The following is a 121,015-nucleotide window of genomic DNA, read 5'->3' as shown; positions in this document are numbered from 1 at the left end:
ATTATGCCAACCATTCTCATAAACCTACATCATATATGCATTCGACTTATGTGTGCTATGTACCTTTTATCCTTTAAAGCAAGCCTTGATAATAAAAAATGTATCATAATGAACATTAGACATATTTTTCCTTGAATAAAAGTGTAATGTCGACAGTATTCTTAAATAGCTTACGAAAGACCAAATATAGTCTGTCGACCTTATGGATATGAAAAATATCACCCATAATTTAGCAGGTGCTGATATGTTGCAGCTCTACTGGTCGTAGACCATAAGAGCTTATGAGATGGTCAATTGCCCATCGTCTGGTCTTCCATTAGCACAAGTACTTAGAAGATTGCCTTGAATCTTTAGACACACATTGATCCAGTGGTTTAGTTGGTCCTAAATAAACAATAGTGTTGTTTGGACATCCAATATGGCCGGCACATCATGGAAATCTTGTTATCTCTACTCCTTCTTAATGGATCTTCACATCAACATGGGGGTTTCACTAAAAGACTTCGCATTATGTCTTAATGGTCTTAAAAGATGGTTCTGATCAGAGAATACTGTTATCACTAATACTCCATTTAGTTTCTATGAACATCCCATTGTCGATGATTGCCTTGGTAGTGTTAACTACTCTCTTGGCTCTCTGCATGTATCAAACATATATACGATCACGGCAAGTTTTTGGAAAGTCATGGGCAGAGCAAGTCATACCCTTTACCATTGTTTGGTGTCATTGCAGGCGTTGTATTAGGTATTGCTTTATGCCAGTATTGCAAAAAGAACTGGACTGTTTGCGGGAAAGATGGAACAACCACTATATTTTACGCAGTAGACAAGCAGTCTGTCCAAACGGAAGTCCTACAGTTCTACACATGCTTCCCGAAGAAATTGGTAATTGTTTTTAGAAACACAATGATAAAATGTGTTTTGCTGTAATGTATATATGTTGTGTGTCTGATATGGATGTGCATGTATGTGTATTATGCGAGAAATTTAACATTATGTTATTCTTTGTCTTCGGTTCACAACATGGTTTATGCACAATGATTGCACTGAAGTCCATATGTAACTCCAATTATTAATGAATATTGTGCTTAAAAAAAAACATGTGACATGATATTTGATAACAGGCATCATTAAAAAGTTGTTGCATCTTTCTCTAGCAACTCTGAGTATCCAACTTATATAGATTGAAGAAGTGAAAGGAATTTATAGTAAAAAAGTGAAATGCCAGAAGTTCCAAAGGTCCCATAGGTGTCACTGCTAAATACCCGTATACAAACATTAGGTTGAAGTTGCTTGTCGTGTTCGTTCATCGTCTTATTGGTGCAAATGCTGAATACCGATGTTGAATGTTATTTGTTTCAAACATTGGTGATTATGTGATTTGAAAATGGTATTTTTGTATTAGTCCTTCAAAAATGTCAGCGTTTCTTGGATTCAGTCATAGTATTCATTGCCAACCTTAAACGAAATTATATATTGGTTTGTAAGAAATAACAGATCAAAGTGAAAAAGTCTAGGGTTTTACTGTCAGGATGTTATTCCTATATTCAAAACACTGAATAAAGTTCTCTGAAGGCAAAACAATCAGTGAAAGATACCAATTTCTGTTTTGCACGATAAGCCAATAAAATTAAAGCAGGCATATTTATATAACCAGATATGTATTGACAGAGTTATTTTTAATGTATGCAGGTTTCAAAGATTGTCTTCACCCTGTGATTCAAGACGACATAGACTTTGCATTTTTTCAATGTCGAGAACCAAGCAGAAGTGGGTCACCAGAATTTGACATGTGTGCTCGTACTGTATTTCACAGAATGGGCTGGAGTGATGCGCATTATTGGCAAGAGGCATTGCAACAGTACTTTGATATCATGGAAATGAATCTTTAGCAATATTTCAATGTGTACTTTGAAATGATGAAAACTACTTTCCATCCCTCAGTCCATAATTTATAGTATTCTGCAGATCAATTGTATTGTCATATACAATCATCTGATTGAATGTTCTCGAAATACAAAGTCTTAACGAATTAAGACTTACAGCCGCTGCTTTCGTCCTTTGACATTAAAAATGTACAGCTTGTTCAATTTGCTGGAATTGGCATTTACACTTACAATGCTTTAATTTATTGTCGCAAACAAATAGCATGATAAAGATTGTTTTGTATATTTTCTTTCTCTTAACGACATAAGGTAACGTACAAATCTTCTTGCTACTGTTGCGTGTGTGGTTTATTACTTTAACCATCTGGTCAAGTTTGACACTTTGGTCTTCATTACATATTCTAAAAACTCTCGATCCAGTTCACCTCTTGTTTGGAATGGAGCATATCGAGACATGTCCCTAGAAAGGGGTCATACCTTCAATAGGTATTCTCTACACCTTTTAACTAAAATGCTTGACACCTTTAAGCTAACAATATATTTCACCACTTGCATATTTGATAATGTTTAACAAATGTATTCCAATACTGGAATATCACATGATCATATAATTTTCCTCAGTATCGTTCCATCACTTCGGTTATTCCCATACACGGAACAACTGCGTCATGAATTAACCTCAACTGCAAGGTTCATTAAAGGTGCGTTTGTCAGCACGAATAAAGTGGTGCTGAAGTAACTATGACTATATGATGTGTTCCATTTTGCTTCAGTATCTACACTCAGTTTAAGTTCAGATGTGTCAATGAAAGAAAGAATCGAATTTGCAAATAAGGAGACTGAGTGGGTCTAATATCGCTAACATTGCTTATGTTGGTCTGCAGTGTTATATACACATTGGGAGCAGGCAAAAATGTATTCACTGAGGACCAGGTTAGTGGGTATGTTATAAACTACTGATGTTGCTGGCAGTCCATAAAACAGGAAGCAACAATACATACAGTTATTCAGGAATGAAGGAAGTATATATTGTATTACAAATTATAATGAGGCATTCCAGATTTTATCATACGCAAACGAAATACAGAGCGCATACTGAATTGAGTACGACTAACCCAAAACGAATGAACACAAGGTTCTACAGGTCTTTCATAGGGAAGCGACACAGTTGTTAAGGGTGTCAGAACACTTTACCGACTGAAGATATCCTCAGGTTAAAGTCAAATATTAAAGTTCTAACCAGCCTTATGCTGGGATGGAGATAAGAGGTCTCAACAACAAGTACGTGAAGCCTCCACGTTCGCTCTGCCTATAACGAGTATTTTGTCGTGATTGTTCCATGCGTGTTGTGTACTAGGTGCCATCGTGATTGTTAGAAGTTTTCCTTGTATAACGAGTACTGGTCGTTATGGTAGTTGCTTCTTCGTTTCCTAGTGCGGATGATAGGATGCATTATGTCAAGGTTCCGGAATAGAACTGAAACACCCTCATTTCTCATGTACACTGTGTTTCTATGCAAAAGAATGGTTAGTATCTTTCCTCTTCCAAAGTACGAATGAAATGTAATTATGAATGTATTTTCTACATGTAATTCTGAACAGAGCTCTCACTGTACCGTTTCACTGGGGCCATTATCAAAACTTCATATTGGAATAATACCAGATATCATCACAGGTTGTTAGGAACTGACGTAGTAGTGGTGTGAAGTTTTCAAGGGATGATTGTGTACTAGAATGGCTGGTATCAACGTTTCTAAGTTTTTCTGCTATTGACTGTGTTTTGTCTTAAAATGTTTGCATTTTCCTTACTGATGATTTGTTTTGAGCAATTAATGGTTTCAGGATCTGTTGATACATTTTCATTTTGTAGTGAAATACGCTTGCGCAGTACAGTTAACTGATAATTGTCTTTGTTTCTACTCGGCCTATTACGTCTTCTTTTCTCATCTTGCGCTTTATTACTTAAAGTGTTTGAATTGTAATGCGCAGCAGATTGTACATTTGTTATTGTATCGTTCAGGAGCATTGACCTCATGTCACTTATGAGCATCAACTTGTAAACGTTTTTGTTATACAATTCATTAGTTTATCATCAAAAGTTGAATAATTTAACACGGTAAACTTCATCAGTGATGCCATTTCGATGTAAACTTCATCGGCGATGCCATTTCGAAGTAAACTTCATCGGCGATACCATTTCGAAGTAAATTTCATCAGTGATTCCATTTCGAAGTAAACTTCTTCAGTGATTCCATTTCGAAGTAAACTTCACCAGTGATTCCATTTCGAAGAGTACTAATTAATATATTTTCAAGCGACATTCCGTAATGATATTGCAACAATTGCGGGGAAATGCACACGTGGATAAGCAATAAAGTACCAGCAGACATTTTACTTATCAGTTATTTTTCAGACTTTATTTCACCATAGCTTTAAATTGTCTTGTAGAATTAAACCTAAATTGAATCGCACGAATCCAGTAAAGAATCTATTTACATTTGAAGTCATGAAGCCACGTCTGTATTTAATTTCTAAAATGTCCAATTTGTCGAGCAGAAGGAATGTACTAATCAATAATTTAGCACTATCCAGTACAAGATCTGAAAGTGTGTTTGAAATTTTAGCAGCTCCAGCATTTACAAATATATACGTATTCTTGATTTGCTATCCCTTTGTATATTTTAGCTGGAATAGCTACGTACAACTGCTATTTGTAATCTTCCATTTCTGGTTAATTGGAGGGAATTTTGTCTCTGATGAATCACATTTCTTTTCTTGCTGTATTTGATCCATTTCTTCATTATCTAAATTATGGAATATAAATGGCTGAAGGTGAGGGAGATGGTGAAATGAAAGAATCTGCCAAGCATGCTAATAAAGATGATTATTATGTTTTTATAGATGCACATGTCCAAACAGACGTTGATGAAACTAAATCTTGTGAGTGCATTTAATGATTGTGATACAAGACCAAAGGAGCAGGACCACAACAAATTTAAATTCAAGGAATTATTAATAATTTCTAATTACAAAATGGGCGCTGGATGCAATGTGCAATATCCAAAAAGTACAAGAATATTTGTGGTGAAGTATAAACCAAATCCAGAGAAGGATGAGGATCGTCTTATTAATGGATCACCCACATGAATGATATTGAATAATTATCACCTGTCTAAACTGAGAAACCTGGAGGATGTTAAAGTATCGAAATTGTTGAAAATATTTACAACTTGAACATGGAACAATCTAAAGAAATGACTAGAACTCAACTCCTTCTCAAGGAAACTTTTGTCAACAGATTCTATAGTTACTGCGATGACAATGTTTAGATCAACAATTACTCTGACTGCATCAAATTTGGTCAAGGCTGAGTACGTTGTATTCAGTCTCAGCGCTATCCTGTACCAGCTAGATCTACTCAATACACATCATTTTGTGAAAACAATGGCTTGAAAGTTTAACTAATTATTTGTTTATTTTAGAAGTGAAGGTCAGACTGTTCCTTTTCTTACTGTATATGCTCTTTTATTTGTTTGTTACGTTAGAGGGTATCTTAATTGTATTTTAATCGAAGGTTTTTAAAAAACATCTAAAAGATTAAGAGTTTTGCATACTTAATGCCAGATCTACACCATACTTACTGTATAAACCATTGAATAAAAATAAATTATTGTTTTCTTATTTATTGATCGATATTGTCTTTATTTAAAGTTTCTAAATAACCATGTGTCCTTGAACATTGAATAATCGGATATAATTGGCAGACGTAAGAGTTGGATCCACAACATCATAGTCCATTTTCTCTTTATAAGTTTTATCCACTTTGTCTTCTTTTTTAACGTGCAATTTCATGTCGTATCGTCAGACTTTGATTTTCGATCTTGTAAATACCTCTCTTTCTCACTTCAGTAATAATTGTAGTGCTTAACTCAAGTTTCAAAGAGTGACTAATCTCTAAATGGTCTAGTATCCAAAGATACTACACATTTACATTACCATGCAACTCGGTAGAAAGATATTACATATTTACATTACCATGCAACTCGGTAGAAAGATATTACACATTTACATTACCGTGCAGTTCGGTAGAAAGATATTACACATTTACATTACCGTGCAGTTCGGTAGAAAGATACTACACATTTACATTACCGTGCAACTCGGTAGAAAGATACTACACATTTACATTACCGTGCAGTTCGGTAGAAAGATACTACACATTTACATTACCGTGCAACTCGGTAGAAAGATACTACATATTTACATTACCATGCAACTCGGTAGAAAGATACTACATATTTACATTACCATGCAACTCGGTAGAAAGATATTACACATTTACATTACCGTGCAACTCGGTAGAAAGATACTACATATTTCCATTACCGTGCAACTCGGTAGAAAGATATTACACATTTACATTACCGTGCAACTCGGTAGAAAGATACTACACATTTACATTACCATGCAACTCGGTAGAAAGATATTACACATTTACATTACCATGCAGTTCGGTAGAAAGATATTACACATTTACATTACCATGCAACTCGGTAAAAAGATACTACACATTTACATTACCATGCAGTTCGGTAGAAAGATACTACACATTTGCATTACCATGCAACTAAAGTAGAAATATATTTACACATTTACATTACCGTGCAACTCGGTAGAAAGATACTACACCTTTACATTACTATGCAATTCAGTAGAAAGATATTACACATTTACATTACCATGCAACTCGGTAGAAAGATACTACACATTTACATTACCATGCAAATCGGTAGAAAGATACGACATATTTACATTACCATGCAACTCGGTAGAAAGATATTACACATTTACATTACCGTGCAACTCGGTAGAAAGATATTACACATTTACATTACCATGCAACTCGGTAGAAAGATACTACACATTTACATTACCGTGCAACTCGGTAGAAAGATACTACATATTTACATTACCGTGCAGTTCGGTAGAAAGATATTACACATTTACATTACCGTGCAGTTCGGTAGAAAGATATTACACATTTACATTACCGTGCAGTTCGGTAGAAAGATACTACACATTTACATTACCATGCAACTCGGTAGAAAGATACTACATATTAACATTACCATGCAACTCGGTAGAAAGATACTACATATTTACATTACCATGCAACTCGGTAGAAAGATATTACACATTTACATTACCGTGCAACTCGGTAGAAGGATACTACATATTTACATTACCGTGCAACTCGGTAGAAAGATATTACACATTTACATTACCGTGCAACTCGGTAGAAAGATACTACATATTTACATTACCGTACAACTCGGTAGAAAGATACTACACATTTACATTACCGTGCAACTCGGTAGAAAGATACTACACATTTACATTACCATGCAACTCGGTAGAAAGATATTACACATTTACATTACCGTGCAACTCGGTAGAAAGATATTACAGATTTACATTACCATGCAACTCGGTAGAAAGATACTACATATTTACATTACCGTGCAGTTCGGTAGAAAGATATTACACATTTACATTACCGTGCAACTCGGTAGAAAGATACTACACATTTACATTACCGTGCAACTCGGTAGAAAGATACTACACATTTACATTACCGTGCAACTCGGTAGAAAGATACTACATATTTACATTACCATGCAACTCGGTAGAAAGATATTACACATTTACATTACCATGCAACTCGGTAGAAAGATATTACACATTTACATTACCGTGCAACTCGGTAGAAAGATACTACATATTTACATTACCGTGCAACTCGGTAGAAAGATATTACACATTTACATTACCATGCAACTCGGTAGAAAGATACTACATATTTACATTACCATGCAACTCGGTAGAAAGATACTACACATTTACATTACCGTGCAACTCGGTAGAAAGATACTACACATTTACATTACCGTGCAACTCGGTAGAAAGATACTACACATTTACATTACCGTGCAACTCGGTAGAAAGATACTACATATTTACATTACCGTGCAACTCGGTAGAAAGATATTACACATTTACATTACCGTGCAACTCGGTAGAAAGATGCTACATATTTACATTACCGTGCAACTCGGTAGAAAGATACTACCGTGCAACTCTGTAGAAAGATACTACACATTTACATTACCGTGCAACTCGGTAGAAAGATACTACACATTTACATTACCGTGCAACTCGGTAGAGAGATACTACATATTTACATTACCATGCAACTAGGTAGAAAGATACTATATATTTACATTACCGTGCAACTCGGTAGAAAGATACTACACATTTACATTACCGTGCAACTCGGTAGAAAGATACTACACATTTACATTACCGTGCAACTCGGTAGAAAGATACTACACATTTACATTACCGTGCAACTCGGTGGAAAGATACTACACATTTACATTACCATGCAACTCGGTAGAAAGATACTACATATTTACATTGCCGTGCAACTCGGTAGAAAGATACTACACATTTACATTACCGTGCAACTCGGTAGAAAGATACTACACATTTACATTACCGTGCAACTCGGTAGAGAGATACTACATATTTACATTACCATGCAACTCGGTAGAAAGATACTACACATTTACATTACCGTGCAACTCGGTGGAAAGATGCTACACATTTACATTACCATGCAACTCGGTAGAAAGATACTACATATTTACATTGCCGTGCAACTCGGTAGAAAGATATTACACATTTACATTACCGTGCAACTCGGTAGAAAGATATTACACATTTACATTGCCATGCAGCTCGGTACAAAGATATTACACATTTACATTGCCATGCAACTCGGTAGAAAGATATTACACATTTACATTGCCGTGCAACTCGGTAGAAAGATATTACACATTTACATTACCGTGCAACTCGGTAGAAAGATACTACACATTTACATTACCGTGCAACTCGGTAGAAAGATATTACACATTTACATTACCGTGCAACTCGGTAGAAAGATATTACACATTTACATTGCCATGCAACTCGGTAGAAAGATATTACACATTTACATTACCATGCAACTCGGTAGAAAGATACTACACATTTACATTACCATGCATCTCGGTAAAAAGATACTACACATTTACATTACCATGCAGTTCGGTAGAAAGATAATACACATTTACATTACCGTGCAACTCGGTAGAAAGATACTACACCTTTACATTACCGTCCAACTCGGTAGAAAGATACTACACATTTACATTACCGTGCAACTCGGTAGAAAGATATTACACATTTACATTACCGTGCAACTCGGTAGAAAGATACTACACATTTACATTACCGTGCAACTCGGTAGAAAGATATTACACATTTACATTACCGTGCAACTCGGTAGAAAGATATTACACATTTACATTACCGTGCAACTCGGTAGAAAGATATTACACATTTACATTGCCATGCAACTCGGTAGAAAGATATTACACATTTACATTACCATGCAACTCGGTAGAAAGATACTACACATTTACATTACCATGCAACTCGGTAGAAAGATATTACACATTTACATTACCATGCAACTCGGTAGAAAGATATTACACATTTACATTACCATGCAGTTCGGTAGAAAGATATTACACATTGACATTACCATGCAACTCGGTAAAGAGATACTACACATTTACATTACCATGCAGTTCGGTAGAAAGATAACACACATTTACATTACCGTGCAACTCGGTAGAAAGATACTACACCTTTACATTACCGTGCAACTCGGTAGAAAGATACTACACATTTGCATTACCATGCAACTCGGTAGAAATATATTTACACATTTACATTACCATGTAGTTCGGTAGAAAGATACTACACCTTTACATTACTATGCAACTCGGTAGAAATATATTTACACATTTACATTACCGTGCAGTTCGTTAGAAAGATACTACACCTTTACATTACTATGCAACTCGGTAGAAATATATTTACACATTTACATTACCATGCAGTTCGTTAGAAAGATACTACACCTTTACATTACTATGCAACTCGGTAGAAATATATTTACACATTTACATTACCATGCAGTTCGGTAGAAAGATACTACACATTTGCATTACCATGCAACTCGGTAGAAAGATATTTACACATTTACATTACCGTGCAACTCGGTAGAAAGATACTACACCTTTACATTACTATGCAATTCAGTAGAAAGATATTACACATTTACATTACCATGCAACTCGGTAGAAAGATACTACACATTTACATTACCATGCAACTCGGTAGAAATATATTTACACATTTACATTACCATGCAGTTCGTTAGAAAGATACTACACCTTTACATTACTATGCAACTCGGTAGAAATATATTTACACATTTACATTACCATGCAGTTCGGTAGAAAGATACTACACATTTGCATTACCATGCAACTCGGTAGAAAGATATTTACACATTTACATTACCGTGCAACTCGGTAGAAAGATACTACACCTTTACATTACTATGCAATTCAGTAGAAAGATATTACACATTTACATTACCATGCAACTCGGTAGAAAGATACTACACATTTACATTACCACGCAACTCTGTAGAAAGATATTACACATTTACATTACCATGCAACTCGGTAGAAAGATACTACACATTTGCATTACCATGCAACTCGGTAGAAATATATTTACACATTTACATTACCATGTAGTTCGGTAGAAAGATACTACACCTTTACATTACTATGCAACTCGGTAGAAATATATTTACACATTTACATTACCATGTAGTTCGGTAGAAAGATACTACACCTTTACATTACTATGCAACTCGGTAGAAATATATTTACACATTTACATTACCATGCAGTTCGGTAGAAAGATACTACACCTTTACATTACCATGCAACTCGGTAGAAATATATTTACACATTTACATTACCATGCAGTTCGGTAGAAAGATACTACACATTTGCATTACCATGCAACTCGGTAGAAATATATTTACACATTTACATTACCGTGCAACTCGGTAGAAAGATACTACACCTTTACATTACTATGCAATTCAGTAGAAAGATACTACACATTTACATTACCATGCAAATCGGTAGAAAGATACTACACATTTACATTACCACGCAACTCTGTAGAACGATATCACACATTTACATTACCATGCAACTCGGTAGAAAGATACTACACATTTGCATTACCATGCAACTCGGTAGAAATATATTTACACATTTACATTACCATGTAGTTCGGTAGAAAGATACTACACCTTTACATTACTATGCGACTCGGTAGAAATATATTTACACATTTACATTACCATGCAGTTCGGTAGAAAGATACTACACATTTGCATTACCATGCAACTCGGTAGAAATATATTTACACATTTACATTACCGTGCAACTCGGTAGAAAGATACTACACCTTTACATTACTATGCAATTCAGTAGAAAGATATTACACATTTACATTACCATGCAACTCGGTTGAAAGATACTACACATTTACATTACCACGCAACTCTGTAGAAAGATATTACACATTTACATTACCATGCAACTCGGTAGAAAGATACTACACATTTGCATTACCATGCAACTCGGTAGAAATATATTTACACATTTACAGTGCCATGCAACTCGGAAGAAAGATATTACACATTTACATTACCATGCAACTCGGTAGAAAGATATTACACATTCACATTACCATGCAATTCGGTAGAAAGATAATACACATTTATATTTCCATGCAACTCGGTAGAAAAAAAAGATACTCTGATCACCAGCAGTTCAAGTTCACTTTCGACTCTTTTATGCATTACTGCAATTTCAGCATACCGTTTTCTTAAGTGTTGCATCATTGCTTTCCTAGTATTAAAAACCCAATAATTGCTTTTAGCAAAGGTTTATACTGTTAAAACAGACTGTAATAACTGTTCTGCCTGTAAATGTTCGCCTAAATACAGATTCCATCTGGCTGTTCGTCATCAATCAAGTCATTATTATTGTGTTCAAAGAAGTCTGTCCAAGCTGTCGGCTGTTCTTTGTCTGCCGAGAAACTCAATTCATCAATTGACAATCTTTTCCTGTTTTCATCAGTACCAGCTGCAAACTTTATGTTTACGCTGGAAAGCTAGTAACACAACAGATTATTATGTTCCTTAAAACATTAGTGTGCATTTTTTGTTGTTCAGGTCCAATCAAGTATTTGTCTTTCTTTAATGTAAGGATTTCCAGTGACGTTGTAGTACATTTTGTAAAATATTAAGAGATCACATTAAATTGTTCCATAGCAATGATGCTGTTCTTTTATGTGAATGCATCGTTATCAGATAAAGATTTTTTTACACTCATTCAGCAGGGTTCTCATCACGAAATAAAACATGAACTTCGTATACATCTTTACCTAACCCTATTATATGTGTTGTCTATGGAATTATCAGTAGGAAATTCGACAACCAGATATTGTTATCCACATAGACAAGTTTAGTTGATTCTGTCAAAATGTCACATAATCATTTTCAGATGTTTAAAGTGTCGCATTCTAAAATGCAAAATGGTTTCTATGTGAAAACCTTTTCGTTGTATTAAATTTTAGCATGCATTCATATGTTTACTTAATTTCTAAGTGTTATCCAATTTAGTGAAAACAAACTAATTGCAGGACAGGTATGATACTACATAGTTGGAGCTGGGTACCAAGAAAAATGTTGTAATCCTGAATGTACCGCAATACGTAGCACTGTATACATCAAAAACCAACAATTCAATGTTCTGGAAATCTGATTAAAAGTAAGATCTTCGCTGTCCTCGTGAAGATCTGACAGCGGCCGCTAATGGGTTATGTTCTGATGGCATTTAAATTAGCCAATGGAAATTCAGTTTTCAGGTATCTGAAAGTGAATCAAATCGTTTGGCACATATTGATGCTATTTAGCCGTACCGCTCATTCTCCCAAACAATGATAGAACATTTCATTTAATTGGCTGATAAAATAAGCGGTTATGGTAATATTAGAGGTCACTAGAACATGACACATAAGCGGTCGCTCTAAAATCCTCACGTAGGACAGTGGAGATGTGATTTTAATTAGATCGATGTTCTGGGTCAGGAGTCAGGCATAATTTTGTTTAATTTCCTTCTGTCAGTAGCCGGAAAATATCTTGCTCTGAGTTGTGGCAAAATAAACATATTACATCCATGATATTATTTGGAAAAGAAATAATAATTTATTGTGTGATGAAAGGAAAGAAAGTATTTCAGCTCGAAAGAAAATCACAGTTCCCCACAGAAAAGTAAATGGCCAGTACGTTGTATGTGCATGGTAATTGTTGTATAAGTTGCAGTTTAAAAGTTGTAACTTAAGCTTACACTATATCGGATATTTTGAAAGACATTGGAAAATCTATTTATAACAATGGGAAGTTTTGATAGCGAAGCCCACAATTTTCTACCTACACGTCTGATATATTAGACAGGGAAACGTTGAGTGGGAGGCCAACACCCGGGAAAGATATTTACCAGAGAGTGCTAGTAAACACCCAACAGACTCACTCAATAAACTAGACAATATTTGATGCAGTTGAAATCGTAGGATGATTCGAATTCTTACAAAAGAATACATATGTTGATTTCCATCTTTTTCTTTTTTGCATTTTACAATTATATTCGTTTTGCATTTCATTCTTATTATCTTCAAAATCTTTTAAAATTAGTATATGTCATCTTGTTTGTCATACAGATGTAACTTAATGTCTTCTTACTTCACGTCGCCCAATTTGAAAAGAACAAGACCACCTAGAAAACTTGCCTCATATTAAATAATTCCTTAGTATGGACATGAGAGTATTTTAAAATTCCGACCATTTCACAATTTTGAATGTAAGAATTGTGAAATAATAGAAGATGAATGTTTTTGTTTTCTTCATTGATCTTGGAGCCATATTGATGTTTGACGAATATTATTATATATATCAATGATCTTTTCTAATTGTCTTCCAAATGCAAACCTTTACAATATATGTTTTTCTGACTGAGCAAGTTGAAGGTACTGAATGCTTTTATTTTCCAGCAAAATTCTTTAACAGTAGACAGAAGGCCTCTGGAAGTATTAATTCTGAGATATCATCATAAACACAAATATTAGTTTGATCTGGCCAACCGTTCAATGAACTCCACTAATAGTTAAATATCGTAGATCCGGAGAGACTAACTGGCATGCCTACACAATGGTGAAGCCGAGCGTGTAGGTGACAAAGGTGACCATTCTACCTAGGCACCAAAGGTCCGGTAGGATCTGACATAGGTGCAGCAACTCTACTCTTTGTTGAGACTTACATAGGTAGACAAAGTCGCCTCTGATACCAAAGGTAGAACAAGTCCTTCTAGTGACACTAAGATGACCCGTTTTTCTGCACCATTCCTTTCCATCTAATTCACACTATATAGGGTTATATGCAAGCACAAACCAACTGAATTCCAAGACACGTAGTCGTCTCCCTAGATCAAAACAATCCGGTAGGTTTAAACTCTTCGCCATCCGAGCCCCTTTAGTTGCGACAACTTATTAATCAACAAAGATAGTAACAGAAAATCTGGAATAAAACTGAATCCTGTTCACATAGCTAACTGTTCTGACAATAAAGTTCTGGGTGTAATCAATATGGAGTGACATTAAAAAGTAAAACTAAATGCTTTCAACTGTATCCGGTTGCCACCTTATGAAAGATTTTATTTTTTTTTGAAAATACGTAGAATGAAATTGATATTGTTTACCCATATTTCTACACAGTAGCAATACGTATCAGCGGTGTGAAATTGTCTCTTACGGCTCGACGGCATCGAAGCATTCGCAGATCATGACTTTCATCTCCTTCACGACTTATACGAAAGGTGGCTTAATTAGTTAATAGAAACAAACACCAGACATGGTTTCACAAACAAACATCGAAAGTGTTAACTTATACTTGTATGGGTGGTTGAGAAACTTGTGCATGCCTTTCACAACATTTATCCCGGAACAGGTTCAAAACAATATTGAAGCCCTTACGCAACAGGGCTACAACCTCAGACACCTACTATACACATTGCACATTGGGCTACCTCCCCTATAACAAACACTCGACAAATACCACGTAAACCAACATATACTCGCTAAATCACACAACACTTTCTTGTCTATGCTGCCTTAAAACGAATTTTAATTAACCTGATAAATGTTGCTAACTTTCATGTTAAATTATCTTCGCTTTCAAACTGTGTCTTTTTCTAGCTTTCACTCTTTTTAACGATTTCTATGAAAACATGGTGTACGTCATCTGTTTTTGTGTGCAACTGTCTATACACGTGTTATATCCCTCATTGTCTTTTTCAATGTTTTGCATGACAATCTGTCTGCCTGTCATGGATCATCAATACTTCAAGTACCTTTCTGAATCTTTTTTGAGTTTGTTTATGTAATGTGTAGGTAGATTCAGTTAGTCATTCTTCAATCCAGTGTATTTTATTTCCTATGTTTAATTTGTTCATGCATTTGATTGCTATTTATTTTAGCAACTTTACCTTCGAATTTAAGAAAATATATCTGAAATACAGTTCTTTGTTGTACTCTGCAAAGTCCATCATGTTGGCCACTTAGAACGGGATAGACCATACAGATGATACTATACATTGCCAAATTGTCTCTCTACGTTTGCAACATGTTACAAGGACATCCACCTACAATTAGAACTCTTATATTTAGCAGTTTGATGTTGTTTCGGTGTAACGCCATTTTTTAGCCCATGATAGGGCTATACATGGCGGCCAGTATAATTGGACATAGTACACAATTAACTTTACTATGTCAGTACTGACCTTTACACTGTGTGACAATCAATGCAAATCATATGTTAATCTAAAATACCTTCAAAGATGACTTCATGGTGAAGTTCTTGTCAAAGGTTGACCTGCTCTTTTTTTAGATGATTGACTGTCAACATAGCAGCATGTAAACAGAACACAGATTTCACTTCCGGCTCATCACCAAGGCCTTATTACTCACTGTGTACTGTCGCCAAAATACATAAAGACAACAACACCCTGAGCTCATATTATCAAGAATAAACAGTTACCTTTAAATCCCTACCAAAAATGCATAAATAAAACTCTTCTATCACCATCAAAATGAGAGAGGAAAAAATGTTCTAAAAATAGACTAGAACTACATTCGTGGGTACTGAACTGGAAGTATTAATTGTGATGTAATTCCAACTGGTGGATGAAGAAACTGGGAAAATCTGGGTAAGAACTACCGACCCACGAGAAGCTACTGACAACTTTTCACACATACACGATCCCGAGACTCGAACCCTCGCGGACAGAGGTGAGATGGCAGTGAGCGATAAAGGCGTGCGCCTTACAACACTCGGCCACCCAGTGCCCCTTTAGCAATTTGCAATATATGTTCATTCCTTTGAAACAATTAAATAATTTCAGATTTATGCCAAATGTTGTCATTGTTATTGTTTTTGTTGTTGTTTTTGTGCTTTTTTGTTATTGTTTTGATGATGTTAATGCACTGCTGATGTGCTAAGTGACATATCACCATCTGTGCTAGAGTAAATAAAAATTGCTACAATATGACACTTTGTTGTGCATGGTTGATGATACAAAGGAATATATTGTTAAAAGTTTTAGCCAACAGTTGCAAAAGAGGCTTTTAAAAACTTAACCTTTATAAAACTGTAAGTTCATATCGTGTTAAATATTCCTGCTAAATTTTCTTTAAATATTCTATGATGTTGCAGTTGTTGTAGGTTGATTTATATTACCGGTTTTTGCAATCTATTTAGATATATGATTCCTAGGGAACAAGAGTTAAAGATTTATCCTCAGACCACGTGGAGGCAATATAACGACATTCATAGAGTTTCATTCAACCCGTTATAGTAGTGCAAATAGGAAGTTCCTATTATAAGAAACATTCATAAAAAATTTCGCTCACATGTGGCCCAATAATTTTTAACAGTAAAAGTAAAACAAAATCAGCTATCATAAACACCACACTGTTACTAATGAAGCCACAACTAATTAAAATAATTAAATGAACAAATAGTTATTGAGAAGATGTAAAACGTGCATTCTCCATTTGGATGCTTTGGAATCCATACATTTGCTTAGGAAGTTATAAGACACAATTTTGGAAAATTATATTCTAAACAATTTTGAAAGTTTTGATCAAAATCAGTAGTTTTGAAGAAAATGTTAAAGATACCAAATGTCCACCTATTTATTATGAATTTCATACTATTGCTAGCAAAACTGACAAAATGAATGGTGAAACGTATGTTCAGAGACATTTCCTAGAGAGCACAATGAATGGTGAAACATATGTTCAGGGACATTTCCTAGAAAGTACAATGAATGGTGAAACATGTGTTCAGGGACATTTCCTAGAAAGCACAATGAATGATGAAACGTATGTTCAGGGACATTTCCTAGAAAGGACAATGAATGGTGAAACGTATGTTCAGGGACATTTCCTAGAAAGCACAATGAATGGTGAAACGTATGTTCAGGGACATTTCCTAGAAAGCACAATCAAAAATTGGATGAATAAAGTAATGAATCCTAATCATTGATATGCCTTTCTTAAAAAGCACAAAAAAGAAAGCACCAAAAAGTTAAGATTTTAAAAGACTGAATGCAGACAAAATCCTAAAATTTTAAAGTTACAAAAACTGTTTAGAAGTCTCCAATGTGCTTCAAAAGTGTCCATGGGAAGATCTAACTACTCGGTTTTACTAAACATGAATTTAGATTATGACAAAATTAAATGTTTTCAAGAATAACAGAACAATGTTTTGTCAATAGATATTAAGGTCTCTGTTTTTTGTTGTTGCAGCATCCAAATTTGTTTAAAAATAACGTTTTGGATTGCCATATTGGTTGCTTTTATGTGAATGATAATCCTGCATACCCTTGGAAATACTTATACCTACTTTGATCACAAAATATTCTCAGAAGATAAAAGTAGGTTTTACAACCATTTGCCATAGAAGACAAATGAAACCAGGGGCACTATAAAGATAACTTTGGCATTAAAATTTTAATGATTGTTGAGAAGAGGCAAGAAAAAGAGTTTCAATCAAATCACAACAGCTAAACAATAGTCACCATAACTAATTCAAGTTTGACTGAATATTGCAAAATTTGTAGTGAAAATTGCTTATGATCCACCAGTGTGGAATTATCAAATGGTTTTGCACTTGATTGTCAAAATAAATATTCGTTTGAAGACCTTAGCATATATCTTTAAATAAAATTTGATTTAGAGCTTAATTCAACAAATGCAAATAAATTCACTTATGTTACTGTATTAATAATGTTCATTGCATGTTTTCTTCAATTTTCTTTAGTTTTAGTGATACATGAGGGCATCATTACATCTTTTTAATGCACCAATACTATCTTACTCACGTTAGGCACTATCTTGGAGAAAATATTTAAATATTAACAAAGTTGATGTTGATTTTCTGGAAATAGCTGTATTTCAATAAAATTATTGGATGTTTTGATGTTGTAGGTAAGCCTTCTGAACTGGACTAATCACATTTGTTTGTTATATTCTATGGAAGAGTCAACAGGCTGAACATCTTAGTTTCTGTTTAGGCTCTAATGAGCTTCCTACTGAACAACTCGGTTTCTGTTTAGGCTCTAATGAGCTTCCAACTCAACATCTAAGTTTCTGTTTAGGCTCTAGTGAGCTTTCAACTCAACATCCTAGTTTCTGTTTAGGCTCTAATGAGCTTTCAACTCAACATCTTAGTTTCTGTTTAGGCTCTAATGAGCTTCCTACTCAACATCTTAGTTTCTGTTTAGGCTCTGATGAGCTTCCTACTGAACATCTTAGTTTCTGTTTAGGCTCTAATGAGCTTTTAACTCAACATCTTAGTTTCTGTTTAGGCTCTAATGAGCTTCCTACTGAACATCTTAGTTTCTGTTTAGGCTCTGATGAGCTTTCAACTCAACATCTTAGTTTCTGTTTAGGATCTGATGAGCTTCCTACTGAACACAAAAGCAGCATTCCATACTGTTAGCAAATGCACAGGAAAAGAATCGGGTTAAAAAAATGATTTTCTTAGGGACTCCAATGGGATGCAATAGTTGCTGATTCATTAAATTTGTGTACTGATAAATTGAAGATATAACCAACATTGTTCTATTTAAAACTGAATCATAACAAACAAACTGGTATAGCTGCATTTATTACTGTGCAGTTTGTTCCAGATCAGTTCATTTTGCAAGACAGTGGTCTAATTGGTCTGATATTTATTGTTATAGGTTACAAGTGTAAGGTCCAAATACAAGGACATACTTGCCACACTATTAAAATAAAAAGGCATTGACACCCTACTGTCCAAAAGAGAATTTATGGGAATTTAAGATAAGACAATATCTTCCTTTTATCTGCTGCAAATTGAAACTATCTGTGACACACTTGATAAATAATATATTTAAATTAGTCACTGAAGTGGCCATACAGGATGTAAGATTGACACCATTTTAATTTAGGGCAAAATAAACACAAGTAGAGTCCTGGTCCCATGGCCATATTGGATGTCAGATATGCACTATTTTCATATAATGTCAATTAGACATCGTAATAAGTCTTTTAGTGAAAGCCCTATGATGATATGACTATCCATTAAGTGATGACAACTTTGTCAAGATGGCTGTCCTGGTGACCATACTGGATGTGTGATCAGCCCCATTATTATTTAGAACCAACAAGGCCTTGCGATGTACTGGTGTGTAAAATCCAAGGCAATCCTCCATGTTGTTTATGAGGAGTAATGTTAAATAGAGCTGATGGAGGGCTATCCCAAAAGTTTTTCTGGTCTATGATCTGTAGAGTTATATATGAAGTTGCCTTCATTGTTTGAGCTAGATGGAATAAAATTCTACAAATAAATTATCATTTCATCTGCCAGTTTTATTCAATTTAAGTTTTTAACATTTAGAAATATATTCAGATGTTGTCGTCTTACATATATTGTGAAAACAACTGTTTCATGTTTTCTGAAGTTTATAATTTCATCCATATCTGATGGTACCTCAGCATCATTTAACCAATGACTTCAATGTCAGGATACTTTCTTTCAGATTTGTTAGAATTCTGTTAAGCAGTTTTTATTAGAAACAGTTGTTTTGTTTTTCATTGTTTTACACTAATGGCCAGAAAACCACAATGAGTCATCACATTATGGGGTGCAAACGCTGCAAAAAATAACATCCAATACAAAGTAGATTTCCAACCAATTTTTAATTTTCCCCCAAGCTAGGGCTCAAGACAACTGCCCTTTACACAGAACAGGTTGGTAATTTTACAGCATTGTGATAGTTAATAAAAATACAGAACAGAGACAAAGTCAGGGTTGTTTAAGAGCCTAAATTCTTGCTTTTACAGTTATGACAAACACAGACTCCAAGTCCTATGGGTCAGAATCTTTATCAGTATCAGATGTGTGAACTAGGTAGAATTTGTTTCTAAGATTACCATATCTGACCGCTTAAAATCCTTTAAACTAAAACTACCATATATACCCATGTCTCATGTCTTAATGATACTCAATATTTATACAATAACATGGAGGGAAATGTTAAGCATTAAAATGACAGCAACACATCTGTCAGGACGAATTTAAGGGTAGTTAAAATGGATATAATCTATATAGGACCTTTTTAATTGCAATAAAAGGTCTTAATTACAAAATCTACACATCTCAAAAAAGCATTTTTGCATAGTCTAAGGTACAGTACATAACCTACTAATTGGAAATATGTTTTATTGTTGTTTCATCAGAGCTAAGTTTATTAAAAGAAAATATGCTATAGACTCATTCATCTGTTTCATTTTCTCACCTTCCACCACTTAATGTTCTAAAAATTGCCTTTTCAGACATATTTTAACACACACCTCCAACAAAATCCTGACACTCATTCTGCAAAGAAAACAAGCTTGTTCAAATAAACTTTTTTATTTATAATGTTATATGATAGGACATACAATTAAGATTGCAGTTCATATCACAGATGAAGGCCAATGATTGCATGTCAAGCCCACTAAAAGAATGCATTGCTACCAAATATGACCTTGAGGTCAAGCCCACTAAAAGAAAGCATTGCTACCAAATATGACCTTGAGGTCAAGCCCACTAAAAGAAAGCATTGCTACCAAACATGACCTTGAATCCAAGTTCAAAGTATTACACGAGCATGTCACTGAATTATTTTCAAAAACTTCATGTCAAGTACAAATAATATTCATCAAGGATGTTAGAAAATATTTGCAAATGAATAACTCAAACCAAAATTCCTAATAAGCTGCAGATGAAGCCAACACCAATGTCTATCAGTTGACTGAAATATCGTGCTTTCCCCATAACATAAGCTTGACAAAAAGCATGCAGCTCTTACATGTTTTAAGCAAGAACATATCTTTAAGTATATACAGACTGACAAATATATAGCCATACACATCCATGGGTAGAAAGGCTGATTGTGTTACATTTTAGAACAAAAAGATATCAGTAAAACAATCACATGATAAAAATAAATTGAAGAAAAAAATTATGACTAGAGAAAGAGGTTATGACTAGAGAAAAAGGTTATAACTAAAGGAAAAGGTTTTAACTAGAGAAAAAGACTAACAATCCAGCATGTGTAAACATTACTGTAGTTAAATATTTCTGATCCTATCCATGTTTAGTCAAACCTGTAACCTTTACTCAGTCATCACATGTTCACAATGGCCATTCTAATTTCCCTGTCAAATTTCCTACATAAATGACCTCTATGTGATGGTCACCTGCCTTCTATGCTCAGCAGCCTGGTGTTTCCTAATTGAATAATGGTTTCTCCCTGCAATAAGCAGTCACTGGAGCATATCTACAGTTATCACTTAATATGAACTGAATTTCTGCTTCACAAGGACGGCATTTTTTAATCAAAGGAATATCATGTGAAACACTTTTACTTGTAACTCCAGTCATAGTGGGAAAAGTAGTCATGCTATGGCAGCAGGAATGTGCCACTGTGACAGGTATAGACAAATATATTTTTGCTTGTGAATTAAAGATTTTTCAAAAGAAAAAGTTTGTCTTTGAGAAGAGATGCAAGTTTTGTCCCTTTTAATCAGGCTCAGGGCCCACTGAATATCTAAAATATGTCTTTAAAGTCGGGCAAAGTTTCAGTTCATTGGTCACAAAGACTAGAAATATTCAGTTTCTTTGGATTTCTTATTCATCACAGGCTTCTTACATAAGCTGTCCTTTGATCTCTGCATGTTGAGCACTTGGCTTCTCACATAGGCTGTCCTTTGATCTCTGCATGTTGAGCACTTGGCTTCTCACATAGGCTGTCCTCTGATCTCTGCATGTTGAGCACTTGGCCTCTCCAGATATTATATTTAAAGAGCAAACAGCTGTTTCCAAGTAGAATTCTTGTACAAGTTGGCTGACCAAAGAGTCCATCTTCTGATTTACAGTCCTATGTAAGCCGTACATCAGTAGTGAAATGAATGTTTGTCATGGTGCACTGAACCAAATAAGATCACTGAATATTTTACATCAGTGATGATTAAAATTATACAATGGATTACAGTGAGTGGAAAACTTTAATCTTATATAGAAAATAAATAATGGCAAGAACATTTGTAAGTTTGAATATTTTGTTGAATAGTGCAAATAAAAGATCTCAATAATGTAATAATAACAAACAATTATAATGGTATTCAGTTCATGACATTTGTATTTCCTTACATCAGCAACCTTGGTAATTGACCCCAGAATTGATAGGATTTTTCCCTTACCCAAAGTATAAGCCATCCTGAAAGTTTGGTAACTGTGGATAGTGGATAACTTGAGTTATTGTTCAAAGCATTTTTTTCTTTCAGACAGAATCCTGATCTTGACCTTTCAGTATTTAACCACAAAATTGATAACTTAAGTTTTTCCCTTATTCCAAGCGCAACACATCCACACAGCTGGTAGCTGCAGATGGTGGATAACTTAAGGTATTGTGTGAAAAATACTTCTTCTTTCAGTCAGATGTGAAACTTGTTCACTACCACCAAATCACTAAACCTCTTTATTATCCCAAATGCAAATGATCTATAAAGTTTGATAAGTGTAAACAGTAGCCTCTACCCAGGGACCACATTTCTTTTTTTAGTTTCAGTGATGCTGACCTTTCAACCCAGAAGCTGATAGGGTTCATCCTTACATATGTACGATTCCAACAAAGTGTGATAACTGTAGATGGTGGATAACTCAAGTTATTGTGTAAAAATAAAATTGGCAACAGGCAGACATATGGACACTCGATGTTTTTAAAAATGTCCCTTGTCAGCACTTAAGAAGTTGTGTAGAAATAGTAACTAAATTTTAATGCACCAAATGACATATTAAGATATGACATTTAATATCTCTTATTATACACTAGCTCAATACAACATGTTGATAGGTAAAACAAAGCAAGGGTAATATAGGCAATTTCCAAGGCTGGTGTGTCTGTAAGTTGATATGCCACAGCACAACTAGTACTTTTGCTTGCACATATAATCAAGAGGCCCAAGTAGGCATCATAGTGTTCACCTGACTTACATAACTTAAAAGCTGACTATTTCACTAAGTACCCTAACTTTATCTCATGTTCATCTTACTTATTTTATTATATCCTCATAAAAATTCATTGCAAAGTTATAGATATAATTATTACGCAGATTTTTGCTCAAAACTTAAGTCATCTATGATTCTGGTTATATAAATTAATTTACCAAGTTATAGAGTGGATGAGAAATACAATCTCCAGATCTAGATGTGTAACAAGCTCAGTCATGTAAGATGAAAGATATTTCATTATCATGGACTTATCTAACTTATTATAGAATCTGTCTATGACAGTGATAATATAAGTTTAAGGTGGAGAATTAGTCTGATTAGATATCAGTATCCTGAGTATTAAAAAGCTCATCCAATCAGATCTAAGGTCACATCATTAATATGCATGAATTTCAATCATAATTATATTCAACCAAGATCTTAATGACACAGGCCTCTTTACCCTGTCAGATCAAAACTGTCTCACAAAATAGTCCCTAGAGTTGGCAAATAAATACAGAAGCAAAATCTCATAATATATATATATATATATATATATATATATATATATATATATATATATATATATATATATATATATATATATATGGCAAATAAATACAGAAGCAAAATCTCATAATATATATATATATATATATATATATATATATATATATATATATATATATATATATATATATATATATATATATATATATATAGATAGATAGATAGATGGATAGGTCTCACTCATAATAATAATGATCCACCATCTTGAAAATACTTACATATTTACTAGCTTGATTAAAACTGATTTAAAAATACAGTCACTTGAGATGTAAGAAGCCCATGTCTAAATCATGTTCATCACACACACACACACTACTAATAATAATGACTTTACTTAAAGAGGGTGAATCAAAAATAAAAAGTCATGTTCATTACACACACACTAATAATAATGACTTTACTTAAAGAGGGTGAAATGTTTAAGTGCATGGAACTCATGGATCTCTGTTTTGTGCATATTTACATACACATAGTTGCACACACAGTAAGAAAAGTTACTGATAATAAACAACATTTATATATGGACATAATAAACATAATATTAGGTGCATTGTGTATATACAGTACAAAAAATACTGTGACAACAAAGTAAAAGTATTGAAAATTTATACTTTAAGTTAGCATTTGTCACATTAAACAGTTTCTGCTTTCCATCCACTAAATTACATTATAATCAAATACATTTATATTTGTACCTTCTCTAACTGCCTTTGAGATTATGTTCCAAATTAGTGATCCCCAAAAGTGATTTTTCTTTTCTACAATGATCTCTGAAATGACTTTATTTCTCCATATTTTGTTTTACCTGTTGACCAACAGATTAGAAATAATAAAAGGTTTTCATGGCATGTATAATGTCAAGAGTTAACAAGCATTCAGGTTTAAAGTCCAGTTTTACTATGAGGTTTCGTAGGTATTTGTTTATCTACCACTTGCATAAAAAGTTGGGTCCATATATCAAACACTTCATCCACATCGTCAAACATTAAGATACCATATTCCCTGGAACATTACTAGGATCTAAAAGAAATCTATTTTAAAGTTTTGAGTTTTGGGTTTTACAGCTGTTTTAAGCCGCATTTTCTCATTAGGAAAATGGGGAAGTGATCAAAAGACCTAGGAATATGTGTATCTGTCACATTTTTGTGTTCCATATTTGCACAGATATGATCAGTTAGAGTTTCTGATTGGTCAGTTTCTCATGCTGTCTGCTCTACTAACTTGGTTAGACAAAACGTTTCTTCGAAATTTGACAAGTTTCTGTTAACCTGATTATCCTTAAGATTCTTGATAAGTCATTCCAGGATTTGGTTATCAATCACTTTACGTAGTTGCTTTCCAAATGCTCATTCCAAATGACCTTTGCAGTAGGAGACCTGTAGACAAAACTAACTAGGAATAACTCTGTATATGCCCCATGTGTAGACCTTTTCTGTTAATTCCTAGATTTAATATCTCATTAAAGTAAATATTACTAGCAGGGTCAGACACAGAGTTTAGTTCCAACCTGACAGTTTTAACATTTCTTGAAGCATGCATCAACAAACACATAATATAATTCCACTTCCAAAACATCCATTATATTGCTTAACTTAACTCCCAAAAGAAACAACATGGGCATCATCTAGCAGAGTTCTGAAGGATAGTCTTGAAACATTACCAAAATTATGTCTCATAAACAAGACGCTATCTTCATGGACATAAGTACAGCATCAGTTGCAAGGGTAAACATTTCACCTTTCCTCCAACACTGATGAATATGGTGTCAAAGTCAAATTAAAAATGGTCTGTTTCTCACATCATACAAAGCATGTGACCAGTTCCCTACCAGGCAATGATTTGAATCTGAATAAGGTTCAACACCTCCCTGACGTATTTAATGGCTGAATCACCAATCAGTAGTGATTGCTTTAAAGAAATTTCCTCATGTTCTGGGTGATTTGATTTTCTTATGTGAGAAAAAAAAGGGTAATGAAAGAACCCGAGTTTCACTGCTAATGTTATAATAGTAATGCTGACCATTCGTCACATTTCTGTGACTGGAGCTTATCTCCAAAGAATCAGTTGCACGAGTTCCCTTGACACAATACTTTTGGAGTGAAGAGGAGTTTTTGTTTGCTGTGGTAGGGTTAATTGTTTTCAGTGTTGTTTCTTTTCAACACATTTATTCATATCACTGTAGATTTTTAGGTTTCTGCTATGGTTGACTTAATGATGTCATCAAGAGCTATGAATTTTCACTGGTTTTCATTACCATGGTGACATTCTTTTACCACAATTACAATTTCAGTTTTCAGGCTTCTAATGTCTTCCATTATTGACAAGAGAATTTCAGGCTTCTAATGTCTTCCATTACTGACATGAGAATTTCAGGATCAATAGCAGCATAACCATATTTTATTTCAGTTATTTCTGACAGCAGATTATCTTTGTTTTTATTCAAACGTTTTGCTTTATCTTTCAGCTTACTGTTTTCCTCTTCAACAACTAGACAGGACCTTGATGATTGGCTAAGGTCACATTTTATGGTCTTGCTTGTTTGCCTGAGTTCAGATTTTACCGAAAAATTTGAAAGCTGTTCAGCCGGCTTGTCATCCCTTTCCTTTGCTGAGTGTTATATTTTCAAACATACATGTTATTTTGATAATTAAGTGTGTAGGTCCTTGAAACAAATGCAAGATTTCATCATTAACCTGCAAGGATCTCGGTCTTTTATTGAACTCAACCAAAATCTTCATGATATAAACCTCAATTTGATAATGACTGAATCAGAAAAATGGCTTCCACAGTGAATCAAGCTCAATGAATCAGATGAAAGATGTCCTCATTAATATCTAACTCATTATGAAACTAGTCTTGGTATCCCATAAAAAATGTAAACCACTGGAAATATTTTGAAGTTTCACTTATAAATGTGAAATGATAAATATTTTAAATATTACATATCATTTTCTTAGAAAGTCTTAAGAACTTATTCTAGTGGGAACATGTCTCTGGCCACTTAATACTACAGACTCCAGAATCTTCCAATCTTCCTGAATGAAATCCCCCCCAAACAACCAGTCAGACTGCAGGAAATAAAACTTCAGTTTAAAAATAGATGCATATAAAACAAGCAGTTACTATTATGTATTGCAGTCTTTAATATAACTAAAGCATTATTTACCTCGTGAGATAATCTATTAGTAATATGTGTTAAATATTTACCATATGACATAATCTATTAGTAATATGTGTTAAATATTTACCATATGACATAATCTATTAGTTATATGTGTCAAATATTTACCATATGACATAATCTATTAGTAATATGTGTTAAATATTTACCATATGACATAATCTATTGGTAATATGTGTTAAATATTTACCATATGACATAATCTATTGGTAATATGTGTTAAATCATACTGTTAATTATTAGAAAAAAGTAGATAGCGTAATATATTAATAAAAAAAACAACCTTAAAACAGACTGAAACAGAGGTCAAAATCTAATTATGATGGAATTTGTGTCTAATTTAATTGACAATGAATGTACTAATTATTAACATGTATATACTGTGTCTTCTCATTATCTCATAATATTAGTTGAACAACCACACACATTTGAATTCATCTTCAAAGCAGTCAAGGCTTTACTGATTTTTTTCTTCTGAAAATATACTTCTTTTATTCAGCATGAAAACTCATTAAAAAAAATACTGGTCAATGGATCTGTACTCAGTCCCACGGGTTGACCATTAGGTAATACACTCCATAACTAGGTTGTAAATGTGATTAGATAATCTGGGTAGGCTTGCGTGTCATTGAAGATCACAATTTCTTCCACACTGTTAACATCGTTCACAGCACTGTCATAGATGTCTGTAGGATCACTGTCATTTTTAGCTGGAAGGACTCTCATATTTTGATTCCCTTGAACATATTCCCCTACACAGACTGATACATAGAAGATATACTGTTTGGTTCCTGGTGCTGGCATTTGATTTCCTGCTGCAAGCCAACCACGAGTTGAGTAAGATGCATTGGTTGTAAAATACACACCATGACCAAACCAGACACCTGAAAATGGTCAATAAAAATGTCTGTCAATTCTACCAAATAATTAGAATAATTATGCAATACAATTTTAACAATATAATGGATAAACAATGAAAGCTTATAAAGCCAAATATGGGTTCTATATTTAAAATTAAAATAATTTTGTAAAATACATACGATAATCTATCTTCAGTGTAATTACCAATGATGCAGTGAAGTTGTCTATCACAAACATAATAGACTACCTAAATCTAGATTATTAGCAAAAAATACTCTAGTTTACTACAATTTGCAGTTTTCTCTCTGGACCTGTACAGAAATTTCTCACAGATTCCATAAGGAATACTTCAGGAATCCGTATGGAAGAGAGATGGACTGAAAAACTTATGGAATCAGACAAATATTCCATATCAATTCCATAAGTACATCACAGCAAGTGAAAATTCCATATGGAATAAAGGTGCAACTTTAATCCATAGGCACTTTTTTCCATATGGAAAGCAGGCTCATGTATTATAGCATCATGGAAAATACTCTCTGAAGAATTAATAACCTAAACCATCTGATTCAAGTAGAAATATTGGTGGGAGTTAGAGTACATGTATATGTCAGTGTAGCTGATGCGGAAGGATGAATATATACTCATATAAATTTGAAGAAACACATGTATGTCAGTTTTCTTTAATTTATTTCCACAGATGATTAAAAACAAAGACATGACCCAAAAAGTAGAGAAAATGTAAACATGATCAGAAAATTAAAACATGGTAGTACAAGCATAGATGAATCTATAGACTTAGACTTAGAAAATTTTGTGCAAGGTGGATTTTGGGCTTGATCTGATGTTTACTCTGAAAAATAGTTTTTTTGGATTCCTGTTAAAACATGCTCTACATAAATCATACCCTAGTGACAATGTGACTGAAATTTCAGCAAAATCTCAATGAACATTTCTTGACATTCACTCAAATGTCCTTTTTCACTACAATTATGGTATTTTAGGAGATTTTACCAAAATTTCTGAAAATATCATTGAAAGTTTGTCACTGAAATTGCACTAAGAGTTTGTCAAAAATTCTGAAAATATAGTGATATTTTGTGATTGCAATATCAGTGACATTTTAAAAAAAAATATCAATAAGATAAAATAAAATTTATTTTTTGTTTCTTGTACAATTTGAATGATTTTCAGCAGCATTTATATTTTCTGTTTCTGATATCGATTAATCAGAAATTCCATATGGATTATTGCCAAATTCCATATGGAATTTTAATTTTATTCCACATGGACAACCTACAGATCTCATGGACTAATTTGCATATTTTGTGGGATTTTCCATATGGAGCATGTATGGAATCCATAACATTTCCATATGGATACAATGAAATCCATAAGAGTGATTCAGCTATAGAATAAAAATGTCCATATGGATATTTCTGTAAAAGTATGTATGGATTACATATCCAATGCATGTAGAAAATTTTGTACAGGCATCCCCAAACTGATCAAAACCAAATTAGAAGATTATCACTTCACCACTGCTCTAAGATATGACATGGAATACTTCAAATTCGACTCTTCAAGGTCTAATTAATAAATACAATATCCCATGTAAATATATGAAGTTGACTGACAAGGGACATAACTATCCAAACTGGAGTAGATAAGATAAAACCCATAAACAACATGTCTAGGTTTATCAAACAACATTTACATTAGATTGGACCTATCTAATGTTCCTTGAGCTATGCTGATTACAAGCAACTGTCCATGGAAAGATAAATCTGACTGGCAAGGACCATAACCCATGAAAGGCACATGTAAATCGTTTGAGTTAATGTTCCTAGTAAATCGCATCATAATAAGCAGACTGATTCTAGAACTGTGACTTTGATCAAGAACATCCAGCAGATCTAGGTCTATGTAGTTTGTTAGGAGTAATCAGTAAAGCAAGCAATGTAGACCCTGTGTAGACGCGATCATGGTGTGGCTCCCAAAATTTTGTATATTCATTCGCACATGAAAAATAATTTCTTGTTCAAAATTTATTATCATTATGGGGAAGAGATCGCATATGAATTAAAATTTAATATAAACTGTGGCGCGGTTCCTGCAATTTTAATTACATGTATGTGTATTTTTGTTGTACTGGGAATTTATTTTTTTTTAAGTACGAGAAATAGTGTGTAAAACGCTTATTATCATTTTGAGGAAGAGTTCATGTATGAATTTTAATATAATATGATTGTGGCATAGCTTCTGAAATTTAACAATATCACCAGGTTCTTGAAGTGTTATGCCAAAAGAAACATTATCGGAAATGTTACTTATTACTGGTCCATGAGTAAAGCCAGTAAGTCGACTTTGTGATTGTCTTCAATTAATTCTGTTTACAATCATTGCTCAAGCAATAGCCAACATGTGTTTCTTCTTTAACAGCATACACAACCAAGCAGCAGACAATGCAGTGATTGATAAAAGATTCTCACAATTTAATAAACATCAAAAAATGAAAGCCGCCAACATGTTTGCTGGGCTTGGCGGCGCTATTACACACAATCAGTTTACCAGTAAATAATGTCTGCTTTATTAGCTGGAAATTGAACGGGTATGAAATTGTACATGCGTTCAGCTTAATTATTTTTATATAAAAGTGACTCATGACAATTGCAGGCCTACTGCACTTAGTTCTCGGGTTTTACATGGGTATGGTGTTTGCTTATGAACTCGTTATTAATTTCCTACTTTTTATAAAAATATTTTACTGTTATGGAAAAGTAAGTTCACAAACACAAGTTGTTCTCTGCACTTTGTGCAATGATTAGTATATTAGTTTTCACACATTTCTTTCGATATTCACAAAATCTGAAGTAAAAGTTATATGCACGCTGAAATCAGGTGTTGATTGGTAATTGTTCTTGCTGTAGTCGTTCAAACGAATAGGAGTACAAGCGTTAATTAATTGAATTTTGCAATTGATAAGTGTACATGGAAACGCATATGAGAAAATTTTAGCAGTATGAAATTTGTACAGAAACCATTCAGAGACCCTGGAACGTAATGAACCATACACGTGCTTCATCTTTCTTAACCTAATTTTGCTGTTAATTTTTCCCATTGAATTCAGACACTAAATTATGTGTGACAAAATTACTGAATAGTTTAAATATGTATGCCATTTTTGCAATGGAATTACATATATTATGGATTAATTTCAAGCCCCAATGGAACGTTATCAGATGGCAAATAAACGGTGTTGATACTCTGTTCATGCTGTATATTAGACGCTGAATTCAGACACAATAATCAGTTAGATGAACTGAATGCCATGATGGCACAATAGTAAACGATGTTGATACTCTATTAATCATATACATTAGACATGAATACACGTATATGTGCCAATGAGTTGTCCTCTGAAAAGAGTAAAATACTGTAAAACCCTGCATTAACGTGACCCTGATGTTAATGCGATCCAATTTTTGGGACCCCAATTATCGCGTTATAGCGGGGTTCCATTGTATTGCAAGGGTTTTCAATGCAGAAAGGGAATTAAAAAAGATGATGAAGTTTGTTGTTTTGCAATCTTTCAATGTAGTTCAAAGATTATACCATGGGATGAATGTGTGTACAAAGTTTGATGGCAATCCTCCCCAAAATTTAGAAGCAGTGATAACAGACTTCTGTTAACAGATGGATGACAGTTGACAGTCAACAGGCCATCCCATGAGCTCTCCTGGTCTATGACCTACAGAACTAAAACTGATCGTAGAAATTTTTATGTGGATACTCAGCAGAATGAATAATATGAATAAGCTGATATTGCTAATTCTTTCTTACCATTTTTGCCACAGTAGCTGCGATTAAAGCCATGGATGCAAATACCATCTACGCTATCATACGGTGTTCCATGCCAGACTTTTTGTTCAATTGTCACAGCCGGTTTGTCTTTATATCGAGTTTCCATTAACTTCTTTTTGGCTGAATATTGCTGGTATAATGTCTTGTTTTGAATGCGTTCAATCTGAAGCAAAAAAATCCATGTTGTATGTTGAAATATACTCTGTGGCATAAAACTTTATACATGTATTTAAATTCTGCAGTATAAACACAAATCATTCCACAGTCTGAGGTCTGATGTAATACATGTATCTATATTGTACAGTATAAACACAAATCATTCCACAATCTGAGGTCTTATGTAATACATGTATACACAAATCATTCCACAGTCTGAGGTCTTATGTAATACATGTATACACAAATCATTCCACAATCTGAGGTCTTATGTAATACATGTATCTATATTCTACAGTATAAACACAAATCATTCCACAATCTGAGGTCTTATGTAATACATGTATCTATATTCTACAGTATAAACACAAATCATTCCACAATCTGAGGTCTTATGTAATACATGTATCAATATTCTACAGTATAAACACAAATCATTCCACAATCTGAGGTCTTATGTAATACATGTATATACAAATCATTCCACAGTCTGAGGTCTTATGTAATACATGTATACACAAATCATTCCACAATCTGAGGTCTTATGTAATACATGTATCTATATTCTACAGTATAAACACAAATCATTCCACAATCTGAGGTCTTATGTAATACATGTATCTATATTCTACAGTATAAACACAAATCATTCCACAATCTGAGGTCTTATGTAATACATGACTGATTGAAGGGTTCTGTATCATACATGCTGAATTTAACATTGTAAAACTCTTGCTGAGCATCAACAATATCCAAATATGTTAAGAGTATGAAGATTGTCTATCCTGAAAGAATTCTTTTCACAAGGTTTTTGGATGGAGACAGAGTTGAATCATGGCTAAATGAATAAAATTAAACTAAAGAATGTATTACTTCATTTTTTAAACCCTGCAAAATTAATCTTACAGTATTTTTATATACCTAATCCTTGATAACTTGCAATAGGGTCCATAAGGATGGTACCCTATTGGGTCCACACAGACAAGGGTGTAAGATAGCAAATGTTATCATAATTCCATTGCTCTTCTTTTGGAAGCCTTTGTAGTCTTCAGCAGCCATTGTAAATATTATCATCCAGAAAAAAAGTTCAGACTAAAGTGATCCTGACAAGGAAATTTTGACCCCTTTCATACTAAAACTTTTTTTAAAACTTTTTTTCTGTACATTTTAGAAACTAACTTGTTTGATTTTTTTAAAAATTTTTATTTCCCTTTTACAGGCTGGTAATGTGAGAGGCAGCCAACCTATGCCAACTGTATCAAATAGTAAGAAGATAAAAGACGGCAAGAAAATGTCATAAACATGAATAACATAAAATATTAAAACTACAGGGATAGAAAGAGACTGAGAGGAAAGCTGTATACAAGAAATGTACAAATATGCTGAACATTTAGCGTAGCTACAAGAAACAGGATCTGATACTAAATTTAAGTATAAACCAAATTTTTCACAGAACTTATCCCACTTATAAATATTAAAAGCAATAATAGTAATAATAATAATAATAATAATAATAAAGACTTTATTTAGAGAAGGTAACCCAGTTAGTTAGAGGACTAATCTACCAGTAAATTGAAGCCTTCTAGCTTTTATGTACAATATATACAGTATATACAACAGGATGTGATAAACGTCATTTGCCACTTAAGAATTAAATGAATCTAAAAATAAAAATTTCAAGCCTGGAATATGTGTGGATATCATCCTGAATTGAACATTTCAACTGTGAAAAAGATGCAAAATACGGTAAATAATATGAAGGTGCGATACAAATCTGGTACTGTCTATCTTGAAAGCTTATATTTTTACAAGTTTTTGGTCTGAGAGTAAATTAAATTGTAAGCCCCCCAAAAAAAACGTTTTACCAAATGATCTATTACTTCATTTTTAATCCTGCAAAAATATTTTGATCAATCTTTCTCTTGACAGCTTGTGAGCAATTGGGTCCATAAAGACACAGGTGGAAGATAGTGACTGTAATCAATGATCACTACACTGGTCACCTCTTCCAAGTTTTAGTATTTTCTAGCAACCATTGTAAACATTATCATCAAGAAACAAAACTCAGCCTAGAGTGATCCTGACAATGAAATGTTAGCCCCTTTTCAAAACTAAAGCATTTATTTAAAAAAAAAATCAAAATTACATTTGATAAATTAACTTGTTTCATTAGCTTATTATCTCATTCATATAATGGTATTGAGTCTGGCAGCTATCTATTTGCCAGCCACATGAAATAGTATAATGATAAATGAGACAACTAATCTGTCATATATGTATATACCCGAGAAACAAAAAATGTAACAATGTTTTTTTTTTCTACATGGAGAGGCAGAGAGGAAAAAAGGGGAGGCATGGGATGCTGAATACTAACGTACTGAAAACATAACATCGTTAAAATAAATAGGATCTAATACAACATTTAATTACAAGCTCAATTTGACTTTATCCTACTTACAAATATTCAAAGCTATGTTTTTGTTTTGGTATAAATGGTATCCAATAACAATTTTAATCCAGAGTGTATTTTTTGACAAAGTTGAACTTATAAGTCTATTTTTGAAACCGCTTAAAGTTTGCAGACATGGTAAGCAGAAATGATACTCGATACTTAGCTTGTAGTATTACATTATCCATAAATCTGAATTCATTTTCTCACTTCCTGTTTGAAGAAGGAATTATTTATTTTTTATCAGCAACAAACAAATAAAGATCTTTCTTTAATTTCCATTGGAAGATTTTTAAAAGTTGTTGGAGTATCTAAAGTTTCTCTATCTTTATGTAATTGGCATAGTACAGATATTTGCTCTGACTATTCTACAGTGAAATAAATTCAAGCCTTAAGCATGTCATGCCATAATGAATGTAATCTATGCCAAGCCATTGTAACTAAGTTCAGTGAATATGTTCTATGCCAAACCATTGTAACTAAGTTCAAAGCAAACAGAAAATTTAAAGTACCAGGTAATTGGCCATTTTTGTTTGTTGCAAATTTAAAAGTCCTCTAATCCACAAAACTTTCAAAGCATCTACAAAAATGTATGTATCAACCACATGTAGCACACATAATCTTTCATAAAAATATTGTCCAGTAAAATTCTACAATTTAACCATTATGAATTTTAAAAGAAAATGGAACGAAGCTGTGTCAATACTTGTGGAGGATCTGGTGAAGCCAAAGAAAGATAATAAAATTGTTGGCATAGCCTGTGTTTTTAAATTCATTCCCAAAAGATATAGTAGATTTCTTTTGAAGCATGACATAAACACACTCATAATTTACAACTATAATTAAAATCAAACATATCTTATAATAAATAAAAAAAATGCATACCAAGCAACTCTAATTCATAAAAAGGACCAAAAAAAATGATAAAAGAAGAGTAAAAAGATGAAGAATGAAAATGGTAAGAAAGAAAGCAAGTTTGATGAGGGAATGAAGAGAAAAGTAAAAAGAGTAAATTAAAACAATCCTTTTTTTGAATTGATATAGTTACTAACCAAAAGATTATTTTTATTTTTATTACATAATTTCTGTTATACCATTCACAAAAATAGTTATTTAAATGACTGCAATCAAATGTTTATATTTTTAAAAAGAAAGAAAAGTTGCCAAGATTAACATTTTTTTCTGCATTATGAGAAAATGAATCAATTCACTGTCCATGTAGAAAGTAACCTTGGTCTGTGTACAAACGAAAGCACAACAAGCCATGTAAGTGTTAACAAGACACTACCTAGTTAATATCAAAATTATCCCATTTGAAGGCTACATTCATTCCTATAAACTTCATTGTTTTACATGATATATGAATGGAATTATTTGTTGCTTAATTATACAGTTTGAATATTTTGCATACAAGTATTCCTTATCATGAAACACAGCAATAGATAACACAGTATTGGTACAGTATCAACAAAGAGTAGACCAAGGGAAGTAACTCAAATGTATGCAAATACTTCCATATTCTACAGTTTTGAGCTACTCATACAAAAATATATATGCAAGTTTTACATGAAAGTTGCACTGTCTAAAAAACATGTTTCTAACTCAATATATGCACAAAAGAACAGCTTTTAAATGTTATTGAAAGATCAGCATAATAAATAAATATCTGTAAGAATTACTATCATATGACTGTCTACTTCATTTACTAAGGATTACTATAACTGTTCACTGCATTTACAAAGTGTTATTGTAACTTGACTAAGTATTATTGTAACTTGACAAAGTATTATTGTAACTTGACAAAGTATTATTGAAACTTGACAAAGGGTTATTCTAACTTGACAAAGGGTTATTCTAACTTGACAAAGGGTTATTGTAACTTGACAAAGGGTTATTGTGATGTAAAGGTATTTAAAAATATTTACAAGTCTGGGCTATCAGTTTTATTTACAAGCTGATGCATGCTAAACTCCTGACTAAAAGGATGCAGGTTTGAGACCACTGGATCAGCTTTGGCTGTTTACCATGGCACATCCTTGGGCAAAGTATGTTACTCCAATTGCCCTAGCTCTAAATAACCTACTTGTGTTGCTGCGCAACATGCAAACCATTCCAAGTCAATCATTTCTTTCAGCTGGCAAAGAAAAATCAAATACATCAAGGCTAGTGTTATCTGACTGAGACATTGTTTCTTCTTAATTGTTACTCTGGCAGACTGAGTACACACATATTTCAAGCAACCCCCTGTATTTTCTATGTCATGCTACCAGTCTGGATCCAGAGATCTTATCATTGATCCTTGATATTCCCATACTGTACATGTGCATCTTAGTCCAAGTCATGACAATACTACAATACTAATGCATCTCAAGTGTCTCTTTTAATAAGTCACATATTCATCAAGGACAGAACAGGAAATAAACTTCTAATAATATAAAGCATAACCCCCAAAAAGCCCAAAACCTTAAAATATTGACCTGTGACTTTGACTGTGAGAACAAGACCCCAAATTTGCAAAATTCCACATATGCCAAGCTTCAGTCATTTATCTTCTACAGCTCTTAAGTTAGAATGCAGAATGGCAAACATGAAACAAAATATCGACCTTTGACCTTGACCTTCAAGATAGGACCCCAACACGGTACACAACATACCTTTTAGTGACAATAAATAGTTAAACTAAGTTTCATCCTTTCATCTCAAATGGCTCTAAAATTAAAAAATATAACAGAAAATGTCAACATATAACACCATGACATTGAAAATACCCCCCTCCCCATTGGGTATGCAGCACACCTAGTAATGACGTGTGCAAATTATAGTATGAAAGAAAGTATAATGAAGAATGTAACATACTGAGGCATTACCCTAACCTTGAAGATGAGAACTCCTAGATGGTTTGCATCACATATTTAATCATAAGCTACACTAAGTTTCATCCCTTAATCTCAAAAGTCTGTAAATTATACAGTGGAAGGAAAAGTAAGATGGCAAAATTTGAGCTGTAACCTTGACATTCAATGTGGTACTTGATAAAGATCCTAATACTGATATATAAGTATACAAAGCTACATAACTAAATCTTAAATAACTCTAAAGTTACAAAACTGAATGAAAAGATAATGAGCTGTGAATTTGACCCTGAAGATAGATACCATACACGCCACACCTCCTAGTAATGATGTAATGGTAAAGAGTTTCATATAGTAATCTCAAATGGCTATAAAGTTACACAGCAGCAGAAATATGTGATGGAAAACTTCAAATACCGAGCATTGTCCCTGACTATGAAGACAGAACCTTCCTTGTGGTATGAGAAACACCTTATATGATGATGTACAGGTGTGCTTTGTTTCATCCCTTACTCTGAAAGCTTTAAAGTTATGAGCAGAATTGAAAGTGTGATGCAAAGGTCAAATATTGAACTATGACCTTGTGACCTTGACCATGAAGACAGGACATTCAGTATTGTATGCAGCACACCTAACAATATTTATGGTAAGTATATCAAGCTTCATCCTTTTATCTCAAATGGCTTTTTAAAGCTATGGAGAATAAAGGAAAGTGTGAAGAAAATGTAAAATACTGAGCTGTGGCCTAAGTGTTACTCTGGACAGTACTCTCGCATTGCACCAACATGTCATGAACATATGCAAGGCTGCATATCTTGAGCTGAGATGCATCAGCTCCATTTGCAAATATCTTTCAGTTGATGCCACTAAAACACTTGTATGTTCATTAGTACTTTTAAGACTGGACTACTGTACCTCAATTCTGTCTGGTTCATCTCAATATCTACTCCAGAAACTTCAAAAAGTTCAAAACACAGCTGCTCGGATCATAGTTAGAGTACCATGGTCAGAGCACACCTCCCCACTGCTCTGTACCCTACATTGGCTATTCATTCGATCCAGAAACAAACACAAAATTTGTTCTCTGTGCTACGTTTCACTGATGGACTCTAGTCCAATAGTCCAACATACATATCCGACCTCACCCATGTGTACACACCAGCAAGATACTTAGGCTCCTCTTCTGACAATCGTATACTCAATATTCCCTCTATGAAAACAAAGTCATATGGACAGCGTTCTTTTGCATACCAGGGCCCAGCAACATGGAATGAATTGCCCAATGAACTCGGACACAAAGACACACTGATACCATTCAAGAGTGCTCTCAAAATTCACTTATTTTGACTGCAAGAACAAACTTAAAGACCTAATAACATTTCTCTACCTTAAATGTTCTCAGCATGTTTTTTATGTTTTCTAATTTCATGGTGTTTGTTTTTGTAATCATATCATTATATATGTTTATTATCTTATAGGTGTGGTCAAATGTTGTAAAGCACTTAGAGCTTCTAAAGATTAGGCACTATACAAAGTCCTCATTATTATTATTATTATTATTATCTTTATGAATAGGGAGGACTACATCGGTGAAGCAAGTAGACAACTAAGTGACGCTAGGTTCTACCAAAACCTAGACCATGATCCAACACTGTAATATGCAAAAACCATCACAAATATTATTGATGAGGCATACCAAATCACGCACATAGACCAGCAAACAAGAAACTACTTAAGCCCAGAAAACCCAAGGGCAGGTAGATTTTATCTTCTACCTAAAATCCACAAACAAGGAAACCCAGGCAGACCTATGATCTCTTGCAACGGGCATCGCACAGAAAGGATATCAGAATATTTGGATCATTTTATTAGACCACATGTCCACAAATTACCATCATATCTTCAGGACACGACAGATTACCTTATAAAAAGCAAAGCAAGCTAACCATTACTGCCAGATACATTGCTTGTTTTCTTAGACGTCACATCTTGTACATTAACATACCACACAACAAAGGCATGTAGAGAAGCATGGGAAACTAGAACTGTAGACAATCCACACACACACTTCCCAGTCCAACTCCTGCAGCTTGTCCTAAAACTCAATAACTTTGAATTTAATGGAGAAAACTAACTCCAAATTAATGGAACTGCAATGGGTACAAAAATGGCTCCATTGTATGCTAATATTTTTATGGGAAAACTGGAGGGTCAACCTTTAGCATTGGTTGAACTTACACCATACCAGTGGATATGCTTTATCGATTATATAGAAATGAAGTGGTAACATGGAAGAGAAAGTCTGGATGATTTCATATCAAAGGTAAACAACTTCCATCCCTGAATAAAATTCATGGCAGAAGTCTCCAACTCAAACAAAGTCTTCCTGGACACAACAACTAGACTGGTAGAAAACAAACTCCATACAGACATCTACTCCAAACCAACCGACAAACACCAGTATCTCCTCCCAAGCAGCTGTCATCCAAAATACTGCATTAGGAACATCCCATATAGCCAGGCACTGAAGATATGCAGAATTTGCTCCAACAATGAAACATTCCTAAAAAGGTCTGAAGAGCTATCTAAACATTTTATTTACCGAGGCTACAACAAAGACCTGATTACATAGGCAACCAAAATTGCTAAACAAACAAACCATGATGACCTACTAAAATATGCAAAGAAGGAAAAAGCTGATAGGATACCATTTATCCTGACCTACCATCCAGACAACACCAAAGTAGGTAAAATCTTCAGGAAACACTGGCCCATTGTGGAATTGCCGGGTGCACTAAAATTAATCGTCCCTAACAAACCTGTAGTCACCTACCAGAGAACAAAAATCCTCAAGGACATCCTATTCAGGACATAACTAATGCCAATCACTAATCAAGACAACCCTAGTCAATCTGGCCCCTGTGGCCATAAATGGTACAAAACCTGTCAACATATGATAGAGACCAAGACATTTTCCAGCGCAGTTACTGGAGAAAAATTAAACATGCATGGTCCAAACAAAATGTGCAAAACAGAGAATGTCATTTATCTCATCACATGTAAGATCTGTTGCCTTCAGTATGTTGGAGAAACTTAAAAGCTACATAAAATGATCAAACTTCACAGATCTGATTGGATGACAAAGAAGCTATATACAGAAGCCTGGTTGAAGAACACTTCTTCTCCCCTGGCCACACTTTCAGTGATATAACACTTATTGCAAGTGCCCAAACCAGGAAAGAAAAGGAAGCTTACTGGATATGCCACCTTAGAACATTGAAATTGGTTAAAACCAAGAAGACTAGATAAAGACAACCATGCACAAATAAAATTATCTTTTGCAGCCAACACATTTTCTTTTAAATAATTCTCTAAATTTGCTTAATAGCCTATGGCTACTATAACAATGAAATATCCTGGATATAATTTGCACTTACATAAATTTACATAAAATAACAGATGTCGTTATGGCTCATCAATTTCTTGTCAATACAAATATTTTCCAGTATCAGCAACAAGCTGAAATAAACTAGTTGAAACATAATAAAGTTAAAATGTTGAATTCCTGTAGAAACAGTCATGTAAAGTTTCACAAACATAGCTATTTTTCTGTTTTATTTGTTTGTCTTGTCTATGTTTTGTATTTGCCTTTGAAAAAGACTCATTAAAGAGTTGAAAGTGCTCCGGCTAGCTAGATACTAGTTTTGCACTGTTCGTTTCAGTTTACTGCATATATATATATATATATATATATACATGTATATATATATATATATATATATATATATATATATATATATATATATATATATATATATATATATATATATATATATATATATATATACACACACACACACACACACACACACATACATACATACAAATATATACATACCTTTAGTACTTTTATGTTCTGCACATTGGGAACTCTATTAGAATATGGTCCCGTTTTTGCTTCTTTGAGAAAAATATTCTCCACTTGCTGGTACTCTGGACTTTGATTCAACACATTTACACGTTTAAGATTCTCCTTGTCTTGCATTTCATCCCAAGTCTCAGGTAGAGTACCAATGTTTGCTGTAGAACAATAATAAAAACTTAGTTATACCACAAGGGAAGATGCAAGGCCATGTTATTGACAACAACTACATGTACTATCTCTGATTTGAATATATGTGAATTTTTATCCAGGGTTCCCGCTACCAGGTGAAGTGGGCGACTAAGCTGCCTACAAAATGTAAACTTCACCTTCTACTATTAGGAAGCAAAGCAACTTTTCTGTGTGATATTTTTTTAGAGGAACACTGAATGACCATCCTTTTTAAGATGCTCCCTGGCCTTAGCCAGGTTAGTTCCAGTGCAACGTTAAAAGCAAGGCAAAATGTAGGCATCAAGCCATCAAATATTTGGTGTTGATATCAACTGCACCAACAAACAAACTCTTTAACATTCATAGGCATGTGTTTTGATAGCTGATTAACAATTAATCCTTTCCCAAGTAAGTTAGCAACTATCGTCGTCCAATTTCCGCAAGTTATCCTTTAATGATAGAAACATTCAAACTTGTGTTTCGAAACTTAACTTACATAAATGGCAATTTGTGTTTTAAAAATAGAATCAGTAACATGAATATTCTAACTGCAGCATGTTGTTTTCTTCATAAAACTCTGTTTGGATCCATCAGTGAACCTGCCATGGGGAAATAATGGCAGACATTACTGTGTCCATACAAGTTCCTGTGGCAGTTTCTGAGAAGTACCACTTTATTAGATGTCTCTTTTCATAAACCATTGGGCAAATATATTCAAGAAAATGCACAATTCATAGAAAGCAAAGTTTAAATATTAAGTTATTGAAGATTTAGAATATAAATGCAATTATGTAGGTCAGAAACGTATATGACAATGCTATGTTGTGGAATTTGAGAGACACTCTGTGGTCAAGGTTGTATTCTGAGCTTACTCTATTGCGTGAAAATATATAAAGAAAAAACAAAATCAGTGAAGCAAATACTACCGGTATTTAACAAATGTCAAACACTACACCAAGCATGTAGACAAATAATGAAATGTTAAAATTTAAATCCTATCAATGGACTGTTGCAAAGAAGCTATAAAATGAGTCATTATATTAAGAAAACCCCTTTTTCTAAAACTAGAGGCATTTGAATGTTGACCGAGTCGATTCGGTTGGAAAAAAGAACTTAGTTCATTTATATACCAACTTTAATTCTATATCTATGGACGGATATGGTAATGTTTTATTGGCAACAAAGAAATTAGGACAAACAGTATGATTTGAAAGATGTGTGCATTTATTTGCTCTCTTGTACATGGTACAGGGTTTGTTTTAAACAAGTTTAGAAATCTTTCAAGTGCCATTTTATAGTGAAACTTCAGCCAGTAAAAGAAAAATTCTTGATTAAGGGTAGGTGATTAAGCATATGTACTATGTAGATGTCTTTATGCATATTTAAATGACCAGGCTGTGTCTTCCAAAAACTAATATTACTGACTGATGCATGAAAAAATTCTCAAAGTGACTGGCTCAATAGTTTTTGTTGGAATCTATGAGAAGTTTGTGTTTTCCTCATTTTTTCTAACTGCACAATGTTGAAATTATTTAAGATATATTCTCCAAAAATAGCTTGTCAGATATATATATATACACATACATGTATGTAGATAGATAGACTGGTTTAAATAATCCTAGTTAGCATGGTCATATTTTATGCAGCAGCCTTTTTCTCATCCTTTGATCTAATATATATAGGTAGATAGATAGACTGGTCTAAATCCTAGTTAGCATGGTCATATTTTTTGTGTCATGGGTATAACATCTAATTAATTACTCAGTTCCACATCAACAATGGACAATGTGATCAACAACATTTAGTTAATGAGTATGGGAATACATATTCTTGCTACATGTTAAGATGCAAATGAAAGAAAACTATATGATGCATACAACAATCAAATGTGTTGATGGAATCTGCTAATTTGATGTAGGAATGGGGTAATATTCAAATTATAATGACCAAATGTTTTGATGGAATCTGCTAATTTGATGTAAGAATGGGGTAATATTCAAATTATAATGACCAAATGTTTTGATGGAATCTGCTAATTTGATGTAGGAATGGGGTAATATTCAAATTATAATGACCAAATGTTCTGATGGAATCTGCTAATTTGATGTAAGAATGGGGTAATATTCAAATTATAATGACCAAATGTTTTGATGGAATCTGCTAATTTGATGTAAGAATGGGGTAATATTCAAATTATAATGACCAAATGTTTTGATGGAATCTGCTAATTTGATGTAAGAATGGGGTAATATTCAAATTATAATGACCAAATGTTTTGATGGAATCTGCTAATTTGATGTAGGAATGGGGTAATATTCAAATTATAATGACCAAATGTGTTGATAGAATCTGCTAATTTGATGTAAGAATGGGGCAGTATGCAAATTATAATGACCAAATGTGTTGATGGAATCTATACTTTTATGTAAGAATGGGGTAATATTCAAATTATAATGACCAAATGTGTTGATGGAATCTATACTTTTATGTAAGAATGGGGTAATATTCAAATTATAATGAACAAATGTGTTGATGGAATCTGCTAATTTCATATAAGAATGGGGTAATATTCAAATTATAATGACCAAATGTGTTGATGGAATCTGCTAATTTTTTATGTAAGAATGGGGTAATATTCAAATTTTAATGACCAAATGTGTTGATGGAATCTGCTAATTTTTTATGTAAGAATGGGGTAATATTCAAATTTTAATGACCAAATGTGTTGATGGAAACTGCTAATTTTTGATGTAAGATTGGGGTAATATTCAAATTATAATAACCAAATGTGCTGATGGAATCTGCTAATTTGATGTAAGAATGGGGTAATATTCACATTATTATGACCAAATGATCATGGTTTTATAGTTAGTGAAGAGTATATTTTATCTAACTGTTCCCATTCTTCATATAATGTCCTTTTAACTTTATTTACTTTGTGGGTAATTAGGTACAATTTACTCTAGGATCAATATTAAACCATGATAATTTAATCCCATAGCAAAATTATAAGAAGTGGCTGAGTTATCAATCAAACTCATGCAACACACTACACAGACATTCCAAAATAACAAATTGTGTCATAATAAATTCTTGTTTCTTGAAGAATTAGTTTTCACAAGGTGTTACAGATGAACAACCTAATTCATGATTACTGACCTTACTCAAGGTCACACAAAGCTGATTATTCGGAGAAAAGACAATATTTTAACCTGAATAATAATTTATTGACCTTATTGGAGGTCACTGTCATAATGATCATCCAAAAGGAGAACAGACAATATTTTAACCTTAATTATGATTATTAAATTTGCTGGAGGTAAAATTTGTTATTGTAGGGTTTAATGCCATTTTTCAGCACACGATAGGCTATACAAGGTGTCCAGTATCAATTGTGGAGGAAGAACCCGGAAAATCCCTGGAAAGAACCACTGACCCTCGAGAAGCTACTAGCAAGCTTTCTCACATACCCACATTGACCGAATCCGAGACTCAAACCTACGCAGACAGGTGAGATGGCAGTGATCCGTAATGGAAAGCGCTTTAAACCACTCGGCTACTCTGGGCCCCGGGAGGTAAAAAAAAATTCTTATAATCCAAATGGAAAACAGAGAATATTTTAACCTGCATAATAAATATTGACTGTATTGGAGGTCACTGTCATACTGATAATTGGAGAGGAGGACAGACTATTTTAACCAGAGCCCTGATTATTGACCTTACTGGCGGTCACACAACACTGATAACCAAACAATAAAGCAGGTAATATTTTTTAACATGACATATCAAATATAATAGGAGTTCACATTTTAAATGGATAAAGGGGTTCATATATGTAATAGTTTTTTGATATACATGTAATTCACATTAGTGGCAGATACTGGGCAACAATTCTATAAGAAAGAAAAGGCAATAAAAGGAAGACAAAACCTCCATCTTCACATTTTAAAGAGTATGCGTACCAGAAGTAGCTTTTGTTTTACAGAAAACAGTGGAAACCAAGAAGGTTGGTCACAAGAAAGTGTCAATCACTATATGTTTATTAGAAAAAATGACACACTGACTGAGTTCCACATTGCAGTGACTATTAAGTACCTGCCATAACACAATTGAATACTACAAACATAATTTTTTACCCCTCTGACATGATTTGCAAAACACAATTTTTCAGTAATCTTTGAAGAAAAAATTTAATAAAAGAAAAGAAAACCACTACTTCAACATATGCCCATAACATGTGGCATTTATAAAGGGCAAACAGTCCTACTAGCCACTAAAACTATCCCTTGTTTTTTATATAAGCTACAGCAAATTGACATAGAGGCAACTGAAAGGAAAGGTGGTCAGGTATAAAAACAACCACCATTTTATGTATTACTTGAATCAGCCGATAATAGCTTGGGTGATGTGTTAAGTCCTTTCAAGACTGCTGTGGTGGAGCCCATTGTGCTACTTTGCATAGGTAAACTTCACAAAGTTGAACCCAATGTATTTTCAGTTAATGGCAAATCAAAGAGATGCTACATGTGTGTTGAAGAACAAAATATATTACACATCATTGCTTTGAATGAGAAAATTTAAGCCATCTGAATTAAAGATTAATGGCAAGTTTGTGTATAGTGGCAACATTTCTCTGAAGCTGGATTTTGCTCCATATAATTGTATAAAACATAAAGCACGACTGTTTCAGTTGTTGGAATAGTGTTCAAGTATGATTCATTTTGTAAGATGATTTGGGGAAGCAATAAGCTAACAGCAAAGCAAGCAATGCCCAGCAAAATTAAGTTTCAGAACTCTTAGTTGATGGAATCTTACTTTGTGAAGCACAACAGCAAGGGTGAGAATTTAATTCTTTGCACATACTGCAAACAACATATCAACACCAGTCATTCTAGAGTGTATGGCATCCATTAAAATAGCATCACTACCTGCATGCAACATATCTGACACACTGAGACGTGCATTCTGATTAGTTATCTTTATTATATTCATTATCTTAATCTATTAAAACACTAATTATTGCTTGTCAACATGGTTTTAATCATGAAATAGACAATAATAAACACATGCCCATGTTTGCACATTACTAATAAATTGTTAACACCTGTATGAGATAGAGGCATTTATTACTGCTGTATTACATGTAAAGCCCCCAATAAATGTCAAAATATTATGTCAAGTCCACCACCCAACTTCTTCCGAAGAAATGGTCAGTTCCAATTGTGATGCATGTTCATTGTTCTATAGAGACAAGTGTATCTTGTGGTCAAACTGTATCAAATACAGTTCTGACTATGCCAACATCATGGTCAGCAAGAATAACTCTGGAAAGTTTGACCAATGGTACCATCCAGTGTCTAGTGAGTGCAAAGATGAACACTAATGACACTTGCATTACCTTCTAAACCCTACTCCTACTGTACTATTGAGGGCACAAAGACTGCATCTAACATTTATTCTGCCATTCAAGAGGTTTAAAAACATAAACTGGTGTATGTTTTTTTTTTAAATATCAGTGTGGTTGTGACATTGAACATATGTGTATATTTATGGTGATGATATTTGATAATGCTAAGTCTACAAACTATTTTCTTTCATTGAAAGTGTATAAAGTGCTTTGAAGAAAACAGTTTATTCGAAAACATTTGTGTCATGGAATTGTGTATATTTATTGTTTACTTAATATATTTGGAATAAAATGTACTTGCGTTTTGTTTCTGCATACAGTGTTACCTGAGGGTGGATAATATATATCATCCATTATTTCAATTTAGTGAGTTGGGTTCACTCCATGCTGGATGTACAAACTGCTTTCGATGAGAAAACTGATATACCTTTAGCTCCAAGGTCATGGATTACCCATAGCCATGATACTTAGTTTCAATGTATCATTCTAATTTTACAACCGGAAAAGTCTTGTCAGTGAGCAGTTCACTTTATGGAGCAATATTAATTTTCCAGCTCTAGAGGTACATGAATTTTAAAATTTTAATCTTTTCCTATCCGTATTATATGATAGAATTGTTTTATTGTTCTATCATTTATTCTGGATTTCAGATAGTTCTGACTTGTGTCATATAATGCAATGTTATTAGATGGTTCCTTGACCATCTGACAGAGGGCAGGACAGAAGATCCCTTGTGGTAGTCAACTAGACACCACAAGTTCTATGTCCCCATTGTTCTAAATTTTCATTGTCACTATTTAAGTGAAAAACATTATCACTACCTGTGTAAAAATCATCCACACATTATTTAAAAATTATTTGTTTAAATATCAGCATTAAGAGTGAGTTTAAATCTTTAACACTGAGTGAAAATCATATTATTTGAGTGATTAATCATTTGTTATTTTGGTGTTTAATTTCTGATTTGTTCATTCATCAGCCATGGTGATAAATCCATCAATCAGTCATATTGTACAATTTTATCTATTCATTTTTGTTGATCATTTGTTTTAAGTTTCATGTTACATTTTTTCCAGTTAGAAACAATATATTTTTTCTTTATATCTGTTACTTAACTTGGTGCACATCACTGTGTTAAAAATCCAATGTTGGAATTTATGCACATGAGTTTGGTGTAGGATTTTCTATCTTTAATCATATATAAATAAACATCTTATTCACAGAACCATTCTTAGTGTCTTCGCTATAATCTGACCCAACCTGGTTCATCTTGTTACTATTTGAATTTCCAATAATTTTTTATCAAGTTATATAAAAGACAGCTTATTCACAATTAAACAAAGACACTTTGTTTTGGTCACGTGCAGTGACCACGCTTAAGATCTTAAAACTTATACCTTTTGAGTCTCAAAACTTCCCCAACACTGCCTGGGAATATGGCAAGTATGGGACACAAAAATTACTATTTGGGTTCCACATATCAGTGACTATTAATTACCTTTCAGGATGTCTTTTCTGACTATCTTGACACTATCCTCTACATTATCTTTGACATATTCACAATAATTCTTGAAATCGATGATATAGATGGTGTCATTACTGGGGTCTGGTAGCTCAAGGTGTTGATCATCATTCTTGAAGGCTTTCTCCATTTTAAGGTTGATCAGTTTATCATATGGTGTTAATATTGTCTCTTCCGCTGTTACTTCTTCATAATGCCATTGGACCATCTGATACAACTGCTCAGCTTCCTCCTTTTCACTTTCTTTCTGGGCTCTGTCCTTCAGCTTCCCTTGAAACTCATTTTGTGCCCTGGACACATTTTGTTGAGTTCCTCTGATCAAAACTTGTTTTTCCTCCTGTTGGAACTCACATTCAACAAGCAAATCTGTTTTAAAGAACTCCTCAACCTGTAAAAATGGATAATATCAAGAAACATATTCTTGTATAGTCTACCAAGTGATTCTATTTAAGTCTTAAAGTTGTACTCTTCCCGTCTTCTAAACAACATACTTTTGATAACTGGTATATGGTTCTACTTTGCACAAATTATTGTAGGTATATGGGAAAACTAGTAAAATTACATAACTCATTTGAAGCCAATATAGTTTACAGAAAACTACAATGTTATATAATACCTTATTATATTATATTGTTTTATATTAAATCATATTAATGTATGCTGTCATCATGTTATATTCATACAAAGTCATGTGAATCTCTACTGAGATGTGGGGTGTCTCCCATCCCTCACTGTAATGTCTAGTCAGCTAGACAGGCCTCCCATGATGCATTGCACATGAGCACAGGCATTTGCTGCTGAATAGCCAATTTCCTGTGGAGAAATTCAAGATGGTGGAAGTGATGCACAAATGCATTGGCAATAAAGAAAGAGCATTAAATCAGTTATTTCCAACTGTGTCGCCATCAACTTTTTTATTGCATTAGTCACAACTATTTCAACTAAACAAGTCCTGAGTGTCTGTTTGAAGTGTCACTATGGAGTACTTTCATTTTCAGCCATAAAATGTGAGTAGGGGGAGGGTGTATGGTGAGAGATTATGAAATTGTATGGCTGCACATTTTTGCAGGTTTGTGTGATAGTGATGCTTATTTGAACTTCAGTTTGATTGATTGTGCTTTACCATTATTTTGCATGAAGTTTCAACATTTTATAATAAACAAGTTTTATGTCATTTAGCATATTTGTATGATTTGAATGCATTAATGGAACAGATGAAGAGGTTGGGTGGGTGGAATCTGGATGGTAATATAATAGGTAACTATTTATGCAATGCAATTATTGGAGAATAATGCTTGGTCAGAATCTTTACTGGCAAGAATTAAAAAGTATATATATACAATAAAAGAAGGAATAATAATGCTTTAAAACATTCAACACTGTCTAGCTTCTGAAACGTTTATTTCCTATATGATATACCAAGAAGAGAAATGACCATTCAAAGAATTCAGGAACCTTACAGATATACTTGGTAGTAACAATGTTTATTTGAGTTATATTTTGGTAATCTACCGGGTATATTTGTTTATAAATTTTGCATGATTTATGTGGTTATGTAGGTATATCATTGCAACAGTGAAACTGTGCAATTGATTCATGTACTTTGTTTTGATAACCAAAACTTGAGAATTCAATATCACTTACTTATAATGACGATAAAATATTCCATTGGCAGAATATCATGCATTGATAGCCATCAGCTTTTTGTACATGTATTTAGCAGTGGTTCCATAAAGACAAGGTATATATTTTAACAACATGGACTATCCAAGCTAATGAACTGAGTGCTTGACACTATTGCATGTCTTTGAAATTTCACAGAGCTGCATGAGTGGTATTGTGATATACTTTTCGATCATCATCATGTAATCAGCAGCTCTAACAGGTAACAGACAACCCTAAGATTTCTGTGTATTTGACCCATTATACTTTTCAAAGTATAAGTAAACTGAACATTAAAACCGTTAATATTGCTTTACATCTCATAATATATATCCTAAAATCAAAATATCCTCAATGCTTGATTAAATTATAAAGGAAAATATTTTTATGTTGCAAGATGATTGCTATATTTTAAAACAAACTCTCTTAAGATCATGAGTGTTTCACTACCTTATGGAAGAGCATGTTTTAATACTGCTCTCTTAAGATCATGAGTGTTTCACTACCTTATGGAAGAGCACATTTTAATACTGCTCTCTTAAGATCATGAGTGTTTCACTACCTTATGGAAGAGCACATTTGAATACTGCTCTCTTAAGATCATGAGCGTTTCACTACCTTATGGAAGAGCACATTTGAATACTGCTCTCTTACGATCATGAGTGTTTCACTTCCTTATGGAAGCGTACATTTGAATACTGCTCTCTTAAGATCATGAGTGTTTTACTACCTTATGGAAGCGCACATTTTAATACTGCTCTCTTAAGATCATGAGCGTTTCACTACCTTATGGATGAACACATTTTAATACTGCTCTCTTAAGATCATGAGCATTTCACTACCTTATGGAAGCACACATTTGAATACTGCTCTCTTAAGATCATGAGCATTTTACTACCTTATGGAAGAGCACATTTTAATACTGCTCTCTTAAGATCATGAGTGTTTCACTACCTTATGGAAGAGCACATTTGAATACTGCTCTCTTAAGATCATGAGTGTTTCACTACCTTATGGAAGAGCACATTTTAATACTGCTCACTTAATAGCTAAATAAATCTAACACATCTTTATCAGAACAAATTAGTTATTAAACATAAAGATCTATTCTCCAAGTATGTATTTTCTAAAGAACTAATATCAATACTTGACCTATACAGATTTCTGATCATGGTTATTACATTGTAACTAGCGAACTATTAGTTTTCTAAACAAGATAGACTGAAATGACAAAACCGTAAAACTCCAAAATCTGCATTACACAAACAGGTATCTGTTGCAGGATCAACCTAATCCCGTCAACCCCAACTACATCATCTGTTCCATTATTCCATTCTAAATCAAAAGTATTCTGCAGGACAATGCAGTCAGTATATTTGAAAATGTTGAAAATTAATGTAAAATAACAGTAAAAACAACTGACAAAACTTTCATTTCAATAGAATAGCATCTCTGACACAATTAAAGCACAGCTATACAATTATGCAATCTCTCAACCACCCCAAAGCTTATATAATGGTTGAAAACAACAGTACTGCATGGTGATCTTTTAACCAAACACTCAGTACTTCTTTAACAGACATAATATGGCTAATACAATGAAAAAGCTGGTGGCAACACCACTGAAAATATCTGATTTATTGCAACTGTTTTGCCAACACATTTTTGTAATACTTCCACTATCTATAATTTCTCCACCGCTATCTGCCATTCAGTGTGTATGCCTGGCCTCGAGTGTTGAGAATCAATGGAGGCCAGGGTAACAGGCTTTAAAATCTCTAGCCAACTCAAAATTATTGTTAAACAAATTCCAGGATATATATTTTTCTAGGCTTTTCTTATACCTTGCTTCCTATGTAGTATAGTTCCTGCAAAGAATTCCTGTGATCACGTGACTGTGGATGACACTTAAATTACTAATTCTACAGACAACAACCTAAAATTAATCATTTGGATTACTTGATATGAGATCACTAGTAATTCATAAAAAATTAAAGACATTAATAAAACATGGTTGGATTATACATTAATAAATAGTTTGGGTGACATAAAGCCAGTCAGTTTGGTATCAGTATTTGTTGATATGTAAGCATGCATGATCTCCCAATCCTAATAGGCCATTTAGCATGATGTCACATTATCCTGAAACCAAGCCGACCAGTCCTAACACTAACCTCTAAATACTGAGCGCCAAGTGAGGCAGCTGTTAGTACCATTTTTGTAAATCTTTGGTATGCCTCGACCGTGGTTTGTACCCTTGATCTCCTGCTTCCGAGGCATATGCTCTAACCACTAGGCCACAGTAGCGGTCAGTTTGATAATGTATTGAACACTCCTTGGTGGACTATGTATAGTATAATAATGTATTTAATAATAATAATAATAATAATAATAATAGTCAACTGGAATACAATTCCAGAGCAAAGTTCCAGAGTATTGGAAACTTTTTTAAAAATAATTCCTTATTTGGTTTGGAAATTTTATACTGTTTGGTAGACATGGATCGCAGGTGGGGAGTATTGCTAGGTAGACTATACTGGAATAGTGATTGTAAATATTTAGGAGCACTATTATTGGATATCCTGTACATTAATTTGGCTTTTCTCAAACAGATTCGGTCTGCAATAGATAATATTTTTAACTTACCAGCTAAACTTTCCTTGCTTTCTGTGGATTGATATCAGCCCAATTGCTCTTTTTTGAAGATGTGCCAGCTTTGCTATGTTTTTATCATTTGAATTACTCCATACTGTATTATAGGAGTCGAAATAGGGTTGTATGTAACTGTTATAAAATAGTTTTCTGTGCATTTCAGGGAGAAAGTGTCTTATCCTACTAAGAAGCCATAAACCTGAATTAACCTTTTTACTGATATGTTTGATATGTTCAGTCCATGATAGGTTATTATCTGCCAAAACACCAAGTAGTCTATCATGACAGACCATTTGCAAATTTTTATCCTTCCATGACAGCCATAGTTCATCACTATCAAGATTTGTCCTTTTTTGCCATGTTGAGATAAGTAATATTTTAGTTTTACCAGTATTTACCACCATGCCATTGCATGTGCACCAGTTGTCCAGTTTGCTCAGGGCATTCTGTAAAGAAATTTCAAGTTCATGCTTTGTGTTTTGGATGTCTGATGAGGTTGTGTCATCTGCATAGAGATCTGTAGATGAAATTGAGTTCCTTAGTAAAAGTGGCTGGTCATTAATAAATAATATAAATAGTAATGGACCTAGAATTGAGCCTTGTGGTACCCCATATCTAATTGTTCCAGGTTTAGACAGAACATTATTTATATAAACATGTTGTCTTCTCTCACTTAAGTATGAAGTAAACCATCTAACTGTGCTTTCATCACATTGATAGATTTTCAGTTTCTTCAAAAGGATTTCATGATCCACCATGTCAAAAGTTTTCCTGAAATCCACAAATACTGATCCTATTATTCTACCTTGATCAAGTGCTTGAAGCCATTAATCAGTTAGGGAGATCAAGGCAGTCTCACATGAATGTTTCTGTGTAAAGCCTGATTGTTTAGGGTGTAACAGCAAGTGTTTGGTTAAGTATGACATGAATGAGTCATGGACATGTTTTTCAATTGATTTTGACTAGTTTGGTAGTATTAAGATTGGTCGGTAGTTATCAGCATCATCCTTAGAACCAGATTTGTGAATAGGAGTTGTTTTTGCAGTTTTTCCATATTTTGGGGACAGATGAGGTTGCAATACTTAAATTGATTATGAATGTTATGCTATCTACAATAGCAGAGGCAGAAGGTTTAATGAGTCGTGGACCAATCTGATCAAGTGCTGTAGCTTTCTTGGTATCAAGTTCACTGAGACATTTCTTAACAAAGTGTTTTGATACTGGTGGGATAGGGAAACATACCTCCTTAGAAATTTTGCTGTTGCAGAACTTTTTCAGTTCATCAAAGTTATTTTATATCACTGGTTCTTTTAACTTTGTAGTTATGTTGGTGAAACAATCATTGAAAACATTTGCAATGTCAGTGTCATCGGTGACTATGGTGTTATTTACCAGAAGTGAGTAAATTTTATTTGTCTGATCTTTGTGTGTTCCTCCGGTGAGTTAACTGAAGATTTTCCAAATGAAGATTGTGTTGCTCTTTTTGACTTCAAGCAATGATTGATAATAAGTTTTTTTTAGCTTTTTTAACATACTTGCTATTTTATTTCTCCATACTTTATATTGTGCATGGTTTCCCATAGCCTTGAATTGGTCTCATGTTTTCATAGCATCTAGGATTTCAGTAGTTAGCCAATTCAGTAGGATTTACTCGATGTACTTTTCAGTGGTGCATGTTTAGAGACTACATCCATAACACTTCGTCATGGACTCTTTAGAGCTTAAAAATGTATTTAACACTCCTTGGTGGACTCTGTATGGTATAATATTGTATTTAACACTTCTTGGTGGACTCTGTATAGTTTAATAATACATAAAACACTTCTTGGTGGACTCTGTAGTTTAATAATGTATTTAACACTTTTTGGTGGACTCTGTATGGTATAATAATGTATTTAACACTTCTTGGTGGACTCTGTATAGTATAATATTGTATTTAACACTTCTTGGTGGACTCTGTATGGTATAATAATGTATTTAACACTTCTTGTTGAACTCTGTATGGTATAATAATGTATTTAACACTTCTTGTTGAACTCTGTATGGTATAATAATGTATTTAACACTTCTTGGTGGACTCTGTATAGTATAATATTGTATTTAACACTTCTTGGTGGACTCTGTATGGTATAATAATGTATTTAACACTTCTTGTTGAACTCTGTATAGTATAATAATGTATTTAACACTGCTTGGTGGATTCTGTAGAGTTTGATAATGTATTTAACACTTCTTGGTGGACTCTGTAAAGGTTAATATTGTATTTAACACTTCTTGGTGAACTCTGTATAGTGTAGTAATGAATTTAACACTGCATCATTCCAGTGCAGACTCTGAGGAAAATTCAGGCTGACTCTAGAGGAACTGGGAGCTCAGCTGCGGTGGCTCACTGGTCAGTGTGCTGGACTCATAAATGAAAGGGTGCAAATTTGAATCTTGCCGTCAGACCATCCTAGGTCAGCTATTGCCATGTGTCCCTGGGCAAGACACTTTACGCCAATTGCCTTGGTACTAAATAACCTACTTGTGTTTCCTGTGCTGTAAAACACCACAAACCAAAACCAAACCAGAGGAAACCAGAATCCAGTCACAAGATATATCATCTCCCAAGTGTTGAGATCAACAATGCTGAAGACTACCACCAACAGAATCCTGACACTGATTTCCTAAGAAATGTTAAAAATGCTAGCAGTACACATATGGACAGCATTCAATAGCAACAAGTTACTCTGAAAGGACTAATGTGATGAGATGACGTACATATTTGAATATTTAAAAAAGGAAATTTGTTCAGTAGTTAAAAAATTTTCACCCACTTGCATGCTAAAAATTGGGTCAATGAAATTCGTCCCTCTTTTCCAGTAAAAACTCATGAATCAGATGCAGTTTGCAAATCTCCTGATCTATCCAAATCTGACCTTTCTATTCTATCAAATATATATATATATATATATATATATATATATATATATATATATATATATATATATATATATATATGGTATTATGCTATATTATATTACACTATGTGTTTTACCCACAATGTCATGCAGAAATTACAATATTATATTATATTATATTATATTATATTATATTATATCATTATATATTCCTGTGCTTTGTAATTATTACTTTTAATATGGCAAAATAAAATTTTTCTTTTGAAAACTGGAAACAATGTTGAAATGGCATGCTGATGCCTTGAAAGGGTAACTACAGGACCTTGATGGCACAGTGTTAACACACGAGATTTACATCTCTGTTGTTTGAGATTCAATCATTGGCTCCAGCATGTATGAGGCTAAAATGGTCAAATTCTTCTAGGTTTTCCAGTTTCCTTGATTTTTGCCTAACATCCAGAGTATTTGGTGTAAATTGTTAAAACTGTCTTTTGGATTTTTTTATATAACAAATATTGAGAAAGGTCTATTATACACTTGCTGCATGTTTAATTGGTTGTTTTTATTTGGGTCATTGTAACGTTGACCTTTAAGCTATCTAACCCATCATCTACAGCTTATTTCCTTCCGATATCAGCTATCCATCCCCAAAGATTGTAGCCATTATGTGGTGTACAACTGAAGGTTTATTTTAAAGAAACTTTTCCTTTGTTTGTTTGTGACCTTGACTTTGGATATTTTGAGACCAAAATAAAATTGTTTCTTTCTTGGTCAAAGTGAAAGGCAACCACTACCACAGAATCCAGCTCTCCAGAAAAAAATCTTTCTGTCTATTATATAGTGAAGAGGAAGTAACAATTACAGGTTAACTCCCCTTTTTACCCACTAGGAGGCTACCATTATACCTGGATGTACCCTGATTTTAATTCAGCAAAAAACATAAAGGGTGCTCAGTTACAATATGGGGAAGGATGGGAGAGATTTTCTGTAATGTGATCAAATAATCATTATCAGAGAAACATAATTTAAAAGATCTGACTTCTCCATCAAATACACTGACTGACCATATCACATAAAAATAGGAAGGAAGAGGAGGAAATGCTGAGCATCCTACCACTACCTGTGTCACCCAGTAGGAGTATGACTGCCTTATTAAAGGATGAATTCCTCTCAGTGATTGTTTACCACAGCAAGAGAAAATTTATTTACAGAAGTGCATGTGAGATCCCTGTGGGAATCCATACTTGATTATTATCTCATCATCAAACATTTCCCTAGCAAGTCTAACTAAAGCATGAAATTTATGTCTGGGTCTAAGTTTGTGCTTTCATAAATGGGACAAGAGGTAAGGTCTGACCTCTCTAAACTGATTATCCACAATATAATGTCATAAATCAAAAACAAAACTTACCAAATGTTTTTGTGGTGTATCATTAAGGAATGTTGCTGTCTCAGTGGCAGATATCCTAAACTCTTAATGAAGGCCTAAGGCCTTAGAATGGGCTGAATGGAAGGGTGTGAATATGTTACCTTACCCACCAATATATGAAGCTAACTGATGTCATATATGGAAGTATGTGTCAGACAATCAACACCGATTGTATACTCATCACATCACACTGAAAGATGAATGTACATACCATCTCAATCTTGAAACATTGCAGAGTAATTCGGTTGAGCCTGTATGGTGTTTAGATGGAAAGGGTTGCCAAAGCGAGTGTCTCAATCCCAGTATGGTGTTTAGATGGGGAGGGGTTGCCAAAGCGAGATTCTCAATCCCAGTATGGTGTTTAGATGGGGAGGGGTTGCTAAAATAAGTGTCTCAATCCCAGTACAGTGTTTAGATGGGTATAGGTTGCCAAAGCAATTGTCTCAACTCCAGTATGTTGTTGAGATGGAAAGGGTTGCCAAAGCGAGTGTCTCAATCCCAGTATGGTGTTTAGATGGGGAGGGGTTGCCAAAGCGAGTGTCTCAATCCCAGTATGGTGTTTAGATGGGGAGGGGTTGCCAAAGCGAGATTCTCAATCCCAGTATGGTGTTTAGATGGGGAGGGGTTGCTAAAATAAGTGTCTCAATCCCAGTACAGTGTTTAGATGGGTATAGGTTGCCAAAGCAATTGTCTCAACTCCAGTATGTTGTTGAGATGGGAAGGGGTTGCCAAAGCAAGTGTCTCAACTCCAGTATGTTGTTGAGATGGGAAGGGGTTGCCAAAGCAAGTGTCTCAATCCCAGTATGTTGTTGAGATGGGAAGGGGTTGCCAAAGCAAGTGTATTAGTCCAAGTATGTTGCTTAGATGGGAAGGAGTTGCCAAAGCCTACTTAATTTTCTCAGAACTTACCTTTATGCAGTTGCTTGGTGTCTTGTTACCACTTAACTTTGTTGGTTAAAACTGTCATAAACAGATCATATATGTTTTATTCAGCGTGGATATATTGGAAGAGAAAATACACCTCCAGATAAAAGAGTTTCCAACAAGTACACACACACACACACACACACATGAATGAAACATTTTTATTGCATTATCAGTAATTGCATATTGTAACAAACTTTAGCACATTTTATACATTAACACATGTGGATCAAATGGCAAACCACAAAGACAAAGAATATTTTGTTCCTTAATGTGCCAGCCAATTTGAATCGATGCAGTTTGTTAGTAGAACATGCAACACAGACCCTGATGTGATGACACATAATGCAGTTGGACCCAACTTATAGTGAGCATATAAAGCTGTACATAACCATATAGGAAATAACATCCTGATCACAGAGTGTAGTTATTATAACTGGTAAGCTGAACACAGTACCTCATTTATTATCCAACTAGGGTCTTAATAATTTTTTCTTCATATTTTCCTTTGTCCCTTTGAAGTGTGTGTGTTTGCCAATTTGAACAGTGTTCCCTGTGCTTGGGATCCTTAATGCAACACTGGTATTGGCAGATCTGAACAGTGTTCATGTGCTTGGAATCCTTGATGTAACAATGGTATTGGCACCCAAATACTGTGATATATTCTACACAATTTAGAGTTAACTGCACCTATGTCACTTTGGAAAAGTAATGACTTTCAAGTAGATTAAGGTATCTAATTTGCAATTGTATTCACATGTTGTAATTAGATTTGACAATAAAATTCCATATGCATAAGACTGATACTAAAATGGTTTCATAGTGTATGATGCTGAGGTGGTTAAGCAAGTAATGATTGCAAACTTAAGCTGTTGGTTTGGATTGTTTTTGTGTTTTATGGCACAGCAACACAAACTGGTTTACTTAGAGGTGAGTCAACTGGAGTAAAGTGCATTGCCCAAGCACACACCATGGCAGCCAGCCTGGGTAAATCATATGGCAGGATTCAAACCCACAAGTTTTTGGATCACAAGTCTAATTGATGGTTAAGCCATTCACATCAAATTAGAAACAAGTTTAATTTTGCTATCATGATATAGCTCAGAATGACATAAGTGATGACAAATAGTTCTGATATAGAAAAGCAAAGAAACCTTTGTTTTGACGTGTCTTACCTCCTGTGGACTCATTTTAGTGATGAGATCATCATTTAGGGGTGTGCTACAATAGACTGTGTCCAGCTTCTTCTCCAAACTGGTTATACAGTTTTTTATTTTGAGTTCTGAATCTGAGTACACTTGGATCGTGACTTGAGACATCTGACTGCGAGACAAAGATGATGCATGTCGATACTCAAGCCCACTTTTTGGCAAGAAGATATCTTTTACATCACGTCCAAAATCTAAAATGTATAAAGGAGATCATGTAACTATACATGAGATATGGAATCAAACTGAGATAAATATTCTATCTTTGCATTATTAATATAATTATGATGGTACAGTACAGGTACCATATATATATTTCCTTACAAGTCTGACCAAACTGCAAACTGCACAGACCCAGATCTACCACTGCGTAATGAACCAAGTTCTGGGTCTGTGCAGTTTGCTATGACTTGTCAGTAAACAAAGAACCCAGATGCTGATCCGCAAATGCATCAAGCAATGGTAGATCAGGGTCAATGCTGTTTGCAGATGGATTTGACTTATAAGCAAGCATGTACAGTATATAGCTAATTATTTATACTTTTAAAAAATTCTCATTTCCATGATTGTTAAAATTGTTATTTTCCCATATTCTATGTTGATGAGGTCATACTGTAGCCACCCTCTTGTATGTACTGTTTACAACCATGTAATATGGGACAACTTATTTTTACAAAAAATGTGACATCCAGAGCTGCTGATGGCTGGGTAACTAAAACACAATAAAATATCTTAGAATAAGTTTTCAAAGCAATATTGATGTCATTAGTGGTCACTGCAGTAGTAGAGATGACCATTATTGTTAAATGAGTGACCAATATCAATTTTAATTTCAATGATCAGAAAATGAATTATAAAATCTGGTAGAACTGATACTTGCAAGAAATGAGATATACAAAGTTTGCATAATCTCACTCAAAGACACTGATACCTCATCTTAAGGCAAAACAATATGTTCAACCAACAGTAATACATTATTGTTTACAGAAATGAATTGACTCCATTTCTGTCAAAATAATCATGTGTCAACATAAAAAGGAAGCATGAAATGTCATTTTCATTCATTAAGAATTCACAATGGATTCAAAATCATCATCATCTTGAACAGACTGAAACCACAAGCAGAAGAAATAATCGCTGAAGAACAGGCTGGGTTCCGGAGTGGAAGAAGCACAACAGAACAAATATTGAATCTCAGGGTTCTGTGCGAAAAGTACTCGCAACACCAACAAGACATTTATCATGTGTTCATAGATTTCAAAAAGGCCTTTGACAGTGTGTGGCATGAGGCATTGTGGGCCACAATGAAGAAGTATAACATGGGTCAAAAGTTAACCAATACCATCAAGCAGCTGTATGCCAAGGCTACCAGTGCAGTAATTGCCCAAGGTGCTGTTGGGGACTGGTTCCAGACAACAGTGGGAGTGCATCAAGGCTGTCTCCTGTCACCCACGCTTTTCAACATCTACTTAGAGCGCATCATGAGCGAAGCCCTGGAAAACCACTGTGGGACAGTCAGCATTGGAGGGCACAACATCACCAACCTCTGCTTTGCAGACGACATTGATGGGCTGGCAGGCAGTGAAGATGAGCTAGCCACCTTAGTGAAGAACCTGGATGAAACATCTTCCAGATTTGACATGGAGATAAGCGCTGAGAAGAAAAAACTGATGACAAATAGTGGCAAACAAATCTCAGCCAAGATTAAAGTCAGAGGACATGAACTGGAAACAGTGAGCCAGTTCAAATATCTTGGTTCCATAATCACTGAAGAGGGATCAAGGGCAGAAATTTTGTCAAGAGCAGCACAAACAATGGCAGCTTTGTTAAAGCTAAGACCCATCTGGAGAGACAAGAATATCTGTCTGAAAACTAAAATCAGACTATTGCGAGCTCTAGTCATCTCAGTCTTTTTGTACTCATGTGAGGCATGGACCCTGACAGCAGAATTACAACGAAGAATCCAGTCACTTGAAATGAGATGCTACAGAACCATCCTTGGCATCTCTTACACTGACCACATCACAAATGAAGAAGTGCGTAACACCATCAGGAGAAAGTAGGCCAATATGAGGACCTCCTCACCACCGTCAAAAAGAGAAAGCTGAAATGGTATGGCCATGTCTCTAGAGCCAACAGTCTATCCACAACAGTCCTGCAGGGCAGCGTCCAGGGTGGCAGAAGGAGAGGTAGACAGAGAAAAAAGTGGACTGACAACATCACAGAATGGACCAGGAAAAGTTTTGCGGAGACACAGGCATTGGCACATGATCGAGACAAGTGGAGGGAACTGGTCAGATGTTCAGAAACACAGTGCCTCAAAGACCACACTAGGTCATGAGACTGATGATGATGAATGGATAGGGCCTTAAACTTCACTCATGTAATGATGAAACATTTTATTCAAATTTATAAAAATTGAGTATAATTTGGTGAACATTTCAATAAGGCTTTATGAAATAAAGTTTATGTCTGTATGTGGTTTAAAGTATATAATACTGGTCAATAGATTCTGAAGAATATTTACGTTGAGTCAGTGGTTTCAGTGTGCCAACTTGTAGTCTCAATTCCACTGCTACATGGACTGTTACTACTAAATTACTTTATTTAATGAGGGCAACTAAGTTACTTGCAATACACAATTGTTGCCTGATGCCTTCAAGACAAAGAAGTCATTTTGAATTCAGTTAATCAGATACATTAAGGCACACATTATAATGAGACAGTAATGATTTATTATTATTATTTATAATAGCAAAACCACTGGAATGTGAAACTTGTCTAGTACACTCAGCATCCGATGATATTCATAGTGTTTCTTATACACCAACCACTTCTATGGCTGGAAAGTGGCCTAATTATAAGAGGGGTAACCTTTCAAGAGGGGGGACACACAAATCTGAGTACTAATTACATATACATTCAGGAGTGGCAGAACGCATATTTATGTCCCATTGAACTTGAGAGCGGGCGGGGAGAGTTTTTCTTCGGAGATGAGGGATGTATCTTGTCCCTTACAGAAATATAAAAAATAATTCACAACTTTCTTCAAATGTAGTATATTTACTGTAAAGACTACCTGTGACCATGTCACTGTGTGCATGACACTTTAATTTCTAATTTAACAGACAGTAACCTAAAAGTAATCTTTGGCTTATACTATGAGCAATTTGCAAAGAATTAAACACATTAAAGATTAAGGTTGGAATATGGTTGAATTACTTTAAAAAAATCAAGCATCAAAAGAAAATTAACAATACTTGGATTCTTTCGACAATGTTGGTTTTACTTCAGTGTTTAAAGTTTGTCAAGATGGATTATTCTGTATGAGATCAAAAGTAATTCAGAAAGGATTAAAGCTGTTAATAATGGATTATGGTTGGATCAGCAATTATTAGAGAATTTAAGTGGCACTAAACAGAAAAGTTTTACTTTGGTCATGACAATTTGTCAAGATATCTAAGCATGAGTTATCTTAAAATGCCACAATGCTAAAATGTTAACAACCAAAATATCACATACAATTCAAAACTGGATGGAAACAGGATATTCAATGGCTGAAACCAACATTAATGGGATATGCATATGTATTCTGCCACTCCTGTAAATTTGAATTTAAGAAGAACTTCCCAAATTTGACCAGATAGAATAAATATTGAGCAATACTGCCTGGCAGTCAGCAGCTGGAATCAACCCACATGCATGCAACAATTTATAAAAAATCTTGGTGGACTCAGTAAAATTGTACTAACATCACCACATTCCAGTGCAAACAATGACAGGACATTTTCTATTCTAAGCATTTAATAGAACCAAAGCATTTACATTACAGTTCTAGAGATAATATGTTCAATCCAAGCATTTACATTACAGTTCTAGAGATAATATTTCCAATCTAAGAATTAACATCACAGCTCTAGAGATAATACGTCCAATCCAAGCATTAACATCACAGCTCTAGAGATGATATGTCCAATCCAATCATTTACATTACAGCTCTAGAGATAATATGTCCAATCCAATCATTTACATTACAGCTCTAGAGATAATACGTCCAATCCAAGCATTAACATCACAGCTCAAGAGATGATATGTCCAATCCAAGCATTTACATAACAGCTCTAGAGATGATATGTTCAATCCAAGCATTTACATTACAGCTCTAGAGATGATATGTTCAGTCCAAGCATTTACATTACAGCTCTAGAGATGATATGTTCAACCCAAGCATTAACATCACAGCTCTAGAGATGATATGTTCAATCCAAGCATTAACATCACAGCTCTAGAGATGATATGTCCAATCCAAGCATTTACATTACAGCTCTAGAGATGATATGTTCAATCCAAGCATTAACATCACAGCTCTAGAGATGATATGTTCAATCCAAGCATTTACATTACAGCTCTAGAGATGATATGTTCAATCCAAGCATTTACATTACAGCTCTAGAGATGATATGTTCAATCCAAGCATTAACATCACAGCTCTAGAGCTTGGCGCTCAGCATTAAGAGGTTAGTGTTAGGACTGGTCGGCCTGGTGTCAGGATCATGTGACTGGGTGGGACATCATGCTACATGTCTGTGGCATGATGCCCCAGTGCTGGACATCACTATAAACTGCCACACTGCAGACATCGTAGTGATATGACTGAAAAATTGTTAAAGCTACATTAAAAATCCTACACACACACACACACAGAGAGCTCTAGAGATAGTATGTCCTATCCAAGCATTTACATTACAGCTCTAGAGATGATATGTCCAATCCAAGCATTTACATTACAGCTCTAGAGATAATATGTCCAATGCAAGCTTTTACATTACAGCTCTAGAGATGATATGTCCAATCCAAGCATTTACATTACAGCTCTAGAGATAATACATCCAATCCAAGCATTTACATTACAGCTCTAGAGATATATGGACATCATAGTATGTGTTTCAGTATGTGTAAAATTATCCAAATTTGTCAAAATCATAAAATCAGATGGCTGAATATTATGAACTGTAAGAAGAATAATTATCTTTAAAATATTGGAATCTTTATACCTTTAATTATATAAAGAAATTATAAAAATAAATGGAAAAAAGACCAATTATTAAAGCTAACAGAGTCATTAAGATTCCACTCCAAAATTTGTGTATTTTACACTGGATGCAAAATTTCCACAGAAAAGATGTACCTTGTCATTTTACCTGCTGGATCTTATCTTACTAAAAAAATCAGCATATGCTTATGTTGGTGTTTATCAGTTTTTATTTGGGCATTCAAAATGTACCAGACATGGCATGTATCTAGCTCAGTATGGTTTCAACAGGGTTCAAAGGCAAAATGCTATGCACTCAGAGTGAATTCACAGTTGTAAAACACAACAATACTTACCAATCTTTAAATGAAACCGAAATGTTTAGTTTGTCAGATTTTCTTCAAATTTTGTAAACTGAAGGTACATTAAGGCTCCTGAATCTCTGTACAAGTGTAGGTGTAGGAAAATTCTTTTGTCAGAACAATGAGGGTGCAAAAATGCTGACTTTCAGCTATTTTAGAGCACTCTGACATAAGCCTTACCTAGATGAAAGCAGAATAAGTCGTACTCAAAAATATTATAAACTAAAACTTTACACTGATAGAGGAAATTAATTTGGATCATATGATGTAAAAATAGCCATTTAAAAAGAAAATGTACAATTTTAACCACATAGACTGAACCTCAAGCAGATGATATATGTTTCAGAAGGAGTAATTTTGTGAAATCTGAAGAGCATATAATCAATCTTTGCTATCTGATTATCCACCACAATAGTTGGAATACCTCTGATTTTGTCCCAGGTCCTGCCAAATATTCCTCTCGGTCCTTTGCAGGAAACCTTCACCATTCCTTTTTTGACAGCTGGAATGAATTGTGGTTGTCTGTGGTACACAACTATGTTCACATGCCGGAGTCGATGATTTTCTTCCCCATCATCAAAATTTATCAAAGCCTCAAAAAACATCTCTGCAATTTTGTCTGCAGCAAATTTAATATATCCACCACCTACCAAAATTCAAAAAGTTCTGATACAGATACATTTTAGTTAACTGTGGGCAAGCATTTATAATGAAATACACAGTTCTATGATGGATGGCCTCAACATAAGACCTAACTGATACAAAGGTCAGATACGAGCAAATTCAGAAACTTTCAAATCACATTACTGTCGACAAGTCAAAACATTTTTGTTCCTGTTTCTATATTAAAGTTATAATTATTTTTCTTATAATACCATATAAAATAAGGCACTTTAAATTCAGTAAATTTTATTTCAAAAATACATCTTTATACCCAATCTTTCTGCAACTATCAAGCTCAGGTATAAATCTTTTCAAATATGTATCAGAGAATGTAAGCAGGGACAGACTTGACATTTTATGTCATGCCAATATCAAATATACTGACCTGTACCCAAAACTGGGAAAGCTATAGAAGACAGTTTATTTTTACTGGCTTTCTCCAGACACTTCTTGATAACTCTTTTCCATCCAGTTAGAGTATCCTGAAACTTCACGTGGATAATCTTCTTGCATTTTAGGCCAAAGCTGTCAGTCATCACGACTCCACTCTCATATAATTCTTCCACTGTAAAAATTAGCAAATCATATAAGTAAATAATGCCACTACATCATTAGTACTTTTGTTTAAATTTTAGCAGTACTTTTGGCACCAGATTAAGTTCAGATGTATTTAAAAGTGACCACTTTTAACAGATGCTTCATTATCTGTCAACCCAAGTTATGTATTCCACCGCTGTAATTTCCTTAGGTGTTTTGGAAATTCTGAACAGAATACATTATTACTTTTAGAATAATAATTATTACAGATGTTTCCTGTAAAACAGGAAGATGATAAAATAATTAATTTCATGCATATACAAGGCTTGCAAAGAACAGTGGTCCGAGGTATGGGACCTGCAGTATTCCCAGTCAAACCCAAGAAATATTTGTCAGAAGTCCATCAGAACTCCCATTTTTCCCAAAAATGGAAACTAGAAGTATTCCCTGCAGTCTCTGAGTGGTTTTTACATTAAAGTGTAAAATGTCAGGTAGTATATATACATAAATTACATATAAACAATTTTACTTCAAGCCTACTAACAGTTTTGCTGTGAACAAGTTGTCAGACTGGAATGTGTATAGAAATGTGAACAAGCCACTACTATTTTACCTCTTAATTAGAGTACCATTCCACACAAGTATCAAAGTCACAAGACCTAAAAACTAATCTCATTCAAAGTTTCTTCACCTTTTTACTTGGAAAGAAAAAATTCAACTGGTTGAAGCCTCATTTCACTCAAGATGTCTGACGGCTGGCAAAAAATGTATTCATGCATATTGCATTAATGATTGTATACTGTACGGTTGAATTAGCAACTAACTACAACACTATTAAGTGAACTGACGTACAGTATGTGGCTCTGTTCCAATTAACATAACAAACGATCAATATGAGTCTTGAATTTATTTAACTTTGGCAAATCTGAAAATCTTCAGGATCCTGAAAATGAAGAAAAATGATGCGCATCAAAAAAGAACATGCCAAAACAGGATGCAAAGTGTCACATTTCAAGAACACTGGAAAACAAAATGGTTCTGGGTTGAATATGATCTGGATACAGGAAAAATGCTGTGTTCATGCTGTTTAAGTTCCTTGATTTAGCAATTGGTCCTGTACAATGTATTGTGGTACAATGAGCTTAAAGGCTGACCCAATTAAGACGCATGCAAAATGCAATTAATGTTTAGCATGTGTAAAACAGCAATTAGCAAAATCTAGTGATAAAGATCATAATTTTGCTATATCAGATGACCCTGTCATTAAAGCCATGATTAAACTGAATAAAGAGCAGCAATTGAATGTCATATGAGTTCAATGCTGCCCTGTTGTGTTGCAAAAGCAGCAAAACCATTTTCTAATTGGCAGAATCTGGAAAGTGATTGTGAATCGCCAGACATTGAACTTATAGCATAGTAAATGTGTTTCAGTTTTTGATTTTAAACATTTTTATTTGACCTTAGTTTTGATGTAACTAAAGTCCTGTCATAGTGAAAACAATGTCCATTTAAGACTACTGGACATATTATTCAATCAGTAAAGAATGAAAACTGCATTGTTTAACAATGACTAATTTTATTAAACCAAATACATGTAGCCATGCTTTTGTATTGAATTTGATACTCATCACAACAACTCAAGCAACTCAGACCTGTTTACAGGTATATGCATCTTGAACGTGGCTCCCTCAAAGGGTGCCAGGTTCTGAACCTTTCATCAATCAACACTAGTCCTAAACCTTTTCAGTCCATTGGTAATTTGTGCAATGGCAGCTGTTTATCTGTAACTGCCTTACCTTTGAGTCACCTCCGTTCGAATCAACTAACTTTCCTGAGGTGAGAGTTTTCCATGTGCTTTAAAAATGACTGCTGTTTATACAGTATGCAGACACATACTATAGTGTTAAGAAAGGATTATCTCTTTGTCCCCTTAAGATGACAAGAAAAAAACATGTAAAATAATATCATCCAGAAAGATGTGGTATGACATGATGTAAGACTTCCTGTTTTACTATCTGTATCAACTAGTTACATTAAAAATCATTCCGACAATGAAACAGAAATAAACATAATCAAAGATGTACAGTCAAATCTGAACCATAATTTATTAGTCAATTATTTAAATTTAGTAAGTAAAATTATAAACTTTAAGACAAATTATTTTCTGAGGGAATATTATTAGATGTTCGAAAATTACCCTTATCCTGGCATTTCTTTTCCAGACCAGGACATTTTTGCTTCAACAAAACAGAAACACCACCTGCAATTCACAAAAAGGTTTTTTATTGACCTAATCAGGTCAAGTCATTCTGGCGACTAAATTAAAGTACAAGTGCTCTAGACAGTGACCCATCTGAATTAATGACATCACTTTAATCATAATGTCTGATCTCATTAAGATGTTTGGTCTCATTAAGATGTCTGATCTCATTGAGATGTCTGGTCTCATTGAGATGTCTGATCTCATTAAGATGGGTGATATAAGAGCCAAATGCCAATGAAAACATGAGATTGTGTTTACTGGATTTTATTTAACAGGGATGCATTGGAAATGTGTGAACTGAAGAAGTCATTATCTTAAATATTTATCTTTATTTTAGGTACTAATTATATAACACCTAACTCAAGAAGTATGAAAAAACATTACTGGATAGGGACTGAGAAATTATACACATAGAAGTAATGACACAAATGTAATCAAGCTATCTGCCATTTTGTGGATCCATAGATATGTCATTAGAGGTTTTAACTTTTAAATAGGAAATTATTGGTTATTGAATTTGTATGGGAAAATATGAACAAGTTTTTTGGATGGATATACTGCATGACCTTGGGAGTGCAATATATCCATCCAACAAAAAAAGTTCATATTTTCCCATACAAATGCAGTAACCTTTTTGTTATATGTTCATTTTCTTATTCTACCTAAGGCTTAATTATATAAACAAATATACACTACAAGAAACAAAGTAACACTTGCATATTGTAATCATCCAGTGGCGAATACAAAACATAGACAAGACAAACAAATAAAACAGAAAAACGGTTATGTTTGTGAAACTTTGCATGGCTGTTTCCACCGCAGAACCCTTATCTGCAGGCTTAATTATGATGTCTGTTCTGCTTTTCAGTGAGTGTAGGGCATCTGTTTCTTCTTTTGTCAAATTAGAGTATCTGTTAGTATGGTTGATGTGTCTGGAAGTGTCATTTTCAACTGAGTAAAAAGACTAGAAAAAGACAACCATGCAAAATAAAATTATTTTTGCAGCTGACACATTTTCTTTTAAATAATTCTCTAAATTTGCTTACTAGCCTATAAATACTACTATAACAATGAAATATCTGGGATATAATTTGTGCTTACGTAAATTTACATAAAATAACAGATGTCATTATGGCTCATCAATTTCTAGGTCAATACAAATATTATCCAGTATTAGCAACAAGCTGAAATACACTAGTTGAAACATAATAAAGTTAAATGGTTTAATTCCTTTAGAAACAGCCATGTAAAGTTTTGCAAACATAACCATTTTTCTGTTTTATTTGTTTGTCTTGTCATGTTTTGTATTTGCCTTTGAAAATGACCCAATAAAGAGTTGAAAGCACTCTGGCAAGTTAAATACTAGTTTTGCACTGTTCGTTGTCAGTTTCTTGCATTAATCTTAATCAATCCCTGACATGTGATCCCTTGCTAGATCCAGTGCACTTGAAAGGATTGTTATTCACCATATGATTTGTATTCTTTATATATATATATATATATATATATATATATATATATGTCAATGAAATATTTCATATTGTAATCACCCAGTAGCTATACATGCAGTTATTCAATTATATAGCTTTTTTTCCTATTGTTGCTATTTGCTGGTCTGATCCTGACAAGGAAACAAATATCTTTAATAAGAACACTATATATTAAATTGATTGCACTACTATTCAGTAAGAAATCAAGTTGTCCTTCTGTACCCCTATTTAACCAGCCGACTGAATGTGATAGCCCTCAAGCAGTTTGGCTATAACAAGCTTTGTCCACAACTCCTGTGCTGATTATCCAACCAAGAAACAATAATTAACCTAATTACAATATAATTTTACATCCTAAAGGTGTTCATCTGACATTTTAACTTGAATGGATAAACAAATCACAAACAGTATGATAAAGTGACACTTGTCATATCCTATGACTAATGTCCAATTTCTCAAAGTATGCACTTGACTAAACCCCAGTCATTCATGTCCAGTAAATACTGAGTATTCAGGACCCCTGATATATATATATATATATATATATAGTTTTATGAATCATTTAGGTGTTACTAAACTCACTGTAAATAGTAATAATTGTGAAACAATGTGCCCTTCTTTAATCTTACCTTGAAACAAAAAATCTGCACCAACACTGTTAACAATGGCATCTGTTGTCTCATTTAAGATATCTCCTGTGTAGACTTTTACTCTCATTTTGCCAACTGTGCAAACTGCAATAAAAGAAATATTAACTTTAACAGTATCTGCATACTTTCACTTTCAATTTAGTTCAGAGACTAACATGTACAAGAATGAATGATAAAATGTCCGAAAAACATGTGATATTATTTGATCTAGACATCATTTGTATGGTTGTACATAATAGGTTGCTATGGAAACACCTTTATGTTGCATCCACATCAGGGCTCTAGATAAGATTTTAATGAAATGAGAACATGTATTTTATTCTTTTGTTTTGGGCTTACTATAATGGTTTTAATTTAAATATTTCACCATGTAGAAAACATATGGAACTTTCAAGAAAATGATTAAAATTAAATTGTTTTATAAACGAGGAATGCATTCTACAAGGTCTTTTGATAATTTAAAAAAAAATATTTGCAAACAAGAGAATGAATGCCTGCCCTATTTTTAATAGTTCCCTGTGTAGCACCAATGGTGCATGGTCAACCCTGGGGATTACTGACGAAGTCTAAATGATGTAATCTTTTGGCCAAGGTATGTGGTCTTGAATTAAAGATACTGTGAAGAAACCAATACTTTCTTATTATACTTACAATGAGCATGACCTCTAACCTTTAGACCAAATAATCTAAAGGTTTGTTTTTGCTAAAAGTGTAATCCCTCCACAAGTTTGGCCATGGAACTTAATCATAAAAAACTGTCCTTCTGCAAAACTCATTTAGTTTTGAGCCACAATGTCCCTGACCTTAGAGTTTTTCAGTCTAAAATCAATTAGCTGAGATATCTGTACCATAAGTGCAAGCCTAGACAGTGAAGTCTGGTCAAGCTATATGGTCTAGCACTAAAGTTACTATGCAAATACCATTTCCTTTTCATACGAACCTTGCCTTAACATTGTGACCCCAAAATCGATGGATTTTTCCATACCCTAAGTGCAAGCCATCCACTGAATTTGGTCCAGGTCTGTGATGAAAAACTAATGTTACTGTGCAGAAATCATTATTATTCTTTTGGTCACAATGAACTTGACCTTTGAACCTTTAACCTCCAAATCAATTGGCTTAGTTTTCATTAAGAAGAACTTGCTTGTGAAGCATCATAAAGGGAGTTACTTTGAAAGTGATGTTATCATGTTGAAAAGGAAAATGTAATGGACAGACAGACAGATGGATAATAACTCCACCAAAAGGTAGACATATAAAAAAATACCCAAATATGCTATTTATAATTTATATTGAAAACTGTACATGACTGACACAAAAAATGTGAACACATACACATGTATGGACACAATCAGTAATGTTGAGTCTCATTTTGTTCTACAAAGGAAAAGAAAAACTCTTTGATGATATATTACAAAATGTGAATGGGAAAGGAGGCATGAATCCTGATGCCTGTTTGGAAATAATTCCTTAACTGTGTTTATTACATTTATTAGAACTCTGGACAACATCTGAGGTAGATTTTTGTGTGACTGTGTGGCTGGCCAGCAGTGCCATTCAACCCAGAGGGTAACTGGTTCATCAGAAACTGGTCTAATTTTTACACTAAATATCAGCACAATTTTACAAAACAAGAGTTGCTTGAAGGGACTGATGATCTACTTGGAGAAAGGAATTTCTGGGCATTCCAGATAATACCATTTCTTCCTTTCAACAGTTGAGTGTTGAAACCTCTCATATTCTTCAGTGATAACAATAATTTCTACTTGGCTACTGTGGTGGACATATTGGATATCAGATAAGAAAATTCATGGAGCAAGATTATCATATAGTTTATCTGGATGAGATTTGGATCAACAACAATAACACAGTGAAGGAGAGTGGGTGGAAGAAAACTTTGCTTCTGCCAGTGTCCTTGAACCACTCCATAGGACATCTGGATGCTTTGTCTAACAATAGCTGCAGCTTGCTCATCTCAATTGGGACCCAACGCTAGGCTGTGCCAAGTATTTGAATCCAATGCTGGATGTATTATGGAGTGGTTCACAGATATATTCCTCCCAAGACTGGACAGAAGCAGTCATTGTGATGGACATTGTACGCTTTTATTTCCAGCTTGATCCACAATCTAGAGTTTCAACAGCTGCCATCAGACTTGATAGACAATGAGTTCATGATGAGAAGGATAAGGCTGAGCTTCTAAACTAGTGAAAATAAACAAACCTCATCCAACATATATAAATAATGACTTGCTTCTCAACCTGGTCATTAGGTTTTGCATCTACCTCCTCAGCATTGCAAGATGAACCCTATCAAGTTAGTATAAGCTGATATAAGTGGTAATGTTGCCAGGAAAAACGCCACCTTTAAAAAGGATGGCAACATAAAATTTTATATTCAAGTGAGACAAAGAATCAAGAGAATTCAGTTGAAAAAGGTAGAACAGCATGTAATCTGGGAAGAAAAAAATATATTTTGGATCCTATATTTTGGATCCTATATTTTGGATCCTAGATGGCATCAGAGGAAGAAACTGTGACCCATTTATTATTGATCTGACAGTGACAGTGATGATTCTGAGGACAAATTGTTATAGAAATTCAGCTGATGAAGATGGGCTGTCTGATGCATCCTTGCATCATTTGTCACATGACAGAGCCACCTGGATTGAGTTCAAGAGTGAAGAATGTGAGTTGGAGAGAATCCAAATTGTGCAAGAATTGGGTACATGAAAAATGCTTTAAGGAAAACAAAAGTGAAAATCTGTTATAAATACTGGACGATCATACATAACAAAAATCTTGAAATTTAAAACGTGTTATAATTCAGGCATTTGCTATAATAATTGCCTCATACCATCTAGTCTCTATTCCATTCAAATTACCTCTAAAGTAAAATGTCAAGCTTTCCATTGTGGATTGAGGTCATGGATTGTGAAAACCGTAACAAGTAATCCAGTTGCCTCCTTATCATCTAATTTTATTTTTGCAGCCATTTTACATGAGTTTCCACTCACCATAATGAATATTTTATAAAATTCTCTGTATTTTAACATTTGAAATGAATGAAGACCACAAGCAATATGTTATTGACTATAATTTTCTTTGTTAATCTCAAAATTTATCCATTTAGGTGTATATTGGATGTCACCATTATTACTGCTGCTTCAGGTAATAAACTTCCTGTTTTGCTCATTATGATGGACAATGTAAACTTCAATATTACACATTAATTTTGTCATTTTTTTATTCTCCAATAAGTTAATTTGTAGAATGGGGAAAAAGGTTACTGTTTATCTCTCCCATTAACAACAAGTTTTGAGTAAATTCACTGCCTGAAATTACTTGGATTATATTTCAATGGGTGGGATGCCCCATATAAAATTTTAAAGAACTACAGGTTTTCTTTTGAAGCATTATTGTCTGCTGTATTTCATTAAAGATGCACACAGATGATGTACCTGTTTTTTTCAATGTGGATTATATAATTATGACTATATGCATAAATGTGGCATTAGCTGTTTCTGTTTCTTTAATTTTTGCATGACTATGATTTCATAACATTTCCCTGCATTATAACTTCTACATTAGCGAGATCCTTGTTCATGGGATGTGTCACTTTGATATACATATCAGAGGCGGCTAATACCTGTGCCAACTTTCATGAATCATAATTTTAAATGCAAATTTTCTTAAATGATGCAATAGAAATTTACAGTAGTTATGAACATAGAATTTTCAGGTATCAAAGATTAAAAATCAAGTTTAAATAGAAAACTCTCTGGCTGACCTTAATTTGTAGACAAATCATTGTAACCTTAATTTGTAGACAAATCATTGTATCAAAGTTGATCTTGATTAAAACAACATTTATAAAATGTTTGATACTGTAGAAGTTTCAAAAAAGGGAAGTCGTGATTTTAAAAACCAGACTTTAATATCGTTCTTTTTTTTAGTAAATTAGACCCCAAAAATATGAGGTCATTCATAAGTACCAAAATATGGAGCAACACTTCAATGATGATGGAGGAATGATTACACAACATGGTAGACTTTATATAAAACAAAAATAGCAAAAGAATTGCATATAAGAGCACATTTTCATTCCGAGGATGAAAATGAACCTTCATTTTTACACTTTTTAAATAGCAATATATATATATATATATATATATATATATATATATATATATATATATATATATATATATATATATATATATATATATATATATAATAATCTCAGTCATTATTTTCAATGAACATTGTTACATATTAGATATTGTTACATCTTAGACATTGTTACATATTAGACATTGTTACATATTAGACATTGTTACATATTAGAGATACATTTTTACATATTAGATACATTATTACATATTAGATATTGTTACATCTTAGACAGTTTCATGAAATCTCATCAACAGAACAACTGAATAAAAATATTACCTGAATCATCACTGGGATCAATTACAACACAACAACCAATTTCTGGTAGTGTTTTGACATCATGTACATTAATTGACTTTTGCTTTCTGATGTTAGTTCTATGAAGAGTTCCTCTTAGCTGATCTTGGAAGGCCTTGAATAAAGAGTTAAACAGATGAAAGCCATCATAAATATCTAGTGTTTTACTTTTTACTCCATCTTCCCCCCACATCCAATACCATCTGGGTTTCATTCAGGATTAAAAACCTTCTCAACCATCTACTCAGCCTGGAAAAATAATATTCAAATACATGAAGGTGGAATTCAGGTAATAAGGAAGAGTCCATATTGAAAATGTTACTGTTGGTTAAAATTCACCTCCATCTTCCCCAGTGAGCTACATCAAGAATCTGAAATTTTACTATTGTCAACTAATTTGCATAAAACATGATAACTGATATGATGACTCTCTTTCAATCAGTGTGGATGGAATTCAGGTTACAAGAATCAACAGAAACATGAACAGGTGGATGAAAAGGACATGCAGATAGATGATGGATGCATGTACATAAGACTTCAATTAAAAAGATAAATTATCTTGATGAAGTAGAAGAAAACAAATTATTCTCACTCCAAAAGCAAATACTAAAAACTTTCCTCTCCCTGTGAAAATTAAATGGTCAGTCCCTAACCAATGAATGTATTCACAAAAGTGTGGATATAAATATGCACAATTTGAATAACAAAGTGGAAATAAATGCATTTATCAGCACAATTTTACTCGATAAAAGTTCTGAACTTGGTCTTTTTTAATGCTTACACATACAAGGTTACAAAATAAAAGGTATTTAACTTTTTAATATTTTTTTGCATAGATTTCCCACTGATGTTGTCTCTACTATTTAAAACAATGAAAACTCATGATTTGTACACGATAACCTCTATAGGCAAACTAATAAAATCTCAACCTTTAGTGCAAAATATAGGAAGCAACTGTGAGGTAAAGAAAAAGAAAAGTTAATAAAAGAAACCCACCTGTGTAAAAGTTTGGCAGGTGGAATGCACTGATTTAAAAGTTAAGGTAAATTTACAACTAGCTGGTGGGGGGACTTTGAAAAGTTCTGTCCTTACATTTTCCTACATGAACACTTCATTTTGTCTGTATAACCCTTTAATAGCTTAAACTAAATCACAAAGATGCAGAATGACTTTATACACAGAAGTGACATTGTATTACACTCTTCACTACATGTTTCAAGCATGCCACATGCTTGTAATGCATTCTAGACTGTATCAATGAGTATATTTTTATAAATCAGCACTGGGGTTTTAACAATAATTTCCAATAATGAAAACTATAACTCTTAGTGATGGGTTCATCACAAAGGGCCACACTAACTACTAGTTCCTGTGCTTAAACAGGCATTGAGTTTAAATGAAAAGTTTTGGAAAACAAGGTCTTACTGTTTGAAATAATGATTTGGAATACTGGAAATCTAATTAATTCAAGGTTTCATCAATAAAAATAAACTTGACAACTTAAACTGAAATCAAACATTAAAATGTCAAGTTACGATGCAAAAATTAAATTCAGAAGGCAAGCAGGGACCATAACTCTTCTAAATAATAATATAGATCATTTAAAATTAAACTAACTCAAGGTCTCATATATTTAAAGTTGCAAGTCAAATCTGAATGAAACTGAGCTTAGTAAAGTTATGCAGTGAAAACCAAAATCAAGAGGGCAGACAATAAGGGGCTATAACTCCTGTGAATGATCTTGTATAATACTGGTAATAAAGCTCATTCAAGGCTTCCTTAATATGAAATTACACGTCAAATTGAGTTCAAATCACATTAAGCATGGTCAGGTTAAACTGTAGAAGCCAATATTGATCCATACTTTCCATAAATAAAATCTTGGAACACTAAAAAATCAGATGTATTGAGGAGCCATTATAAGGAAGCAAACCAAATCTGGTTGAAATTCAGCAAACTTAAACAAAATTAAGCCGTGGAATTTCAATGTAAGGAGGAAAGGCAATCTGGAGAAATAACTTCTGTTAATAATGCAATGGAATGATCAAAATTAAAATTATTCAAAGACTTGTCAATACAAAAATTTTGCTGCAATTCAAACAAAGCTCAGTAAAGTCATGTTGCAGAAACCAAAGCATGATGGGTAATCAGGACACTTAAATTTTGCGGCCTTTTTGCTTAAGCCACCGGTTTTGAGACAATTCTAAGTTTTGATGGTCCTGAGATGAATGATATGGAATGTCTTTACTAACAATATATTACTCAAAATTTTCTTCTATACAATGTCCTAAGTCATGACTATCAACTGTTTGTTTTTTCAGAAGATTTTGGAATGAATCTTGAAACATTGTCACATTTAGCAGTTATCTCAGTAGCAGTTAACATGTTATGGTCACTGTGATTGCTGAGCACCTAATGGGATTGCACCAGAGTTATTTCCAAAGACATCATCACTCAGTGGGGTATCTGCAGTCCGTTTTCTGTCATGACAAGGACAAATTACAATTAGTACATCTTATAGGACGTTTTGAAGTTTCTGTAATAATGTGTTTTAAACTTATGGTCCTATTTTCATTACCATTATCCTAATACTGCATATATAAGTCAAACATTATACAGTGCTTTGACTTATGTCCATTTTCTAAACACTGTATTCTGATTGTTTTCCTGCATGATTGCACATCATGCTCTCATTGAAAACAGAAGAAACATATTCTTGATTTCTAATTATGGTTAGAGCAGTTAGTGTGGTCTGAATCATGTTTGTGATTTTCATTTCTATGCCTTTTATAGTAGTCATAGTTGTTATTTAGTATAGGGAAAATCTCATTATGGCATAGAGAAAGTGGAGTAAACCTTTCTTATTCAGATGGACTCCTTGCTATTAGGTGCTCCAGAAATAATCCAGACTTTGTCCCAAATGCCTGTTTAAGGTCCATCATTTTGTAATTCCATTCATGACACAATCTGAGCATTCAACTCATGAATGTCTGTGTCAATTCTTGGGCATACACTGCATAGAACGATTGAGCAGTTAGGATTATTCATTGACAAGTACATGTTGTTTAGTATGTTATAAAAATTATTTTCAATATTGTCTATATGAATATTGTTACTCACATCATTGCCACCAAATGTATGACCAGTTTCTGCCCCAGGTAAACATTTAACACGAACCCATACGAGAATGTTTTATCTGTAATTAACATTTTCTTTGATGTTTTCTCTTCTGTCTCAGGTAGAATCCAGTGTATTATAAAATATAAAGCTCTTATGTTTAAGGTGGCAAAGCACATGCTTGGTAGAGAGTTTTCTACTGTAGCTTGATTGCTAAGCAACTAACTGAGGGACTGAAGGTATTTTCCCTGTATTCTGGCTGGTTTTTTGGATTTATCATTGTCTTTCTGGGCATTTTCTTTTATTTTCATAAGCTGGCTTATTTCACTGATGTGCGTTTGTGATTCTTCTATCTTTGAGAGTACTGACAATTTCTGTTTTCATATTTATAATGTCTTCATGCACTGCTGGTAAAATGTCAGGATGTATGCTGTTTGAAGCAGTATAGCCATATTTAAGCTGCATAATTTCTGACAGGAGTGAATCTTTGTCTTTATTTTTTGTTTTACTTTCTATTTCATTTTTGTGTTGTCCTATTCCAGAATAAGGCAATAGCCTGGTGTCTTACTTAGGTCACATATAATAGTTTTATTTGTTTTATTCAAGGCTCATAAATTCTGTCATGAAATCTGATATTACCCCAGGGTCTGTGCTACAGACCTTACAGAAGCCCCTTGACCATGTGCTTGTTAACTATATTTTGTGATTGTGAGTGCTAGCATGTCAGACTTCAGAACAAACTATCTTCAATCTAGGCCATAAGTAATGAAAACATCTTATCATCCTTTAAGATCTGTTTTTAGAGGACCAATTAAATATCACTTTACCATTCAGTTCTTTAATGGTAATACATACTTGTCAATGATGTTTTATGGATTATCAAGGTGGTAAGTCTGTTTTTTTCAGCTAATATTTTCAAAAAAGCAATATATTGCAATAAAATATTGTTTACAGCAGAAATTCTGCGGTATAGTTTTCTGAAGAAAAATAATATGATTTTTATCAGTAAATAACAGTCATTAAAATTTGAGGCTCCCTTATTTACATTCATACATAAATATATGTAAAGACAAGCAGACAGACTGAGAATACAAAACTGGTACAAAATAAGCTTACATCCTGTGTTGACTTGTCCTTGAAGAAGAGAACAAACTTCACAGTTTTCAATGAACTTGAGGCATTTTTCTCAGCCCAGTCTCCAACAGTATCATACATCACCTTGGCAACCAGTGTTGCTGGATACCTGAGGTATCCACTTCCCATGGCTGGCATTGCTATGGATTTACAACCCTTTTTGTCTGCCAACTTCAGTGCTGCTGTTATCACATCAGAAAGAACCTTCAACAAAATGACATGCCAATTTATAATAGTGTAAAGACCTGGACAAGTATTTACAAAAAATAGACAACCAAAGCACAATCATACTGAGACAATTACTAATTTGCTTCCAAAAGGAGTACTCTGATGAAGCTTTTGCCAATTTGCATACAGATTTCTGCATACAGGATAGGCGGATCTATTTTCATGTCCAAGTTCTTAGGGGGGAAGTAATACATGCCCAAATTGTGAACACCTATACTTGCAGACAATATACTTCCCAAGATGACCTTTCACCTCATTACCTTGTTATGCTCAGATAATTGGAATCCTGACTAAATTAAAATAATAATAATTAAATTAAAGGTAAATAATCAAAAGTGCACCTACAAGGTAACCAAGTGACAATTAGGATTCTAAAACATTTTCTGAAAAAAGGTGAAAAATTGTGCAACTATAGTAGGTTGAAGGATAAGATCAACTCCAATTTAAATAAGAAAATATGTTATTTTCTGAAAAATCATGTTAAACAGAAGTTTTACCATCACTATGAAGTTACACTGAAAAACTGACATCACTCCAATAAATTTTGCTTATGTAATGTAATTACTGTAACAATTTTACTTTTTGAACTCTGAGTCTTCCTATTGTGGATGGATGGATACAAACATATTTAGATACAGCCAGATAAAGAACTGAACATTACTGTAATAGCCTGACTGTAACATACTGAATAGTAAACCAATCAGTTCCTGTTGAAATAAATATTACTGTAATAGTCTGACTGTAACATTTTAATAGTAAACCAATCAGTTCCTATTGAAATAAATATTACTGTAATAGTCTGACTGTAACATTTTAATAGTAAAACAATCAGTTCCTATTGAAATAAATATTACTGTAATAGTCTGACTGTAACATTTTAATAGTAAACCAATCAGTTCCTATTGAAATAAATATTACTGTAATAGTCTGACTGTAACATTTTAATAGTAAACCAATCAGTTCCTATTGAAATAAATATTACTGTAATAGTCTGACTGTAACATTTTAATAGTAAACCAATCAGTTTCTATTGAAATAAATATTACTGTAATAGTCTGACTGTAACATTTTAATAGTAAAACAATCAGTTCCTGTTGAAATAAATATTACTGTAATAGTCTAACATTTTAATAGTAAACCAATCAGTTCCTATTGAAATAAATATTACTGTAATAGACCGACTGTAACATTTTAATAGTAAACCAATCAGTTCCTATTGAAATAAATATTACTGTAATAGTCTAACATTTTAATAGTAAAACAATCAGTTCCTATTGAAATAAATATTACTGTAATAGTCTGACTGTAACATTTTAATAGTAAACCAATCAGTTCCTATTGAAATAAATATTACTGTAATAGTCTGACTGTAACATTTTAATAGTAAAACAATCAGTTCCTATTGAAATAAATATTACTGTAATAGTCTGACTGTAACATTTTAATAGTAAACCAATCAGTTCCTACTGAAATAAATATTACTGTAATAGTCTGACTGTAACATTTTAATAGTAAACCAATCAGTTCCTATTGAAATAAATATTACTGTAATAGTCTGACTGTAACATTTTAATAGTAAACCAATCAGTTCCTATTGAAATAAATATTACTGTAATAGTCTGACTGTAACATTTTAATAGTAAAACAATCAGTTTCTATTGAAATAAATATTACTGTAATAGTCTGACTGTAACATTTTAATAGTAAAACAATCAAATCCTATTGAAATAAATATTACTGTAACAGTCTAACATTTTAATAGTAAACCAATCAGTTCCTATTGAAATAAATATTACTGTAATAGTCTGACTGTAACATTTTAATAGTAAAACAATCAGTTCCTATTGAAATAAATATTACTGTAATAGTCTGACTGTAACATTTTAATAGTAAAACAATCAGTTCCTATTGAAATAAGTATTACTGTAATAGTCTAACATTTTAATAGTAAACCAATCAGTTCCTATTGAAATAAATATTACTGTAATAGACTGACTGTAACATTTTAATAGTAAACCAATCAGTTCCTATTGAAATAAATATTACTGTAATAGTCTAACATTTTAATAGTAAAACAATCAGTTCCTATTGAAATAAATATTACTGTAATAGTCTGACTGTAACATTTTAATAGTAAAACAATCAGTTCCTATTGAAATAAATATTACTGTAATAGTCTGACTGTAACATTTTAATAGTAAACCAATCAGTTCCTATTGAAATAAATATTACTGTAATAGTCTGACTGTAACATTTTAATAGTAAACCAATCAGTTCCTATTGAAATAAATATTACTGTAATAGTCTGACTGTAACATTTTAATAGTAAACCAATCAGTTCCTATTGAAATAAATATTACTGTAATTGTCTGACTGTAACATTTTAATAGTAAAACAATCAGTTTCTATTGAAATAAATATTACTGTAATAGTCTGACTGTAACATTTTAATAGTAAAACAATCAGTTCCTATTGAAATAAATATTACTGTAATAGTCTAACATTTTAATAGTAAACGAATCAGTTCCTATTGAAATAAATATTACTGAAATAGTCTGACTGTAACATTTTAATAGTAAACCAATCAGTTCCTATTGAAATAAATATTACTGTAATAGTCTGACTGTAACATTTTAATAGTAAAACAATCAGTTTCTATTGAAATAAATATTACTGTAATAGTCTGACTGTAACATTTTAATAGTAAAACAATCAGTTTCTATTGAAATAAATATTACTGTAATAGTCTAACATTTTAATAGTAAACCAATCAGTTCCTATTGAAATAAATATTACTGTAATAGTCTGACTGTAACATTTTAATAGTAAAACAATCAGTTTCTATTGAAATAAATATTACTGTAATAGTCTGACTGTAACATTTTAATAGTAAACCAATCAGTTCCTATTGAAATAAATATTACTGTAATAGTCTGACTGTAATATTTTAATAGTAAACCAATCAGTTTCTATTGAAATAAATATTACTGTAATAGTCTGACTGTAATATTTTAATAGTAAACCAATCAGTTTCTATTGAAATGAATATTACTGTAATAGTCTGACTGTAACATTTTAATAGTAAACCAATCAGTTCCTGTTGAAATGAATATTACTGTAATAGTCTGACTGTAACATTTTAATAGTAAACCAATCAGTTCCTATTGAAATGAATATTACTGTAATAGTCTGACTGTAACATTTTAATAGTAAACCAATCAGTTCCTGTTGAAATGAATATTACTGTAATAGTCTGACTGTAACATTTTAATAGTAAACCAATCAGTTCCTGTTGAAATAAATATTACTGTAATAGTCTGACTGTAACATTTTAATAGTAAGCCAATCAGTTCCTATTGAAATAAATATTACTGTAATAGTCTGACTGTAACATTTTAATAGTAAACCAATCAGTTCCTATTGAAATAAATATTACTGTAATAGTCTGACTGTAACATTTTAATAGTAAACCAATCAGTTCCTATTGAAATAAATATTACTGTAATAGTCTGACTGTAACATTTTAATAGTAAACCAATCAGTTTCTATTGAAATAAATATTACTGTAATAGTCTGACTGTAACATTTTAATAGTAAACCAATCAGTTCCTATTGAAATGAATATTACTGTAATAGTCTGACTGTAACATTTTAATAGTAAACCAATCAGTTCATATTGAAATGAATATTACTGTAATAGTCTGACTGTAACATTTTAATAGTAAACCAATCAGTTCGTGTTGAAATAAATATTACTGTAATAGTCTGACTGTAACATTTTAATAGTAAACCAATCAGTTCCTATTGAAATAAATATTACTGTAATAGTCTGACTGTAACATTTTAATAGTAAACCAATCAGTTCCTATTGAAATAAATATTACTGTAATAGTCTGACTGTAACATTTTAATAGTAAACCAATCAGTTCCTATTGAAATAAATATTACTGTAATAGTCTGACTGTAACATACTGAATAGTAAACCAATCAGTTTCTATTGAAATAAATATTACTGTAATAGTCTGACTGTAACATTTTAATAGTAAAACAATCAGTTTCTATTGAAATAAATATTACTGTAATAGTCTGACTAACATTTTAATAGTAAACCAAACAGTTCCTATTGAAATAAATATTACTGCAATAGTCTGACTTAAACATATTAATTGTAAACCAATCAGTTGCTATTGAAATTGTGCTCATCAAGAAAAAAAACATCAGAATTGTGAAAATGTTTTTCAAGTAATTTTGACAAAACATAAAAGACTGAAATGGTTCTGTTAATGTCACGAAGTGGACCAGATTTATCAAACAGTTTAACATTCACTGCCTTCCATTTGTATGGAAATATACCTCTCTCTGTACTTTGATTACATAAACCATATATACTCATGTATTAGTCACTGCCTTCCATTTGTATGGAAATATATCTCTCTCTGTACTTTGATTACACAAACCATATGTACTCATGTATTAGTCACTGCCTTCCATTTGTATGGAAATATATCTCTCTCTGTACTTTGATTACACAAACCATATATACTCATGTATTAGTCACTGCCTTCCATTTGTATGGAAATATATCTCTCTCTGTACTTTGATTACACAAACCATATATACTCATGTATTAGTCACTGCCTTCCATTTGTATGGAAATATACCTCTCTCTGTACTTTGATTACATAAACCATATATACTCATGTATTAGTCACTGCCTTCCATTTGTATGGAAATATATCTCTCTCTGTACTTTGATTACACAAACCATATATACTCATGTATTAGTCACTGCCTTCCATTTGTATGGAAATATACCTCTCTCTGTACTTTGATTACACAAACCATATATACTCATGTATTAGTCACTGCCTTCCATTTATATGGAAATATACCTCTCTCTGTACTTTGATTACATAAACCATATATACTCATGTATTAGTCACTGCCTTCCATTTGTATGGAAATATATCTCTCTCTGTACTTTGATTACACAAACCATATATACTCATGTATTAGTCACTGCCCTCCATTTGTATGGAAATATACCTCTCTCTGTACTTTGATTACACAAACCATATATACTCATGTATTAGTCACTGCCTTCCATTTGTATGGAAATATACCTCTCTCTGTACTTTGATTACATAAACCATATATACTCATGTATTAGTCACTGCCTTCCATTTGTATGGAAATATACCTCTCTCTGTACTTTGATTACACAAACCATATATACTCCTGTATTAGTCACATTCAACTTCAACATGCACAGACACAAATCCACCAACACATAACGTGCTGACAGATCTGGATCTATGCAGCTTGTTAGCAGTAATTAATAGAATGCACAACATATAGTCTGATCTGCCGGTACATTATGTGATCATAGGTCAGGGTCGATGCTACATCTGGACCTGACTTATAAAGGAGTATATACAGTATATTTTCTGACACGAAAGGTGCTGCTGTTTGCAATAATTCGGATCCAGTGAGGTTAGCACCTGTGAAATTTGTTACTTGCAGCTTCTGCTGATACTTCAGTACTTCACTGTCTATTATGAAAGGCATTTCATCGAACGTGTTTTCATAGATTATCATGGATTTTTTTGCAAGAGTAAGAAAGTTTATCGTAAGTAAAAGGGATAATTGGTTCTTTTATAAACAAAGAAACAGAAAAAGGTTATTGAACTCCTTGGTCAGTGTTTCTCAGTGCTTGAAGTTGACCATGTGTTTTTATTGCTTGTATGACCCTATCTGGATGTTAGCCATTTGTTTAGCTCTGCTTTTTAAAAAGAAACGCCTCAACCAATGACTGTGAATATCAAGAATCTTGAGGGATTATTGCTGTCATCAAGCATTTTTAAAACATCTCATAGAACATGATACATTGCAAAAAACATGACAACATCTCTACTGGCATTGACACTTGTATCATGTGAAGCATGTTACAGTTTAATAGTTAAATAAAAGTTGTATACTGCACAATAAGTGCACTTGCATGCACTGGAAGGATCTCAGAGGGCATTTCAGCTGGTAACTGTTAGTGAAATTCACAAGTAAATATGACCATCCATTTACAAAGAGTAGTGAAAACAATATTTGTATGATGGCCATCTAGCCAGGGATTGTTAATACAAGCTTGGCATCATCTGCATTCAGAACCATGTAAATACAGGTGAAAACACTATGACCACAAATTATGAAGAAGTGGTGACAACAAGATCTATCAGATGAACACCATAATTTTATTGAAATTAACTGCTGTACTAAAATATGAAAGTTGTAAAATTGCAAAAACAATAAAGTATTCTTTTTTCAACAACACTTACTTTTTCTCCATTTTCAGCATACTGTGGCAAGGCGGTTAAGAAAACATGCCTGCACTTAAGGTTTCCACCACCAATTATTGCAATCTGACCCAGCTTTATTCCATTTGGATATTTAATTTTGCATTCATTCTGAAGTGACTGGCCCCCAACACGGAGAAGGGCAGCACAAGCACCACTTTGAGACAAGACCAAATTTGTTGCACAGCTGCAAAAAATGGCATCCACCTAGTGGGTAAAAAGAAAATTATTAAATAACAAGAATTCCACTTAAGATTGTTTCACCTGATTTCCTGCATGATCAAAACTCACAACATGTAATTAAAAACAATAATAGGACACTGTTACCTATTTTATCAGTGTCAATAAGGCCAAATGGGAGTTTTAGTGTGGGGAAAAAGTTAAAATATTAAAGTTTGAAGGGCAGGAAATAAGAGAATAGCAGTGTCAATGTTAGGTTTCTAACTAGCACTATGTCAGGTGCAAAAATATGAATATCTGGGATGGATGTGGGCAAAGCAATGATAAATCTGGGTAACTAGGTCAGCATCATAGGAAATAAAAAAATAGCAGTACCAATATCAGGTTTCTAACTAATATAAGTTGGGTGTGAGAGTTGGAACACATATCAATATCAGGTTATGTTTTTGGGTTTCAAGGCAGCTTTGACAAATCTAGGTAAATGGGTCAGCATCATGACAAATCTGGGTAACTGGGTCATATTCCTGCTGTTTCAGCACCATTTAGTTATGGTATGATGGGGGGGGAGGGCTATCCTTCATGTAGTAATAGTTAGCCAATCATATTCTGTATTTAAGGAAAGGGGGTGTGGGATTATGATAGTGTGTATGTATATGTATATATATATATATATATATATATATATATATATATATATATATATATATATAAATAGAGGAGAATAATCAGGAGAGGAAGAAAAGAACAAGATACAAGTCGAAGATATGAAATTGGAACTTAACAAAGAAACTTGATTTAAAGTTAGTGTCAGAAAAAGAAACAGACAGATAGAACACATAATAGATATAACGGAGTGATAGATATTACGAGTGCACAACAACATAAAATAAAAAAAACATGCAGCCAAGTGGTAGTGTAGAATTTGGAGTGGTGGACAGAACTTTAGAGTGTGTATATTAGATATAAACAGTAATTTGCAAAAAGGCTTAGTGTTTTTAATAAAATACCACTGGCCTCCCCTCACTCCAAAGTTAACAGATAGACCTAACTGGTCAGATATGGTAGAGAACCCAGTGGAACAGACAACAAAACCCCACAGGTCAGAATCAATATTATTTCCCAATATTGAATTCTGTATTTTGCATGCTCTGTCAGACTGCTGCAACATCATTAAAAGATCTAACGCTTTCATTAGTGCAATAAATGTAGTCCACTGTGACATACTTTCATGGGTGTGATATTAGTCTTTGAAATAAATGCAATTATCAGATTTCATGAGTGTACATGAACAAGCAAGAGTCTAAGTAAAATGGAGCTAAATGTAAAAGCATAATTGCATAACCGTATCATGAAGAGTAGGTCACTGCAAACCGTATCATGAAAAGTAAGTTACAGTGACTTTGTCTCTGGTAATGACTAGTACTTCTAACGATCAATGTATACATAAAATATTATGACAGGATGTAATGATTTTAGAAACATGCAGCTTAATGCAAACAATTTACACTTACACTTATGGGAACAAAGTCAACAACAACAACAACAGCAAAAACAACAAAAGTTAAGCATATGTGATGCGTAAACATTACTAAAAATCAAATTAATAAACACCACAAATACTTTCTTAAAGCAATGTGTCGTAAGAAAAATAAAAGATTTCTTTTATTTTTTGTAATATAATAATAATAATAATAATAATAGTAATAAAGAATTTATTTAGAGAAGGTAACTCAATTAGTTACAGAACTTATCTACCTTGAGGCCTTCTAACTGTGATGTACAATATATACAGTATATACAATGTGATGTTAAGAATCTGGCTTGACACTAAGTAATTAAGTGATTTTAAAAATCAAAGTATCAAGCATGGAACATATCCACAGGCATCTGTGAACACATAAACATATATAAAATATAAAATATCATCCTGCACTGAAAAATTCAACTGTGAAAGTGATGCAAATTTACAGAAAAGTAGGCGGCATTTATTATACTACAACTGTTCAATTGTCTAAAGATTTCAACCATTGGAGATATTGATTATGAAAAAATATATGCCAGGAGCCTAACTTATGTCACTGGGAATGTTGTTCCATACCAGTGAACCAGTATATTGAAAACTTTTTTTAAAACAATTCCTTCTTTGACCTTGGTATAATGTAACTTTTACTTTTTTTGGACCTTAAATTTGGAGTACCATCAGCATCTCTTTGGTGAAAGATATTGCTTAGATAAACAGGAATGGATTTTCTGGATACTTTGTACATCAATCTAGCCTTTCTACAAAATATTCTATCATGTACTGTTAAAATCTTTACATTATTCATTGCATTCTGGAAGTTGTCTATACATTTATCTAGAATTATATGGCAAGCCCTCTTTTGGAGTCTTAAAAGTGTTGTTATGTTTGAATTAGAGGTATTACCCCAAATTACATTACAATAGTCCAGATATGACTGAATATAACTTTTATAAAAGATGACCCTATACTAAAAAGGAATATATGTTTCGATTTTCCTCAGTAGTCAAAGATAAAAATTAACCTTTTTTGAAACATGTTTAATGTGAATAGATCAAGGAAGATTGTTATCTACAAATACTCCAAGAATTCTATCATGAGAGGTCACATTAAAGCTCACACTGTCAAACAGAACCAAGAGTTTGTCACTATCTAGCCATGCTCATTTTTGTTGTGTTGTAACTGGTAGGGCTTTCGTTTTTTCTGTATTTATGATCATACTGTTTTCCTTGCACCATACTTGAAGTCTGTTTAGAGCATCTTGTAAGTTTTTTTCAAGTACCATTTTGGTTTAACCCATCTCAGACAGTGTAGTATCATCTGCATAGAGGTCATTGGAAAAAACTGAACTTCCTATCTTAAGAGGTAAAGTAAGTCATTGATAAATAGAGTGAATAATGGAGGTCTGAGGATAGAGCTCTGTGGTACTACCCAAATAATATTTTTACTATGAGAAAGTTGATCATTTAAAGATAATTTATGCACCCTATCGGTTAAATAAGAAGTAAACCAGTGTAGGGAGCTTTCACTGCATTAATAGATTTTTAGTTTTTCTAGCAAAATTTCATGGTCTACACGATCAAAAGCTTTACAAAAATCAACCATAATAGTGCCTACCATTTCTCCTTGATCTAATGCTTTCAGCCATTTACCAATCAAGGATACAAGTGCATTTTCACAGGAATGATTCTGGCAAAAGCCAGACTGATTATCATGAATAAGATTATAAGTATTCAAATAGTTGAGAAAAGAATCATGTACATGTTTTACTAGTAATCTGGAGAGACATGGAAGGATAGAGATGGGTCTGTAGTTATTTACATAATCTTTTGTTCCTGCTTTATGCAATTCATACAACTATAGAAGTCTGTAGTATAAACATATGTGTATTACAATTTATTACTGTTGCATGCTTCATCTGGTGCCTGATACAGCTGTTCCATCGGTATTTCTGTATCACACACCAGGCATGGAATTACTCATGTGCCTTCTTTGACATCCATGCATTGATATTTTTCAATGCAGTGAGTTGAACCTTTCATAAATCTGAATTTATTTTGAATTTTTAAATTTCACTCATACCTCAAAAAGGTAAAGTATTTAGAAAGCGAAAAAGTAGGGTATATAATAAATACAAAACTGCAGTTGTGCATTGTCTGCATCACAGGATTTATTTCTTCTTCATATGGCTGATGAATATATCTCTGACTGACAACACAACATATCCTTACACTAAACCAAACTAGTTCTTTCTGCCTGACAACACAACATATCCTTACACTATATCAAACTAGTTCTTTCTGTCAATACAGGACAAAACACATACAGTGTATGTAGTTTTGTGTCTTTATGTGCTGATGCAAACCATGTATAAAGTTTGCAAATTATATAGAATCAGCAAATTATTTCATAACTAGACCTTGGGATTAGACAGTTTGAAAAATTTGCCTGATGCTGGAAGTAGAAGAAAGAAACAAAACAGAAGGAGAAACAATGAAATGGCAAAAAATGTTTGTTATATTGTTTCATTTTTTAAAATTATTATAGCTTAAAGGCAATTACACTGCCAGTTTCATAACTTTATGCACATACAAAATTTTCTGACTAGAATAAGTTATTATGTAACAATTTATGTGGTACAGTTAATATATTTTGATCAACATTTAAATTATTATAGCAATTAATTTAGGTGGTACAATTAATATATGCTTGTACATATAGTGTGTAATGGTAATACACAAATATAATTGCTAAATAAAAGTTAAATTCAATAGATGTAAAGAAAATGAACAGACAGCAAAATATTAGAAAGATAATCTACTTTATTTTAGAAATGGACATCGTCTCTTTGATCACATAATCTAACGAATTATGTGTCCATCAAACAACTGCTTACAGTACAAAATATCTCATAGGACGTTTTTCATACCCTCCCAAAAAATTCCAAACCATTTATAAAAGAGTAATGCACATTTTCCAGTAACTAAATTCAATCACAAGACTTTAAATTATGATGGCAATCATGTTCATTTGCTTCTGCTTGAAAATATTTAGATTTGTACAAATATCTTACACGCTGATTTCTACCCATACCTTGCCTGTTAATTTCTACTCATACCTTACCTGTTGATTTCTAACCATACCTTACCAGTTGATTTCTACCTATACCTTAGCTGTTGATTTCTACCCATACCTTACTTGTTGATTTCTACCCATACCTTAGCTGTTGATTTCTACTCATACCTTGCCTGTTGATTTCTACTCATACCTTAGCTGTTGATATCTAATATGACCTTGCCTGTTTATTTCTATCTATACCTTACCTGTTGATTTCTACCTATACCTTACCTGTTGATTTCTACTTATACCTTAGCTGTTGATTTCTACCTATACCTTAGCTGTTGATTTCTACCTATACCTTAGCTGTTGATTTCCACCTATACCTTAGCTGTTGATTTCTACCCATACCTTACCTGTTAATTTCTACCTATACCATACCTGTTTATTTCTACCCATACCTTACCTGTTGATTTCTACCTATACCTTACCTGCTGATTTCTACTCATACATTACCTGTTAATTTCTATTCATACCTTACATGCTGATTTATACTTATACCTTACCTGTTGCTTTATACCCATACCTTACCTGTTGATTTCTACCCATGCCTTGCCTGTTGATCTCTACCCATATCTTGCTTGTTGATTTCTACCCATACCTTACCTGTTGACTTCTACCCATATCTTACATGCTGATTTCTACCCATATCTTACCTGTTGATTTCTACCCATACCTTACCTCTTCATTTCTACCCATACCTTACCTGTTGATTTGCCAGTTCTTCCACAGTTTGGGAGATCTTTACATTTCCAACTAAGCATTCTGAAATAAATGAAGCCACAATGTACTGTCCTACCTGCCACTTGTACAGGATTTATGCTAGAATGTGTGATAATAATAATAATAACAATGGCTTTATTAATAAAAGGTGACACAATTTTGTGGAACTAGTCTATGTTGTCATCCTCTTTATTTACATATTTACATGAATGCTCATAGGCTTATTAAAATAAATCACTATTATGCCCATATACTTCATACTGGCTTCCTATGGTGCATATATGGAGCATTGGCAGATGTTTGTTATTATAGCAATCGTCAGGAACAGACTTGTTGAGTTTCAGTTATCAGTGTCCATATATACCTCGTATCAGCCCGTTGCGGCTCCACATACAGGTGTCGGACACTCTGCACAACCCTACAAACTCCAAGTCTCTCTTCCTGAGGTATTCCTATAGGAACAATTCGGAGCTTGGCTGGTGCAGTGTGCTGTGACAGGATTTGCCCCCATTATGCCAAAGATTATTTATATTTACAATAAAGTTTATACTGAACCTATGTCTTGTGTGTTATTTGAACTATAAGTTTACATGATCTTGTTTTAGTATGTATGCAAGATAATGATTGATTTTAATTGTTTTGTGCATCATAACAAAACACTCACTGACAGGGTACTAACTGTAAACTGAATTTAATTTAATTCCTAGACAAATAGATGAAGATACTGAACTATACTAGACACAAAAGGTGACTTCAATTTGTGCTGCAATAACATGACTACTTTATCCACCAAAAAACAAATGGATTGATTCAACCATAATGATAAAAACTGCCTCACATCCAAATTCGACATATTGACATATCTGAGTTACATTGACAATATGACTAGAATTTTGTGACTACAAGCAAGATAAGAAATGTTTCCACATTGAATCACATGACATTTCTTTATCCAAGCAATGCCATCATCGTGAAGCAAAAGTTAAGTTTGCATAGACTTAGTGGTCTTTGATAAATAATCTACAGTGACTGCTTAGGCAGGGATAAACCATAGTTTGGTTAGAAAACACCTGGCCACTGGCCACAAAATGCTGGTGACCATAACATAAAATACAGTATCTGAGATCTGACTGGGGAAAATAGAATGGCCATTGTGACCAAGTGACCTCTGTATAAATGTGAAAGTTTATACAGGTTTTACTATGTTAGTTCTCCTGTCAGAGACTGCTGCAGCAACAACCTTTCAAGAGGTGTCTCCAATTATGTCCAGACCTGTTGCTTTGTTTGTATCAACAGTTTGTAAGAATCCTGAAACTTTATCAGTTGATACAACAAAAATTTGAAAAAAATGCTTTCAGTGATTACATGAATCATGCAAATATTCAAAACTTGCACCAAAATATAAAATTAAATGTGCAACAAACACAAATAATTTCTCAAATCCTGTCTTTGATTTTTCTTCTTTAAATTGTTTGTATAGTCAGAAAAAAATTCACCTTTTTTCAAATGGAGGGGAGAATTACCCCACCCCAAATTTTCAGTTCTATAATAGAACTCAATATTATACATGATTTTCCACTTCTGAACTTTGAAAGTACTTAACATGGGTTTTATTTTTGTCCTTTCATTAATATGCAAATTCTGAAAATTAATCTGTTAAAATTACACAGAATAAAATTCCTAAAAACACTGAAGCAAATTGTGACTGACTGATAGAAAAGTATAATATTTAAATTATTACAAGCAAATATGATTGACAGGCACTTGAAAATGGATACTAGTATGTCATTTTTATAAATGCCTGGCTGCATAGATTTTTAGAAAATAATATCTAATGACAAGAACTGTTGTGAGAATGAAGTCAAAGATCAGACAATTTAAAAAATATACACAGTACCTTTGGGTGCAGATGCTGAAGACCTTGGTCTCGCTCCTCCATACAACATGTCTTTCTCTTCTTTTTCAAAAGCCTGTGACATGAAATACAACTGTATAGTCATTATTTAAATAAAAAATTTAAAAACATATTCCACTCTGCTGTTCCATGTAAGGTTGTCTCTTACAAAAATAAGCTAATATATTATCAATTCATTATCTACAGCAGGGGTCAGCAACTTTTGTTACATAGCGTGCCACTTTTTTCTGGATTAATTACAAAATGAACAAGCGCATGCCACCAGTAAAAGAGTAACACTGTTAAAATTGAGATTTTTGGCCGCCCTTCGCGTGCCACAAAAAACCTCTTGAAGTGCCACCTGTGGCACGCATGCCTTAGGTTGCCAACCCCTGATCTACAGTATTCATCCCGACACCCACCTCCCAATCACTATCAAGCGTTTTATGAAAGCCATAAATGTGTACTGCATTATACATGTAAATGGGGTCATGTTATCCGGTGGAAAATTTAAAACTTAATGAACTATACCAAACACAAAATAAACAAATACAAACTGGAGGTTTGAACCAAATTATACATGATTTTCATCAGCCATTAGCTAGGCCACTCAGAGGTCTATCCATTTTTTCACTGGATCTTTAAATTTGTGATTATGAGTGTCACTGATACTTCTATTCTTTATCTGTAAATATGTGATCTTTAACACTTGATTCTTTTCACTGGATCTTCAAATTTATGGATATGTCTCTCTGAAGTCTAAAAATTTTCCTTGGGATTTTAGGACTGTGGATATGACATGCATAGATCTTTTAATTTTAAATTGTGTCTTTTAATTTTTGGTTATGCGCCAGTCATAGATTTATTCTTTTTCATTGGGTCTGTAAATTTGTGTTATACCAATAGCTGGTCTACAACATGTCATTGGATTGGTTTAACTTGGTTTTGTGCCATCTCATGACTCCACATCACTGTGAAAAGCCATGCAAGATGCCTTGGCCAAGAACACATCATGGTGGCTGACTCTGGCTAATTTTTAAATTTGTGGTTAGCAGAACCTTTGTTCCGTTTCCAATCACAACCATAAAAAATCACAATAATAATGAATTTACTATATTTCTTCAATTATTTATTTATTTAGTCATTCATTCATTAAATAATTTGAAACTGATACCAGTTCATACTTGTCAAATGTACTTCAAATTTATGGTACAAGAATATACATAACATGCTAAAAGCTAAGATTTTGCTCTCCCTGATCCTCCAGCTGAAGAATTACAAACTTGTTAAAACTGGAAGACATGATCATCTTTAACCTTTCCTTTCCTTTTAATGATTGTATTCTCACCCCTAAGTACTGGTCCATTTATACTCTGTTCAGATTAACGATATAGTACTTTTAATACAGTAAGAGTTACACAATTTGTACCGCTATAAGCTGAACTTTTAAATTTTCAATCCACTAAATCTGAACCATTTTAGTAACCAGTAAAAGCAAACTTTATGTAAAATTGAAAAGATTTTTTCCAATAATGATGTTTAAGACAGGATAGAAAAATCCAAATGAACAACTAAATTTCATTTTTTTTATGGACAATCAATTCCTTACCCTGACAGATTCATTATCTTCCTCATAGAGGACAAAGTGGACTTTTTTCACTGATGATTGTGGATTATTGCTGTCATAAGCAATGCAGGCATCATACATGAGTCTTGCCACATCAAGGTGTGGATAGTGAAGCCGGCCTGTTCCCATGGCAGCAAAGGCAATGCTTCTTTTAGAGTCACGATGAGCTTTCACAAGGCACTGAATCACTACATCTCTTAAAGTCTTGAATCAGAAAACAAAGAAATATCAAAGTGACTTAAAAATTCACAAAGTACTAAATCACTACATTACTCTAAGACTTGAAACAGAAAAACAGAAAGATAAAATGACCTAAAAATTCATAAATGAGCTGTCATTTTACATAACTGACTAGTAATTTTTCTCCAGCTCTTGAATCAAGTAGAAGGTTCCACTCATAAAGACATCATTCTTCAGCAAAAAGTGACCTTAAAAGAGAGGCGGCATTTCTAGAGGAGGGTTACAAATATGTAAGTAAAAATAAATATAAAGTAGGAAAGACATAATTAATTTTAAAATATACCTTTCTCCAACCCTATCTCTGTCATCAAGGCTGTGATATCATAGCTCTCTCCATCCTAGTACTAATATTAGTAACACCACCTCCTTCATCAAGGCTGTAATGTCACAACTATCTCCATCCTAGTACTAATATTAGTAACACCACCTCCTTCATCAAGGATGTGATATCATAGCTATCTCCACCTAGTACTAATATTTGTAATATACCTCCTTCATCAAGGCTGTGATATCACAGCCATCTCCATCCTAGTACTAATATTAGTAACCCTATATCCTTCCTCAAGGGTGCTATATCTATCTCCATTTTAGTACTAATATTAGCATAACTACCTCCTCTCCTTCAATATATACTGTAATATCATAGCCATCTCCATCCTAGTAGTAATATCAACAACACTACCTCCTTCATCAAGGCTGTGATATCACAGCTACCTCCATCCTAGAACTAAGATTAGTAACCCTACCTCCTTCATCAAGGCTGTAATATCACCACTATCTCCATCCTAGTCCTAATATTAGTAACAGCACCTCCTTCATCAAGGCTGTGATATCACAACTATCTCCATCCTTGTATTAATGTTAGTAATCCTACCTCCTTCATCAAAGCTGTGATATCACAACTATCTCCATCCTAGTACTAATATTAGTAACACCACCTCCTTCATCAAGGATGTGATATCATAGCTATCTCCATCTAGTACTAATATTTGTAATATACCTCCTTCATCAAGGCTGTGATATCATAGCCATCTCCATCCTAGTACTAATATTAGTAACCCTATATCCTTCCTCAAGGGTGATATATCTATCTCCATTTTAGTACTAATATTAGCATAACTACCTCCTCTCCTTCAATATAGACTTTAATATCATAGCCATCTCCATCCTAGTAGTAATATCAACAACACTACCTCCTTCATCAAGGCTGTGATATCACAGCTACCTCCATCCTAGAACTAAGATTAGTAACCCTACCTCCTTCATCAAGGCTGTACTATCACAACTATCTCCAACTCTATCTCTGTCATCAAGGCTGTGATATCATAGCTCTCTCCATCCTAGTATTAATATTAGTAAACCTACCTCCAGCATCAAGGATATGATATCACAGCTATCACCATCCTAGTACTAATATGTCAGCATAAGTAACCCTACCTCCTTCATCAAGGCTGTGATATTATAGCTATATCCATCCTAGTACTAATATCTTTTTCATCATATCTGTGATACCACAGCTATCTCCAACCATTATATTTCCCACTGTAGCATGATTTAGAATGTTCATCTGGATTACTCTGATGTCCAATGCCAAATGTCTTAGCTAAGATCATGGAATTTGTGCACTTTCATTCAGTTTAATTCCTTTCACTATTCCTCTTAAATGATGACAGTGTGCACTTTGAAATAACTTATTCCTTCATTTGCAACTGTACCACCGTGGAGTTATATATTACATGCTGTCTATGATAGCGTTATGTATTGCAACTGTACCACCGTGGAGTTATATATTACATGCTATCTATGATAGCATTATGTATTGCAAATGTACCACCGCGGAGTTATATATTACATGCTATCTATGATAGCGTTATGTATATGTCATCCAGATGTCATGCTGACCCAGTTGAAAAATACAATTCTCAACTTTGCCATCTTGATAATTACTAGGGCAAATAGCAGCCACTGATTATCAAAGTGACAAAACCAAACATCTAAGGAACAAAAATCAGTAAGGATACCTGTATGAAAAATGTCAAAGTGTTGAATATACAAATCAACAAATATCCTGAGATTTCTATTTTCTAAACTCCAGTATGAGTCTGCTCATGAAGATTAAAATTCAACATTAGAGGGGTGGCAATGAAAGTGGATTAGCTTTACACAAACTTGTCACTGTCACTGGATTCTAGCCATAACATTTTGTTGACTGTTGGCAAAGTGGCATAGTGTGGTGGGGCTGTTCAAGAGGAAATCACTGTATACTCCTTTTTTTATTTAAGGATGTGTGATAACAAGCTTTCAAGATGCCCACTGCGGTAGCCATGTTAGACATCAGACAGGCACCATTTTCATTTAGAACCAATTACACACCATAAGTCATCTGGTGAAAATATGTCAATATGCTTTTCTGTTTAGGAAAAGTAACAAAAACAAGATTTTCAACATGTCTACCATGGTAGCCACACTGTACATAAGATAGATACCAATTTCATTTAGGTCCAACAACACATTTTCAAGTCTTCTGGTTAAAACTCCGTGTCAATTTGACCATCTATCCAGGAAAAGTAGCAACAAAGAGAATTTCAAGATGACCTCTTTAATGGCCTTATGAGATATCAGATTAGCAACAATTTCATTCTGTACCATCATAAGTCTTTTAGTGAAAATACCATGCTGAGTTAGTAGGTGTAGTGATAACAAGATAGTAATGCTGGCTGCCATAGTGGCCATATTAGCACCAGTCTGGCAAAATATTCATTTAAGACTAACCAGCTATTATGAGACAGCTTTAACTGAGAACAACAGTTGTTATATCTATCCATTCAGGAGGAGCAGAGATAACAAGAGTTTCAAGATGGCTGCCATGGAGACCATATTGGATTCCTGAATGGCACCATTTTCATTTAGGATCAACTCAACCATGGGATGAATGGCAATCCCACAAGTAGTTTAGGACCAATAGCACTGACAAACCTTTGAAAATGGATAAAAGATCACCATATACACCGCATGTCCAGTAGAATTAATAAACAGTGTCAAACTTATTTCATGCAATCAACTCTAAGAAGCGAGACTAAAATGTAGGTTCCAAAGGAACCTGCTTGTTTAATCAGATTTATTTTTACAATAAGTTGCTTTATGTGACCATGAGAGACGTTAAATGGTAATTTAAGACAGGTGACTACAGAAGAATGTGACCTTTAATGTAGAATGGACATTACAAGAGGATCTTTTTTATTGACTCTAAAAAGTGTTACTTACATAGATTTGACCTGTCTACAAAAGGCATCAAGGTTTGCATTAAGAATTTTTTAAAATATATTAATGATACTAACTTGTCCCTTGTTGCTTTTTTTCCAATCTGGAAGCACAGTTAAGTAGACTCTGGCACATTGCAGGTCACCCCCTTTAATGTCCACTATCTGACCCTCCTGAATTTTCTCAGTGTATTTTGTCCTACACTCATTCTGTAGACCCTGACCTCCCCATTGAAGAAGGGACTTACTTGCAGCTCCACTGTTAAGATTAAGGTCTGAAGAAGTTGCACATACAATCACATCCACCTATGAAATGGAAAAATTAAGCACAGTACATTTCATAGGAAAAAAACCTTTAATAATCAAGGTACTAATGGTACTGATTCAATTGGTCCTCCTTTCATTAAATGTCTCAACACTAAAAAATAACAAATCTAAAACACTGCACCCTGATTATTTGTAAACCACTATGAGATAAATGCATGAAGCCTAAGTTTTGAAACTTCCTGTAAATTCTGAGTTTTCATATTGAGGTACTATTCTTTAATTTGATGATGAAGATTTTAACAGTTGACTATGCATTCAACCTAAAAAAATAAGACCTGGATAGTATCAATGATCAATGTTACACATTCAGTCTGGAGCTTTGCTATTAAAAGATACCAAAAAAAATCATGAAAACAAATAAAACTTCCTTAGTCTGACCTGCATAAAAGTGCACACCACACAACAGTATGTTATTCACCTACCAGAGCAGGTCACACTTGAGAGCAAAATAGTAGCAATTTTGCTGGTACATTTACTCTCTCTACCTCTTAAACTAACTGGGTTAAAACTGTCCATATTGATCATCCCTTTATGGGAATTCTTTTGCAAATAGAGAATACAGTACCTACCTCTATATGTATCTCTCTATAGAGATTACTTTCAGAAAAACTATGAATAAAGTGCTGGGGGATTGGGTACAATGTGAAATTAAGCTACATATAATATTTTGGATAAGCTATCCCATCAGAAATCAACATGACTACCTGTGTAATTATGTTCATCAATAGCTTTTCAGAAGAAAATGATGATGTGATTACTAATATACAATATTTTTTAACATTAATTAATATATTGCTTCACAAGCTGTTTAGCTCAATTATTTTAAAGGTGGGTTACATTTATTAAGGATAGTTACATTTTTAAGTACCATATTCATGAACATAGAGTAATTTGCTGATAATAAATCCATCTTCCAAATTAACCACTTGGGTATCCTCCACAACCTTTGAAAGTTTATCAAACACAGAGCATCTCCCCATTTAGGCAAACTTGTCCAGATCATTCTGTTTAAAGTTTCTGGTATGTATTACACAGTATATGGTAGTAGTTATACTTTTGTGTTTCTTTTTATTTCAACTTATTTTGAATATGTTAACTGACACCAAACTGTTACATCTCAAATTAACATTAAAAAGAATTAGTAAATTTGTACTGACCTTTTGTTGTGCCAGCTGACCTTTGGTCAAAGAAATTGTTAAACCATTTTGACATCTATATGGACCACTTTGGGGTGATTCCAAAATCACCAACTCTGCAATTATAAAAGGAACAATAAATAATAGAAATTTACCAAACATTTTTAAAAATACAGTACTTTTTATTTTATGTGTTATAACTGTGTTTAGTATTCAAAAGACTCCATGTTTCAGACAATACAAACCATATATGTGTGGAATCAACTAAAAAATTATCTTGCAAAAACTTCAAAGAGTTAATTAATGGAATTTCTGTATAAATGGACAAATATTTCAAAAGGTGAAAAATGAAAGATGAAGTTGAAAACATATATAAAATGGGACATAACAAAATTTTATTCAAAAGACATGCAAATATCCAATCAATGATGTTGATAGTTAGATCTGAAATGGAGCTAATTACAGTACAACCCATCTCAGCAATACCTCTAAATAAAGGTCATAAATGCATGGACATAATCAAAGAAACTATTTTCTTACTTTCCTTTACATGCTAATATTTATAAAATGGGTATATTCTTGTCAAAAAAGAATAAACCTTCAGAGTGCATTGTATGTATTATATATCGGTCGAAAGTTTTGTCATATATCTATCAAGTTATTGAATGCTACAGTGTTTACTCCATGCATAATTACACCATGAAGGAATAAGCATACTGCATAATTTCATCATGAAGAAATAGGCAGACTAAATAATTATACCTTATAGAAATAAGTAGACTGCATAATTAAACCATGATGGAAATAGACTACTTAATTATACCATGAAGGATCAAGCATAATGCATAACTACACCATGAAGGAATAAGTATAATGCATAATTACACCATGAAGGAATAAGCAGACTACATAATTATTCCATAAGGAAATAAGCAGACTGCATAATTATACCATGATGAAAATAGACTGCTTAATTATACCATGAAGGGATAAGCATACTGCATAATTATACCATGAGATTAATAAGCAGACTGCATAATTATACCATGAGAAATAAGCAGACTGCATAATTATACCATGAAGGAACAAGCATGCTGCTTACTTATACCATGAAGAAATAAGAAGACTACATAATTATACCATGAAGGAATAAGCATACTGCATAATTATACCATGAGGGGAATAAAGAGACTGCATAAGAAAATGCAAATTTTAGAAAATGCTAATTTGTGATCTGAGGTAAGACAGAGAACTAGATTATCTTGAAACTGTCAGAATTTTACCAGTTGTGCTTCAACATCTGGCACTTTAAGTTGTATTATATTGTGACCAGTGTGGGCTGAATTTCATTTTCTTTGAATTACTGAATTCAAGTGATTATTTTTCCTGGAAATAGAAAAGTGCTCCAACAAAATTCTTGGATAAAGACATTCAATGGAATTTGTACTGAATTCAATCCTTGAATAATATTTCTGTGATTCAACAAGAGACTACTGACACATCAGTACTTTGTAGACCACAACAGACATGTCACTGCCTTCAATTTTAAATCTCTTCGGGACTTGAACTGAGTTTTATTCAGGACATGTATTACTAGGACGAGTGTCTTTAATTCTTGGATTAATTTTGGATTTAATTTGCAAAACCTTAAGTTCTTTTTTCTTATTTTTCACTTTGTATTCTAAGGAAATAAATTATTTTTTAAATTTTACAAAGTAGGTTTTCACTCTTTTTTTAAGAGCATTGACTCATAACTCTGGCACTTGTCCTTGGGATACAAACATTTTTCTTAAATATTTCAGAAAACTTTCTTTTTAAAATTTCAATTCCCCTAGTTTTGGAATTTTTTAAATCCCAAGTATTATTTCATATTTTAGAAATTTGTAGTGAAATCAGCAAGCTTTTTACAATGTCATCAAAAGTGGAGATCTTTATTTCAAATCCTACCCAGGCGCAGTAAGACTGTTCGAAAAAATATAAATTGCTTCAACTTGCCAGAAAATATGATCTTTCTAAGGCTAAAGCTTCTTTAATGAAGCAAGAAATAAAAAATATTTGGTCCAGTATTTGGTGGAAAAGAATGTTTTGGTTAAAAGTGCTTTGGTTTTGACCAGTAAGTTTGTATCAGACTCAGTAAAGGAATTAAAATTAAAATACAAGATGGAATTAGGGTTAAGAAAGCTAGAACTTCAGAAAGATAAAGAGGAATAATAAATGCAAATGCAACTGGAGAAAGAGGAGAAAGAAATGCAAAGCAACTAGATAAGGAGGAAAGAGAGAGGAAAATACTGTTGAAGTAAAAGGAGAGAGAGGAACAAATGCAGTTACAGAAGAAGAAAAACAAATGCTGTTGGAGAAAGAGGAGAGAGAGAGAAACAAATGCAAATGGAGAGAGACAGAAACAGATGCATATGCAAAAAGGGAGAAGGAAGAAAGGGAATATCAATTTAAATTAAGAGAATTAGAGCTGGCAAGTGAAAAGCAATCCCCACTTTACATACAAATTCAAGTTTTGATGTTACTAAGAATATTACATTAGTGCCCCTTTTTATAGAAAAAGAAGTAGACAAATATTTTCCACATTTTGAAAAAATTGCTGAAAATTAAAAAATAGCCAAAGGAGCATTGGACTCTATTATTACAGAGTGCACTTTTTGGCAAAGCCCAATACATCTATGCATCCCTGTCAGTACAGCAGAGTGCCAACTATGATCTGGTTAAGGAATGAATCTCAAGAGTTGTAACTTAGTCCCTGAGGCTTATCAATAACAATTCAGGAACTATAAGAAAGAGGCTGGACAAACTCATGTCAAATTTGCAGGAGAAATAGAGTAGTTATTTGATAGGTGGTGCTTAGCCAAGAAAGTTGATAAAGGTTATGAAAATCTAAGACAGCTTGTATTACATGAAGAGTTCAAGAATTATGTCCATAATGACCTTTAAACTTATCTTGATGAGCATATGGTCAAAACCTTAGAAAATGCTGCTCGCACTGCTGATGAGTATTCCTTAGCTCAAAAAATTTCTTTTGTAGGCAAGTCTTCCACTCAGCAGTCTTCTGGTAAAGAAATTGTTCAGCCTAATATGAGCCCTTCAAAATTTCAATCTGGCACAACTTTTAGAAATCAAGTTTCTGATAAGATTAATCAAAAATCCTTATCTCTTCTTATGTGTACCTATGGCAAGAAGAAATGACATGTCATTTCTGATTGCTACAAAATGACAAAATAAGCATCAGAATCAAGACAGACCTATTCCAAATGCTCTTATTTCTAAGAGATCAAGGTCATGGTCATGTATTGAAAGCAATGCATTTTTTGGGTCTATTAAAACATGTCTGATTTATTATGGAGAATTATGAACCATTCATGTCAAAGGATTCTATATCACTCATGGGTGATTTGGTCGATCCCATCACTATTATAATTTTAAGGGACATGGGAGCTTTCAGTCTTTTATTATCAGGTACTTTGCCTTTTCTAAGAAGTCTTCTTCTAATAAGAGTGTTCTTATTCAGGGAGTAGAGTGAGGCTTTGTTAATGTTCCTCTCAATTTTTGTAAATTTGTCATCAGACTTAGTATCAGGACCTGTGACAGTCGGAACAATGTATTCTTTACCCACTGAGGGCATTTATTTATTACTAGGCAATGACCTAACTGGAGATAAGGTTGTGGTTAATCCACTTGTAACTGACAGGCCTTGTTTGGATCAAAAGGTTGATCCAACTGAAAAAGAAATCCCTGATTTATCCCCAGCATGTGCAGTTACCAGAGCCATGGAAAAGAAAGTTCTTGAGAATGATGTTGATAAGGAAAGTATTCCTTTAGCTGACACATGTATTGGTCAGGCTTTTGATAAGGTCACTTTGACTCCTTGTTTGGATCAATCAAAGGATACTGATCAAAGTGATCCACTTTTAATGACTCATTCTCTTTATTCTAATCAGGGTGACAAATGACAATCAGTTGTTGTTGAACAGGAAAAAGATCCTGAGATCTCCTGTTTGTTTCAAAGGGCCATTAGTGAAACTGAAGCTACTGAAGTTCCTGTCTGTTATTTTATTAAAAATGGAATTCTTATGAGAAAATGGTGATATATTATATTAGTGCTCCTGGGATCTAAATAAATAGTAGGAGTACCAGTATAATGAAAGGGATAGCCAGGTTAAACATGCAATTAATTTAGTTGTACCTGTCTCACTCAGTGAAGATTTAAGTGAAGGAATATCATAGGATTCTACTGATACTGGAGTGACAAATCTTTAGAATTCAGAAATTATGAAAGATTTGGACCAGAAATGTCACTTTTGTAAGAGCAAGAAGAAAATGAACTTAAACAGTTATTACTTGAATATGAGCACTTATTTCCAGATGTTCCTACAAGAACAAAAACAAAATTTTAATGACGATGAAATAATAAATTCCAAACATGTGAAACAACACCCATACAGGATGAACCCTCTCAAACAGGAACACTTGAAAAAAGAAATTCTTCAACATTTGCTGGAGAATGATTTTACAGAGCCCAGTAAAAGTGAATGGAATTCACCATGCATAATTGTTCCAAAACCAGAGAAAACATTCGGTATGTGCACTGATTAGGAAGGTGAATAATGTGAAAAAAACAGATTCAGTTCCATTACCAAGAACTGATGATTGTATTGATAAGATTGGAAATGCCAAGTATGTCAACAACTATGACCTTCTGAAAGGATTTTGGCAAATTCCATTAATGGAAAGAGCAAAGGAAATTTTCGCATTCATGACTCCAGATGTACTTTATCAATATGAAGTCATGCCATTTGGGATGAATGGGTCGCCAAGTACTTTTCAATGTCTCGTCTGGTCTAGACAATTGTGATGCTTACATAGATGATGTCATCATCTACAACAACACCTGGAAAGAACATTTAGCAACAATTTAGAAATTCTTTAACAGTCTCACAGATGCAAGTCTGACAATTAATTTATCCAAAAGTGAGTTCTGCCATGCTAGTGCAACTTTTCTAGGACATATCATGGGACATGGACAAATTAAACCTATAGATGCTAAGGTCAAGGATATCTCTGCACCTGTAAATAAAAAGTGACTGATGCAATTTTTAGGTATGGCCAGATACTATCGGAAATTTAGTTCCAATTTTTCTATAATTGCTGAACCCCAGTCAAATTTATTGAGTAACAAAAACAAGTTCCTTTGGACTGAAAAATGTCAGGAGGCTTTTGACAAGTGAAAAGCCATACTTAAAAGCACACCAGTTCTTACTGCTCCAAATTTCAGCCAATCGTTTAAACTTTCTGTTGATGCAGGTGATGTTGGGGTTGGAGCAGCTTTCATTCAAGAAGATGAAAATGGTATTTATCATCCAGTGTGCTATTTTTCTAAGAATTTAATTAAGCACCAATGAAATTATTCAACAACTGAGAAGGAATGTTTGGCTTTGATACTGGCATTACAATATTTTGAAGTTTACATTTGTTCAGCTCCTTCTTTGATTGTTGTGTTTAGTGACCACAATCTCCTTACTTTCATCAGCAAGATGAAAATAAAAATCAAAGACTATTAACGTAGAGTTTGTTGTTACAGGAATATGATGTTGACATCAGGAACATCAAGGGAAAAGACAATTTAATAGCATATGCACTTTCCCATGTATAATAATGTATTATTTTATGTACACTGCATGTAATTTATAAGAGCTTGTTTTAACCTCATTTATAATTAATCTATGGTAAAAAGAAAGCTTTATCATATAAATCTTTCTTTTTCCTTATGGGGGGAAGTGTTACATATATCTGATTTAATTTAATTGTCTGTTTGGAAGTTTAAATTTTTTTTATTTTTAATTTCATTACATGTCAATGCATTGTAATTTTGTTTACTAGGAACTCAATATTTTTTCAGAAAATAGTTTGACCTTGACTCTTCAGTTGTAAACACCTTATGCTGACCTAGTTCCCGACCTTAATTCAGAAATCACTGAGACAAGTAAACAACTTTTTATTTTAATCTTATTCTTAGAGTAAAATGATTGGTTTTTGTGAAGGTCACACTGGGACTACATGCATTTAGACGTAAATACTTCTCAAAAAGTCTGGAGAGTTGACCCTCATCCTGGAATCTGTTTTGCATTTCAAGTTACTGTATAATCTTTGTTTATAGAGATATTTCAGAGTTGGACTTTTACACTGGAAAATGTTGTTTGTGACTAGTTTGAAGTTACATTTTAATTTTTATTCAAATTATTTGGATTCTAAATGATAATTCTTTTTCCTGAAAATATTTGAGTGCTAATGCAGAATTCTTGGACAAAGACATTTATTTAAATTTTATTTGGAATTCAAACACCAGAATATTATTTTCCATGTTTCACAAAGGACTGTACACATCAGCTTTATACTGACTACAGTATACGTCATCACCCTCCATTTTGGATTTTTTCGTCAGGACTCAAACATTAGCATATTTCATTACTAGGACTTCTAATATTTAATTTGTGGATTATTTTTGGAATTGATTCTTAAAACCATAAGTTCTTATTTTTTCATTTTTACAGAATTTTTCCAGGGAAATAAAATATTTGTTAATCTTTTCAAAGCTTGTTGTTTTCACTCTTTCTTTTGTTACTGTTTATTAGAGCCTAAACACATAACATAAGACTACAAAGAGATGAATTAATCAAAGAAATGAAAGAAAGTAAGAAGAAGGAAGAAATATCCGATGAAAGTACTACACACAGTTCAATTATTTTTCTAGTAACTTATAAAGAGTAATGAATACTTGTCAGATGTGTGTATTTTTTGTTCTTGACATAGCACATACAAGCATGTGTTTGCGTAACATCCACATACTTTTGTTTTCATCAATGTGTTTTTTATCATTAACCTTTATAGTATCTTTGCATTAAATATGACCATTGTGATGGACCATTTAAATAGTGTTTACCAATATAGTCCCCATTTTAATAGTGTTTACCAATGTAGTCCTCATTTAAATAGTGTTTACCAATATAGTGCCCATTTCACTAGTGTTTACCAATATAGTCCCCATTCAATAGTGTTTACCAATATAGTCCCCATTCAATAGTGTTTACCAATATAGTTCCCATTTAAATAGTGTTTGCCAATATAGTTCCCATTTAAATAGTGTTTACCAATATAGTGCCCATTTCAATAGTGTTTACCAATATAGTGCCCATTTCAATAGTGTTTACCAATATAGTGCCCATTTCACTAGTGTTTGCCAATATAGTCCCCATTCAACAGTGTTTACCAATATAGTCCCTATTCAATAGTGTTTACCAATATAGTCTCCATTTAAACAGTGTTTGCCAATATAGTCCCCATTTCAATAGTGTTTACCAATATAGTTCCCATTTCAATAATGTTTACCTATATATTCCCCATTTCAATAGTGTTTACCAATATAGTCCCCATTTCAATAGTGTTTACCAATATAATCCCCATTTAAATCGTGTTTACCAATATAGTCCCCATTTAAATAGTGTTTACCAATATAGTCCCCATTTCAATAGTGTTTACCAATATAATCCCCATTTAAATAGTGTTTACTAATATAGTTCCCATTTAAAGTGTTTACCAATATAGTTCTCAAAGTACTAAAACAAACTGAATTATTTTACATCATTTATACAATATTCCAGCAAATATGTTTATTCCTGAGGAAATATAACTTGAATTGTAGACTGAATTCAAATTTACCATTCACTGTGTCATAGACTCTTTCCCCTTCATCCATATTAGTATCTCTACTTAATCCTTTGTGTGATGGAACATCTGCGTTTTCTGTCTGAATCAGGCAGCGATGTTCCTTTTCAAGAGCCTTTAATATGCCTGTCTGCTCCTCTGACATTATTACTTCCTTGATCCCAATTCGCTTAAAGGTGTGCAACTTATTGATGATCTTGCTGGTTTTCTCTTTCCAAAGCTCTTTGGCTTTTTGTATTCCTTCGGCTGTTCCTTTCATCATTAATCTGTCACCTGAAAATTGATCGGTTAGGACATCAGAATTTTAATGTAACTGGTCTAATTTTAATGTAACTGATCTAATTTTAATGTAACTGATCTAATTTTATGTAACTGGTCTAATTTTAATGTAACTGATCTAATTTTATGTAACTGGTCTAATTTTATTTAACTAACATGAATGAAACCAAACATGTACAAATGAGATAGATTTTTTTAATCATAGCTAGTAAATACTGTGTCGCTAGCATATTCATATCCAAGTCTCCACTTTTGAAAATTGTACATAGTATAGTAAATATTTACTATTTCTATATTCAAATTTTGTGATAAATGTAGTCAAGGATGAACTGTTGGAAATGATGAGTATTTGAATCTATATACCCATAAAATTAATTATCTTTGCAGCTGGTCCAAAAGATAATAATTACCTTATAAGTGTCTAAATGAGTAATTATGCAATGTGTATATATATATATATATATATAATAGATAAAAAGCAGAGTTTTTGACCCACTTGATTAAATATATCCATTATTTACTCATTTCAAGAAATAATCCTCTTTATATAAAGAAAATATGGCACTGTATCCACTGTATCAATATGCATAAACAGGATATTGCAGTGTATCAATATGCATAAACAGGATACTGCAGTGTATCAGTATGCATCAACAGGATATTGCAGTGTATCAATATGCATCAACATGACATGATAGTGTATCAATATGCATAAACAAGGTACATCAGTGTATCAATATGAATAAACAAGGCACAGCAGTGTATCAAGATGCATTAACATGATACAACAGTGTATCAATATGCATAAACATGATATTGCAGTGTATCAATATGCATAAACAGGATACTGCAGTGTATCAATATGCATCAACAGGATATTGCAGTGTATCAAGATGCATCAACATGATATGGCAATGTATCAATATGAATAAACAGGATACAGCAGTGTATCAATATGAATAAACAAGATGCAGCAGTGTATCAATATGCATCAACAGGATATTGCAGTGTATCAATATGCATCAACATGACATGATAGTGTATCAATATGAATAAACAGGATACAGCAGTGTATCAATATGAGTAAACAAGATGCAGCAGTGTATCAATATGAATAAACAAGGTACAGCAGTGTATCAAGATGCATCATCATGATACAGCTGTGTATCAAGATGCATCAACATGATATGGCAATGTATCAATATAAATAAACAGGATACAGCAGTGTATCACCATGAATAAATGGGATACAGCAGTGTATCAATATGAATAAACAGGATTCAGCAGTGTATCAGTATGAATAAACAAGATGCAGCAGTGTATCAATATGAATAAACAAGGTACAGCAGTGTATCAAGATGCATCAACATGATATGGCAATGTATCAATATAAATAAACTGGATACAGCAGTGTATCACCATGAATAAATGGGATACAGCAGTGTATCAATATGAATAAACAGGATACAGCAGTGTATCAATATACATAATTAGTACAATGCATGTTTAGGACCAAAAACTTCATAATATTAAATTAATTCTTTCATTTGCCAGCAAATATGAAAGTAAAGAGGAATTAATTTTAAAAAATGAAATAATTGTACAGTGTAATTAATGCATGATATGTACAGACCCTAGACATAAAGAGACTGAGTATTAGATTTTTGTATGCTGTATCTTGGAACAGGTTTTTCAACAGATTATCAAGCATAATAAAAACATCCTAAAAACCTTTCTCCTATACCAGTATCAATCATAAAATATATTGCAAATCATAAAACTGAAGTCTGCACACATTTTCAATTTTTGTGTGAAAAATAAGTTTACAAAGTTAGCACTACATTACACGATTAATTTACAGTATTTCAAAGCATACATAATTCTAATAAAACGATGTATTCTGACATCTCACCAGAAATCACTCTTACATCATTAATTTCATTATGGTTCCCTCGCTTTCCTAAATATAAATTTCCAGGTCTTTTCCAGGATGAAATTCATTTTTTCAAGGTTAACATATGACCATTACTGTATGGAATTAAAAAACATTTTGGATTATAAAACATGCATTTTCCAAATCTGAAAATGTTTCTCTTTCAAGACTCTCCAAAATATTACAAGTTAGAAAAGATGATCGTGTACAAAACCACTAAATAAGTCCCATGAAACAAATCTGACTATATTCCTATAAATTGGTATTTAAAGACATTTCAATGTACAGAATACAAATCCTAACTTTGCCTTGCTTATCTGCATTATGTTGCTATGTGGAAACAACATAATGAGCATAAATTATTTTGTTTTCTTTCAAATTTTTAATTCTAAAGAAATCTAGAGCAATATATGTGCATGTTATACAAAGTAAACATTTCCTATCACAGTATGAAGAAAAAAATGCAAAGTATTAGAATCTTATCTTGTAAGGAAAAAAGTTTAACCCTGAATTTATGTGTGCCAGTAAAATCTCAAACAAGATTTTTCAACCAACATAAACTTCTTAAGATGATTTGGTTCTTAAAAAAGTTCATCTTTTAAAGACATTTACAAAAGGATTGAGTCAAATTTTGACAAAAGACCTTCAAAATTATATACTGTTGTATAAACAAGGACTGAATTTTCTGTAAAATCAACAAGTCTTCTTGTAGTTCAATAAACCAGTCCCAAAATCTGTATTTATACATTGGCTCTTATCGTTTCTTAATACATAATAAAAGTGACGACAATTTCCCATTTCTCCTGTGTTCTATTTAAGATCTGAAACCAATGCTTCAAGCTACATGTCACTGTGTAATAGTTTTGCACCACCAAAGTTCAGCTTAGAGATTTGAAATTTTCTAATCTATGTTTCCTCTGAATATTCCAACCCCATTTTTCACATTTGGACATTTAGGATGGAGTGTGGGTTCAGAGCAATTATATATAAAAAATTTGGAATCTTCCGCCACCGTAATATAGCTTACCAGTGGGCATAGAAAATTTAAGCTATGTTATATCAACTTATACCTGCATGAAATCAATAGGAAAATTATTTATTTTCTAAAATATTGCAAGTATCATAATCGTTACATCTTTAATCCGCTCACAGACTGAACGAAACTTGGCATAGATGAAACCTTACCTAGTACTCGCCATTTGTGTTAATAGTCACATGACTTGACAACTCTCACACAATAACATCGGAAGTCAAATATTCACATGATATCAACAACCAACTCTTTTTTTAATGTCGTTGTACAAAATTTCCAATTATATTAAATGAAAGTCTGATACCTTTTGTAAAATCCAGAAAGAACATATAATTCTCAACATATTTATTTCGATAACAACTACAAGAAACTTGGCCAGTCTGATTCATCAAGCAGAGTAGTCTGGTTCCCTGCTTCATATGCTCCCTGCATGAGAGAGCACATGTCAACGTGGTAGTCACGTGATACAACAAATCTCAGGAAGTTAGTCTTGAAATAAATATAGAAAATTTTGTGCTCTCGTTTTTGTATTTTTATTACAACCAGTAGACAACTTAAATTTAAAAAATTTCCTACAATACTAGTATTTGAAAAAGACAGTTGTGAGATTCTATGTACTCGTGCGACTAGTAATCAAAATCACAAGTACCAGCTCAAATTTCATCAACACATTAGTTTTAATGTCTTTCAGCAGATTAAAGATGTAATGATTTTAATAGTTGCATATTCTGAGAAAATAAATAATTTTCATATTGATTTCATGCAGGTATAACTCAATTTAACAATGTTAAAGTTTGCTAGCCCATCTGCAAAGCGGCTATGCTTTAATGCCACCATGTTGGCCTCTTGTGATTCTAGACTGGTTTTCATACTTTCCATATAAAAAAATGATGTGGATATTGAACTGTCCGTGAAACCAAGAAACTACCAGATGAATCTAATCCACTGAGTGTTTGGATTGTCTCAACAAATATTTTTATGCCAAGCACCTAAATGATCCATACTGCAACCTCCTAATATTCTGGTTAGAACTCGATAAATGTAACTCATGATCAGTTCAGTTACAACTCAATTGCCTAACTGTTTCAGGCATCAAGTTGTGGTGGAAAATTCCTGGGTTTTTCCTGACTTTCGTCAATATTTGCAAAATTCAAGGACTATTCACGGTCAGGAAAAAATTATCATTTCTCCCAACTTTTTATCGATTTCCTGGTACCATGGGAACCCTGTTTTCGTGGTAAAACTCACCTTGCCAGGTTAACTTAAGATGCTTGTCTCTACTATTCTCCTCAATTTCCTTGTAATCCTCTGGGCCCCAGAGAGTCTGCATGAATTTCTTGGTAATTGGACTACATTGGATCATCTCTTCAACAACTGTGTTCTTTTTGATGAAATCTTTAAGTTCTTCTAAGATGTCTGCATAAAGACCTTCCAGGCTAATCCAGATGATATTTGTTAGATCATTGGTAACAACAATATGGACTAATCCATGACATTTTGACGCTGCCTCAGCTTGATACATCATCCATTCCTCAGTGGTAACAAAGAGCTGTACTGACTCTGACAATGGGATGTTTGTCTCCCTGACCATTTCCTTCATCTTGGTTGCAGCATATTGTGTATGGTCTGCTGGAATACAGTAGACAGACACATGGCCATTGACAGCACTAACATCCCAATCTACAATCAAACCATCTGCTTCCATCTCTTTAATAATGTAATTTCTTGGGGCACCTTCCTTAATAAACTGACTGAAATGTTCAGTGGAATCCTGGATTACAAATGGTTCATCCAGTTTTCTGAGTTCTTCATGAATCTGCAATTTCACATTTTTTCTGTCTTCTGGAACACCTATCAACACAATTTCTTCTGAAGACTCTTCAAAAATTACATCAAAGTCAGAGAACTTAGTTATAAACCTCTGAAAGATTCCATCTCTGTCAAGCAGACGTATCCTTGCTGCAGGCTTTAGGGACATTGTTTCTTTGCCAATCCTTCTAATGCTCTCAAGTTTCTCTTTTTTGCTCAAAATTTCCCCAAGGGTTGTTTTTACCTCCTCGTAAAATCCAATCAATTGTATATAATCTTCAAATCTTTCCTCTACTAGCATGATATCTTTACCCTCAGTCATTGCCTTAACGCTGTACATGAAATCATCCCAAATGTTAGACACGTTGGATATTTTCTCAACCTGAAAAGTGCTGAATAATTTTTTTTTCAAATTCTCTTCTGCATCTTTTCTCCATGAGGTCACAAGCTTCCTGCAAGCTTTGATCTCTGGGTTCAAACAACAAGTCACAAGCATAGTATTCTCTTGCAGCTCAATCCCAGCATGCATTTCCATCATGGCCATCTGTACTGTTTTCATAGCTCTAGGAAATGATTGCAGATATCTTACAAGTACAGGATCCACTTTGTGTGCAAATGGGTCAGGGATATTAATTCTGTGAATGACAGTGTTCCAAGCTGTCCATTTCTTGAATTGGTAATATGGAGACACATTCAGTGGGACGTTTTCTACTTTATGTTGTATGGCACACACTTGTTCTACGGCTGAAATAAGTATAAGAAGTGTTGTGAATTACAATATTTATAAATGATATATTTGATCAAATTTCACACTTTAAAAAATAGTGTAAAGAAACAAAAGAAGACAAAAAAGCTTCCCTGCACATATTTATTCTGATATAAATGTGTCAATGCCAAATTATAAATACTAAGTGAAAACAACTATACCAGACTGGTCACAATGGCTGTTTTTGTACTTATGTTGAAGAAGTACTCCAAGTAAATGCTCATGTCTGGTTTAATGACTGTAAAACCAAGTTCAAGAAACTCATCTAAATATCATAGGACTTAATTAACATTTCATCAAACTATTAGTAAGACATAAAAAGTGTCAGACTGGATAAGGAAACAGACCAATAAATAACATTATCACAGAGTGTGGCTTTGATCTTGAAGCAAGTTATATCACTGAACACCTGAGGTGTTGTTCAGTCAAGATATATAACATGTTAAAATGTCATAAAAAAATACATTTTGTGGTTCAGAAGTTTTACTGTACATGGACAGTAGTACCTGACATTGATCATTCTATTTTGATGTTTTTTACTGAGTCGATGGTCTAGCCTTATATTACAAACTTAAAATGTTCTGGAAGTGAAGTTTTGACCCACATCCTGGTCACCTTATTCTACCTTAGGATTTTTTATAAGGTTGAGGTAAACAAAATTATTTCATTTATATCTTAAAATCAGTGGAATAATGTTCAGTTGTGTTCTGGTATAATTTGAAGCAAACATTTATTTAAAATATTCATTGGAATTACAAAGTGCTCATTGGCATTCAGATAAAAACACCATTTTGGGATTATTGTGAATTTATTCAAAGACAATCTGGATTATATCAATATATCAAGAAAAATAATATATCAGTTCATTTAAGACTATTGGTACATCAGCACATGGAAAGATGGAAAGAGCATCAAGTTGATATATGTATTATAGGATATGTAACATGAATCGTATTGATATGTGGCACTGGTGGATTGTTTTACCACTCATTGGTACAACAGCATATTCAATACTGGAATTAATTAGGGACTCTCTACTTACAAACATGTGACATAACTTTTAGGATTATTTGGGATTTAATTCACAATACTGTGACTTCTTTTTAAATTTTCACTTTGTAGGGAAATAAATTATTTGTTGAACTTTATTAAATTTGTTGGTTTTGCTTTTTCTGTCACTCAGTTTTAAGATCACAGAGTTGTAACAATACCAACAAAATGCAGTCATTATTGTCAATATTACTTACCATCACTGTCTGTGAAAGTCATGATGTAGCACCCATCTTTGGTTATTGTTATCCCATCCTTAACTAATACTGCACCACCATATCTTTTAGATTCAAAATGAAAAGTCAGAGTGTCAATGCTGAACTCTTTTGGATCCTTTGTGGACACAATGATACTCATGGGTGGGGGCATATCAAACACCTCTAAGACTTTACCATCAAGTTTTATCCTGGATACTTTATTTTGAAGATTTTCAAAATCTGCAAAAAACAAGATAACAAACAAAACAGTCTGTTTTACATAATTTAATCCACTATCATCTTGGTATTTCATATCCATGTTTTATCTATCCAAATATTAAGGTACAGACATCAAAAGAAAGTCTGATGGTAGATAAATGGAAAGACAGATGGATGGATTAGTGGTGGGAAAAGATAGAAAGCAGGATGGATACAAATATGCATATCATATGTACCCACTTGTAAGTCAGATCTAAGTGGACAAACTATATAGACCTATGTCAATCTACTGTTGCAAAATGTGCCAGCAGATTCAGGTCTGTCTTAGGAGTAATCACCTGAACAAACAGCATAGACTTTAAATCTGCCAGCACATAATATGATGGCAGACCAGAGTCTAGTGTTTGCATTTGGACCGAGTGTATAAGTGAGTATATATGGTAACACACACACACACACACACACACACACACACACACACACACACACACACACACTGTCAAACAGGCCTTATAAATAAGCCAGATAAACAATTAAATATTAAACATGAAGGAAAAGTTATATGATATTATGCACTGTAGAAATTTAAATTTACAAATAAATAATCAGCATACCAAAATGTAAAGAAAATTTAATAAATTTTCAAAAAAAAAACAAGTGTGAAGAACTGAAAAGGCTACTTCCTTGCTCTGGATAATTAATAATCATTAGTAATTTCCCATACTCTGAACATACACATCTGAAGAGTTTAAAATTTTCAGCAATATCACAGTACTGTTATCAGTGACTAATGTTGATCATGATGCGAGGAGACTGGTGTAGATATGTGGCAATTCAAGCCCCTTTTTTTAGTATTGGCCTCCACTATCATATTTCAGTGAGGTTTGGATTATTGATGTAATGATTGTGAGAAGATTTCATTGGGGAAACCGGCAGTTTGTCTATTGTCTGCAAACAAGCCAAGGAGATGACACCTGAGGACAATACATGGAAAAGAAGGTGCAGGAGGTGATCAAAATACAACCATGGAGGCCAACACTAAACAGGAATGAGGGGTTTGAATTACCTCCCATCTACACCTGTCTCCTCACATCAAGTGACCATTATAAGTCACGTCATAAATATTAATCGCTGATGAAGGCAGTGTGATATTGCCAAACATTGCAAACTCTTCAGATAGTTATTCTCTGGGCATGAGAAATTACTAATGATCATGTCTGCAGAATTTCTGACTGTTGGTTATGCAATTCTTTCTTTCATTATTTACAAACATGCTGATCTAAAGCACTCACCGTTCCGGATCACTGCCATCTCATCTCTGTCTGCGTGTGTTCGAGTCCAAGGCTCAGCTAGCATGGGTACGTGGGAAAGCCTGCCAGTAGCTTCTCGTGGGTTGGTGGTTGTTTCCTGGGTTTTCCAGGGTTCTTCCTATACCAGTTATACTGGCCACCATGTATAGCCTATCTTGTGCTGAAAAATGGCGTTAAACCCTAGAACAACAACAACAACAACAACAAACAGGCCAAGTAACTTTTATGAAAAAGAAACCAAAAGCAAACTATTGATAACAATTTCAATCAATTATCCATGTTTTTGTTCCTCGTAATCAGTTATTAAAAATCTCACCTGGTTTTCTTTCAAAGATAACAACAGCATTTTCCCTTCCAGGGCCAAAAACAATTTCCTTCACACCAGCACCTGAGTTTCCCTCCATGAAGTTCAACAGGCTGTCATCACTTGTGCTTTCACTCAAACCAATTACCATAGTGTAACCTGGTTTTGAGGCAATCTAGAATTCAGAGGACTTTTTGTTATTTATGAGATATCATTTGTCCAAAGATATTAATACACCTGATTATGCATTATCATTGATGAACATATTCATCTGCTATAAACCCAAGACTTTTTAAGGTAGTTATAGCTGGTGTGTGATACTAATATCAAAATCTTCAGAAATGGACTTTTATTCATGGTTTTTTAAATGAAAGACTGAAAACTGGCCAAGACACATTTTTTTTAGCTGTGAAGTGAACTGATTTTGTTGCTACTTTATTTAACTACACTGTTTTACATTTTAAGAACAGAATTGATTTGGCATATTTTTTATTATTCTAGATTTAATGCTACAGAGTCATGCAAATTTGTTTACCTCATCCGATCCTGAATGGGCAGCTTTTGCTCCTGATAACAGAAAAAAAGAATTTAATTTGTACTTTGGTGCGGCAAATGAAAATGTTTATATCATTAACAAGAATTGTCATGTATAAAGAAAAGAATTAACACAACAAATTGTACCATCAAAATGTAAAAACAATTCACTAACATATGAAGCAATGTCACCTATTAGAAGGAGCTTTTTCCCCTAAACCACTAATACCTATCCTTGGTAATATTTAAAGCAAAATGAAAACTTGAATTTCTTGAGATACATGTAAAGACAAGAAATTAGTTGTGATGACAGTCATCATGCTGATTACTGTAACATTCACATTATCTTGGTTACTCATAGGATCATGTATTTTTTATGCTGAACCCTCCAGAGAAAAATATAAATGAACTTTTTTCCTTCAGATTATCAAGATAAATGTTGCCAGATTCTGTTGTTATTAGGTTACTACAAAGAAAACTAGGTTACTACAAAGAAAACATATTGTCACTCTTGAAAGCATATATAATGCTTAAACGTTTGAGAAAATAAAAGAAAAAATCTATCCACAATGGATGTGAAACTCTAAAGTACCCGCATTTCAAATGCTAGATTTTTTACATAAGTAAGACAAAGCATGGAAGAGAAAAAGAGGTTCTAGGGGTTAAACAATTTACCTTTCCCCTCTTTTTGTTCCTCTTTTCTTGTAGCAAGTTGGGGATTACTTCCAACAATATCTTGGCCAGGTCTTTGTGGAGACGTAACATCTTTCTTTTCTTTGTCTGTTTGATCAGTAGCATCATCATATTGTTTCCCATCAGTTGAAATCTTTGGCAGCTCTGATGTCTCGGGTGTCTTCCTGGATTTTAAAGTTATTATTCCTTGTTTGTCCTTTGTTTTCTCTATTTCTTTATTCTCCTCTTTTTGTTGTTCTTCTTGCTTTCTGTTTGGATCTGCATTGTTGGCTGTGCCTGAGGATGCTCCTTCTGGAACATGTGATCTTGGTTGTTTTTGCTGATGCTGCTGCTGTTGTTTTTGTTCTTGATAGAGATGTTGAGGATGAATTTCAGTGGTCTCATATGTCTCTCTACTAGGAGGTACTTGTGATGCAAAATAGGGTGGTCTGTTGAAAATTCCTCCAGCATTCATCCTTTGACAATCTCCTTGTTGCATGGTTAGAAACTGTTTACCATATTCAGGAATAAAAGATGGCACAGGTTGCCAATACTGTGCACAAGGTCCATGTAAACCCTCTGACATGTGTGATAGTCCCCATGACTGAGAATCCCAATGTGGTTGTACAGGGTATACTGGCTGCCTTGTTGGTTGCCCACTGACTCCTGTACTCCAGTTTGGTTGTCCATATGTAGAATGAATCAAGTTCTGTTGGCCATCTGACGTAGATGTCATCTGTACATCATTCTCTGATCCCTGTGGTTTCCAGTGTCTGGTGGTACTCTGAGATCCAGACATACAGTCTTGTATATACAGTGTCTGAAAAAATGGTCTCTCTTGTTGGCTTTGTAAATCTGGTCCTTGTTGGACATGCAGTTGATTCTTCAGCGTCAACTGAGGCAAGATTACTCCCATTTCATTTGGAGTTTTACTCTCATTATTACCATCCTTTTGAGTTTCATATGGTTGTAAAGGTGACTGTGGAACATTAGATTGCTCCAATCGGGACTGTTCACAGTTAGACTGGTTCAATGATCTTGGCTCTGCTGAAGACTGTTTATAAGGCTTCAACACTATACTACCACATCTCTTTTGCACAGGTGAACTTTTCAATGGAAGCACAGGAACATGGGTCCTTGGCTCATTTTCATCTAGAAATGACCTAATATTGTGAAGCCCATCCTCTGCATTTGTCCCCATGCTATCCAAATCTGAAACAACCAAATTACTTTCAAATTTCTTCATCAAATTTGAGACCTTCTTGCTTGATTCCTTATCTTCAGCATAATTAACCTGGTTATCCTTCTGAGACCTTTGTTCAGCATCATCCTTACTATCAGGGGGACTTTCTTCAGCAGTTTCTATCTTGGTATCCTTCAGAAGTCTTCCTTGGGCTCTATCCATCTGTGTATCCATTAAAGATCTTTCATCAGCATCATCCACATATGCATCCTCTTGATGCTTTTGCTCAGTCTCATTTACATGGGACTCCATCTCATTTACATGGGACTCCATCTCATTTACATGGGACTCAGTCAGTGGCTGCTGAACAGAAACACCCATCTGTTTTTCATATTGAGTCAATTGTTCTATTACATCAGTCTTGGAATCCTGTTGAGGTCTTTCCTCAGCATCAGCAGTCACTTCTTCATCATCTGATTGGATAAATCCATCAGATATTTGCTTTACATCATCTACCTCACTAGTTACATCTTCTTCAAACAAAACCACTGAAAATGATTCCATTTGCAAACTGTTTCCTTCAGCAGTTGACTCCTCTTTTTCCTGTTTGCCTACATCTACCATTTCCATCTCAGGCTGGCTTAACTCATGTGCACTGTCATTAACTTCAAACGGCTGTCTTACCATTGGTTGCTGTTCAACTTCCTTAAGACATTGTTCTACGTCTATTTTATTTGGAGCCCCATCTTCCATAATGAGAATGGACTGAATCGGAGTTTCATTTCGTTCTTGCTTTGGCATTATTATGGATGGTTTGAGTGCAACAGGAGGTGGTCTCTTTATCAGACTTTCCTTCTGGACTTCTGCTGATGATGGCTGGGACAAGTCCATAAAGGTTTCCTTTGTGGAATTTCCAGAAATGGGATATGGTGTCATGTTGGTGTCTTTAGAAATTGGTGGAGTTGCCTTCATATGCTCAATATTCTCATAGACGGGACCAGACTCACCAAATGACTCATCAATAATTTCAAATGACTGCTCAAAATCTTCTAATGAAGGAATCTGTGTAGCTTCTTGAAAGCTTTTTTCTGTCTCCCCCATCTGATCATTTACCACAACCGACAGGGTTAAAGAGGGTTCAGGATCCAGGATGACAAAACTTTCCTTAATGGATAGGGAATCATCTATCTGGTATGTCTTGTCTGCATCATTTGCTCCCTGCTGGAAGCCTTCATCAGCATTACCTTCTAAATCTCTTGTATGAGATGGTGACATGTGAGAACTATTCATATTAGCTCTTAAGGTCTCTTTTTCTTCCAAGGCTTCAGCTGTATCAACTTTTTCATCTGCTTCCATATCTGAATCATCTCTAATGTCAACAGAGTCAGCCTCTTGCTCTTTAAGGTGTTCAGTGTTGTCAACTGAATCTCTTCCAGAAAACCCACCCACAACTTTTGCTGAACTGTCTGTGTCTGAAGAATGCAAAACTGTTTCTCCACTCTGATCTGAATTTAACTCTAATGTTTGTATTTTAACATCATCACTTTCTGAAGCCTTTTCTTCTTTATTTTTTCCTAACTGAAACTCCTCATTCTGCTTTTCTGACAGTTTGCTAGAACTAGTCAACTTTCCAAACTTAAAGATTCCTCGAACTGACTCATTGCCACTCACTTCATCAGATGACTCAGAGCTGGAAGTGAGTTCATTGTGAAAGCTCATCTGATGAACCTGATCATCTGACTCACTGTTGTCTGCTGTATCATTCTGTTCATCATCACTGCTGTCACTCGCCATACTAATAGGACTACTTTGACAGCTCAAAAATAAATCCTTAGAAAAATAAAAATCTTTCATAATGCCAGATAATGCCAGATAATGGATCATTTCTGTATATGTGTAGTGGCAAGTTTTTTTCAGATATAAAATGATTGCACAGTAGCATGACATGAATGAAAGTCATATCCTGCTGTCAAGATATGAACAGAAACAGGCCTATTAAATAACACATTTCTTTACATCAAGACATTTTTTTAAATTAGAACTTGTTTAAAGATTTTTCCATTTTAACAACATCAATCATATATGATGGTTAAGATGCATTATTTGTACAAATCTGAAACAAGGATGTTTTCTGTCCAACTGAATTCTCTTCGGCAGTGTTGAGATGAAGATTTTGCTGGTTTCTTTTTCATTTTTAGCTCACCTGGTTTCTTGTATTTTTAGCTCACCTGGTTTGTATTGTTTTATTTGTAGCTCACCTTTTTTTTAAAATAGCTCACCTGGTTTCATTTTTGTTTTTTAGCTCACCTGGCTGAAGGTATTTTCATATGTGTGGCATGATGCATTTATCTTGCACTGACATCAATAATTTCTATGTTTACTATCTTCCCAAATAACA

At 33.5% G+C, this 121,015-nt stretch overlaps 1 protein-coding gene across 1 annotated transcript; it reads right to left on the bottom strand.

Moving 5' to 3' along the window:
• Positions 1 to 20,914: 20,914 nt before the first annotated feature.
• On the bottom strand, positions 20,915 to 120,440 carry LOC149795600 (protein mono-ADP-ribosyltransferase PARP14-like). Its single transcript, XM_089965427.1, has 23 exons — positions 117,438 to 120,440; positions 116,764 to 116,795; positions 116,241 to 116,403; positions 114,396 to 114,635; positions 111,822 to 113,126; positions 107,323 to 107,601; positions 99,622 to 99,716; positions 98,216 to 98,443; positions 94,620 to 94,841; positions 93,014 to 93,086; positions 91,100 to 91,158; positions 85,560 to 85,784; positions 78,985 to 79,206; positions 74,734 to 74,866; positions 70,262 to 70,366; positions 68,077 to 68,139; positions 65,728 to 65,907; positions 65,104 to 65,325; positions 59,253 to 59,479; positions 48,487 to 48,898; positions 41,387 to 41,568; positions 32,011 to 32,194; positions 20,915 to 28,190 (listed from the first exon to the last, which is right to left on the bottom strand). The coding sequence occupies exons 1-23, from the start codon at positions 120,409 to 120,411 to the stop codon at positions 27,889 to 27,891; spliced, it is 8,127 nt and encodes a 2,708-aa protein (XP_089821553.1). The 5' UTR covers positions 120,412 to 120,440; the 3' UTR covers positions 20,915 to 27,888.
• Between the last annotated feature and the right edge of the window lie 575 nt (positions 120,441 to 121,015).

This window comes from Sinohyriopsis cumingii, chromosome 7, assembly GCF_028554795.1.
Source record: "Sinohyriopsis cumingii isolate HCF-2022 chromosome 7, ASM2855479v2, whole genome shotgun sequence".
Classification (NCBI taxonomy): domain Eukaryota; kingdom Metazoa; phylum Mollusca; class Bivalvia; order Unionida; family Unionidae; genus Sinohyriopsis; species Sinohyriopsis cumingii.
The sequence above is the reverse complement of the archived record's forward strand: the minus strand, read 5'-3'. Positions and strand labels throughout refer to the sequence as shown.

What these genes read in the sequence shown, in the direction of transcription:
- LOC149795600 (XM_089965427.1), bottom strand. Translation starts at nt 120,411, where the DNA reads ATGGCGAGTGACAGCAGTGATGATGAACAGAATGATACAGCAGACAAC. An exon ending in GACTTTCACAGACAGTGATG is followed by an intron (nt 113,127 to 114,395) that starts GTAAGTAATATT and finishes TACTTATTTCAG; the next exon opens with CCGTAGAACAAGTGTGTGCC. An exon ending in TGATCCCAGTGATGATTCAG is followed by an intron (nt 70,367 to 74,733) that starts GTAATATTTTTA and finishes CTTTTATTGCAG; the next exon opens with TTTGCACAGTTGGCAAAATG.